The 144,179-nt window shown below is 43.5% G+C and overlaps 2 protein-coding genes, 1 non-coding gene and 1 pseudogene across 12 annotated transcripts in view; 1 reads left to right on the forward strand and 3 right to left on the reverse strand.

The window, feature by feature from the left end:
- Positions 1-25,084: 25,084 nt before the first annotated feature.
- Abl2 (ABL proto-oncogene 2, non-receptor tyrosine kinase) lies at positions 25,085-120,214 on the forward strand. 10 transcript variants are annotated; one of them, XM_087580862.1, is made up of 13 exons: positions 25,086-25,510; positions 91,441-91,503; positions 92,990-93,160; positions 96,487-96,782; positions 100,538-100,810; positions 102,194-102,278; positions 103,964-104,141; positions 104,605-104,789; positions 105,845-105,997; positions 107,755-107,844; positions 112,067-112,240; positions 112,636-112,872; positions 113,185-120,214. In XM_087580862.1, exons 1-13 carry the CDS (start codon positions 25,354-25,356, stop codon positions 114,357-114,359), a joined length of 3,237 nt encoding a protein of 1,078 aa, XP_087436988.1. In that variant the 5' UTR covers positions 25,086-25,353; the 3' UTR covers positions 114,360-120,214.
- LOC120096449 (U6 spliceosomal RNA) lies at positions 40,446-40,552 on the reverse strand. The gene has a single exon (XR_015636445.1). It is a non-coding gene; the product is annotated as a U6 spliceosomal RNA (small nuclear RNA).
- On the reverse strand, positions 70,131-71,687 carry Dclre1b-ps1 (DNA cross-link repair 1B, pseudogene 1; annotated as a pseudogene).
- A 4,300-nt stretch (positions 120,215-124,514) lies between the features above and the next one.
- Tor3a (torsin family 3, member A) overlaps positions 124,515-144,179 on the reverse strand; it is a 24,395-nt gene continuing 4,730 nt past the window's right edge. The window contains 4 exon segments of the mRNA NM_001009683.2: positions 124,515-125,386; positions 125,878-126,002; positions 140,411-140,589; positions 142,580-142,845. Coding sequence (NP_001009683.1) covers positions 125,136-125,386; positions 125,878-126,002; positions 140,411-140,589; positions 142,580-142,845 — 821 coding nt within the window. The 3' untranslated portion in view covers positions 124,515-125,135.

Below are 144,179 nucleotides of genomic sequence, written 5' to 3' on the forward strand. Positions count from 1 at the left end.
GTTGGATGTGGTTGATAAAGCCTATAGATTAAAATAAAACCAAGTGTAACTCAATAGCATTTCAGTAAACACATACTCTACATTAAGGCTTTTAAAGACAACATGTTTTCCCATTTTCGTGTGTGTGTGTGTGTGTGTGTGTGTGTGTGTGTGCGCGCGCGCGCATATTTGGAGGTGAGAGGACAACTTAAGGGAATCAGTTCTTTGCACATTCAGTTTTTTCTTTCCAGTATGTGGGCCCTGATGATCAGGCGTGGTGGCAAGAACTTTTACCCACTTAGCTATTTGGCCAGCCTTCCTCTTATACTTTAAATTAAGAACCAGAAGTAGCTGTTTGAACAACAGTGGCTCAGAAATAGAACTAGCATTCATGAGATGATAAATAGCTTTTACAAAGGCATGGATTTTTGTTGTTTACTGGTTTATCCTAAACAGCTTAGTGCATAGGAATCGTACAATAAACATCTGTTGAATGAGTGATTGGAAGAGTTGACAGTGGAAGAGAGTGTGTGTGTGTGTGTGTGTGTGTGTGTGTGTGTGTGTGTGTGTGAATGACCATATGATTGTATAGTTCCTTGTAAACAATGAATGATTGGGTGTGGTGCACTCCTGCAGTCTCTGTACTTGGGAGGCTGAGAGGAAGAAGATTCCTTGAGGTGGAAAGCTGTAAAGAGTGCAGAGACACACATAGATACAGAGACCAAGGTATTGGGAAGATGGCTTAGCTGGAACAGTGTAAGCATGGTGACTGGAGTTCCAGCTCCCAGAACTCATGCAAAATCCAGGTGCCACAGTACGTGCCTGCATCCTAGCACTGTGGAGACAGCCAGGAGGACCTCTGGGACTTGCTGGCCAACCGAATCAGTTATCTTTAGATTCCCAGAAAGAGACCCTGATGGAGAAAGTAAAGTGAAGTAGCACTGTGGAGATGACTGGTGGGTAAAGCACTTGCCATGTACGTGTTAGGAGTTCAGGTTCCCAAAACCTATGGAAATTCCAGGGCACATGGCAGCCCTCCTGTAGTTCCAGTGCTCAAAAGACAGGGCGTCCTTGGAGCAAGCTGGATGGCTAGACCAGTCCAGATTGGCAAGCTCTGGGTTTGATTGATTGTCCATGTCTCAGTAAATCAAGTGGAGAGTGATTAAGAAGGACTACATATCTCAAGTTCAGACACATAGGTACACATGTGCACACATACATGCACATATATTACATACACACACAATACATATGCACATGCATGTGCACACACAGACAAACACAACAGGTGGAGAGTGATAGGGGAAGACACTGGACATTGACCTCTGGCTTCAGTACATGTGCTCAGGAACTAGAGAGATGGCTCGGTGGTCAAGACACTGATTGCTCTTCTAGGGGTCCTGAGTTCAATTCCCATCTACCACATGGTGGCTCACAACCATCTGTAATGGGATCTGATGCCCTTGCAGGCAGAACTCTATACATAATAAATAAATCTTTTTAAAAAAAGGAACATATGCTCATATACACCAAAAAATTTTTTAAAACAAGAAATAATAGGGGCCAAGGATGAGTTAAATGGTAGAGTGCCAGCTTATACTAAACCCTGGGCTCAGGTCCAAGCACCACAGTGAGTCAACAACGAGACCTTATCACATACCCTTCTGTGAGAATATCTGGATGTAGCCCAGTGTCCAACTCAGTTATGTTTCTATTGCTATGATGAACACCATAACCAAAACTAATTCAGGGATGAAAGAGTTTATATCACTTTACAACTCAAGGGTCACACACTCTGTCATGGAGGGAAGTCAGGACATGAACTCAAGAGAGGAACATGGAGACAGGAACTGAAGCAAAAACCAGGAAAGAGTGCTGCTTATGGGCTTATTCCCATGGCTTTCTCATCAAACGTTCTTATATCATCCAGGACTACCTACCCATGATAGGCACTGCCCATGGTAGGCTGGGCCCTCCCACACTCATCATTAATCAAGAAAATGCCCCCGAATACTTGCCTGCAGGCAGTCTGTCTGATACAGGTATGTTCTCATCTGAGATTCCTCTTCCCAGACAGAAACCTACATATGTATGATTATACTGTGGATGTGGGTGAGCCTGGAAGAGAAGCATGGCTCAGGGAGAGACGGAACTGCTGTTTCAGGACTCCATTTACATTGATTACCTTAGAGGGGTGGGTGTTTTGTCTGCACGTATACAGGTGCCCAAAGTGTGCGCCTAGCACCACATGGAGGTCAGACTGCTGAATACCCTGGAACCAGAATTACAAATGGTTATGAACCACCAAGTCAGAGCTGGAGACAAACACAGATCCTCTGCGAGAGCAACAGATGCTCTAAACCACTCAGCCGTCTCTCAAGCCCCTGGCAATGACATTTTTTTTTTTTTAAATCCCGTCTCTGTTTATGTACAATAATCATAAGTAGAAGCTGGGCAGTGGAGGCACACGCCTTTAATCTCAGCACTTGGGATGCAAAGACTGTCAGGATCTCTGAGTCTGAGACCAGTTTGGGCTACAGAGTAATAGGACAGCCAGGGCTACAAAGAAAACCCTGTCTCAAAAAACAAAACAAAACAAAAAACACCCAAGCCATACTCTTTGACTTGGGGTGGAAGAAGCCAAAAGTCGATGAATTCTCACTCTGTGGCCACGAGGTGTCCAGTGAAGATGAGTGACTCTCCTCTGAAACCCTGGAGGCCCGTGTGTAACAGGTACAAGGTATAAGACGGCTTTCTTATTGGAAGGAGACTCCACCCTTTCCCATCATCCACCTCGAGATGCTGGCCTATACTGAGGATGACAGGTTCCAGGCAGAAGCGGGGTGTCTATGAGAAGCTCCAGAGTACAGTGGCCAGGTTCCCACTGTTCAAGCAGCAACTCCATGCACACCAAGCTGCAGAACGAGGAACATGAGATTGAGGACCAAGTCCAAGGTCCCTGGCTATCATATCTCAAGCAAGTAGGGCTTCTTGTTTTGAAAACATGAAGCAGCTCATTCCTGATGGTCATGGGGTTAGCGCTATGTCTCTACGTGTGGTCCTCTGGACAAGTGGTAGGCCCTGTACTTGTGAGGGCTCCCTCCGTGCTCAGAAATCATTCCCTATGAGTAACGTTCACTGACACATCTCACATCCAGCCTCCACGTAAAACACCCACTATGAGCAACATTCATAGTATATAAAACTGTCAAGAGTATTTTAAAAGTATTTTTTAAAAATCTAAATAGAAAAGAAAAGCAGGGGTTGGGGATTTAGCTCAGCGGTAGAGCGCTTGCCTAGGAAGCGCAAGGCCCTGGGTTCGATCCCCAGCTCCGAGAAAAAAAAAAAAAAAAAGAAAAGCAAGGAGGGAGAAGTGGGAGATGATAAAAAGAGGGGAAGACTGAGGAGAAAGAGTGACTATTTGAACCTCTCCACAGAGAGGCAAGCCGACTTGTTGGCCAACGGTGCTTGCATCCATGCTGAGGGCCAGAGTTCAATCTCCAGGACCCAGGGGTAGAAGAAGAGACCTGATTTCTGGAAGTTGTTCTCTGACCTCCACAAGTGTCAAATGTGGCATGTGTGTTTACACGGATACACACAAAAATAAATAAAGTAAAAACTGCAACATCAGAGCTGGAATATGACTCAGCATTAGAACCCTTGCCTTGCTTATAAAGGCCCTCAGTTTTATTCGGGGTACCACAAAAATGAGTAAAAATAAAAACAAAACAAAACCAAAAAACTACCCAAAGCTACGTTAAGAGCTTGCTGACACACAGGATCACACAGGAGAGTATGACAAACACGCGTGCTAAAGTAGCACTTAAAAACATCCTGGGCACTGACACCTCAGGCTTTAATCGCATAACTCAGGAGGCAGAGGCAGAGGCATATGCTCTCTGGGAGTTTGAGGCCAGTCTGGGCTACAGAGTGAGTTCTAGGTCAGCCAGGGCTATTCAGAGACCCTGGTTTGAAAAACCAAAACCAAAACAAAACAAAAAGCAAACCAAACCAAATTAAAAAAAAAAAAAAAAAAGAACCCACGGTGTTGCTATTTATTGACTGAGTTTTTTGGCTGCCTTGAGTTTCCTGTCTGAGAACTGGGGTAATAATAATAGCATATGGGTTCACTATTAGGTTTTTAAACTGTGTGTACAAAGTGCTTAGTATCTGAAGCACAGTGACCAGCACCCAGTTAGTAACTAATCTTACTCTAACTGGTACAAATGTGAGGGAAGATGCTATCCCCCATAAACTGATTCCCAAAGTTCCATTCATCCACGTTTCTCTTCGGCAACCTCCATCCTGTCTGGATGTCTTTCAACCCCGGCACCACTTAATGAAAACCTTGTCTTAGGATTTTATTGCCATGAAGAGACACCATGACCATGGCGACTCTTACAAAGAAAACCGTTTAACTGGGGCTGGCTTTCATCCACTATCATCATGGCAGGAAGCATGGCAGCATGCAGGTAGACGTGGTGCTGGAGAAGGAGCTGAGAGCTCTACATCCGGCTGGGCAGGCAGGAAGAAAGAAGACTGAGACACTCGGCTTTGCTTGAGCTTCTGAGACCTCGAAGCCTACCTTCTGGTGACACTTCCTCCATCCACACCACAGCTGCTCCAACATAGCCACACCCCTTAATAGAGTCCCTATGAGCCTCTGGGGTCATCTTCATCCAAACTTCCACATAGCTCCATATAAATTCCTTTTTTTTTTTTTTGTTTTTTTGTTTTTTTGTTTTTTTGGAGCTGGGGACCGAACCCAGGGCCTTGCGCTTCCTAGGCAAGCGCTCTACCACTGAGCTAAATCCCCAGCCCCGTAAATTCCTTTTTTAAAAAAGTATTTATCCCTCTGTCGTACGTGTATATACCGTACTTTGGTCATTTTCATTCCCCCCATCGTCCCTATCCTTCTCCCCTTTCTTGTGGTTTTCTATCTAGTCCTATCCCATGTTACCCTCTCTTATCCAAGTACAATCTAAGTCTCTACTCTACTTCTCTAAGTACAATAAACAATAAAACAATAAGGAAGACATTATTTTAGATTGACCTTGAACTCATAGAGATCCGCCTGCCTCTGCCTGCCAAACACTGGTATATGTGTGCCACATACCAGGCAATGAAAATATTCTTTTAAGAGGGACCATAAGGGGATGGGGATTTAGCTCAGTGGTACAGTGCTTGCCTAGCAAGCGCAAGGCCCTGGGTTCGGTCCTCAGCTCCGGGAAAAAAAAAAAAAAAAGAGGGACCATAAGGATGTGCACGATGGCACGTGCCTGCGGTCACAGCACTTGGGAAGCAGACTATGCTGGTTCCTTTTTGTCAGCTTGACACAAACCTAGCTATATCTGGGAAGATGGAATTTTTTTTTAAGATTTATTCATTTATTATATATAAGTACACTGTAGCTGTCTTCAGATACACCAGAAGAGTGCATCAGATCTCTTTACAGATGGTTGTGAACCACCATGTGGTTGTTGGGAATTGAACTCAGGACTTCTGGAAGAGCAGTCGGGGCTCTTAACCGCTGATCCATCTCTCCAGCCCCCGGAAGATGGAATCTTAAACGAGAAAAATGTTCTATAAAATTGACCTAAGGCAAGTTCTGGGAGCCATTTTCTTGATTGATGATTGATGTGGATGGGCTCAGCTCACCTTGGGTTGCCGGTGCCAACCCTGGGCAGGTGGTTCTGCCTTGTATGAGGATGCAGGCCAGTAAACAGTGTTCCTCTATATCTTCTACTTCAGTTCCTACTTCTGTGTTCCTGCTTTGAGTTTCTGCCCTGACTTCCCTCAGTAGCAGAATGTGCTCTGGTAGTTGTGAGAGGAGATAAACCATTTTCTCCCCAAGTTGCTTTTAGTGACAATGTTTTATCACAGCAATAGGCATCCTAAGACACAGAGAAAGGGGCATAGTGAATCTGAGAACAACCTGAGCCATGAAGCAAAATCTTGCTTCAGAAATAGAAAACAAACAAGCAAACCCCAAAGCAAAATAAGGGCTTGGCAGGGTGGCTCAGTGGGCAGAGATACTTGCTACCAATCCTGACAACCTGAGTTTGATCCCTGAAACATGATGGAGAGAGAGAACAGGCTTCTGCAAGCTCTCTTCTCATCTTTACTCAGACATTGTGGTACATGCCCGTGCACACATGCCTTCTTAAATAGAAAACAAGCATAAATTGTTCTTAAAAACCATGACTCCGGGGTTGGGGATTTAGCTCAGTGGTAGAGTGCTTGCCTAGGAAGTGCAAGGACCTGGGTTCGGTCCCCAGCTCCGAAAATATGAACCAAAACAAAACAAAACCATGACTCCCCAGTTTTCAGTCTTGTTTGTATGTGTTGACTATTTGAGGGGTCATTTAAGATGTATTTATGTATTTAATGTCTCTATCTTCATGTACACCTGCAGGCCAAAAGAGGGCACCAGATCCCATTACAGATGGTTGTGAGCCACCATGTGGTTGCTGGGAATTGAACTCGGGACCTCTGGAAGAACAGCCAGTGCTCTTAATCTCTGAACTGTCTCTCAAGTCACAGACATTACATTTCTTTTTTCTTTTTTTAAGATTTATTGGAAGGTCATTTAGACCCAGCAAGACTATGTTCGGTTAAGACATTATAGATTTTTAAACCTATGTTGATGATAGAAGTCTTCTTGGGGTTGGCTTTTGCGTTTGGGACTTTAGTCTCTTCCAGAAATAAGCTTTTTGTTCTTAGAGACGGAACCTTAGTATGAAGTCCTGGATGACCTGGAACTTACCGTATAGACCAGGCTGGTCTCAAACTTACAGAGATCTGCTTTTCTTTTCTCCCCAGTGTTGGGGTTAAAGGCCTATGCCACCATGCCAGGCTACAAGTAGGCAATTTTTTTCGTGGTTAGTTTGGAGTTTGTTTTTGAGGCTCCATCATATGCCAATGGAACCATACAAATGATTACCCCCACTGTGACCGCAAAGGTCTTTCAGATGTCCTGTGAGGAAAATTCCTCTGCATACTCAGCATGGGCTCACAGTCAACAATGTTCATAAAGGACCTTTCCAACTTGACCTTCAACTTCAGTACCCAGGTCTCTTCCCCTCTACCAGAAGGTCCACCCTTTGTCCAGGGCAGAAGCAAAAGTATCTATCTAGTGGGAGACCAGGGGCACTGTTCCCTTCAGAAGAAAATGAGTCTAGACATCATTATCTGAACAAAGAGAAAGACAGGCGAGATTGAGAGATGCCCTAGACAGAATCCTGGCTTGGAAGAAGAAAACTAAGAAACATTAGTCTTAAAGCAAGAAGTATGACTTCAAACAGTCCTGCAGTGTTTGTGCATTTCTCAAACAGAATGCTTCTGATATCCTAGAGTAGAGAAAGATCATGACAGAGATACTTTAAGTCCAAGTCTTGTTTGGTTTGTTTTCTTTTGTTTTGTGTTTTTGAGACAGATTTCCTTGTGTTGCCCTAGTTGTCCTGTAACTCTATATCAGGCTAGCCTCGAACTCAGAGATCTGCCCTTCTCTGTTTCCTGAGAGCTAGAATTGGAGGTGTGCACCACCTCCATCTGGCTAGGCCTCAGTCTGACACTATTCTTTCCTACAGGAATTCCCTGCAGCAGATGAGAAAGCTACTCTGAGAAGTTAGACCATATAGCAATAATATTGAATAACCCCTGTGTGATCATATGGGTTCCAGAATGTATCTCTGTTCTTGCTTTGTGTGTGTGTGTGTGTGTTCATGTGCACGCATGTGTGTGCATGTAAGCCTCTTCTGAACCTCTCACCTATTAATATTTATGGAACGTGTGCTGTGTGGATGCATGTGGATGACTTCATTATACTTTTACACCTTGTTTTGACCCAAAGCACCACCTATGAGTCTCAAGTATTCCCATGTGCTTTTGAAATCTCAAATCTGGGGATGGAGATGAATTGAAGGCTGAGTGGTTAGGACTGCTAATCGTTCTTGCAGAGGGCCAGAGTTCAGTTCCCAATACCAACTTGCCTGCATACAATAACAGTCATTAACTCTAATGCCACGGATCTGAAGATGTCTTCTGCCCTCTGCTGGTTTCTGAACTATAAACGGTTCACATAAACTCGTACATAAATAATAAATAGATAAATCTTCAGAAAAAGAAAGGAGAGGCAGCCTCAAGTCTGAGATGAAATACAGTAGCTTCAAAGGGTATGGTTAAACAGTATATTAAAATGTTAATAATTCAGAGAGGTAATTAGATTTTCTGGTTTTCAGAAATGAAGGAAACTTCGTGTTATTTCAGTTTTAGAAGGAAACAAATGTAGAAGGGGCAGATTGGCATTGAAGAAATAAGAGAAAGGGGAAAGAAAAATGTATCTTCTCAAACCAGATTACTCTGGGAAGGTCTTAGTAGCCATTCCCTTTCATTTTTCTCTGTCTAAGGGAGACATCTAGAGGTTGCTGGATGGTTCTGTTCTGTCTGTCCTGAAAGACTTTTCCTCACAGATCCAATCATAAATCAGAGATCACCAGATCACCGATCCCAGTGGACAAAGCCCAACGGAGTGATATTAATCTATGACTAATCTGAAGAGGTTATGATTACAGAGAGCAGAAGAATAAGTACAATGAGTGGGAGAACAGTCGTGAAGGACTGAGGAACTCTGAGAGTTGACTGAATTCTGGTTGATGTGACTAAGCTGATGTTTACTTTCTTTAATTTCCTTCCCGCACCTTCTCCTCTTCCTTTTCTTCTTGTGGCACGGTCTTGCTTTGCTGCCCAGGTAGCAATTTGCAGTTCACACAACTCCTTTGCCTTGGGCTCCCAAGTAACTGGGACTACAGGTGCTCTGTATCACATCTGGTCCAAAATCATTTTTCTTAGGTGTGGTTAGGACATTGTTGATCTTGGAGGTGCACGTCCTTCAGGATAAGAAAGAGGCTATCTATCTGCAAGCTGTTTTGAGCTGGTTTGGGAAAGGGTAAGTGTGCACAGATTCACAGAGAGCAGAATGTCAGTGGCTGCAGAATTGTGAGTGTGTGTGTATGTAGAGTGTGTGTTTATAAGTAGCTATCATACTATTTTTCTTTGCAAAGTAGCAAGGAAACTTGATTCAAAAGGAAAGCTATGTGGGGAATGTGGTACACTCCTTTAATCCCAGTGCTTAGGAGACAGAGGCAAGTAGATCACCACGAGTTCAAGGCCAGTCATAGGGAGTTCCAGACTGGCCAGGGCTACATAGTAAGACCCTGTTCTTTTATATTTATTTATTTATTTATTTATTTATTTATTTATTTATTTATTAGAGAAAGAAAAAAAGAAAGGAACACACAACGGGTCAAATGAGTGAGAAAGTACTCAGACCCCCTCCCCCCTTTTTTTTTCTTCTTAAAACAAAAACACCTGAATATAAATGTATTGAGCAGAGTTACTGCTTGAGGGACTGGGAGGGGATGGGACCTCTATGGAAAGACTGAGAGTCCACTAACCTGGACCCTTGGTTCTCCCAGAGACGGAACCACCAACCAAAGAGCAAGCATGGGCTGGACCTAGTCCCTCCCTCTGTCCACACACACATTTACGTAGCAGATGTGCACCTTGGTCCTCATGCAGGCCCTGACTCTGCTGCCTGAGTATAGATCCTGTTGCGGCTGCATTCAGGATGTAAAGAGAATAGGTAAATAAATTAATGGAAAAAATATGATCAAACTCTGAACCTGGTGGCACAGCTTCATCCTGTAAATCCTGTAAGGAAGGAGGATCATAGGTTCAAGGCCTGTCTGGGTTACAGAGCCACTTTGAGGCCAGACTGAGCAATTTAAGGGAGACCCTATTTCAAGTTAAAAGTGAAAGAAAAGCCTGCAGTGATTCACATCTTTAATTCCAGCACTTTGGAGGCAGAGGCAGGCAGATCTTTGAGTTCCAGACCAACCTGGTCTACAAAGTGAGTTCTAGATCACCCAAAACTACACAGAGACCCTCTCTTGAAAAAAGAAAAAAAGTGGGGGCTGGGGGGGGCTGAGAAATAGCTCAATGGTGGAATGCTGGCTTAGCATGTGCAAGGCCCTAGTGATCTCCAGCCCACTAAAAACAAGAAATATGACCATAAAAGGTTAACTAAAATCGGTGGTAGCACATTCCTTTGTTCCTGGCACTCAGAGGCAGGTAGATCTCCTTGAGTTCCATGCCAGCCAGGGCTACATAATGAGACTTTCTCTAAAAAAACAAAGCAAAACAAAGAAAGAAACAAGCAAGATACAACCACAGACACTTGAGCTGAGTAGCGCTGCTTGCCTGTAATCCCAGCAGCACAGGTGAGGAAACTGAGGTAGGGGGATCGTACCTTGAACTACTCAGTGGGACCTGGAATGAAGACAACACTGAATTTACATTCCCAGTGTAACGATCCTTATTCGGGTTTGTCTGTGTGGAAACAATGTTTCATGGCTCTGGGTCTCAAGCTACAGCGAGCGTTGACAGCCCATCTTCAATGCTTTCAATCCCTTCTGCTGTGCTCAGCAGACACAAACACTCGGTGATGCTAAAAAGGTATCAGAAAGCTTCAGGGCACCCGCCCTGCCGGTGCCACCGTCTCTCTGGTCTCTCTGGCTGAGAGGATGCTGCCTTCCTCCCTTCCCCGCTACCCTAGCTTCCCAGGCTGACTCCTGCTGGTTCTCTGCATTCCTGGGCTGGAAAAGCCTTCCTGCCCTACTTCTCTGCTGGTAGATCATTTCCCCTGCCTCAGCACTTAGCCCAGTCTAGTCCAATTATCAGTCTTCTTGACTGATGTCGCCCCAAGACTACAGTTTCCTGGAAGAGATAAGAACTCTTTTTTACAGTTGTAACCCGAGTCCCTGACACAGCACCTGCACAAAGGGCCTGAGAACATAGTGCAGAAATGGCTCACACCACTGACCAACTTTTTAGAGCAACAAAATGGAATGCAGCTGTACCAGAGAGATTCTAAATATATGTGCACATCATAATTTAGCATAAATATGAAAATAGTTGCTTGATATGAAGTGGATTTTAATTAGCATTAGGATAGAAATTCTTAGAAATTACATTCTATAAAATTAAGTTCTCTTCAAAAGTGCTCTCTACTCGTTGGACTACTTTTAAACCTTTGATTTTAGTTATTATTTTGCGTGCATTTATAGAGAGGGTGGCATGCCACAGTGTCGGTGTGGAAATCATAGGACAGCTTGTGGGACTCAGTTCTCTCTAGATGTGGGCCCTGAGAATCAAATAGGTTATCAGGCTTGGTGGCAAACCCTTGAGCCGTCTACAGTTCTGCCTGTAGCTCAGTGCTGCTCCTCCGATGCAGTGACACCAAGAGTGTGTCTTTACTTGTATCTAGTATTTCAAGTTGCGGTACTGTTTCTAAAACCAGCTAAGTATCTTATATTTCCTATGTATAGTCATGCCTGAAAGTAGTTATTTCTCCAACAATTCTACCACCCACTTTTTTCCTATTCTATTACCCTATCTGGAACAGCGGCCTTCATATTGACAACCGTGGGAGTCGGCAGAGATTGAGCTGTGTTTAATCTGAGCAAGGGGCTTTATCAGTGTCCAGATTCTCAAGCCTGTATGAGCCTGTGTGTGGAGAGCTAGAGACCATGTGTCTCCCTTCCTTGTCAGTACTAAAGTTCTCAGATGGATTTTATCTTAGCTACCTAGTCCAGTTCCAAGACTCCTCTCAGAAAACATAAACCAGCCTTATGGGGGCATCCTGACACCTGAAGGATTGTTCACAGTCACAGGAAGCCCCTTTTATTATGACAAGACCTTATACCAATCAAGACTTCGGGGGTTTGTTGCTGTTGCTGTGTTTATTAAGCCTAGGGCCTTGCATGCTGGACAAGGGCTCTCCCACCAAGCTACATCACTGGCCCTCTTTTTACTTTAAAGGATTTTAAATTACATTTATTTGTTTACTGTGGGGGTGGGTGGGAGTGGTGTCATGTCAGAAAACAACTTTCAAGCTTCTGCCACACACAAAATATAAAAGAAAAAACACCGTGGAGCTGGGTCTGGGAGCAACTTACTTATAATCCCAGCCCATAAGAGGCTAACGCAAGAGGATGGTTAGCCCAGGCTCTAGAGCCAAACCCTGTCACACACAAACATAGTTATGCACAAGGCATACAGTGCAAGGCATTTAGCAGGTAGAAAGTTTTCATTTTGGGTAAGAAGTTTATAGAAGCTGGATGTGCTGATACATTCCTCTAGTCCTAGCATCCAGGATGAGGGTGGGGGACGAAGAGTTCAAGGTCATCTTTGGCCATGTACGTAGTGTTCAGGCCAGCCTGGGCTACAGGAGACCCTGTCACAACCTCTTTGCCACCACAAATTAGTATATAGACAGTAGAATTAGCCAACATTGTATTTGTACTGTCTGTTGAGTATGCAGGTAGATTAAAGTCTCTAGTTTGTCTTTGGGCAAAATATTATCTTATTTTATATGTGCTTCAATTCACCACAATCATGAAACCTACTTTAAACTTGGTTTTGGTTTTGGTTTTCCTTCCAGAGTCTTTAGAAGCTAGGAAGATCATTTTGCAATTGTTCCTGTGATTAGGGGCACTGCTTGACAGACCATAGAAAACATGGTCGTCAGTAGGACTTGCCGGTTTTAGCGCTGCACTGTAAGTACCTTGACTAGTAGTGATGAGTCTCTGCACTAACTGCAGAAACCTCTCTGGCCAAGATTGAGAACAGCACTATCCTATGGGTAGTAAACACAGCATTTAGAAGGCAGTTTGACAACTTCCCATCCGGCAAAACAGTAGTAGGTTCTCCCCTGGAGACCATGACCTCCTGAGCTCTGAGCTTTTGACCATGCTTACAGGGTTTTTTTGTTTTTTTGTTTTTGTTTTTGTTTTTGACAAGAGTCTCCATCTACAGCTCAAGTTATTTTGCGTCTAACTGTGGTGCTTCTCCTGCCTTAAACACCATGCCGGAGATCAGAGTCATTCGTGAAGTCACTGTATTTGTCCTCCAATGCCAAATTCTTTCCCACAAGTTGTATAGTGCACTCTGCTCTGGTTATTCAGTTTTTAATCTATAAGGTTAAACGCTAGGATAGAAGCCATCATTACCATAGCACAGATGGCCACACCATCAAAAATTAAGCTAGCAATATACTCATACAAGCATAATGGTTAATCCACCAGCAAAGTCAAAGAGATTATTAAAGATTTATTTATTTATTATATATAAGTACACTGTAGCTGTTCAGACACACCAGAAGAGGGCATCAGATCTTATTACAGATGGTTGTGAGCCACCATGTGGTTGCTGGGAATTGAACTCAGGACCTCTGGAAGAGTAGTCAGTGCTCTTAACCACTGAGCCATCTCTCCAGCCCCCAGTCAAAGAGATTATTACAGACTGCCCTTAAATCACATGCCTCACAGTGATGCAACAATGAGGGACTGCCAAGTGAAGTAGAGACATCAGCCTGAGACAACAGAGGGTAGGCAGCAAGCATCCAAGACAGGAGGTAGTTCATGTATGTTGGGCCCAACTGACACTAAAAATAGTGTTGCCTTCAGCCTCTTTTTTTTAAATAGATGTATTTATACTTATGTTACATATATGACGCTTTGCCTGCATGTATGTATATATGTGCTTCATCCCTAGAGGTCATAAGAACGTTAGATCCCCTCCACTGGAGTTAGGGATAACTGTGAGCCACCAGATTAGTGCTGGGAAACAAACGAGTCCTCTGAAAGAGTAATCTGTGCACTAAACCACCGGGCCATCTATCCAGGCAAAGGCTAAGTGTATGTGTGCTTGCTTTTGAGACGTCTATGAATTCTACACCTTGGATACCAATGTGAGAGTCAGATATCTAGCACCTTGATTTTTACAAGTGATGCTGGTAATGACAAGAGACATTCAGACTTACTGGATTTATCAAGACACAATGGGCACATGCCTATAATCCCAGCTATGGGGAGTGAATAAAATCCTGAGTGAAATATGTATTATTGGCACGGACACAGCCTTGTCAAAGACTTCCATGCCTCAGACCCATAGAAATGGCAAAAACTCCCAGAGTGAGCCTGTTGGGGATAGGAGGGGGGAGGTTACCAAATCCTTCCTCTGTACAATTGACTATTACTTAGTGACCACAGCTTCCTCCCAACAGATATCCACAACCTGAGACCAATCCCTGGACAGAGACTTCCTATTGTGACTAGCTAGCCGCTCCTCTTGTACTGTACAAAATAAATGCTCTGAGTTTCTAGGTGTCATCCATCAGAGCAAACTGAGCTCACCCATTTGCAGCCTCTCTGTATGCTCAACTATCATTTCTTCAGATTCATTCATTTCTTTGTTCCCAAGTCAGTGCAGCTAGATTTTCAGAAGCATCTGTGCAGGACAGAGTACCTAGCACCAGGAAGACTGAGGCAAAAGGATAGGTGTCAATTCTAGGCCAGTCTAGGCTATATAGTGACTTCTAAGCCAGCACTGGGGTAGTGGGAAGTCAGGACTTTAATATATGAGTAGAGGGAGGGGTATGGTTCAGCAAGAAGCCTTACAGAGGAAAGCCCAGAATCTCTAACTGACAGTGGCATTGGTTATCAGACGTGAATGAGGCCATCGTGTCCCTTCCTGCTCAGCTGACCCTTCAGTAAAATTGTCCAGAAATAACCAAGGTTAGATTACCAGAGTTGTCTAGTCAATGTATAGGATAACACAAAGCAGTAAGTCAGTGGTCCGTCTGTTGTTTGTTTGTTTGTTTGTTTATTTGCAGGGTTTTATGTACTTTTGGCTGGCTTTGAACTTTCTGGAATGTTGAGGATGACTCCTGGTCCTCCTATCTCTACCTCCCAAGTGCTGGCATTTTGTATGTGGGACCATTCCCAGAGAATCGTGGTTGTAAGCCGTTCTTCACGGATGGCTTGCTATGTAACGACAGGTTACTGAAACAATCTCACTTCCCATAATTTCCAGTTCAGGCCTGAGCCTATTACCCTGCACTTGATGATGGGTTACATGTAAAGTGGATTGGTTAGTCAGCTCTTTCATTATTACCATGGAAAGGAAAGTGAGTACTCATTTATTAATTTAAAATGAATAGACAGTGCTACTGGTAACATCTATGTAGCACATTGCCAATTGTTTGAAACAGTCTCTTAATAATTTATAGGGTTTTTTAATCAAAGAAATATTGAATGCTGGACTCCTGGGGCTAAAAGGAACAACAGGAGGTCACTTACACCATCTCTTCACCCTCAAAGAGAATGACTTATTCTATCTCAGCCAGATAAAATCCCTCATCTCTTCCCCTCTCTGCTTCCCCCTCGTTACTGTCAAAACAACTTTTAAAGTATTGATCCTTAAGCAGAACTGTATTTGGCAGTCTATAGGCCTTTAAAGATTTAATACAACAACGCAGGGACGAAGCAAGTCAAATCCAAAGTACCGCATGCTCAGACCGCTTCGGGGAAACGTTATTCTTATGACGGCAGCGTTTTCCCCCTTCCATTTGTCTACACAAACGTTTCCAGAGCAGGTAGATGAATAAGCAGAGGCTGCAGAGACGGCTCAGCAGTTAAAAGTGCAAACTACTGTTCCAGGGGATGGGCGTTCACTTCCCAGCACCCACATCAGGCGGGTCACACTGCCTGTAATTTCATCTTCTGGGGATCTGAAGCTCTCTTCTGACTTCTCCAGGAACCTATTCTCATGTACATGTACCCACACAGATACACACTTACACATAAACAAACGCAAAAAAGACAGTGTTACTTTTTTAAAGAAGAAACACACAGAGAACATATAACAGACACCTAAACATACTCACATATGCGTATATGCAATGAAAAAGCTATTTGGAGATTCAGGATGGCTTCCCAGTGTTTCAAGGACTGTCGTGTGGAAGAAAGACCAAGAGTTGCTCTGTGCCACTGGAGGGTAAGAACCAGGATCGGGAATGAACAGGTAGAAGCTGCAAGTGGGCTCTCCTCTCCCCTCCTCTCATGTAGCAGCCCATGCTGGTTTTGAACTCATTATGTAAACTCTGTATTCTTTTTCCTCTACTTCCTTAGTGCTGGGGTTACAGGTGCACACAACTACACTTGGTCTATGTGATACGAGGGATCGAACCCAGGGCCTTGTCTACACCAGGCAAGCACTCTACCAACTGGGTTCCATCCGTAGACCTCAAGGGAATACGCTTTATTTTATCTTTAGGGATTGCATTAGATAACCATTGCCCTTTACAATAAGTGGGTTCCCTCACTGGAATTACTACAGGAGCGTTTCCAGACTAACCTAAAGGACCTCCAACACTCTGTCCAATTCTGTGACACTGAACTGTACACTAAAGATTAAACATATTGGGGGATCGATTTGACCAAAACACATAGTATACAGATATGAAAAAATAATGAATCCTATTTGGAAGATGTAGATGAAAGCAAGTTAATTTTATAGGTAAAGGATCCTTGTAGTTATATTTCCCAGGAGACCTCTGGGGGGTGCCTATTGAAGTCCGAGGTTCTCTCATGGTGGAGAAAGGATCTGAGTATTCTCCTGAGTTCTGTAAGGGGAGGGGCATGCAGGAGCACACTGGGGAGAACACAAGTATTACAAAGTCAGTACGAGGAGATGTGCCAGAATTAGGTTTGTATGTGCTGCCCAAGGAGTAGCACTATTAAGGTGTATGCCCTTGGGGCTGGAGAGATGGCTCAGCGGTTAAGAGCACTGACTGCTCTTCCAGAGGTCCTGAGTTCAAGTCCCAGCAACCACATGGTGGCTCACAACCATCTGTAATGGGGTCTGGTGCCCTCTTCTGGTGCATCTGAAGACAGCTACAGTGTACTCATCTATAATAAAGAAAAAAAAAAGAGGTGTGGCCTTGTTGGAGTAGATGTGTCACTGTGGGTGAGGGCCTCACCCTAGCTGCCTGGAAGTCAGTCTTCCACTAGCAGCCTTCAGATGAAGATGGAGAACTCTCAGCTCCTCCTGCACCACGCCTGCCTGGATGCTGCCATGTTTATTCCTTGATGATACTGGATTGAACCTCTGAACCTGTAAGCCAGCCCCAATCAAATGTTGTCCTTAGAAGAGTTGTCTTGGTCATGGTGTTTGTTCACAGCAGTAAAACCCTAACTAAGACACTTGCTAAAGCATGTGTGCTTACTGTTGGTAGGAGGACTAGGACCTGAAGGCCATTAGGAGACTATAACCCAAAGGTATCTTTGAAAAACAACTTCCAAACAGTATATACAATTTTAGCTTTTCTATATAACAAAGGAGAAGAGTAGTATAGGCTAAAGAGTGAGAAATGAAGTTTATTTAAAGCTTTTTGTATTTATTTGTGCATGTGTAAGAATGTGTGTGTATATGAGCAATCAAGCCATGTGTGACAATCAGAGGATAACTTTTATTTATTTTTTTCCGGAGCTGGGAACCTAACCCAGGGCCTTGCACTTGCTAGGCAAGCGCTCTACCACTGAGCTAAATCCCCAACCCCAGAGGATAACTTTTTGAGAGTTGGTTCTCTTCTACCACGTGAGTCCTGGGATCAAATTCAGCAAGTGCTTTTGCACACTGAGCCCTCCTGCTGGCCAGTAAATAGTTTCAGTTTAGTGAACTGGGTAGTGCTAAAGCTTAGGCATGGGTGGGCAGGGCAGGAAGAGGCTAAGTAGTAGCAAAATTAAACAGAGAGATCACCTGAGCCTAAGTAGCAGTGTCCCACATAACAATGTGAATTAAAATTTCCAGAAAATAGATACTTCTGCATTAAAGGTTTTGCAAGGCTGATTGACTGCCTGGAACGAAATGACTATAGAAAGTTGGAACGTCATAGATCCCCAGCCCGGTTACCTTGTGCTAATTTTACTCAATAGCCATTCGTTGCCCACCTGTGTGTCTGACCTTACATCTTCTTCTTCTTCTTCTTCTTCTTCTTCTTCTTCTTCTTCTTCTTCTTCTTCTTCTTCTTCTTCTTCTTCTTCTTCTTCTTCTTCTTCCTTCTTCTTCTTCTTCTTCTTCTTCTTCTTCTTCTTCTTCTTCTTCTTCTTCTTCTTCTTCTTCTTCTTCTTCTTCTTCTTCTTCTTCTTCTTCTTCTTCTTCTTCTTCTTCTTCTTCTTCTTCTTCTTCTTCTTCTTCTTTCTTCTTCTTCTTTTTCTTTCTTCTTTTTTTTGGAGCTGGGGACCGAACCCAGGGCCTTGTGGTTGCTAGGCAAGCGCTCTACCACTGAGCTAAATCCCCAACCCCACATCTTTTTTTTTAAACATTTTCAATCTGTATGAGTATTTTGTGTGCAGGTATACTGTGCATTGCTTGGGTGCTTGGTGCCCAAAAAAGTAAGAAGAGGGTATTAGATACCCTGAGTCTGGAGTTACAGAAGGTTGTGAGCCACTCTGTGGGTGCTAGGAATTGAACTCAGGACCTCTGGAAGAGCAGTCAATGCTCTTAACTGCTGAGTTCTCTCTGCCATCCTGAGGGCCTAGATCTTTGTGACTATCAGGCAAAACCTTTCGGGATGGACTAACTTAGCTGACTGCTAGTCCCGTGTCACAACCCTCCTCGCCCCATGTGGTGCGATGCTCTGCTTCCCTTACAGCTAGGAATGTCATCGAGTAGCATCTGAAGTCTGCAGCAGAGATTTTCCCACTTTGCTATAACCTGCCTACATAATGTTCTGTCAATATACTCTAAAAATGCCTTGAACTATTGTTTTCTGCATTTGGGAACTACGAAAACTTCGCCAAACCACTTCCACATCAAACATGTTATTTGGGGGCAACCTGAATCTGTTACTGGACCACAGCCACTCACCACCGGCTTCCTCTTGGTGTGGATCTGTGATCTGCAACACTCTGTCCGTCTGTCCATCTAGATGTAGAGAAGAGGGAGATGTGGGGGTTCCTGTGAAAGCTGTAAATATGACAAGAGCTTGGACTGTAGACCACCCAGGCAAGGGATCAGGGAGGTGTTGCTCAGCAGTTCCCTTCTTTGGCTAAGGTGGTAAGGCTTTGTGATGCAGATGGCAAGGGCTTTAGGCAGCAAGTCTCTCAGTTAAGGCTGTTCTGGGCCTCCGGGTACCATGTCTGCCTCCCCCTCCTCTTCTATTTTTCTCATTCTCTTTCTTCTCCTCTTCCTGCCCCCTGCACCTCTCCTGCGAGTATATCCAAGGCGAACATGTAATAGGCCAGCACTCTACCACTGGACAATAGGCTATGTGCACCTCCACTCTCCATTACTTTCTTTACCTGGTTACAGCCTAAAGCTGCCAGCCACTTTCACCTTCAGTTCAGGTAGAGATGGTACTAGGAATTGTTTTAAATGTGGGACGCTGCTGTATCCACTGATTAGCACAATGATCGGGGTGAGATTTTAATATATATATGTATATGTATATTATATATTTGCACATAGGTATGCATATATGTATGCTTAATATATATATAAAACATATATGTCATATCTATGTATATATGAAACCAGTCCCTCCCTAGTCTATTCTCTGCTTTCTATTGTGAATTCTCAAAGATCTCCCTTCTGAAAACAGAAGTGTAGAAAACGCTGCAAGATCATGGACATGTCCTAAGTCTCCGCTTACGGAGTATTCGAATTGGTCCCAATCGGTTCTTAGAGATCAATGGAGGCAGGCATGGCAGCACCCATCTATGAATCCCGGCACCTGGGAGGGGAGGCAGGCCAGAGGACAGAGAGAATCAAGACAACCAGAGGTTCATACAGGGCAGTAGTAACCTAGGACTGCAGTCATAGCACTTAGCACTGAGGCATGAGGAGGGCTGTGAGTTTGAGGTCAGCCTGGGTTACAGAAAGAGACGTGTCTCAAACAGGAAGCCAGGAAGAGCCCACGAGAGAGGAGAGAGGAAGCAGCCTTGATAGGGGAGGGTGGGATAGAACACAGATATGAAAGATGTGGGGGGGGGAGGCTCGAGGAAATTAAAGGAGTGAGGGTGCAGGGGAGAAGAGGAAGAGGAGGTGGGTTAAAAAGCTGAAGATGGATGAGAAACCCTTACGGGAACCAACTGCTTTGTGAGCCAATTAGAGAACAAAATAAAGCTGGGTGTAGACTGCATGCCTTTAATCTCAGCACTTAGGAGGCAGAGGCCAAACTCTGTTTGGGTCCAGCCTGTCCTAGCAAATCCCAGGACAGTCAAGACTACATTGTGAAAGCATGTCCCAAGTAAATAAAAGGAAAAAGAAATAAGAGTTTGAACAAGATAATGGGTGGACATCCCTCCTCCCATAAGACATGGTCTAGTAAATGAAAATCTCAGTACCAGGTATTGACACACTTCCTTACAAGTTATGGGTCTTGAAGCCCCCTTGAAAGTCCCCAGACAACAGGCGAGGGCTACTTATTTTTGGTCTTGTCTTAATTAGCTTTCTTGAGCAGGAATTTTTTTTATATCATTTATTTACTGAGTGTGTGTGATCATGGCATGGGCAAATTTGAGGCATGGGCAGAGGACAATTTGAGGGTGTTGTCTCTCTTCTCATGTGAGTCCCATTTGATCATGTGATCAAATTTAGATTATCAGGCTTGCTGGCAACGGCCTTTACCTCATGAGCCATTTCACCAAGTCCTGCTATTGCTCTTAATTACCCACCATAACTAGACAGTATAATCCCATTGCTGTGCACTGTGCCCTGTGGTTGTAGGACGTTCAGAATTCAATCTGGAATTGGCTGGGAAACTTCCTCCCTGCAGTCTAGCTTTCATAATACTAAAAAGTGCTATGTAGGCCATCAGGAAAGGCGTCAATGGTCCAGCACTGGGTAAAACATCAACCGTGAAAGTCATAACACTGACTTGTCAGGTGGGGTGTGCCCACAGGTGCAGTAGTGGCATAACCGTTAGGGGTTATCCACATGATCTTTTAAAAACTAAATCTTGTTCCTTGGGAGGGATTTCATGCCTGGCTCTGTTAATCTTGTCAAAAGCCCATGGTTGAGAAGTTCACAGGCCCTGGTGGGAACTTACTATTGCTTTGCTAAACCTTGTCAAATCACCTTCTAAATATTTAAACTTATACCCACAGATTCAGGCTGCTCCTAACTTTGGTCACATCTGCATGTGACATGGCCATTACACTGAGGAACTCATAGAAACTTTACTTATCACCAAAAGTCCTGCAGAGGATCAAGCCAGTCCCATCGTGAGACTCATCCTATGGAGAGAACCGACCCCTGACACTCTTAAACGATACTGTGCTATGCTTGCGGACAGGAGCCTGGTGTAACTGTCTCCTGAGAGGTTTCATCCAGCAGCTGATGGAGACAGATGCAGAGACCTACAGCCAAACATCAGGCAGAACCCAGGGAGTCTTGTGGCAGAGTGGGGGGAAAGGATTGAGTGAACAGAAGGGGTCAAGAACACCACAAGAAGACCCACATAGTCAAATACCCTCAGCTCCTGGGGGCTCAACAGAGACTGAACCACCAATCAAAGAGCACACAGGGGCTGGACCTAGGTCTTCTACACATTTGTAGCAGATGGCAGCTTGGTCTTCATGTGGGTCCCCTAACAACTAAGGCAGAGGCTGTCTCTGACTCTGTTGCCTGCCACTGGTTCTCCTTATCCTAACTGGACTGCCTGGTTGGTTGTCTCTGAGGAGAAGTGGGGGGGGGGGGTTAATGGACAGAGGGATTGATAAGGGTTAGACTTGGAGGAGAAGAGGGGGGAGATTGGGATGTAAAGTGAATAAATTACACACACACACACACACACACACACACACACACAATCAAGGAAGTGAAAATACCAACATGGATCAAGGAGGTGCTAATGAGGCCCACTTCTAGCTGAGAAGTTATTAATAATTGGTAGCTGCTGGGGAGGGAGAGTAGTTTCTCTCTGGGTATGTGCCCTTCCCTAGGTTGGTTGTCCACACTCAGGGACAAGGGCAGAGGAAGGGCTGAGAAGCGGGAGGATATATCAAAATACATGTGTACACATATGAAATTCTTGGTAATAAAAACCTCTATTAAAATGTAACCAGAGGGGTTGGGGATTTGGCTCAGTGGTAGAGCGCTTGCCTAGGAAGCGCAAGGCCCTGGGTTCGGTCCCCAGCTCCTAAAAAAAGATCCAAAAAAAATAAATAAATAAGTAAAAAATAAATAAAATGTAACCAGGAGAAAACAGAATTGAAGAATCTAATGTCATTAGAGAATCTATATGTAAACAGACTTTGTTGTTGCTTTTGCATTATTGATTTTTGTTTATGTGAGACAAGGTTGGCCTCTCCTGAATCTTCTTCCTCTGCTTCTTTTTTTTTTTTTTTTTTTTTTTTTTTTTTGTAAACCAATAGCATATATTTACAGGAGACTTTTTTTGTTTTGTTTTGTTTTGTTTTTAAGACAGGATCTTTTGGGCTGGAGAGATGGCTCAGTTGTTAAGAGCACTGACTGTTTTTCCAGAGGTCCTGAGTTCAAATCCCAGCAACCACATGGTGGCTCACAACCATCTGTAATGGGATCTGACGCCCTCTTCTGGTGTGTTTGAAGACAGTGTACTTACTTAAGAAAAAAAAAAAAAAGACAGGATCTTTCTATATATCTCTGACGACCTCAGAATTCACTATGTAGACCAGGCTGGCCTTGAACTCATAGTGCTCTGCCACAGATTTTTTTTTTTTTTACACCAAATACTCTTTTCCTCCAGTCCTCTCTCTCTTACTCCCTCTTTGTTTTCTTTTTACTTTCATGCTTGTTTTTACAAAAGGTTTTGCTATCTAGCCTGGGATGGCTTGATTTCTGGTCTCAGTCTTTAGAGTTTCTGGGGTTACAGGCATATGACTATCCCTGTTTTGCCAGAGCTAAATTTTGAGTCTAAGCCTTCTAATTTCAGAGTCCCTGCCCTTAACCACAGCACTGTTCTACATGGCAATTACTGTCCATCTTTACGAATTAGCAGAGAAACCAAACTGTTGTCACCAAATTGAAATTCCATGGGTAAATAAAAACCAAACAATAAAAACTAATCCTACTTCTATGATCATCTTTATGCTTTGTGAATTAATCTTCTCAGTAGCTGCAACCACTTTGTGAATGAAAAGAAAATAAATAGTATTTTGAGGCAGCATCTTGCTATGTCGCACGGGCTGGTCTCACTCAGATTCTCGACCTCAAGCGGTCTCCTTGTTTTAGCTTTCTTAGCAGTTGGGAATACAAATATATACCACAACTCAGAGGTATGTGGTCATTTTTTGTTAATTTTCAGACATGGTCTTACTATGCAGTCAGTCTAGCCTTGAACTTGTGATCCGACTGCCTCTGGATCTATAATTTAGTACAATATGACACCCAGGAACAAGAGGTATTTTATTTTATTTTATTTTTCGGGGCTGGGGATCGAACCCAGGACCTTGCGCTTCCTAGGCAAGCGCTCTACCACTGAGCCAAATCCCCAACCCCACAAGAGGTATTTTAAATCCAGGCAAACTTTGATATAAATGAAAATTCATATTCTATCCAGTGCTAAAGTGAAGTGCTTCTTTTCTGTGGGAACTAAACTCAATTGCATTTGGCTGTACCCTGGGTGGCAATGGAATAACTTAGAGCGTTCTTTGTGTGGGCGCATGCATGTGCATGTGTATGTGTGCCGGTCACAGGACAACTTTTACTGTCAGTTCTAGCCTTGTTTAAGACAGGGTTCCTTAGCCATTGCACACGTAAGCCAGGCCTGCTGGCTTTTGGAGACTCTCCCATCTCTGCCTTCCCTCTTCTTTTTTTTTTTCCTTTTTTTTCCGGAGCTGGGGACTGAACCCACTACCACTGAGCTAAATCCCCAACCCCAACCTTCCCTCTTCTTGTAGACCAGCTAGGATCATAAAGCTTGGGCTAGTGCTTCTGGCTTTTCACTATGACTAGTATCTTGTGTGGAACTCCAAGTTCAGATGGTCAGGCTTGCAGTGCAAGTATTTTTTTTTTTTTTTGTCATTAACCCATCTTTCCCCAGCCCCTAAGGCTCTTTAATAGTGAATATCTGTATCAAAATCAGCTGGAATTTGGGCAGTAGCAAGTGGTAGAGCATTTGCCTGGAACTCAAGGTCCTGAGTTCGAATCTCACCAACACACGCTTGTGATCTTACACAGTTCTACAAAACACACGTAAGGGGAACTACATCTATTTTTGCTAACTCTTCTCTTCCTTAGGGCTGTTTTCCTCTATTTAAGCAATGGCTCCAGTCCTCATTCGAAAGCAAAAGTTCAAGTGCCAAGTCTAGTAACTGATCCTTTTAAAGAACAAAACAAACAAGGAAGAAAAAGGAATAGCGAGAAATAAGCGTCATCGAGTCTTTGAGAATTGAAAAAACTGGCTAAATATTAAGTTAATAGAACTCGTAGTGGGTTGGGATGGGGAGACAACTGCACACAGGGTGCACTCCTATAAAAAAAAAACCTTCTCTTCTGCCTGTTTCTCTATTTAGATACCAGAAGGTAAAGATGAGTAAGTTCTGACTCAGGTCAAAGTGATTACGTTTTCCTGGTCAACAAAGGAGTGCCTGACATCCTGCACTGCACATCTGTGGGAAGATTAGCTTTACTGTTAGGCGTTTTAAAGTAAACAGAAACACATGCGGTTAGGGAGATGGTGGAAGAGTTCAAGAGAAATCCAAGGTAGTATGAGGAATTGGGCTACAACGGCTTTGCCAAGAAGTCTGCAAAGTGCACATCAAGAAATAATTCAAATTAAGTTAACCCCGCACTTTACCATCTCCCGGTGAATTTTGTACTATTTCAAACTTCACCCTAGACCTGATGCTGAGTGTGTGTGAAGGGCTTCTCAGTTGAATGGCAGCTAAGCACAGGGATTCACGAGCCTCAGCTGCCTGCTGCTGAGCTGCGCACGTGGTGGGTTCAGAACCTCCTCTGACTTGACAGGTGGGGGTGGGACAAGAAAGGCTGGGCGCCCACACCCCTCCAAGTAAGGCAGTGTGTGGAGCCGAATGTAGGTAAAGGTGGCGGTGAAGCCTTCGAGGGCCCTAGAAAGCTTCGGTGGACCGGTGGGGTGGGCCTCGACTTCAACCCAGCGGGGCGCGGGCGGGGCGGGGCCACACGGAGCTCCGCCCACCGAGTAGCGGAGGTGCCTGGGCGAGAGAGGGGCGGGAGACGCTCTGTCCCACGCTCGCCCTGTGCTCGGTGGTTTAAAGATGGCGGCGGCGGCTGGGGCGAGGAGCCGCCGGAGGGGGAGGGAGAAGGGTAGTCTGTGAGTCGCTGGGAGGCAGCACGGCGCGCGGCAGCGGCTCTGAGGAGTCTGCGTGAGGAGCCGCCGGCAACTCCGGCCCAGAGGGCCTGGGTTTGGGCCGGAGAGGCCGGAGCGGTGCCGGGAGCTCCGAGGCCGGAGCAGAGGAGGAATGTGAGCAGGGGTCGGCGGGGGCGCGGGAGTACGCGAGCGGCGGGATGGGGCAGCAGGTGGGCCGCGTCGGGGAGGCTCCCGGGCTCCAGCAGCCACAGCCGCGCGGGATCCGGGGCAGCAGCGCAGCCAGGCCCTCCGGCCGCAGGCGGGACCCGGTGGGGCGTACCGCAGACGCCGGCTTCAACGTCTTCACCCAGCACGGTGAGTGTGTCCTAAGCCGGCTGAGGGCGTGAGGGAGGCCAGGGGTGGGGTGGGGTCGGGACGAGGTGCGAGGCGGACGGGCAGCCTTCGGGGGGCGAGGGCTGGAGGGGTGCCCGAGAGTGGGGGCGGAATCGGCTGCCATCTGGGCCAGTCACGGGAGGCGAGGCACACCCCTCCCCCCGCCCGGCTAGGCTCTCCAGCCTGGCTGGCAGTGTCTGGGGGCGGCGGCGGCGGCGAGAAGGAATAGGGGTCTTAGGGACCCAGGCTTGAATGTCTTGCTGTCCTGGGACAGGACAGGGCGACTGTCGAACAGTGGATGGTATCCCCAGGAAGGGAAGGATGAAGGCAGGTATGAGCTCAGGTTCAGGTGGTGGGAGGATAAACCGGTTGTTAACGACGGGAACGAGTCGTGCCCCGAGGAATTGGGAAATAGGAACTGAATCTTTAAGAGATTGTGGCATATTCGGTATGTGTTTTATTAATCAGGCGGTGAGCAGTGTCAGAATGGTGAACAGTGAAACCCTTTTCAGTATCTCTTTACTTTCAAGAGTATTTTCTCCAAACTAAAAATGAAGGGCTCTGCCAAACCACCCTGTTCTGCCTATCAGAGTAGGACACAGGATTCTGAGATGGCTGGCGGAGCTCTAGATGGGTGGGCATGGTTAGGGCTTCCATGTGGATATGAACATGAGTTTTTCTTTGAGCCCCATTGGTGTATACATATATGCATACGTGCTCCATGTAATCTGGGACTTACTCGGCCTCATATTCTTCAGAAAAGCTGTTTCTAAACTATTTAAAATTATATTTATTTTTCATATGTATGTCTGTGTGTGCGCACACACACCCATATATGTAGAGGTCAGGAGTCAACTTGGGAATCATTTCTTTCCTACCATGTGGATCCCAGGTATTAAACTCTTCATCAGGCCTGGGGGCAAATGCCTAAACTCTTAAAAAAAGACAAACTTTGAGCACATATTAATTTATATGTCTTTATTAATATACACAAGCTAATAAAAATTAACAAATAATGTAATTAGCGGTCAGAAATAGAGTACAAGAAAGGGTGCAATGAGGGAAATTAAGAATACAGCACTGTAAAGTAGTGACAATGTACACAGCCTGTCTGAGGCCTGAGTTCAAGCCCCAGCAGCCAGGGAGAGAGAGAGACAGAAAGAGAGAAAAAGAGAAAGAGAGAAAGAGAGAAAGAGAGGGGGAGAGAGAGAGAGAGAGAGAGAGGAAGGAGAGAAGAAGAAGAGGAGGAGGAGGAGGAAGAGGAAGAAGAGGAGAAGAGAGAATGAATGAAAATGAATGAATATTATATTATAAGAGCATTGTTCTGGGGTTGGGGATTTAGCTCAGTGGTAGAGCGCTTGCCTAGCAAGTGCAAGGCCCTGGGTTCGGTCCCCAGCTCCGAAAAAAGAAAAAAGCAAAAAAAAAAAAAAAAAAAAAAAAAAGCATTGTTCTAGGAGCAGAATACCAGAAGCCATCCTAAGACCTGAGAGGCTGGTGATGGAGATGTGCCATCCATAGACAGGACGGGCTAGTAGACACTGGACGGGAGGTAGCAAGCTAGCTTCAGTGATAATACATATAGGAGCAAAGTGAAGGAGAAACTGTCCCACTGCACGTAGCTTGGGGAATGGGAAGGAGGAGAGGTGTAGACTAGTCATGGGAAAGAGAGTTTCAGAGGAAGTGACGTAGCATGCAAAGAGATGATCCCAGGACTTGTAGCTTGGGTGATTTGTGTCCAGGTTCTGCATCTGGACTTCTGAATAACCAGAGGGCCTGGGTTTGGGCTGTTTTTCCTTTTTTAATTTAATATGTATGTGCGTTTAATTTAATTTTATGTGTATGTGTGTTTTGCTGCCTGTACGTCTGTGTACCATATGCCTACCTGACCCACAGAGGCAAGAAGGAGGACATCAGTTCTCTTCCTGTAACTTGAAGGTTGTGAGGTGCTATGTGGGTGCTGGTGACTGAACCCAGGCTCTGAGGAAGAACACTGGTTAAGAGTACTCTTGCGGGGCTGGGGATTTAGCTCAGTGGTAGAGCGCTTACCTAGGAAGCACAAGGCCCTGGGTTCGGTCCCCAGCTCCGAAAAAATGAACCAAAAAAAAAAAAAAAAAAAAAGAGTACTCTTGCATATATGAGTTCAGTTTGGGCCAAGTATACTAGTACACAACTTTAATGTCAGTACCTGGGAGCCAGAGACAGAAGGATCTCTTTGAGTTCAGGGCCAACCTGGTCTTACCTGTTTTCACCAGTCTTATTCTTATATAAAATGAGGATGTGTTAAAGGTAACATGAAGGTTTTCAACCTGGGTAACTGGGATAATAACAATTTTATTGACAAAGTTGAAAGTTAAAAGATGATGGATAGAATGTGAATATGGCAGCCAAGGACTGATATAAAATGGATTAATAAATACTGAAAGAAATAAATCCTTTTTACTTTGGGGGGGTGGATGGTCCAAGGGATTAAACCGAGGGCCTCATATAAGCTAGTCAGGTACTTTCCCACTGAGCCAAGGCATCTAGCACAAGGAGGAACTTTTTTCTTTTTTTCTTTTTTTTTTTTTAAATATTTTATTTATTTATTATATATTATGATTACACTGTCGCTATCTTCAGACACACCAGAAGAGGGCATCAGACTCGTTTCAGATGGTTGTGAGCCACCATGTGGTTGCTGGGATTTGAACTCAGGACCTTGGGAAGAGCAGTCGGTGCTCTTAACCACTGAGCCATCTCTCCAGCCCAAGGAGGAACTTTTGAATTTAGTTAATATATCCATTCAATTCAAAATCCACCACGCTTCTAACAGTAGTAACCCACAAAGGATGACCTGGCTTTCCTGGGGAGGCTGGGGCTAGTCATGTGAAGACATTTTTTTTTTTTTTTTCAGAGCTGGGGACTGAACCCAGGGCCTTGTGCTTGCTAGGCAAGCGCTCTACCACTGAGCTAAATCCCCAACCTCATGTGAAGACATTTTTGCTTGTTCCTAAGGAGACAAACTAGTGGGCAGGGGAGGTGGCGCCATGGTCAGGCGGTTGCCTGCCACATCTAAAGCCCTGCCTTTAGCCTCCTGTACTGTTTTCAAACGCTCTCTGAGTTTGAGGCCAGCCTGGTCTACATAGGAAGTACACACTTGCCAGGATTGTGAAAAATAGTCTACCTCATGGAGCTAGCACATAAATCGATATCCTTTTCCAGCTGCATCCTGTAATCCCAGCCTGGGAAAGCTGAGGCAGATGGATTACTGTGTGTATTTGAGATTAGCCTAGGGGTATGTAGTGAGTAGCTGACCAACAAAGCCTGTGTAGCAAGGCCCTGTCTCAAAAACGGGAAAAAAGTGTATTGAATTATTAGCTAGTATATACGTTCGTAACTAAAAGGTGTGGTGTGGGACTGAGGAGTTGACTGAGTAGTTGAGAACTTGCTGCTCTTGTAGAGGACCTGAGTTTGGTTACTAAAACCCATTCTTGGTGTCTCGTGAGTGCTTGTTAATTCTAGCTCCAGGGGATCTGATGCCTTCTGACTTTCTCCAGCGTCTTCTAACACAGACCTGCGCAAACACACACAAACACTAAATAAAAATAAATCTTAAAAGTGTGATAGGTTTTTGAGTGAGTTTATGTGTAGATTTATATTTTAAATTTTATTATTATTGCGTGTATATATATATTTACATTTGTGGGGGCAGTGTGTGTGTGCACACATGTGTTTGAGTAGTGCAGGTGTGCATGGAGATCAGGGAACAGTTTTGGGAGCTCTCTCTTTTGTCATGGGTTCCTGGAGTTGAACTCATGTCTCTAGGCTTGCACAGCCGTTGCTTTTGCTTGTTGAATTGTCTTATTGGCTCTACATCTAGATTTTAATGTAAGTTACATATTTTATGTATCTTAGAAAGTTTATCAGAGTTCATGATTTTTTTCTTTAGCCAAGAATGACAATTTTTCTCCCCAGCTCCGAAAAAAAAGAAAAAAAAAAAAAGAATGACAATTTTTCATTGTTAATATGAGTAAGCAGTTACAATAATTTGCTTTGCCAGAAATGTTTTTAGAAATGTAATTAGGAGGAATGAAATAGACCTTTTTTTTAGGTACGAAGGAATGAGGTGCTATATGTTTTGCTAGTTTTTTAGTTGATGCTTTACTGGTGAGCCAATGTTTTGTGCTAGTAATGTAGTGTTGAATGTATACTTGTCTTTTTGTTGTTGGTTTTGAGACAGAGTATTGTTGTGTGTCCTTGGCTGGCCTTGACCTTCTGACAGTCTTAGAGGTGTGTGCCATGTCTAACTGCTTCATCTGCCATTGGCATCCAGCTTACTTTTCAACAGTTAAAGGAATTTCAAGTCTGGGTTGCTTTCTTCTATCTTTTCTTTGAAAATTATATTAAAAATAAACAACAAATCATGAAGTTGTGAATAATAAAATCTTTCTTTAAACTCACTATTTGAAATAATTGGAATTTTTCTCTCCTGTGTCTGTAGTGCATTTTTTTTTTCTTTTTTCTTTTTTTCAGAGCTGGGGACCGAACCCAGGGCCTTGTGCTTGCTAGGCAAGCGCTCTACCACTGAGCTAAATCCCCAACCCCCTGTAGTGCATTTTTAAGTCTTTACCGAATAAGTTGTGGATACTGCCAAGTGAAGTGATATTCCAGAAAGATAATGTGATCTGATAAAGCCATCACTTACGGTTCTTTGTTCATTGAAACAGTTTCTGTGTAGCTCAGGCTGGCATTATTTATTTAAGATCGAGTCTCTTGTAGCCCAGGGTGGTCTGAAACGATAACTGAAGAGAGCTTTGAGTTCCCAGTTTCCCTGCCTCCATTCCCAAATACTGAGATTATAGATGTGCACCACACACATGGGACTTGTAGGCTGGTCTTGAACTCTATAGTGTACCTCCACTTCTAAATTGTAGGTGCTATCATGTCTGGTAGTGGTCACTAATTGTTATTAGAATCAAACTTCTGTTATTTTTAGATAAATCCTCACTCTATATCACTAGCAGGCCGGCCATGTAGGCCAGAAAAAATTTTTCTTATTTCTATCTCTACATCTACATATATGTTTTGCTGACCACAGTAGAATGTGCCTGTAATCCAGCACTCAGGTGGTTCATTGAAAGCTATGAGTGTGGAGGAGTGTGATATACTCACTATTCAGACTCTTCCAGTAGCAGTGGACCGTATTGGGTAACTGGTTCAGAACGACTGAGCAGAAGAGACAGCTGAGAGCTCACATTGCCATCCACAACCATCACGCAGAGAGGAACATTGGAAATGGCTCTAGTTACTTCCAGTGACATACCTTCTTAAAGAAGACCACACCTCTTCTAATCCTTCCCAGTTTCACCAACTGGGACCAAAGATTCAAATATATGAGTGCATAGGGGCCATTCTCATTCAGACCACCACGCTTTGCATTCCTTATTAGAACCTGAATTGGGTAGGTGTTCTTGGGTGGCTACAGTGTTCATTTAAATCACATACATATTCTTCCTTTTATATATTTCTATAATAGTTTGAAAGATTTTAAAATGAAAGTAACAATTTACTTGATACAAGTAAAAGTAAGGGGTTGGGGATTTAGCTCAGTGGTAGAGCGCCTGCCTAGCAAGCACAAGGCCCTGGGTTTGGTCCCCAGCTCCGGGGAAAAAAATAAACAAACAAACAAATAAAAACAAGTAAAAGTAGGGTAGGGCTGGAGAAATGGCTAGTATAGTTGTATCTCACTGACTGGAACGGTAAGCTTCTAGTTCATTGAAAGACACTGTCTCAGAAAATAAGGTGGAAGAAGATTGAAAAAGGCACCTCATATCAATCTCTGACCTCCACGTAGGCAAACGTGGTGAACTCGCCCACCCACGTTCTCGAGCATATACACACACACACAGGAAAACCAGAGCAAATATAAGAAGACTGTAGGTAGTTATTTTTTCCTTGATAACAGGATATCCAGATACTGAAGGTCATTTTGTCTTGAACATAAATGTAAATATGTGGAGAGGGGTATCATCTTATAACATTCGAATATATAATTGAAGTACTCCAATAATCTTGCATTAGAATTTATAATATCTGCCTAAGGTATTCCATCTAGTTTATTACTAGATGGAATTATTATGTGTAATTTGTAGGAACCTTTTAATTTCTTTTTTTTTTTTTTTTTTTTCGGAGCTGGGGACTGAACCCAGGGCCTTGCGCTTGCTAGGCAAGCGCTCTACCACTGAGCTAAATCCCCAACCCCAAACCTTTTAATTTCTAGATAGCCTATCAGGCCTGTGCTGCAAAGAACTTTGAGCCGTGGAGCCATCTCGCCAGCCCAGAGCATTTCCTCTCTCCATAGAAGGGTGGACAAAACTTACTAATTGACATGTTAATGGCTCAAGTTGTTAGTGAGCATCTTCATTTCAGAAGTTATCCTGCCCTGGCCTGGCCTCCACCTGAGAGAATCCTCTTGTCCCTGTTTCTGAGTGTTGGAGTTAGAGGAAGGTGCCACCTGCCCAGCGAGAAGATTTATGTCTATTGTTTTTAATTGTGTGGTCTTGCATATGAATGTGCATGGTAGTACAGGCATCTGTAGAGGTCAGAGGCTTTGGACCCCTTGGAGTTGGAGCTACAGGTAACACAGGCCGTCAGGTGGAAGCCAAACTCCGGTGTTCTTCAGAGCAGCACCTGTTCTTGGCCACCTACTTTGCCATCTCTCTAGCCCCAACCACCAATCTTTACATTTTTCTTTTTCTTTTTTTTATTTTTAAATGTTAAAAACTTTTGTGTGCAAAAGTAAGAAATTTTGTGCAACAATTCCTTTTTAGCAACCACTGCCTTTTGGGGTTACATGCATACTCTGAGAATATCATACAAATTAGAACACTGCTTTCAGTCAAACATCCAATCACATAAAAGCATGGATGAGTACACACTCAATAGAATAGTATCTCAGATTTAGTCTGGATTCCTTGAAGAAGCAGTAACTATACTGGGCTGTCATTCATGGTGCTTCTGTAAGTGTGCTGAGTGAGTGGTGACGCTCTGGCTTTCCACAGTGAGCGCTGCCAGAGCTGGGTTTTGATGAGCACAGAGCCCGCTCAGCAGGCTCAGGCCATTTGTATTCTCTGGTTTGCTGTCTAGGAGAGGACTGGCTCAGAAATCTTTGAATTGATGTGGACAAGTCAGAGGTATCACTCTTATTAAATAGTGCATACACATATTTTCATAATCTGTACTTTGTTTGTGTTAATTATAGCAAACTGAAAAGATATACTGAGTTAAAACCCAAGATTGTCACTTAGTATTTTGTAATTCCAGGTAATTACTAAGAAAATATTCTATGAAAACTAACAATATATTGCTAGTGTCCTCCGTGTGTTCTTTATTTGTAAAAAGGCTGATGCCTGAAGCTTTTTGTTATAGTAGCTCCTTGATTGATTTAAAGATTGCATTTACTATGCAAAGACACCTCAATACAGAAAACAAATGTACCATGGAGGAGAGCTTATATAGTAGTAAATAGTTGGGCCTGATGGCAACATCTTTAATCTCAGTACCAGGGAGGCAGAGGCCAACTTGGTCTACACAGGGAGTTCCAGGACAGCCAGAGCTATATAGAGAGACCCCATTTAAAAAAGTTTTAAGGTTTATTTGAATCTTTTAAAAAAGATTTAATTAGTTTTATGTGTATGGGTATTTTGCTGCATGTATATCTGTACCACATATGTGCAGTGCCCACAGTGGCCAAAAGAGGGCATTGGAGTAGCAGACAGGTGTGAGCCATCAGGGTATTGAACTAAGTCTTCTGGAAGGTGCTCTTAACCTCTCCAGCCCAGTTTGTGGGCACACAACAGAAACCACTTTTGTTCCTTTAGTGTTTTAGTTAGCATACAAATAAATGGTTTTCATTCTGACATTTTTGTATGTATGTATGTACTTTCGTTGTACATATAGTTGAATGAAAAAAAAAAAAAAGAAATAAAAAGGAGAGGCCATGACTGCTTCTAGATATGGTGAAGGAGATTTATTATAGGTATGTGGGAGAGCACAGCCAGAGGCAGAGCCGAGAGTCCAGAGTGAACAGAGCTTCTGGGGGAAGAGTAGTAGCCCAGCTCCTGGGATGGAAAGTTCAGGGTAGAAACCCTCTACCAGGTAGGGACTGGGGTGCTGGGAGAACTAGAGGCCAGGTCTGCTTTGATGTGTTAAACAGGCACCTCAGCCATTTGCCTGGGATTCTCTGATATCTGTCATATTATAGTACATAATTTATAGTCAGTGGAGGTGCTTTGAACAAACCTGAGTATTCTTTGTAGTTGTTGGTGGGTTTAAAAAAGTATTTTATATCTGCCTTTATTTTCTTACTATGCTCTCCGCCCCGATTGGCCTATTTTTAGCTTAACTGTATTTTACCACCTATATTTGAGACAGTCCTACCTTGTAGCCCTCACTGGCCTGGAACTCATTATGTAATCCAGGGTGGCCTTGAATTCCAGCCAACCCTCCTACCTTGGCTTTCAGAGCAAGCAACCATGCTTGCCTTTTAAGTCTTCAAGAAAAACTTCACAAAAGTCTATCTTTATCATCTATTTCATTAAAAGTTTTTATTATGTTCTATAATTAGCCTTGTTATTTAGAAAAGTTCTAATGCTTTTATAAGTTCTTTGACCTAATTATTTCAAGGCTTTTCTTGAAATTGTTAACTGTGTTCAAAAAGAAGTGTCATCTTAGTGATGGGCTGTGGTTGCCAAGGTGTCTTCAGCTCTGAGCAAGTAGGTTGCTTCCTTCTCAAGTCTCATGAGGTCACACACTCAGTATAGTTTAGTGTAGTTTGGCTTTGTTTGTTTGTTTGTTTGCTTTGTTTTTGTTTTTGTTTTGTTTTGTTTCTTGAGACAAGGTCTCACTGAGTAGCCCAGGCTGGTGGTGAACTTGGAGCAATCCTCCTGCTTCTGTCCTGGGACTGTAGGCATGAGCCAACATCCCCTGCGTCTTTCTTGTTCCTTTTGGCAGTGTGTGGAATTCACTTGGTTCTGGAAGTGAACCCAGTGCCTCATGCATGCTAGGCAGTGCACTACCACTCGCTTGGAATTTTGTCCCATCTTTTCATTTTTATTTTTTCTTTTTTTTTTGGTTCTTTTTTTCGGAGCTGGGGACCGAACCCAGGGCCTTGCGCTTCCTAGGTAAGCGCTCTACCACTGAGCTAAATCCTCAGCCCCTATTTTTATTTTTTCAAATTCGTTGTCTTAAATTGTAAAGGTTTGATACGGTCAGTGTGGAAAGAGTTTGTCATAAGAAGGAACCTTTACACATACCAGTTTTGGAGTTCATTGTCTTTCAAGTTTAGGACATTTTGATCATTTCTCTGCTTTCCACAACACTTGCTTTTTCTCTTCTTATGACTTTATAGTATAAATTTATTCACGTTGATGTCTTCACGATTGGTTTTTCAATTAGTAAATGTTCTCGAATTCTTTGCTGATTTGCTTGCACTTGTTTCTTCCGTACTCTGTGTACTTGAGCAGTTGCTGGTGGTGTGTGTTGGCAGGACTCAGGTATAGAAACAGTGGGCTTAAGCAGTTCATAGAGAGCTCACTGGCCAGATAGAGAAAGAACTCAAGGACAGGAATGCAGCAAGGCCTGTCCAGGAACAGGAAGTGGAGGGCTGCTAAACGCTCACCAGTATTTATTTATTTAGTTTCCTGTTTTGGGTTCTGTTTGCTTGTTTTATTCTCCTTTCTAATTCAGTCCATATTACACTTAACTAATTTTTAACCTTCTGCTCTGATGAATAGGACAGGCCATATAATGTTAATATCTTGGCCTCAGTTTTTAAGTTTTCGGGACTGTCACTGTGATGACTGTAGCTGTTAAGAGTCTTTCACCGTCTATAATATCTTGAGCTAAAGGATATATTGTAATGGAGACTGAAGTGATATATAGGATGTATAGTCTTTTCTCTACTAAATATTTGTCAGTAGCACTCTGCTTACAATTGTGGCATTTGAAATGTGTCTAGATATTGCTGGATGTCTCGATATATGCAGCCTTCTGTTGCTGAGAACCACTAACCAAAAATGTCTTTGGCTGCTGTCAGCCTACCACTGTGAGCATGTCAGGATGCCTTTGCAAGTTGGGAAGGTCTTTGCCACCTTTTGTAGCAACTTTCAAATTGTTTTTTTTTTCAAACTTATTGTCCCCTACCCCCAACCCCCGTCCCCCAACAGGGTTCTCTTTGTAGTCCCAGCTGTCCTGGAGCTCCCCTCTGTAAACCAATCTCTGTCCACAAACCTACAGATTCACCTGCTTTTGCCTCCTGAGTTCTAGGATTAAAGGTGTGTGGCACCACGCCTTTTTAAAATTTGGGATACCAGTAGTCAGCCAACATTTATTATTCTTATGCTGATTTGTTTATGTTGGGGTTAGCATTTGCAGCATGATTCGTGTGTGTAGGTCAGAGGACAACTGCTCTTTGATCCCAGGCACTGAAGCAGGTTTTGAGACTTGGTAGCAAGCACCTTCACCTACTGAGCTGTCTTACCAGCCTAACATGCTTTCTTAAACGCTTTGATTAGAGTTAGAGAGCTTGTCATTTGGATCATTGTTTTACATCTCTGGATTTCTCCACATTTCCCTCTGGTTTTTCTTTTTCCTATGAGCAAGTAGTATATATATGAAGGTTATTGGTTGTTTTTAAGGAAAAAAATTTGTGGGGCTGGGGATTTAGCTCAGTGGTAGAGCGCTTACCTAGGAAGCGCAAGGCCCTGGGTTCGGTCCCCAGCTCCGAAAAAAAGAACCAAAAAAAGAAAAAAGAAAAAAAATTTGTGATTTGGGTTCTTAGAGTGAAGGTTATTGGTTGTTTTTAAGAAAAAAACAATTTGTGATTTGGGTTCTTAGAGGTTTAATGATTTAGAAGTGGAAGAAACCTTAAGAATTGTGATTTTTTTTTTTCTTTTTTTTTTTTCGGAGCTGGGGACAAGAATTGTGATTTTGATAAAGTTGATTTACAGACAGGCAGACTGATGCCTGGAGAGCTGACAGCCTGTAACTGGACGCAGAGGACTGGAGGAAGGAAGTCCCTCTTCTTACTCTTTATCATTGTAACAAAAGGCAGACCCATAACAGAAACTCTGGGAGGTGTACATCCTCTGGTTTTACACAGGGATGTTTCACTTAGAGATTGTTTCCGGCCATTGGCTTGACTCCCCACCCCACATCCCCTCTTTAGACAGACTTTCTGGTAGCCCAGGCCAGCCTAGAACTCAGTGTGTTGCTGAGTGTGCTCCTCCTCCTCTTCTTCCTCTTCCTCCTCCTCCTCCTCCTCCTCCTCCTCCTCCTCCTCCTTCCTCCTCCTTCCTCCTCCTCCTCCTCTTCTTCCTCCTCCTGCTGCTGCTGCTGCTGCAAGCACACCTGGCTTTGTGAGGTCAGTGTAGGAGAGCTCCTAGCAGCTGCACGTGCTCTTGTCAGCTGAGCTGCATTCCCAGCCCCCAGCAGCCATCCTAGGAGATAGTCTATGTACACATTTTTCTCTGTGTTCCAAAGCCTTTATCATAATACAGAAGGAGGTGTGTGGCATACCATTTATTAAAGGTAAATGGATTAGTTAATTTGATACTAGATAGTTTGTAGAAATCGTGTTTAATGATTTTAGTCTCATGTTTTTAGACTTAAAATAACTTAATAAAACAAGCATATATAATTACTATCAGGAGATAATGTTTCTTTTAAATAGTTTGGGATAAAAATAGGTGGTAGAGACCTGTAATCCCCTCAGCTCTGGAGGCTTAGGCAGAAGAAGCCAGAGTTTAAGGCCTGTCTGGACTAGAGTGAGTTTCTAAGCAGCGTGGGCACTGAGGCCTTTGGACTGATGGCAGAGCTCTTGCTTAGCAGTGCGAAGCCCCACATTCAGCCCCCAGTGGTGGCGAGTGACAGGCTTAACAACGTGGCTTTTCTAACTTTAAACAGATTTTTTTTTTAAGTTTTCTTCATTGTTGTCTGCTTTTGCATGCATTTATCTAGTTTTTGGTGTGTGTGTGTGAGAGAGTGTTCCCATGCCCACATGCATATGTGTGCTTTCTAGGCAAGTGTTGTAGCATTGGGCCAAACCCCGACTCCTCATTATTTTTTGAGATAAAGTTTCTTACTAAACCTGGAGTTGACTAGACTTGCTGGACAGCAAATCCCAGAAATCTTTCTGTTTCTGCCTTTCTGGTGCTTGGTTGCTGGTGTGTGTTACCTGGTCTGACGTTTTATATGGATGCTGGAGTCAGAACTCATATCTCTCTGCTTGCTTAGCAAGCTCTCAGTTGACTAAGATCTTCCCAGGCCTCACTGTTCACCCAGAGCTGGCCTTGAACTCCTAAGCCACCTCCTGTGCCTCTTGAGTGCAGCACTCTCTCTGTCCAGTTCATGCTTGTGCTCCTGAGGCTTTGGGTTGTCTTGGTGGATCCTTGCAGTTATAACATAAAGCTGTAAGCGATTGTTTGTTTGTTTTTTGAGACAGAGTCTCACTGTGTTGTTCTGGCTGGCCTGGAGCTTGCTGTATAGATCAGGCTAGTCTCAAACTCAGAGACATGCCTTCACCGCCTCCCAAGTGTCAGTCTTAAAGGCATGCGCCACCACACCTGGCTGTGCCATTTGTAAAACATGCTGTTAATAGCGCAGGCTTTGTGTTAGACCAGGTGAATTTAAGATCCTCAAATTAATGATTTTGGTAGCTTGATTAAGTATAAACAGATTTAGAACTAGACACCTTAGAAGTCATTTGTTTGTAGGCAATTTTTCTTTTTTGATTACTTTCCAATGATTTTTTATTGGATATTTTTAATTTACATTTCAAATGTTATTCCCTTTTCTGGTTTTCTGTCCCTAAGTCCCCTATCCCATCTCCCTCCCCTTCTATAAGGGTGTTCCACCTCCCAAACCACCCTTATTTTTCTCTATGTGTTTTTTTTCCCCTCATCAATAAAATGATAGGGTTGGGAGTACCTACCTGACAGAGTTGTAAGAAATAAATCATTGTTATGTGTAAAATTCCTGGAGCGCGTGGTACATAAGTACTCAGAAGACAGTAGTTGCTAGTACTTAAAACTTTTTCGGAGCTGGGGACCGAACCCAGGGCCTTGCGTTTGCTAGGCAAGCGCTCTACCACTGAGCTAAATCCCCAACCCCAGTACTTAAAACTTTTAACAAATTACAGTTAATTTTATTTGTGGGCATGTAGCACTGGGATCGAATCTAGGGCCTCTCACATACCAGGCAAGTGTTCTACCTGAGTTGTATATAATTCTGCTTTTCCTGTTTTTTTCTATTGTTTTATGTTTGTTTGGTTTTGGTTTTTTGGTTGAAGCACTTCAGATAGCTCCAAATGCATTTTTAAAAAGTCTGAAAAATGTTAAAACCAAGATGATTTTGAGATATTAACATATGGTATCATATTTAGGTATTCTATGCTTTGGCTTAATTTCCATGTTTCTGAATGTATACATAAGCGCACGTGCACACACACCCCAACTTTCTGATTGGATGTCTTTGTTCAGCACTTAGGGGAATAACTTATTCCTCTCTTAGAAGGAATTGGGTACCACACTTTTGAGGTAGAGGCAGGATGATCAAGAGTTTAAGGTTATCCTTAGATATGTAGTGAATGCAAGGCCATCCTTGGCTATAGGAGACCCTTCCTCCCTCCTCACTCCCTCCCTAAAGGGACAAAGCATATTTTAAAATGATCCTAAAAATACTTCTCTCAAGTAGCTCTGCTAGAAAAGGAACGGAGAGCTAGTGGAGCTCAGTTCAGAGGTGCTGGTGAGTCATGGCACGTAGAGGGCAGGATCACTACAGTGGAGCATGGTGGAGCCCCTGGAGCTGACATGCTATGAGAAACCAAGTCTGCGCGCTGGCCTTTCCATTGTGTGTTGCAGGGTTCTGGTGTCTTTGCCTCTGTGCATCTGTCTGGTGTACTTTTCTTCCAGCTGGCTTTCTCAGTTTTGGCTTGTCTGTAGGGTGTAATGGCTGCTTGGCTCTTCTTTATCATAGCTCTTAAAATATTCTTTGGCATTTATTCCTACTGCTGAAGGGCTTGGTTTTTCTTTTAAGCTGTAAATGATTTATTTATTGAAAGGCTAGTGATTTCAACCATTTGAACTCAGAAGGTGTGGCAGGTCTTGGTGTCTGAGTTCTTGCAGCCGTGTTACTGTGGCAGCACAGTGGATTCACACACACACACATCTCTTCATTATAGTCTCTCTCACACACACACACACACACACCTCTTTATGCATATGTAGCACCTACCCTTCTCTGTTCTATTAGTTATTTGTAGGACCTTTTTTCTTTTTTTTTTTTTTTTAATTTTTTTTTTTTCGATTTTCTTTAATTTTCCCAGTTTCCGGTCAAACATCCCCCTCCCCCCTCCCCTTTCTTATCGGTGTTCCCCTCCCCACCCTCCCCCCATTGTCCCCCTCCCCCCACCAGTCTAGTTCACTGGGGGTTCAGTCTTAGCAGGACCCAGGGCTTCCCCTTCCACTGGCTTTTTTCTTTTTTTAAAAAAAAATTTTATTAGATATATTTCTTTATTTACATTTCAAATGTTATTCCCTTTTCTGGTTTCCTGTCCATAAGCCCCCCATCCTCTCCCCCCTCCCCCATATGGGTGTTTCCCCACCCACCCACCCCCTTTACCATCACCACACACACACACACACACACACACACACACACACACACACATTCTTCTGCACTAGGGGTCCAACCTTGGCAGGACCAAGGGCTTCCCATTCCATTGGTGACCCAATGAGGCTATTCTCTGCTACGTATGCAGTTGGAGCCCTGGGTCAGTCCATGTATAGTCTTTGGGTAGTGGTTTAGTCCCTGGAAGCTCTGGTTGGTTGGCATTGTTGTTCATATGTGGTCTCGAGCCCCTTCAGTTCTTTCAATCCTTAAAAATATGGACCGCTTCACGAATTTGCGTGTCATCCTTGTGCAGGGGCCATGCTAGTCTGCTCTGTATTGTTCCAGTTTTAGTATAGGTGCTGCTGAAAGGAGCACAGGACCTTTCTATTTATTTACTTGTTGTGTAAGTAAATATATAAATGTGCGGGTATGTGTGTTCCATGGTGGAGGTCAGAGTCTCAATAACTTGAGGGGGTGGGTTCTCCCCGTCTAAGAGGATTCCAGAGATCAAACACAGATTATCAGGCTTCATAGCAAGTGCCTTCCTGCAGAGAGATCTCACTTGTGTTGCGTCCCTTCCCCTCTCACTTTACACTAGCGGGAGCATATACACTGGTTTTCAATTTTGTCTCTTACACACTGCCCTTAATTTGTATTGGCTGATTCTTCTACATCAGCAGTTTATTATTAGTGTGTGTGTGATGCGTATGTCAGTGAGTGTGTGGAGTTCGCTGTCTTCCTCCTTTATGTGGTGGTCTAGTTTTCTTTCTGTTGTGATGAAACACTAACCAAAGACAACTTGGGGAGGGAAAGGATGTTTGCCTTAGAGGTTTCTGCCATTATCAGGGAAGCCAGGGCAGAACTTGAGGCAGGAACTGGAACAGAGACCATGGAGTGATGCTGTTTACTTACTGGCTTGCTTCCTAATTTCATTCAGCTCCCTTTCTTATACAGTACCGACCCACCTGCCTAGGGATGGTACCACCCACAGTGGGCTGGAGCCTGTTTCATCAATTAGTAATCAAGAAAATGCCTCACGGACATGCCTACAGGCCAATCCCAGGGAAGCAGTTCCTCAGTAGGGTGTGCTGAATTGACAACTAAAGCTAACTGTTGACTCAAGTTGCCAGGCCTGTGGCAGCAAACACTTTCTTGCTTTTTCTTTTCTGAGACAGGATCTCTCACTGTATCCTAATCTGACCTCAAACCTGTGATGATACTCTACCTCATTGACTCCTTTTATGTGTGGAGCTTGAAGTCAGCCTTGGTGGTGGTCTTCAGGAAACAGGTCTGTTAGGTTGGGCTGACTAGCCACTGACACCCCCCCCCCAATCTGCTTTTACCAACTGAACCATTTCCTAAGTAACACCCCCTTTTTAAGGGATTTGTGTCATCTCATTGTATGGGTGAATTTCATTATTTACTAGGTTGTATATACAGTGCTACAGTGAAAAATGTGAACTATCAGTTTAGACAATGATACTACCACTGTCGAATACTTTTTACCTGCCATTTTGTGAATACAGTGAACATCCTTATCCCACAACATACCTGGCGTTATTAGAAGTGTTTCAGATTTGGGAGCTTTTAGACTCTGCATAGAGTCTGTAGATTCTGCAGGTTGAGTATCCCTAACTTAAAATTCTGAAGTCTGAGATGATCCCAAATCTAAAACTTGTTTTTTTGTTTTTGTTTTTGTTTTTGTTTTTTTTTAAAAGAAGCATTTGGGATATTGAGTCATTTCGAATTTAGGAACATTTGTTTTGGAGTAAGCATGCACAACCTGTACAACATTCTGTGTGCTTTGAGTCTATTTCTGGTCTTTCTGTTCTTGTTATGTTGATTTGCCTGTTTAACTGTGTACCAGGATCTCACTTTTTTTTTTTTTTTTTGGTTCTTTTTTTCGGAGCTGGGGACCGAACCCAGGGCCTTGTGCTTCCTAGGTAAGCGCTCTACCACTGAGCTAAATCCCCAGCCCCCCCTTTTTTTTTTTTTGGTTCTTTTTTTCGGAGCTGGGGACCGAACCCAGGGCCTTGAGCTTCCTAGGCAAGCGCTCTACCACTGAGCTAAATCCCCAGCCCCGATCTCACTGTTTTATTGTACTTTTGCAATATGTAGCATAACATGATGGTCAGGATCTAGATGAGCTAAATTGCACAACTAAATTGAGACAGGGTTCTCTAGGTAGCCCTAGCTGTCATGGAACTCCTCTTTATAGACCAGGCTGACCTTGAATTTAGAGGTTCACCTGCCTCTTGAGTGCTGGGATTAAAGGCATGTGCTACCACTGCTTGGCCATTTGTATTTATTTCTAATTACTGAATTTAAAGGGATGGAGTCAACAGAAGAATGAAAACATTTTCTTGGATTTTTCAAAAATAAAATTCAGGTATTTTGGGGTTAGGGGTTTAGTTCAATAGTAGAGCTTGCTAAGCCTTGGGTTGGGTCCTCAGCTCTAAAGGTAGGAAGAGCAGAGAGATCTTGCTTTGTCTCCAAACTTGGGAAAAACCCCACAGGCGTTTGCTACCCTTTCTCTAGTAAAGTGCATTTCAGTACATCAGAGAGAGAATGTAAACAAAAACTGAAGCAAGCCCCTTAGCACAAAGAGTAAGTTTAATTTCTGGATAAATGTTTTATTCACTTCGTTAATTCTGAACCTTCTAAACTAGAGTTCTTAAGTGAAGGAGAAAGAGTTCATTGACCTGTTTTGAGACAGCCTCATAATGTCGTCAGGCTGGCCTTGTACTTGAGCCTGCATTCTCTTTGTTCTGTTTCAGGTTCAGAACTGTTGGGGTCACAGGCTCAAGCCACCATAGTCATCTTAGAACCCCTCCCACACTTACCATCCTCACACTAGCATTAATACTTTACATTTTTTATTTTTTCTGTTTCCCCTTAGGTTGCATATTTCTTGAAGGCTGCGTCCTCTGTTCTGCTGAGTGCAGTTTATTAAGGAGCAGAGAACAGTAACAGAAGTGATTACAAAGCACTGAACATTTCAGCAGTCATTTCAGAATACAGCTCAGTGACTGACATACTGGGAATCAGCCACTTGATTTGATAGAATAACCAAAGCTGCCTACTTGCTGGTTATTGTTGTTACATCATCATCATCATTATTATTATTATCATTACTATTACTACTACTACTACTACTATTATTATTATTATTATTATTATTATTATTATTATTATTATTGAGACAGAGTCTCATGGAAACCAGGCTGGCTTTGATTTTGAACTTGCTATGTAGCCAAAAGTGACCTTGAAGTTCTGATGGTCCAGCTTCCATCTCCCAGGTCCAGTTCTCATCTCACCCTGTAGCTTAGGCTGGGCTGAAAGTAACTGTAACTCAGGTTGGCCTGGAATTTGTGGGGATCTTTCTTCCTCACTTTCCCAAGTGCTGGGATTATAAACTTTGCACTCAGATCTTGTAGCTCAGCTCTGTTCCCCTTTTAGATTCATCTGTGTGTGTGCATGCGTGCGTGTGCCTGCCTGCCTGTGTATATGCTATGTGTGTGTGCCCTTAGAGGTCTGGAGAATGTATCAGATCCCCTGGAGCTGGACTTACAAGCAATTGTAAGCCACCCATCCTAAGTGCTGGGAACTGAACTCAGGCCGTCAAGTGCTGTTAACTGCTAAGTCATCTTCCACAGTCCCCTCAGATCTTTTTATTCAAATGAAGTATCTTGTGACTCTTCAAATAGAACATACTTAGTCCAAATAAGGCATTAGTAACTATTAAAAATAATGTAGAGGAAGACTGCAAGGTAATATTCTATTCCTTAAAAATGTCATAAGTTTAATTTCCATTCCTTGAAAATGTCATGATTTTAATTTTCTTCAAGAAGGAAGCGTGGGCTTTCTGTCTCATTCTTAGGTGATGATTTATAAAGGACTAGCACTCCCACAATGTTAGTCTGTAGTTTATAATGTACACGTCAACTGGCAAGAAGGAGAAATCTGGAAATAAGGCACACCTTTTTATTCTTTAAAAAGTACAATCAGTAACCTTTACTTTTTTGATGTAGATATTTACTAAATTGTATCAAATGATGTCTCTCCTAATAAGTGAAGATTAAATTATTAAAGATTTCCTGCTTTGTTATGATTTCATATTGTATCTAGTACATTTGTAGTTTGTAAGTTTAAAAGACCATTAATAGATATTATGAAAATCTCAGTAAAGGAAATTGTAGTTTAAAATATCGATAGTGATAAGTTTTGCATTTTGTTTTGTGGTTGTGCTGGGGATTGAACTCAGGTCCTCATGTACACTAAGCAACCATTCTATCACTGTGCTTGTTAATTCTTTTTGGGCAGAAAATAAAGATCACTAAAACCAGGAAGACCTCAGTTGGACCAAAAATAAGAGTCACATAGACAAACAACCTTAGAAAAAGCTGTTTGCACAAGGCCCTGGGTTCAGTCCCCAGCTCCGAAAAAAAGAACCAAAAAAAAAAAAAAAAAAGAAAAAAGAAAAAGCTGCTTGCAAGGTTGGCACTTGCGGCTCTCTGGGAACTTGGGTTTTTGGAAGTTTCCCTCCTTTCTCAGGTCTGAAAAGAATTAATCACTCTATTACACTCTACAAAGTGGTTGATAGTGGACATCTGCATTCTTCCTGGGAGTCTGAATTTTTGATAGAGAATAGGAAGAGGGTGTTTATGGTCCTATCCCCAGAAGAAATACAGAAGCTTGCCTTGGAGACAGCATTTGATCACGTGCCCTGCTGCTGAGCTACATCCTTTTGGAAAGAGCGCCTGCTTCCTTCTAACTGCCTTGTGCCAGTGGTTCTGATGGCTATGCTTGGTTCTTTGCTGGATAAGTCATAGCCCTCCACCTGTTTGGTTAGAGCTCTTTGCTAGTAAGTCAGAGTGTGACTCCCTGCCCTGATGGATTGTCAGCTGATAATGGTCCACGTGGGTAAAGGGAGCAGGGACGACAGATGGGGTTGGGTGGTGGTGGTGGTGGTGGTGTGGGTGGTGTGTTTAGAATCCCTGTGAGTAAGAAGACACACCTGGACCAGCTGCGGGGAGGCAGATAACTGTACTTGGGGTAATTCAAGCCTTATACAATTTTGGGAGGTGAGGGTGGTAGAAACAACCAGGATGGGCAAAGACCATTGGCTGAAGGCTTAGGGTACCAAAATGCCTCATTAAGCATGAGGAAGCATTTTAGAAATCTCAGGTGCTAGCTGAACAGGTTCTTATCACAAGAAAGTTAGTTGAACCTGATAATCTGTAAGTAGAGGTTTTTAATCCCCGACAAGGTCAGAGAAGCACTGCTAGTGAAGGGAGTCCTCCATATTGCGCCAGCCCAGAAGGCTGTCTGGACAATGATAGACTTCCACTTCAATTAGCAGTTTTCCTACACTAGCTCTCCATAGTAGAGCTAGTCATGAAACCAGGAGGTGGTATTGGGGACGCTGACACAACAGTGGGTGGGTACATTTATAACTGGAGCCTAAAGTGATTCTATGAAGCCTGGTGGTGGCAGCATCCAAAGAATAGTTGTCATTTGTTTTCATTTATCCCCAAATGTGGTTACCTGTAGGTAGAGTAAGTAAGCTAAAAGTTAGTTCAGGGCAGAGAGAAATGAGGGGACAAAAACAAGCAAAACCCCACAGATACTCCCTTTGATTTGTGGGTATGAAATTTCTTTTAAAGGGCCAACATTTGCTTTTTCTTTTTGAAATAGGATCCTCTCTAGTCCAGGTCTCTTTAGAACTCACACATAAGCTGGGCTTGAGAGGCAGAGGCAGGTGAATCTCTGGGTTCGAGGCCAGGCTGGTTTATGTGGTGAGTTCAGGAGCCAGAGCCTCACAGTGAGACTCTACCTCCTTAGAGACTCAAGCTCTCCTTAGAGGACAAGCTAGCCTCACACTCAAGCAGTCCTCGTGCTTCAGCCCCTGAATATTGAGGTTACAGGAGTGAGTAAAGGGTCTCAGACTCGTGGTGTCTGCCAAGGTTCTGTGATTCATAGAAATATAAAGTTGTAGAAGGAGAACTGGGAGCCGCTGAGTGACTCAGAGCACTGAGTTCGGCATGGGTTGATGGGTGTTAGCAAATCTCAGTGACTGAAGAGTATAGAAAACCTGTAAGGACAGCCCAGACTCCCAGTTGTTGCTCTTTTGTTTTATATTCCTTCTCTGCTTTCTTTCCTTCTTTAATTAGAATGTATCAAAGTCACCTAGAAAACACTTTTAAAAAAGAATTGAAAAAACAGGTGTACTCTTGATGAAAAATACTTCTCCCTGATGATTTAGGTATAACATGCCCAGTTAAGACTTCATCATAGGAAGCTGGGCATTAATGTGCACACCTTTAATCCTAGTACTTGGGAGGCAGAGGCAGGTGGAGCTTTGTGAGTTTGAGGCCAGCCTGGGCTACACAGTGAGAATCAATCGAAGTCAGATAATGAGGACTGAAGTCCAGTCTGCTGCAAGAGCACCAAGTGGTCTTAATTACTTGAGTCTCTCCAGCCCTGTGCAAATGTTTTAAGAAGGCTTCTTGCTATATTGCCCAGACTGCTCTTGAGTTCCCACGCTTAGGTAATTTTCTCTCCGTTGTCTCCAGAGTGCCAGGGTTACAGGAGTGCACCACCATATCCAGCGAGTTTATATTTTGATGGGGATGAGAGACCCTCAAAATTGTAGTGGACTTAGTTGACTGACCTAGAAGTATATTTAGTTTTGTCTTTAGCTGAATGTTTTACTATCTCCTGGGTCCTATTGTTGCTGTAGAGAAAGAAACTGTCAGTTTAATTGACTTGCTGAATACAAATGTCATATTTTTGTTGTGGTAAAATACTGTGTAGATCACATAAAATGCATTTTTAACAACTTTTTTTAAATATTTTTTTTAAAGATTTATTTATTTATTATATGTAAGTACACTGTAGCTGTCTTCAGATACACCAGAAGAGGGCATTGGATCTCTTTACAGATGGTTGTGAGCCACCATGTGGTTGCTGGGAATTGAACTCATGACCTCTGGAAGAGCAGTCAGGTGCTCTTAACCGCTGAGCCATCTCTCCAGCCCCATTTTTAACAACTTTTAAGTGTACAGATCAATGGTGTTGAGTAATTTTAGTTGTATGGCAATCACTACCATTTTTTTCTGAACTCTTTTGTTTTATTTTGTTTTGTTTTTCAAGACAGGGTTTCTCTGTGTAGCCCTGGCTATCTGGCAACTCACTCTGTAGACCAGGCTGGCCTCAAACTCAGAGAGCCATCTACCTCTGCTTCCTGAGTGCTGGGGTCACCACCTAGGCATCTCCAGATCCCTTTATCTTCCCAGACGAAAACTTGACTCTATTAAACATTAACTCCTTATTGCCCCAGCACCACTTTTTTTTCTTCCTGTCTCTATGAATTAGACTATTCCAGGTATCATTTCAGATTTTTTAAACTACATTTTATTTATTTTGTGTGTATGTAGGTGCCTGCTCATAGCATGGCAAACACGTGGAGGTAAGAGGACAACCTGGAGGAGTTGGTTCTCTTTTTAGCCTGTCAGTCCCAGGGGTTGAGTTTGGATTGTTAGGCTTGGTGGCAGTCACCTTTACCCGCTGAGCATCTTGCTGACCCTGCAAGGGTCTTACATTTAAGGCTGAGCATTTCATTGTAAGTTGTTGATATACTACACTCTGTCCAGCCCTCTATCTGTGGACCACTTGAGTTGCCGTCACCTTTTGAGTATTCTTTTTTCTCTTTCTCCTGAGATAGTGTCTCTTCTAGCTCAGTCCTGCTTGAACTCACTAAGTAGCTGAGAACGACCTTGAGTTTCTTCTTCTCCTGTCTGTCTCTCCGTGCAGGATGCATCCATATATCCAGCCACAGGTGCCTCTAAACCTTTAGTTTATTGTTTATGTTATGTCATGGTAATTCTGTATTTGAAGAACCTCTAAGTACCTTTAGTTTATTGGGCTTGTCTCCAGATGTGAGATGTTACATCATGGTAATTCTGTATTTGAAGAACCTCCATAGTGGTTACACCTTTTTACATTCGCAGTGTGGGGTGCAGTGAATGAGAATGTGCCTCATAGATTGGGTGTTTGAGCATCTGGTCCCCAGGTGGTGGTGCTGTTTGGAGAATTGGTACAGCCTTGTTGAAGGAAGTATGTTACTAGAAGGAAGTATGTACAAGAGTTTAGAGACTGCCTTCTTCCAGCTCTCTCTGTGTTTGTGGTTCAAGATGTGAGTTCTCATGTAACCATGCCTTCTGCTTCCTTGTTATGCCATGACGGTCTCTTATCGCTCTGGAAATGTAAGCACAAGTAAATCCTTCTATCTAGAAGTTGCCTGGTCATGGTGTTTATCATAGTAACCGAAAACTTAAAGGAACTGTAAGCCAGAATAAACCCTTTCCTCTCCAGATTGCTTTGGCAGACTGCTTTACCAGAATAGAAAGGAAATTAACACGCTGTCTTAATTACTGTTGTGTGACTGCGATTAGGGCACCATGACCAGTGCTTCCTAGGTAAGCGCTCTACCACTGAGCCAAATCCCCAACCATGACCAGAAGGCTTATGGAAGACAGTTTCTTCTAACTTCCAGTCCCAGGGAGATAAGAGTCTGCCGTGGCAGGGAGGCCTGGCTGCAGGTGGCAGGGTCAGAGAGCTGAGCAGTCACATTCTCAGCCACCAGCATGAGAAGAAAAAGTGCAAGTAGGGTAAGGGTATGAACGTCATGACTTTCTCCAGCAGGGCTGCATGACCCCCTCTCCCCCAAACAATAGCACCATGAGCTAGGGACCAAGTGTTCAAATACACGATTCTTTGGAGGACATTTCTTGTTTAAATCACTACCCCTTCAGCTGTCCGCATACAAAGATTTTAATTTCTTCATGAATTTTTTTATTACACTTATAATTAAAAAAAAAAAAAGTAACCGCAGCTCATGGCATAGAGTCTCAGTGTGTTGTGATGTGCTTTTCCCTAATGACCAGTGATGTGGACTATTTTTTTTTTTAATTGAGTGTTTCTTATTTACATTTTGAGTGTTATTCCCTTTCCCGGTTTCCGGGCAAACATCCCCCTAATCCCTCCCCCTCCCCATCCTCCCCCCATTGCCGCCCTCCCCCCAACAATCACGTTCACTGGGGGTTCAGTCTTAGCAGGACCAAGGGCTTCCCCTTCCACTGGTGATCTTACTAGAATATTCATTGCTACCTATGAGGTCAGAGTCCAGGGTCAGTCCATGTATAGTCCTTAGGTAGTGGCTTAGTCCCTGGAAGCTCTAGTTGCTTGGCATTGTTGTACATATGGAGTCTCGAGCTCCTTCAAGCTCTGATGTGGACTATTTGCCTGGCTTTCTTGGGGAGGTTTCCAAGTCCTTTGCTTGTTTGGGTTACGATGTTCACTTTTGTTGTTGGGTCATCGCACCCGGCTGCTGATGTCTTTGGTTTACTTCACCAACATTCTTTTCCCCTTGAGCACATTAAATATAATGTGCTATGTTCATTTTTGACTATCCAATTGCCCCAAATGTATCTGCCTGTTAAAACAACCAACATTTATTATTCTGAGTGTCAGAGATGTGAGAGCAACTTAGCTTGGCTGTTTTGCTGTTACACTGCTAGCTGGAGCGCCAGTCATCTGAAGGCTTGTCTGGGATTGCAGCATCTATTCTAAGATGTCTCACACACGTCACCACCAGTAGGAAGCTGGCTCTTGTTGCATGGGTTTCTCTGGTTGTCCTTACACTGATGGCAGCTTTCTCCAGTATTCCCCTTACTCTGTGGGTTAGGAACAAATCTAATTCTACCCAGAGAGGGAACTAATTGTCCCTTCTTGAAAGAAGTATCAAAGAGTTTGACTGGGGTGGGGGTTGGATGTAGTTCTGTGGTAAGTGCCTGCTCATCTGATGTGTGTGAGGCCACAGGTTAGATGGTCAGTACTGAAAGCAAACAAACAAACAAACAAACAAACAACCCACGTATTCTTTTTGAGTTAAAAATCTTAAGTAATCCAGTCTGGTTTCAAACTTACTGAGTAGCTGAGGGTGACCCTGAACTCAGACCTTTTCTCAGGAGCTGGGATTGATGGGTGAGTACACCACCATACCCTGCTAAGATGCTTCTTTATTTAAAAAACAAAAGAAAAACCAAAAAACAGGACACAGAAGCACATTTTATGATTTGATAGACTTGGTGGAGCTAATACTAATAATGTGTCTGACATTACTCTAGACCAGATGGCTTACACAGTCCACTTTACCTTTATCGTAACATGGAAGATAATGGAGCCGTCTTCAGTAGTCCAGTCACATACAAGTGAGAGAAGACAAGAGGCTGCATAGCAGCGTGAGCCACAGTAGCATGGGGCTTTCACTTGGGAGATCTGTTGATTTCAGTTAAGATTTGAAGGCAAGCGTTAAGTTAGACTGCAGGGAGAGAGTGGAAGTGCTTCAGACGGAAGGAGCAGAATGTGGATGTGGAAAGGCAACGTTTTCCAGCTCCTGAGTGGAAAGCTTGGTACTCTGCGTGTTTAGCACACTGTTTATCTTAATTTTCTAGGGAAACAGAATTGGTAGAATAAATCTATATGTACATAAAGCAGAGTTGTTAGAGTGGCTTACAGGCTGAGGTCTAGCTAGTCAACAATGGCTATCTTCCAGTGGGAATCCCATATTCCAGTAGTGTTTCAGTCCACGAGGCTGAACGTCTCAGCTGGTCTTCAGTATGTGTTGGGATCAAGAATAAGTTGGCTCTGATGCCAGTGAAGCAGGGTTTAGTACTGCAGTGGCAGGACAGACGAACTGGCCAGTGAAAGTGAAGGTGAGCAGGCAAAAAGCAAAAGCTTCTCTCTTCCATGTCCTTTATGTTGACTGCCACGAGAAGGCGTGGCCCAGAGTGAGGATGAGTCTTCTCACTTCAAATAATCCGATTAAGAGAAGCCCCTTAGGTATGCCAGCCGCTTTGGTTTTTACTTAATTCCAGATGTAGTCAAGACTACCTATCACAAGTAGGTTTTGTTTTTCAGTAAAGACATTAACAATACCTTAAAACTGTTTTCCTCCATGGTCATGGTGGTTGGTGTGGACTTGCAATCCTAGGATTGAAGGGGCAGAGAGAGGAGGGAGGGTCATCGTAAATTTGAAGCAGCATAGGGAGACCTTGTCTCAGCAAAAACAGTTTTTCAGTTATTTCTTTTTATTCTCCATTAGCAGAACCAATACGGTGTGTGAACAATTTCTAAGCTCTTTACAGGTAGTTTTGTCAAATACTGGCTTTTTGAAAATATCCTGTTTAATATTCATAATTAGGTTGTTGACTGTTAGAACAATGAAGTATTTTAACTTTCATAATAAATTCCCTTGTTTAAATTGTGTTACTAGGAAAATAATAAGTAAAATTAGTTTTAATTTTAAAATTTATTTTTATATAAAAGTCCTTTGGCCTGGTGGTGATGGCACATATCTTTAATCCCAGCACTCAAGATTAATAAACACACAGGCAGATAACTAATTTTGAGGCCAGCCTTGTCTACAGAGATAGGTCTAGGACATCCTAGGCTACTCAGAGAAATCCTGTCTTGAAAAAAAAAAAAATAGGACCTTTGAAGGGATTTTATTAGAAACAATATTTTAGGAATAAACAGGTTTCTGTTTCATAGGAATTTTATTGATCTCAAAATTATGACATTTACAAAAACCAGCTAGTGTTAGTACTGTTTTCACTGTGTAAAGGGGATGGTGTCTTGTAAGTGAATTTATTATCAATTTACTAAATTAAAACATTGTTCCTTTCCAGGCCACTAGGGGCTACTCCTGTATTTAGGCAGAAGATACAGTTACCACCACAGCTTAAAACTCATCTCCCTTTTAGTGTAATTAGCACTATCTCATTTGTGTGCACGAACAAAGTGGACTTTTAAGGCTGGTTTGAGCTATTAGTTTTGATAATAATATGACTTTTGGTAAGGATTTGCTGTAATTTTACTATTTACACTTACTCACTGATTTGATGTATGTGAGGAGTTTAGAAGACAACCCTTGGAGTCTGTTTTCTTTCTACCATGTGGGTTCCAGTACTGGAACTTAGGTCATCAGACTTGGCAGAAGGCCCCTTATTCACCGACCCATCTTGCTGGCCCTGCTTTGTGTTTAAAATGTAAAAATTCATTGGCCAATTTTTCTAATGGTATTGCCTCAAACTGACTACTTTGATCACTTGGGGAAAAGTTACAGTTTTCTTTTTTGGTTCAGAACATGTTTCTTACTTGTTTTTTTTTTTTTTTTTTTTTTTTTTACATTATACAAGTCTTTATAAACTCAGAAAAGCTGGTATCTGGTTACCATATTTTTCCAAAATCATGTGCGCTTTAGAGACAGGATATTCATGTTACTTTCAAGAGTATTTAACAAGTGGAACGGTGGTGCGTGTGCCTGTGGTCGCAGCATTGCTACCCTGGAGGGAGACAAGTAGGGGCTCCTCATTGCAGGACTAGCTGGGGCTATGTGATAAGGCCCTGTTACCAAAACCAAGCACATGGACAGCTAGTCAAGGTATTTAACAGTTGTTTATTGTCCACATTTCTTTCTGGTTACATAGGAAAATATAATGCAGTGTAGTTTATAGAAAAGTATGATTTAAAGAAAAATATATGAAGCAGAGTGAGAGAGTGCCCTTGCTCCTTTCTGTTTCTACTCCCCGCTGTGTCATGTCATCCAGGTTGGTCTTAAATTTAGTATATAGCTGAGAATGGCCTTGAACTTAGTTCCATATTTAATATGGCAAATTTGCAAGAGAATAATTTAGGCATATATGCATTAAGAAAAGTGTGTGTGTGTGTGTGTGTGTGTGTGTGTGTGTGTGTGTGTGTGTGTGTTTTCATCCATGTGTCTGTCCTGGCTTCTACACCTTTTTCCATGCCACTAGGGTTCAATCACGGAAGCCCCATCTCTTATTTAATCCTACTTAGTTTCTAAAGTACTCGCCTCTAGACATCATAGAGTGAATTCCTGACTTCATAATGGAGATTAAGTATCAGTGTATGAACCAAATGGGGTATACACCCAAATCCCATCTGGATCACAGCATGTACTTTACAGTTAATGCAGCCTGTACTTTCCCACTTGAAACAAACTTCACGTTTTGTGACACCCCCACCCCCAAAGACTTAATGTTTCAGAAAATATTTTGCTCAGCCAAATTGTATTTATTGAGACATTCCTTCCAAAAGACTAATTTTGTTATGTTGCACAGGCTGGTCCCCAAATACTGTGGCCTAAGCTGTCCTCTTTCCTTAGACTTCTTGGTACTTGGGAATACATCTAGTTTAAACTTTTTTTTTTTTTTTTTTGGTTCTTTTTTTCGGAGCTGGGGACCGAACCCAGGGCCTTGCGCTTCCTAGGTAAGCGCTCCACCACTGAGCTAAATCCCCAGCCCCTTAAACTTTTCTTTATTCGTATGTAGTGCTGGGGATTGAAGTCAAGTCTCTACACATGCTTGACTCTACCACTAAGCTACATCCTTAACCTATTAAAGAATCTTTTTTTTTTTTTCCTTTTTTTTTCGGAGCTGGGGACCAAACCCAGGGCCTTGTGCTTGCTAGGCAAGCGCTCTACCACTGAGCTAAATCCCCAACCCCAGCATCTTACTTTTTATGTGCCTTTTAAAAAGAGTTTTAGTGTGTATGCAACTTTTGGAAGTCCGTTCTCTCCTTTTCCCGTTTGAGTCCTAGGATAGAACTCAGGTCATCAGGCTTGGTGGCAGGCACCTTGACCCAGCTGAGCTTTCTTTTTCTTTTTTTTTTTTTTGGTTCTTTTTTTCGGAGCTGGGGACCGAACCCAGGGCCTTGCGCTTCCTAAGCAAGCACTCTACCACTGAGATAAATCCCCAACCCCCCAGCTGAGCTTTCTTGATTATTTGTAGTAAAGTGTATTTTTCTCAGACTACTACAGCAAGGAAAAAAAAAGCAGTTTTACAGCTTGTGTTTAGAGTAGTTTGCGTTCTCATCTTCATGGGATCACACACCAGCATTGAGTGTAAGGCAGAGGGTTTACCATTGGGCGATAGCCTCAGACCCAAACTTTTAATTTCTGTGGCCATTTCCAGTCGATGTTCAAATTTTTAAATTTTAGATTTGTTTTTTTTTAATTTCCTTCTTTTTTTTTTTAAAGATTTATTTATTTATTTTATTTATATGAGTACACTGTAGCTGTCTTCAGACACACCAGAAGAGGGCATCGGATTCCATTACAGATGGTTGTGAGCCACCAGGGGGTTGCTGGGAATTGAACTCAGGACCTCTGGAAGAGCAGTCGGTGCTCTTAACCACAGAGTTATCTCTCCAGCCCTAAATTTTAGTTTTGTATGGTTTTTCATATATCACTGTATAGATTATTGGTTACTAGTGGGGGGAAGTCTTGACTTTAAAAATCTGAACTTGGGGAGAGGACTAAAGGGGTCATCTCCTATAACCAGGTAATACTTCCAGCGGAGGGACCGGGACACCAACCTAGACATAAAACCTTCTACCTACAATTTGTCCTCCCACAAGATGTGCCGGAGTAAACGTGGAACGGAGATGAGGGACGGCCAACCAGTGACTAGGCAAGCTTGAGATCCATGCCATGCGAGGGAGTCTGCCCCTGACACTATTGATATCCTGCCATACTTGGAGATAGGAACCTAGTATAATTGCCATCAGAAAGGTTTTACCCAGCAACTGATGGAAACAGATGCAGAGACCCACAGCCAAACATTAGGTGGAGCTTGGAAGAGGGGAATAAGGGATTGTAGGAGCCAGAGGGGTCAAGGACACCACAAGAAAACCTATAGAACCCACTAACCTGGGCTCGTAGAGGTTCATAGAACCCGAACTGTCAACCAAGGAGCATACATGGGACTGACGAGGCTCTTTGTACCTGTGTAACAGTTACACAGCTTGATCTTCCTGTGGGACTAACAGTGGGAGCAGGGGCTGTCTCTGACTCTGTTACCTGCTTTTGGGACCCGTATTCCTCTACTGGGCTGCTTTTCTAGCCTCAATAGGAGAAGGTGCATCTAGTCCTACTACAGTTTGATATGCCAAGGCTGGTTGAGATCTATAAGAGGCCTCCCTTTCTCTGAAAAGAAAGTGGGAGGAGGGCTAGGAGGAGAGGAGGGAGGGGAAACTGTCCAATGTAAAGTAAATTAATTAAAAAATCTGAATTGAGTATAGGTTAGTGGCAATCTTCAACCTAAATTAGAACAATACAGAGTATGTGATAAGAGAATATTTATGTATAAAATAATTTCATAAAGGGAGAATACTATAGTTACTATAGAGTATCATACCATAGTTAATTATTTAATTTTGAAGAAATGGACAGGCATATAACATCAGCATTTAAATTTAAGGCTTTAGGTCTTAAATTTAGTATCTTACAGCCTGTTGCCCCTTAGTAATCCCCACCCACTCAAATAAAAGGAAGAAAGAAAAGAAAAAAGAAAATTAAGTACAATAGTCCTTTTTGTTGAAATTGGCAGAATCGGTACTTGCTTTTTAAATTATGATTTATAGGGGTTGAGGATTTAGCTCAGTGGTAGAGCGCTTGCCTAGCAAGTGCAAGGCCCTGGATTCGGTCCCCAGCTCTGAAAAAAAGAAAACAGAAAAAAAATTATGATTTATAATTTTCACCTATCGTCATTTGAGGGTCTCCTCTTCTGATAGTGTCATCTGCACTGTGGCTTTCATGTCAGCTGACAGACGTGTTGTTCACAAGAAAGTTGAGTACCTTTAATAATCTATATTAACATAGTCACGGAAAAGTGGATTTCTACTTGCTTTCCTTTTTCAACTCCTTTCCTGCCCTGTCTGGTCATTACCAGACCTATAACTTTAACGTTTGCGTAGTCTACATGTATTCTGGAATATTCTTTTTTTTTTGGTTCTTCTTTTCGGAGCTGGGGACTGGAATATTCTTTGTTGTTTGCCTTTGGCAATGTAGTTTCTGATAACAGTGCTACCTTTTATAAATGAGTTTTTAAATTTGAGCTCTATCCCAATCTTTGGGGAGGGAAGAAGAGGTGAAGGATGAGTCTATGGTCAGTAGCTAATATCAATGACCTACATAACGTACCCTCCATGAGCCCACAGGACTGCGTTCCTGCAGATTTCTGATAGCTGAGTGTAGAAAGGGAGTGGTTCCTGCAGGACTGGAGGTTTTATGTCCTTTGTCTCATCCTTCATTTGTTGATGTGTATTCCTGTGATAGTCTGTATTTTAAAAATAGGACACATAGACACAAAATGTTTCTCTAGATAGACAAACACCAGAGGAAATGTTAAAAGAACCCTGATGTACTAGCATCAGAAGTGGGCAAGTTATATGGAACTGAGCCCTCACCAGTAGGCTCCGATGCCATCTGTGGATTAAAGTGTCAGAACTGATTTGATTTAGAGGATGGATGCCCAGTGTGTCACAGCTGTTTGCTCCTGTTGTCAGGCTTTATAACCTGTGGAAGTGTTTGGATGACTGCTTTCCTCTCCCTGGATGAGCTAATGAGTGGAACTTCCTAGTGACAGTGTAGTTGCTAGTTAAGATAGGACACAAGGGAGTAAGAATGACATCCTAAAATGTTACTATGCTCCGAGAATTTGTTAAAAACCATAACCAAACATCTTAGAATAAGAAATATGTAATGTTTTTGTCGTTAGTGTTGTACAACCTTTAAATTCTTTACTCCTCCCTTGCTGAGGTGCTTACCTGGAGCCTTCCTCGTGGAGTCCGTGAGCTGCGTCCCCAGAACATGTTCTGCATCTTAAGAATGCAGAGTGAACTGGAAATTTTAATTTAATTCAGGCATTGTTACTACTGTTCAAATTTTAAATTTCATTTAGTTTTGAAAAGTTAACATATTACTAATTGAAGATTTCAGAAGTATACATTTAGTCCTGTCACTTCTTTCTGTTGCCTAAGAAGCAATTGATACTCTTAGATTAAATACAACATTTATGTTAAAGAACTCCTTCATATAATAAGTAGTTAGAGCTAACAGCATGGGTCTGAAGTCAGATGCCTTAAGCTTGTCTACTCAGCATTTGCTGAGCATCTAACAGGACATAATGGTGCTGGGAGTAAGCAGTTATGTTTTCACAGCCCTGCCTTGGTGGCACTTGCATTGTGGTGGTCTGGAGACAGACTCTTAATTTATTTACTGTATCATGTGGTAGTGAGTTCTGAAGAGAATAAAGTTGAGTAAGAAGACAGGGTAATGGTGACACTGTTTTGGATAGGCTACTGATAGGGTGACATTTGAGTAGAGAATTACGTTCTAAAGGACTTTGACTAGTGTTTTGGCAGAGAAAGGCATTGCAGGGAAAGGACTAGGACGAGATTCTGGAGGGAATGTTTAAAGCAGAGAGGCATCCTGTTTGAAAATGGCAAAGGAAACTAGAACTGACTGTGTGGAAAATGTAAGGAGTCATACATAAACAGAAAAAATGAGGCACTTAAAGATGGGTAATCTGAATTGCTGATAACTTGGTCATATGAGACTTAGAGACCTTTGTGAGAAATCAGAAGAGGAATCTTTTGGAGGTTTAGGTTGAAAAAGTTCAATCTAGCTGCTTTGTAAAAATTAAATTCTTGGGACAAAGATAAGAACAGAGAGGCGGTTACGAGGCCAAAATAATGGTAGACTAGACAATACTGATCATTGCAAGAAATGTTTTTAAATTTAGCTACATTCTAGTTTTTCTCAAGCTCTACATTTGAAGAATGGGAATAAAAATAATAAACTCATAATAATATTTTTATAATATATTTTGATTCTATGTACCTTCCTATCTTAAACTTTCCCAGGATGCCCTTACATGTCTCTCTTTCAGTATTCTGAACCCAGTTAGTACTGCCCGTATATGTACTGAAGGTAGGGTCATTTTTAAAGTATGAACAACCTACAGTGACTACACCCCTAAGGAAGAATGCCTCGCTCTCCAGCAGCCACAAACTGTCTGTAGCTCTGGAGTAGCTCAGGCCTTGGGAGCCCCTGCCCCACCAATGCTGTAGTTTTGGCTGGAGTAACTTTGTACAAGTAACATGGCTGCCTTATTCACAACAGAAGAAAATGGAAGCAGCCAAATATCCATGAAAATGTAGTGCATATATACAATGAAATTTTATTTAGTCATAGAGAAAAATTAAATTATGAGATTTGCAGGCAAGTGAATGGAACTGGAAAAAATTATACTGAGGTAACCCCAGGCTCAGGAAGACAAATGCCAAAAATTCTCTTACATATGGATCCTATCCCTGAGTGTTTAGTTTGGTATATTTAATTTGGAGTGCCTATGAAAGCCAGGAAACAAGAAGAAGCCATGGCAGCACAACCAGTGGGATAGTAAAGAGTAGAGCATAGGTAAAAGAAAAAGATATTTTAGGTACATTAAAAAAAATTAAGGTACATTTAAAAGTGTTTGTATATGTGTGTGCTTGCATTTGTGTTTATGTATAGTTATGTACATGTGTGTGCAGTGGGTGCCCCTAAGAGCCAGAAGGAAAAATAGGTTCTGGAGTTTGTGATCCACCCAAGTGCTTTCCAGCCCCACATAGAGTTGTAGTTGTTTGTTTGGTTTGGTTTTTTAAGACAGTGTATTTCTGGCTATCCTGGAAGCCTATGGAGATCAGGCTGGCCTTAAACTCACAGAGATCCTCCTGCCTCTGCCTCTACATGTATATAAACACACGTACATGCACATGTGTGCAATAAATTTTTTTTAAAAAACCCTGAAGAGGAAAGTTATTTTGCTCCTGACTATTTTTCAGTCTGGCTTGGGGGTTGCAACTCAGAGACACCGCACTTGTGTAGTTTGTACAAAGCCTGGGTTCAGTCCCTAGTGTGTGCGCTGCCGGTTTCTTCTTTCAGATTTATTTACTTTTATGTGTATGGGTATTTTTTTTTCTTTTTACTTTTTTTCGGAGCTGGGGACCGAACCCAGGGCCTTGCGCTTGCTAGGCAAGCGCTCTACCACTGAGCTAAATCCCCAACCCCGTGTATGGGTATTTTATCTGCATGTATGTAAGTCCAGTGGGTATTTGACCACAGATGTCAGAGGAGGGTGCTAGATCCCTTGGAACTAGAGTTGGAAATGGTTGTAAACTACCAGATGAGTGCTTGAAACTAAACCCAGGTCCTCTGTAAAACAAGAGCTCTGAATCGCTGAGCCGCTTCTGTAGCCCCACAGAAAGGGTCTTGATTGTCGCAGCAGTCTCCAAATGCCATAAGAATGTGTGTGTGTGTGTGTGTGTGTGTGTGTGTGTGTGTGTGTGTGTGTGTGTGTGTGAGAGAGAGAGAGAGAGAGAGAGAGAGAGAGAGAGAGAGAGAGAATATGAATGTATGTGTATATGCGTGGGTATAGTTTAGAAGGCAGATTGAGGGATTTTCGTCTTCCATGTGGGTCTAGGATTGAGCCTGTCAGCCTTGACAGAACAGCAGGCACCTTTACCTGCTCTGAGCCCAGTTGCCAGCCCAGCTTCTTGGCTTCTAAGGGTGATGGAGGGGTTGACTACGAGTGCTGACCTAGCTTGACCTTCTTGTGAATCTACACATGCCAGAGGCTCACATAGGACTATTTTCTTTAATCTCCCTTTTAGGCTGGTGGAAGACAGACCAAGTAGGAATGTAGTAGTCTTTGAGCAGCATGCCTGGGCAGGCAGCTGTACTGTTAGAATGTGTCTGACAAATGCATGTGCATTCTTCATGCTGTCAGCTTGCACCATTACAAGTTGCAAAGATGGTTAGGTATTGAATTGTGTATTTGATGCATGATTTTCCCCCATTGCCAAATGAGATAATGCCATACTTTTTAATTGTGTTTTTATACTTTTGTTGTTGTAGAGAGAAGACCTAGAAGAGTTTTGTAACTTTGAAAGAAGGATAAGAGATTGTGAATATAATATAATGTGAACCGACATTTATCATTTTAAATGTTTGCTGAAATAGAAAATTAGTATTCCTAATTTCAGATAATTTTTATTTATATTAAATTTTACATTTTTATTTTTAAATACATTTTATTTGAAGTTATAGTAAGATATGTGTGATGTACAAGTTACCATCTTACCAGATGTTTTATTAGGCTCTGGTTTTATCTTTATGGTGTTGTTACAGCCCCTGAAAATAATGTACCACCACCACCCACGGTGGCACTTAGAGAATAGGAGCTCCTCTTTCTTTCCTCTGGCCCCTGTCTCCCACTTGCTCCTGGTCCTGAGACTACAGTTCTCTCCTAGAATAGTCCTGTGAGGGGACCAAGGGGAAGAGAGATGGCAGGCTGTAGACACTGCCTCTGTAGCGCTGGAGCTGTGAAGCATTAGGCCTGCAGCTCTGCTTTCCTTCCTTCAGCCTTCCTGACAGCTCCTCTGAGTTGGGTGTGGTAAAGTGGGAATATATCGCTTTTCTTTTTCTTTTCCCTGTTTCTTCTTGCCTATTAGCTTTCATTGACTCAAGCCAGGAGTGCTCGTGTGCACGTTTGTGTGCGTGTGTGTGTAGGCCAGAGTTTGGGGATTTGAGGGGCTGTGTTTCTTGGTATTTATCTACCTTATTTTTTGGGTCAAGGTCTCTCTCTGTGACTCAGCTAGCCTGGCTGGTTGGTATGCCCCAGGGATCCTTCTGTCTTTGCTTCTCTGGTCAGAAGTTACAGGAGTAGGGTGCCTGATTTTTGCATGGTCCTTCAGCTTCTCACTCCTCATGTTCATGCATCAAGCATTAGAGCAGTTGAACCCTCTCCCCAGCTTTAAGAGTTCTCTTAAGAGCCCTTTGCTTTTGTCTGTACTAGTAGACATACTTCTTTTTTTTTTATTTTTTGGTTTGTGTTTTATGATAGCATATCATTTCATCCAGACTGACCCCAACTTGATGTACAGTTGATGCTGGGCTTGAATTCCTGCCCTTTGCGTCCCCATTTCCCAAGTGCTAGGACCATATTCATAGGCTATCACATCTGGCTTAACTGCAGTTATTCTTGCTCTGTGATCCCAAAAGTATTTGGTTATATTATAATGGCTGGTTTGTTTTTGTGTTTCTCCTATTAGTATGTAAGGGTTTTTAAAATCTTTTAAAAACATTTATTTCATATGTGTGTGTGCACTCTAGTGTGCATGTTGCCTGTGCCAGAGTATGTATATGTCCAGCATGTGCAAGAACTCACTGAGGTCAGAAGAGGGTACTGAATCCGCTAGAACTGGAGTTTGCTTGAACTGTGCTTGCTCCTTTGCGGAGAGCAGAAGTTCTCATAACTCCTGAGCGTTCTCCTTAGCCTCATGAGGCTATTTAAAAAAGTTTAAAACTACATTTTTAAAATTTATTTGTATGTGTATATGTGTATGGGCACTGAGATGGCATAGTACATGTATGTGGGTTGGAGGGTAACTTGTGGGAGTTGGATCTCTCCTTATTTTAGATATGGGCCCCAGGGGTCAAACTCGGTATCTATACCTGCTGGACCAATGACAGTGGCTTATTATTACCTTAGTCTCCCCTAGCTCTGTCCCACACTTTTATTTATTTGTCTTTGTGTGAATGTATGTGTGTGGCATTTTCACATCAGAGTGTGTGGAGGTCGGAGGACAGCTGGAGACGTTGGTTCTCCTTCTGCCATGTGTGCCCTGAGGATTAACTCAGGCTATCAGGCTTGGGGGCAACTTCCTTTACTCACAGAGTCATCTTGACAGTCAGATGCTTTGCTTTAAAAAAAATAAATAACATTTAACTGAAACTGTTTCTTGAATTATCTAGTATTTATAACATGTGCTGTGATAGAATATCCTGGAAATTAAAAACTTATTCCCTTGGCCCTTTTGTCTTCTGTGGTGCTAGAGATTGACCTGCTGAGGCATTGGCCTGCGAGGCAGTGCTCTACCTTAGAACTAGCCCCTCCTTGCCCTTTCAAGGTGAAAATTGCTTAGACACGTGACTTGTGAAATAATCAGTTATAAATAATTCCAATGAGTAGTTATTGTAACAGTCATAATTAGTGTAATGTGGTTGCTTATTACAGGATTGGGATTTGAGATAGGAAGCTCAGAATTACAAACTTGGCCTTCGTGTGGAGGAGTTATCTGTGCACTCTAAATAATTGTACTGAGTGATGTAAGCCATAGCTTCTAGATAAGTATAGCTGAGCTCTATGCATTCACCCTGGTGACTCACTGAGGTGTCCTCCTGCCTAGATGTGATTGTGAACTGCAGTTGTTTCCCAGTTTCCCCTTCCCATCAGCGCTGCTTTTCTTCTGTATCCTGACGTCAGTTGGCACCATGTATGTTCCTTAGAATTATGACTCAATAAGTTGTTCCCACGGAAAGCTTTTAAAAGATGTTCTTCCATTTGGAAGTACATAATCTTCATCATTTTACCATACAGTCTTATGCTTCCTATGTGCTCCCTAATCGTGAGAGCAGTTAGGTAAGACAGTAGTCAAGGAACTTGCAAGCATATTAAAAATTGCTTTTTTCCCCCTTTTGGCTTGAATTTTTTTTCTTTTCTTTTTTTTCGGAGCTGGAGACCGAACCCAGGGCCTTGCACTTGCTAGGCAAGCGCTCTACCACTGAGCTAAATCCCCAACCCCTTGAATTTTTTTTTAATACAGAATCAAGAATTTAACCTGATGGTGGAGGGCTTGCTAAACATGTATGGACCCTGAGTGTGAATGGAGGGGGAAGAAGAAAGTGTAACATGCAAATAATAGTTTGAAAAGTCAAATGTATTTGTTTATTTAGCTAAACATTTCAAGTGAACAGATTAAGCCGGATATGGTGCACACTTTTTTAGTCCTAGAACTCGGGAGGACCCAGAGCAGGCAGATCTCTGAGTTCGAAGTCAGCTTGGTCTGGAGAGTGAGTTCCAGGACAGGCAGAACTACACAGAGAAACCCTGTCAAACAAACAAGCAAAACAAAAGCCAAAAACATGACTACTTTTTTCCTTGGTCCCTTGGGCCAATTCTTTTGTGCTAGTTATTTGCCTCTAGAAGATTGACTTTGGAATTCACTCTGTAGAGCAGGCTGGCCTTTCACTCATGGCGATCCAGCTGTGTCTGCCTCCTGAGTGCTGGGAGTAAAGGCATGGACCAGTACTCCCTGTGATTGGTTCTTTCTAGAATCAGTTTTTAAATTTTTAGAAAATTATTGTAAAATGTATATACTATTGTTTTCCATCTCACATATTTTATATATACAGTTTGTCTTAGGGTTTTTTTTATTTTTGTTTTCTGTAAAGAGGCACCATGACCACAGCAGCTTCTGCAAAGGAAAACATTTAATTGGGGCTGGTTTATAGTTTCAAAGGGTTTATCGTCATGGTAGGAAGCATGGTAGCATGCAGGCAGACATGGTGCTGGAAGAACTGAGAGCTCTATGTCTGGATTGCAGGCAGCAGAAAAGACTGTCCCACTGAGTGTGGCTTGAGCATCTGAGACCTCAAAGCCTGCCCTGAATGTCACACCTACTTTTACAAGGTCCCATCTCCTAATTTGTGTCTCTCTCTGTGGTCCTATGGGGCCATTTTCTTTGAAACCACCACATAGTTCCATGCCATTAATTAAATTTATAGTGTGTATATGACCATTACTGTTGTCTATTTATACATTTTTTTCACCAACCACTGTGGAGAGTCTTGTGTCCAGCAAAGAATGCCTTCTCATTCTTCCTCACTATAGATGTTTTGTGTAAGTGTAATATTTGTTGTTCAGTGTTTAGTGCATGTTAGTGTATTGTCAAGGTCTAACACATTGCAGCATGTTTCAGAACCTTGTTCATTTTTCCTGCTTATCTATTTTTGTGTACTACATTTTGTCTATTAATCTGTCAGTGGACACTTAGGTTCTTTCCACTTTCTGCCTATTATTAAGCATGCTTTCTGAGCATCAGCACCTGGCAGTATCTGTCTAGTCCTTGGTTTCAGTTTTTAAAAGTGTATACCTAGGAAAGGAATATGCTAATTCTGTGTTCATGTAGTGGTCACTCCATTTTTATATTCCTACCTACAATTTGCAGGGATTCATTCTACAGAAATAATTTTACTTACATGTTCCTAATTCAAGGACCTTAAATGACTCTCAGTCTATTATTTATCACTTTACCTTTAAAAAACAGAGGGTGAGCTGGCTCTGTGGATAAAGCACTTGCTGGGCAGGCCTGACAACCTGAGTTCATCTCTGGAACCCACATAAAGTTGGAAGGAAATAATAGAATCTACAGTTTACCTCCACATGCACACCATGGCAGCCATGCCTCCCTACGTACAGCAATAATAATAATAATTAATAATAACAACACAGTAATAATAGTAATGACAACAACAACAACAACAATAATAGGCACAAAGCTTTGATTACCTGTCAGTGTTCTGTCTCTAAAGTTCCAGCTGGCGTTTCACTTGATGGTAGCTACAAGGCTGAACTGTGATGACTGGCATCACAGTGAATTGGCACGAAGTCATATTTGCAGTATATTTATCCCTCTCTTCCTTTTATTTTGCTTTTATTCACTTTTGCTGTTTTAAGACAAGTTTTCATGTACTCCAGGCTAGCCTTGAACTTCTGATCCTCCTGTTTGCATATTGTTCTGTATGTAATGCTATCCCTACAGATGCAGTAGGATACTTGTTTAGGGGCAAGTACATGCAGAACATAGTACATCTGTAATAAGTAGGGTCCCTGGTTCATGGGTCCATAGCATGGACATTGTGTGAGAAAGCTGTTTTACCCTAGTATACCTTTTTCTTCTTGTCCCCCCCCCTTTTTTTAAGAATTATTTATTTATTTTATTTATGAGTACACTGTAGCAGTCTTCAGACACCAGAAGAGGGCATCAGATCCCATTACAGATGGTTGTGAGCCACCATGTGGTTGCTGGGATTTGAACCCAGGACCTCTGGAAAGAGCAGTCTGTGCTCTTAACCACTGAGCCATCTCTTCAGACCTTGTTTTTTTTTTTTTTTCCTTTACCATTAATTTATTTATTCACTTTACATCTGATCTCAGCTCAGTCAAACCCCATCACCCGTCTCTCCTCCATCCCCTCCTCCCTTTCTCTTCTGAGAAGGGGGAGAACCCCCCCCCCCCTCTGGGTACCAACCCACCCTGGCATATCAAGTCCTGCAGGACTAGGCACATCTTCTATTGGGCCAGACAAGACAACCAATTAGTTCTCCAGTATTCCTTTAAGTACTTAGGAAAAAAATTTTTTTTCTTTTTTTCGGAGCTGGGGACTGATGCGCTTGCTAGGCAAGTGCTCTACAACTGAGCTGAATCCCGAACCACAGGAAAAATAATTTTAGTAGCAGTTTTTCCTTGACTATTGATGTCTGAGAGGACTGTGACCAGTTATAAAATGTGTGACCAAAATGCTACTTTTCAACTTGTTACATAATCTTTTAATGTGTGTCAGTTTTCAGGGGAAAGATTTCCATTTTTAAAATCAAAACCTCAAAAGTTCCCTAGGAGCTACCAAGATGGCTTAACTGGTAAAAGTATTTGCTACCAAGCATGGTGATGACCTGTATTCATTCAGTCCTAACGTGGTTGAAGGAGAGAATTGAAATTTGACTCTTGCAAATTGTCCTTTGACCTGCATTCAGAAACATACACGCGCGCGCGCGCACACACACACACACACAGAGAGAGAGAATATAAAGGTTTCTTTCAATACTTGAGTTTTTTAATATGACCTGAGTGAGATAACGAAGTGACCTTAGCTCTTCTCCATAATTAAGTGAAGTCAAGTCCTTGCTTAAGTCCCACATTCTTTACCTAATGTTTATTGGGATCTTTGTGCATATAGTGGAAAATGGCAGCAATGCCTGACTACTGTTGTGACCTGGAGCAGGGGACTCTTTTGCATCCTGTTTAAGGATCCTGTAGTTGGAAGGGTCTTCCAGTAATATTCTTGGATCTTGACTTGTGCCATTTTGGCAGAAGCCTCAAGGGTTGGGCTAGATCTCACTGGATCTTTGAAATAATTGGAATGTTTAGTGTAGCAACCAGGGCTCAGGGCTCCAAGAGTAATTTTTATTTGTGTGGTTTTGTTTACCTTTTATAGAGGTTTTTATTTAGTGATTTTCTTCAAGTGTGTGTGTGTGTGTGTGTGTGTGTGTGTGTGTGTGTGTGTGTGTGTGTGCGCGCGCGCTCTCATGCATGCATGTGTTCCATGGTATAAGTGTGTGGAGGTCAGAAGTCAACTGTACCCATAACACATTTATGGGTTCTGGTGATTGAACTCAAGTCACCAGATATGGCAAGTACTTTATTCATTTTTGGGTTTGTGATGGGGTCAGGGTGTCATTTATCTCAGGCTGGCCCTCCAACTTGCTGTGTAACCAAGGATGACCTTGAACTTAATGATTTTCTCCTGCCTCTCCCTCCATCACACTCAGTGTTTTTATTCTTTGCTTGCTCACTAGAAATAGGGACTCTTTTTTTTTATTTGTCTCCAGCATGTCTAGTGCATGCCAAGATCCCTGAAGCCTGGTGTTCAGTCCCTGGCTCTACATAAAAGGAGATGTGTAGAGCATGACTGATCCCAGCACTGATGAGGTCGTAGCAGAAGACTCAAAGTTCAAGGTCACTCTCATCTACATAGTAAATTCAGGTTGGCCTAGGCTGGTTTAAAGCAAAAATAAAACTATTGATTCATTCCCTCCTAAGGTCTGTACATCAAAAGTAGAATTTTGTTCCTAAGTGAACTAAACTACTTGAATTTTCTTAAGCTAGTTGTGTTGGATATTCTTGGTTGTCAACTTGACTACAACTGGAATTAACTAAAACCCAAGTGGTGGGTACACCAGTGAGGGAATGTCTGTCTGTCTGTCTTTCTTTCTTTTCTTCTATTTTCTTTTCTTTTCTTTTATTTTATGTGAGTATGCTGTCTTCAGATACACCAGAAGAGGGCATCAGATTCCATTACAGATGGTTGTGAGCCACCATGTGGTTGCTGGGAATTGAACTCAGGACCTCTGGAAGAGCAGTCGGTGCTCTTAACCTCTGAGCCATCTCTCCAGCCCAAGGAAATGTTTTTAATTAAATAATTTGAAGTGTGAAAACCCACCTTCAATCTAGATCTTTGGAGGTGGGAAGGTCCACCTCTAATCTGGGCCACACCTTCTGGTGGCAGGCTATATTAAAAAAGGAACGCGCGCGCGCGCGCGCACACACACACACACACACACACACACACACACACACACACACACACACACACACAATGTATAAAATATCCATTTTATCAGTTCTGTTTTTCAAGAGAATCCTGACTAGGCTCAGGGAAAATATAGCAACACTAAAAACTAAAATGATTGCTGCCAGTGAAAGCCTTTTATTTGTGTTTTCTTATGCTACCTTAATATGCTAGACCTTTGCCTTCACCTCCCAAAGTGAGATAACAAATGGAACGTTTAGGAAAATTTTAACTGCTTAAAATTTATATGTTAAGAATGGATGATAATTGATTTTCATCAAGTTTTTAAGTCTTCCTTTCAACTCTAGAGGCTATGGCAAGAATTTATTTTGTATGCATTCTAGTTTTCTGTCACTGTTCCTTTTTGTTAGCCTGGTGGCCTAACAACCACCATCATTTCTCATCATTTATTAGACTCACGAAGCACCACATGGCAAGCACAGAGCTTCCCGGGAGGTTTGCCAGCCCACACTGGACCAGTACAAGTGTGTGTGTAGCCTTCCTGATGTGGGCAAGACAGGGACAGAAAGCCTGCACAGTGGGGGGGAGGGGCGCTAGGAGTCAAGGTGGAACTCACTGGGTATCATCTGTCTGTCTGCAGCCTTGGCAGCCTATTGCTACTGTGCCATGTATGCCTCTGCTTTACCAGTGACTAAGAATAAATTCCAAACAACAATTTGGAGACAAAAAAGCCTCCCCAAAAATCTCTCCATTTTTTGTTTGTTTGTTTGTTTGGTTGGTTTTTGTTTTTTTGTTGTTGTTGTTGTTGTTTTTTTTTGTTTTGTTTTTTTGTTTTGTTTTTTTTCCCTGAAAAAAAATTCCAGGGCTGGAGAGATGGCTCAGAAGTTAAGAGTACTGGCTTGGGGGGGGGGGGTGGAGGGGGGTGGAGAGATGGCTCAGTGGTTAAGAGCACTGACTGGGGGTTGGGGATTTAGCTCAGTGGTAGAGCACTTGCCTAGCAAGCGCAAGACCCTGGGTTCAAGGCCCTGGGTTCGGTCCCCAGCTCCGGAAAAAAAAAAAAAAAAGCACCGACTGCTCTTCTAGAGGTCCTGAGTTCAATTCCCAGCAACCACACGGTGGCTCACAACCATCTGTAATGTGATCTGATGCTCTCTTCTGATGTGTCTGAAGACAGCAATAGTGTACTCATACAAATAAAATAAATCTTAAAAAAAAAAAAAAAAAAAAAAAAGGACTGGCTGCTCCTCCAGAGGTCCTGAGTTCAATTCCCAGCAACCACATGGTGGCTCACAACCGTCTGTAATGGGATCTGATGCCCTCTTCTAGTGTGTCTGAAGTCAGTGACAGTGTACTAGCATACACAAAATAAATACAATCTTAAAAACAAAAAACAAAACCAAAAAACTCCTCTAAGAGATTTCACAGAAAAGCAAGGGGAAAACATTGCAAGAGGAATAAACCCCTCTCACCACATTCTGTTTTCTGCTTAGAGCCAATAGGAAAATTGCAACTATTAAAAAGATGTAGAAACTATGGATAATATGAGTGGGCTGATTAATTTTAGGTATATAGATAGGTACAGGGGATATTAGTGGAGAGCACCAAATAGTATCAGGAACAGTTTATCTACACAGTGAAGGTAGGGGAATGTTCTTAGTTCCTTGATCCTAAAGATAAAGAGGCAGGCATAAGGAAGTTAGTTAGCCCAGGGCACCCAGACTGTGTATCCACTTTGAACAAGGATCAGAAAAATTTGGGGTTTAAACAAAGAACGACATCTATGCCAAACATGATTCCCCCTGTCATTTCATAGTCATTACAGTAGATTTACATATTATCGAGCATTGTAATATGGGCAGAAAGATTGCCCAGTTTTAGGGCAGCCTGGGCTACATGTGACCTTGTCTCAAAAACAAAAAAAAGTACACGGGAGAATATGATTAGCCTTGTGTTGTCAAGGCTTGCTTTACAGTCTTCCTTGGTAGGAGATTTGATAAAAGGTCTTCATTTTATTTTACTTAAACAATTTTAAATTATTTTAATTTTACCTTATGTGTGAGTGTTGTGCCTATCTGTCTCTATGTGTACCACGCGAATGCTTGGTGTCCCCAGAAGGCAGAAGATAGCATCAGATCCCAGGACTGGGGTCACAGTTGGTTTTAAGCCATCATGTGGGTACTAGTTATTAAACCTCTTACTCTGGAAGAGCAGTCAGAGCTCTTAGCCGGAGAGCTCTTTCTCCAATCCCTGTGGCTTTCATTTTCTTGTTTGTTTTTGACACAGGGTCTTTCTATGTTGCCCTGACTGGCCTGAAATATGTTTTCTAAACCGGGGCCTTCAACTCAACACATTTATCAGTCTCTGCAGGCATTTAAGGCATGAGCCATGATGTGTGGTCTTTCTATAAACTTTTAATTGTAGTCTTTGCTTTTTAAAAATATTAATAATCTATTATGGTTTTGTGTAGTTTTTTTTAAAGACAGCCGATTTGTAACTTATTTCAGAATTGTTTTAGACATTAATTCAATTAATTGTAGTAGATTAAACTTGTTTATTAGTGTATTAGAGTTTTGGCCCCTCCTGTTTTTCCCCCTCTGAATTGTTTTTCTTTTTTTCTTCCCTTTTTTTTTTTTTTTTGATTCAGACTCGTATTTTTTTCCACTCAAACAAAAAAATAAAGAAACCAAAATAAACGTGTGGCATGTTGAGAAAAACTGGATTAAACCAAGTTGAACTTCTAAGAACTTTTCATGTGTTTATGAACACTGAATAGTTTATAATGAAAATTATTTCTTAAGTATAATAAAACTTACATAAACAATGCAATGTGCTATAAAACTAAGGGTTTCATAGGCACCAGGACTTCATAAAAAGCTTCAGGAGAGCTACTCAGGGTGAGCCGCAGGATTCTGTGAAGGAAGACACCGAGCCAACTCTTGCCACTAGCCATCACCACTGTGTTCACAACTGCAGGGCTGTTACACTGCACTCTCCGGTGTTTTTCCACTTGCTGGTCAAAGTTCCTGGAGGAGAACCCTGCTTGGAGGAAATCCACTGGAGTAAGAAGGTATTTTAAGCCAGGCCCCCAGACTCAGAGGTTAGATGAGTGGTTCTGCTAATGTGAGCTGGGGAGAACAATAGCCTATGCCATTGCTTTGGTTCCCTCTCGCTGGTGAACCTCTGCCTCCCCTTGACAGCAGTGGGGACCCTAAACCAATTTCCTCCCTGGTTTCTGGAAAGAGAAACTCATCTCCAGGTTGTAACTGCACTGAAAATTCCAGTGGGGCAGGCAACACAGTCGCCATCTTGTTGGAGTCACAGAAAAGAACTGGCTCATCACATTCTTTCCTGCAGAAGTCTGGGAACAACTGCTTCCTAGCCTGCGAGGATGGAGGCAAAGCCTCGCAAGGCACCCAGCCCAGGGAGAGAGGCTTTCTTTTTTGTGTTTCTTTGAGTCTCTGTCAACTTTAACCTGATCAGCTTTCTCCTCAGGGGATTCAAACACAACACCCTGGGTTCTTGGCCTGTTTAGCCCCCTTTCTAACTGCCAAAGCACATTTGTTTTCCTCAAGGAGGAACTCGTGTATTGCTGCACAGAGTGTGGAATCAGAAGCATAGAGAGCCTAGGACTCAAGCTGTCCTGAAAGAACTTTTCACAAGGCTGTTGACGGACTATGAGCACCACCTGGTAAGGCCTCAGAGCCGCAGTGAAAGCTCGAAGCTCAGAGTAGGGTGAATGGTCAGAGTAAGGGATGCTTCCACTGAAGCATGGCAGAATGACAGATCTCCACGTGGTCCACAGTGTGGATGCGCCCACCCTCTTCCTCACTGTGAACATATCTGCCAGGCCCAGCAGCTGGACCATCTCCAGGCCTTAGACTCAATAACTACCCAGGTTGGCAACTCAAGGACTGGTTGCTCCCGCAGTGACTCTTTTTCCTAGACTATAGAGTTCAGTCCAATCTTTATGTTAAATTGTGGGAACTGATGAATTAGCTGGACACTCCTTCTGAGTAGTTTCTTGTCTGGAAGGAAGAACCATGGCTGGATTGCAATTGGTATTTTATAGATATAAAGTATGAATCTGTTTCCTCGGTATCAGAGCGGACTCCTTCAGCGAGAATGGTGTTTATCGAAAATCACCTGTGTAGAGAATTGTTCCAAAGTATCCTTAAAGAGAGACATGACAGAACCAGGGCAGTGATTGGCATCTATGAGGGTTACAGTCATGGTTTCTTGCCCAGTTTCATCTAGCAGCTCATCATATAAGGTGGCTCTTACCAATCTCCAGGGTTCAGATCCACTGCTTAGACACCAGCAGGCAATGGTGCAAGAACTGGGCAGTGACGGGAGCAGTAGAGGGGCCCACCCTGTGATTACAGTGCATGTGGGATAAGAAGAGCCAGCACACAGCAGTGGGCGTTTGGGGGATTATGACTCTGTTTATGGTGGGAGGGTGGGGAGTCACCCAGTGGACTCCTCTTCGTCTAGAACACCATTCCTGAGCGAGGCTTCCACAACAGCCCCAACAACATGTGGACACAAGAACAAGACCAGGGAAAACCACCCCAGAAATGGAAGTAGACAGAATAAGCAAAAAGAAGGCCACACTCAGGATGACCAAGTGAAGGCTCCCAATGCAGAAGAAGCCCGGAAAGCATCCCTCACACCCACATGGGAGCTCAGGCCCAGTCCACACTTTGTCAAAGTGTGTGCGACCTGGGTGGGGTGATCTTTTTTTAATTTAAGTCAATGAATACTGACATTTTATTTTTATATTAATTTGTATCTTGTTATCAGGCATATTTGAATACCATTCAGAATTTTCAAAATATTCACTGAATAAATAACTCTCACTCTAGGAGCTACATAAATACCGCATTTAATTTATTTACTTAGAAGCTTTGGAACCCTCCCTATGATGCTTATGAAATTTAGATTGACGCAGATCCCTAATGATGGCATATTAATAGTGAAGAAACATTTTATGACTTGACATGTCCGTGCACATAACTACTCAAAATTTCCCCATAGATACCACACGTTGTTGTCAATAAATAATTCCACTTTAATGGAAAAGTAATAATTTAGACAGATACAGGATGCACATTTGCAAAAAATACATGCAAGCTAGTTTACAAGCTAGGGGAACCAATAGAAAATACATCATCCAGTTAGATCCATTGATATCAAGTACTATTGTTGGGGCTTTGCAACAGGTAAACTGAGGTGGGGTGAAGCATTGATGATTGGTCACTTAGCAGATATTTCTTTGAGGGAACAACTGATTCTCTGGGGCTGGCTCAGACTCCTGGGGCCATTTACAAAGGTGGGAACCCCTCCCCCCTTTCCCCCCGCGCGCGCTGAATGAAGCAAGTTTCATCAAGCTTCAACAACTTTGCATATGTACATACATATACATATGTTTTGTGGAGAAAGCAAAGCTCCACTAATTATTTAACCCCCATAGTTAATATATCCTAGTAAAAATTTTCAGGCAGTATAAAAATTCCAACATGGTTGCATCTATTTTTCTTGTAATGAATGATTATGGAAACCCAGTATGTCCCCTACCTTTACATGAATAAATAAATGCTTTATATATTACAGGTAAGAGACAGATTATCCCAAAGACCCAGGCACATTCATATTTTAAGTAACTTATTATAGATTATCAGAGTGTAAGCAAACAAGATAATTTTCTCAGCCAGTTTCTCTTAATGGCAGGTTGTAACTTGTGGTTACAAAGACAGGACCAGTTATTTTATTATTTATTTTAAAGAGTAATCTTATTTTAAAAACTTAAAAGAAACACAAATCTAAACTTTTATGTAAAGACCAGTCATTTCTATTTCTATTTTAAATACTCAGGGTGCACATCTCACTAACAGTTTTTTATTATATTGCATTAGGAAGCCAAGGGCAAAAATGGGTACAAGAAATTAATCATCACCTTGATTACCAGCCCTGCTTTAGCAGGAGAGGCATGTTAGCTAGTAGGAGACCTCAAGAAAATTCTTGCTCAGCTATCAAGAATGTGCTGGTTTTTTGTGGGGAGAGGTGTTGTTGGCTTTTCAAGACAGGGTTTCTCAGTGTAACCAGCCCTGGCTGTCCTGAACTCTTGAGTGTGCCTTTCTGAACTTTACATTGTTTCCCAAGATTTTTTTCCATCAAAGCCATTAACAAAAGCATCTTAACCTAACTTTATTAACCATCTACATCTGTAAGTTCTTTCTGAGGGTGGTGATTAAATCATTAATCTGCTCCAGCAGCAATTCTTGGAAAGATCAATCACTATTATTGTAAGTGCTTATGATACGTGCTGGAAGCCTCCTTAGAGTTTTCATACAACTCATAGATCAGGAGGGAGGTGATGACCTTGAGGACGACAAGCAGAGCCATGGTCCATAACAGCATGAAGTCATCAGGATATATAACTCCACTGGACTCCGCCTCCCCAAGGCATGCCCATCTAGGTGTGCTAACCAGTAGGCTGAATTCCATCAGTTCTAAAACTGTTTGTGGTTCTTCTAGTTCAAATCTCCACACTTGATCTCACGGTCCTCAATGCTCAGACTCTCGGGTGCTGGGATTACAGATGTTTACCACTGTGCCGTTCTTGGGAAATACTGTGGTACTCAATAGGAACATCTGTGACCAATGGAGGTTAGAGTTGGGGTTTAACAGTGATTTTATTATTTCTCAGAAGAGTTTTCTGGTTTGATGAAAAGCATTTCTTGTTGTGTCACAGGGTGTTTTACAGAATTGTATTTCTATATCCTTGTACTTAGATGTAATGTGATTAATACTTGCTGTACTTCATAACAGGATAGGCTAAACTTTTCAAAATGCCCCCAAACTCAGACAGTAATCGCCTTAAGAACAGAATCGTACTATCTTTCAGCTTTGTACTTTCCATGCTATCTCGCTCATGCCCTGTGGAGAGTGGAGCAATGGACTACTGGGGGTGTGTTAGCAGACTTGCCGTGAGTGGAGGCTGAGGATCTGATGCATTATTGAGAGGCAGGTAGTGACCTATCAGTGTGGTGATGCAGACGTTGCTCAGTACTTAGAGGTGACTGAGCACCAGTCATGCAGACCGTTAGTCTTCCGCGGACTAACTTCCCCCAAAATCAAGTTTAAAAAATTATAAATTATTCAGTTTCCCACTTTCCATTTAATTCATGACTCTTCTGAGATTTAACATTTGGAGTTTTGTATTGTGATTTTTTTTTAGAGAAATGTATTTAATATTTGGTCACAATGACTAATATTTCTGTTGTTGTGTGTGTGTAGGTAGGTAGGTAGTTGGGTAGCATTAAGATGATACTCCTAACAAGACTGTTCCAGATTAGTTCTTGACGTATGTTTGATTCTCCTCTTATGCTTCTGATACTTCTCAGGTCTTAACTGCTATTAGGTTTTGGTACTTAGTGGTGTGGTATGGCAGGTGAGAAAGACAGAGTGGTTGAAGCTAAGCTGTGGGATCAGCCTAAGCATCATATAATACATGTTTTCTCCTATAGAGTCTAGAGTTCATGTATGTAGGCAGACAGACACATACACTGTGAAAGTAGAAGTGCCAGTAAGGGATGAATGCATGTTGAATACAATCAAAGGATAAGGTGACACTTGAATAAAAGAAAGCCTGAGAACCCCTCACTGTATATAGACAAAGAATATATACGAATACAAGGTAGAAATTTGATTTTTAGTGTTTCTTAATACCCCCCTGACCCCGCCACCCCCAATACACACACCAGGTTTCTCTGTATAACCATGGATGTCTTGGACCAGGCTCTGTAGATCAGACTGGCTTCAAAACTCAAGAGATCTGCTTGCCTCTGTCTCCTGAATCCTGGAATTAAAGGCCTACGCCACTGTTGCCCAGCAAGATTTTCTGTTTGTTTTTTTGTTTTTTTGTTTTTTTCCGGAGCTGGGGACCGAACCCAGGGCCTTGCGCTTCCTAGGCAAGCGCTCTACCACTGAGCTAAATCCCCAACCCCGATTTTCTGTTTTCAAAAAGAAATTTTTACTGCTACATAGCTGTTATATAATAAGTTATCTCAGAGTATTGGTGCTTAAAACTCCCCCATCCTCCACGAGTCTCTGGGACAACTGGGACATAGCTGGCTGCAGTGCCATGGCAGCTTCTGTGTATTCCTTGTCTTCTCACAGAGTAACAGAAGCATGAGGTGTCTTTTCTAGTGTCTGTGGATATTATTTAGGGATGAGACATCAAGCAGCAAAGTTAGGGCTAAAGAGCTGATGAGAAGCAAATATTGGGGATGATTTAGGAGCTACAGAGTTCAGTAAGTCCAAAGCATGGAGTGAGCCATTAGGTGTTTGCCAAAAAGAAAATTGTAGAGAAATGCAGTAGAACGCCTTGCAAAAGAGCCTTGTGTGCCATGTGAAAGTTGAGACTTGAATGCAAGTGAGGGAGCCTTGCAAAGTTACATGGTCAGACTTGTTTGTGTCTAAACAAAATAAATGAATGAATGAATAAAACCAGTCTTGGCTATTTATGTATATCCCATTGATACTAGAGAAGAACAGTGTGCAGACAATCATGAGAAATTAACAGACTCTAAACTGAAGTCATGGAATCAGGTCCAGAGAGAATTAATTGGAACAGTGTCTTAGGGTCTTGTTGCTGTGAAGCGACATCATGACCACAACTTCTTATAAGGAAAACATTTAGTTGGGGCTGGCTTACAGTTTCCAAGGCTCAGTTTTAGTTCTTTATTGTTATAGCAGGAAACGTGGCAGCAGGCAGGCAGATATGGTGGTGGAACTGAGAGTTCTATTTCTTGATCTGTAGGCAACAGAAATAAATGCCACACTAGGCCTCAAAGCTCACTTCCACAGCAACACACTCCAAGGTCACACCTACTCCAAGGCCACATCTTCTCTAATAGTGCCACTCCCTATGGGCAAAGCATTCAAACACACCAGTCTTGGGGGCCTGTCCTATTCAAACCACCACAAATTGTATTTATCACATAGTAAATTTGTCACACTCTTGTTCTTGGTATCTATGTCTTAGATTAAGAGCAGTTTCCCATTTCACCCATGTTCTCAGTCTTTAACAAGGGTAAATGCTTGAGAAGCTAGGAATGATTTGAAAAGTGCAAAGCCATTACTCAATACAACCATTACACTTTAGTACTTTGGGAGAGTTGAGTGAATGGTTGGTATATTGAACTTAACTGATCCATATTTAACTACTAGTGACCTTTTGTTTTATATTTTCTTAGTGTACATATGTGAACACATCTCCCTAATCCAGGCATTTACAAATACATACTTCCATAAAACAGAAACTTAAAAGAATTAGTAATGCTCTTTATAGCTTACCTGACTTGCAGAAAGCCCTGGGTTAATCCCTAGGACCATATAAACTGACTATGGTAATGCACAGTCCTGCTACTCAAAACATAATACAAGCAAAGCAAAAACAAAACCTCCCGAAACTCTTCTTTGTTGTCTAGCTCCTTGCCCTTTCTTCTCCACTTGTTTTAACTTGGGCTGGTTATATAGCTGAGGTTGATCTTGAACTTCTGGTCCTCCTGCTCCTACCCTTTCAGGAGCTGAGAGTTCATCTGTGTTGTCACCATACTGGGTTTCTCATGGCTCTTTAACATTTTCTAGTTGCCAGTAAGATAAATCTGGAGTTCTTGGTGTGGCTGCAGGACTTCTCAATTGAGTCGTCTTTACCTCCCTCCTATTTTTGCTATCTTAGCTCTTTATTGACTGCACACATATTTTCTGCACTCAAAACAAACAAATCTTGAGGCCGTAGTACATATTTTTTCATTGGCATGTCTTACGGTGCTACATTGTCATAGTCATCCCTGACCTGGAATGCCTTTGTCCTTCACTTTAGAGCAGCAGTTCTCAACCTTCTTGACACTGTGACCCTTTAATACAGCTTTTCATGTTATGGTGGCCCTCACCCATAACATTTTTTTTTTCTTTTTCTTTTTTTTCGGAGCTGGGGACCGAACCCAGGGCCTCGCGCTTGCTAGGCAAGCGCTCTACCACTGAGCTAAATCCCCAACCCCCACCCATAACATTTTTATTGCTAATTCATAATTGTAATCTTGCTACTGTTATGAATCATACATATCTAATATGCAGCATTTCTGGTAGAAATCTGACCCCTCTGAAAGGAGTCAAAGAGGTCATGACCCACACTTGTTGAGGTGGTTGTTAGAACCATGATCTGTTAGGGAATATTCCTGGCATAAATCTCAACTTTCTAGTCTACTCACATATCTCTTATTATAGTGTGTGGCAAAAGTAGATGCTAATGGATACAGTAAAATTATTGATAGGCACACATTTTAGAACTTCACATATGTGATGGTTAGTATTGTCAACTTGACACATAAAAGGCAAGAGAAATTGTCTGCATTAAAGTTAGTGACTCTGAGAATATCCATGAGGGATTGTATTGGTATTGGTAATTGATATGAGAAGATTCATCAGTTTTAATTTGTTGAGAATTGTATAAATGAATTCTTTACCCCATTACCACCTCTTCCCAGTTCCTTCCATGTTCCTCTATTCTGTCTCAAATTCATGACCTTCTTTTCTTTAGTTGTTGTTATTACATATACCATATACATACACACACACACACACACACACACACACACACACACACACACACACAGAGCCCACTGAGTCCATTTAGTGTTGCTCTTAAGTACATGTATTTAGAGCTGACCACCGGATGTTGGGAGAAAACAGATTCTCCCCTTCTCAGCATCCACTGATTGCCTATAGCTCTTCACCTAGGAGTGGGCTTTGTGAGCTTTCCCCTGTGCAAGTTATCAGATCAGTTCGTGTTGTCAGGAGCACTAGTAACCATGCTTTTATGCATTATTCTCTGTCCCACAGTTATGGATGTGATGGGAAGGACTAGCTCCTCAGGCTCCTGCTGCTGTAGTTTGTTTCTCCTGTGTGGTGTACTAAGCCCTTTCTCCCTTAAGTTGCTTTTGTCAGGGTATTTTATCACAGCAGCAGGAAAAGAAACTAAGACACTGGGTTGACTTGGTTTTTGTATTCACATAGACATGTGCATTTTATATACAGAAGCTGTGGTATGGTGTGGGGCTGTGAGAGCAAGAGAGAGAGAGAGAGAGAGAGAGAGAGAGAGAGAGAGAGAGAGAGAGAGAGAGAGAACACACAGTTGTTGCATGCTTCCACAGTTTCAGTGAAACAGCTGACTGCTTATGTTACACAGGAGTGTATTCTAGATCTTTGGGAATGATCTAGGTTTATTGTGAGTCCCTCCCTAGGAATGTCAGCTTCAAGCTTGCATTGAAGTCACTGTACCAGGTGCTGGCTGCATTGACTTTGGGAATTCCGTGGGGGAAAGAGGATTGGCGCATTCCTCTCATCCCTTAGATAGCTCATTGTCTTTGCCTGTACTACAGCAGTGATGCACTTCTGCTAAGATGAAAAGATCCTGGAATGCTGAATTCCACATATATTTTGTGTGGAATTCTCTCTCTCTCTCTCTGACACATAGACACACACCCCAGTAAGGCCCCCACTAAAAAGCTTTACAATTATGAACAAAAGTTATTTATATCTAAAATAAATGGAGTTTAAACCCCGGGGTGGGCTGTACATGTCTTTTTTTTTTTTTTTTCTTTTTTCTTTTTTTCGGAGCTGGGGACCGAACCCAGGGCCTTCCACTTGCTAGGCAAGCGCTCTACCACTGAGCTAAATCCCCAACCCCTGGCTGTACATTTCTGATTGTAGATAATTGTAAAGTTTGTGTTTTGTGATGTGCTGGTTAAAGTATTTTCAATTTTCATAGAACTGATATGAAAACCATTCAGTAACTTTTAACACTTTGTATTCTATTTTCTTCATTAAATTTTTGATGTAGAATTTTTTATATAATTCTATGAAATTATTTATTTGCTTTCTTAGTTTTTTGAGACATCTTAATATATATATATACATACATATATATGTGAGATATATATATATTATATATATATCTCCTTTGCTGATCTTAAACTCTCAATTCTCCTGCATCAGTCCTAAGTACCGGGATTACAGGCATGTGCTACCATACCTAGCATGTACTAATGGACTCTAATGTTTGCAGATTCATGTTTCACAAGTAATAGAACCATTCTGACCCTAGAAGACATTGTTGTTAAAACTCTGGAGAATTGGACTCTCCTTGAGACTGAATAGTCATCAAGTAATAATCCTTTGTAGTTACATTTCCTGTCTTGAAGCCCTGGCAACCATTGATTTATTCTTGCCACCACAGTCTTGCCTTTTCAAAGATGTCACATAAATGGAAGCGTATACTATATAGCCTTTTGGGGACAGCTTCTTTGGGAACTCAGCATAGTGCTTTGAGAATAGGCAGCTTGAGTGTGTTGGTGGTGTGTTCCTCTAATTGTTTGGTTGCTTTCCATCAGATGAGCATCAAATTTTGCATGTAGTCTTTGATCCATTAATGACATTCAGATTTTTCCAGTTTGAAGTTTAATTTTTTTTTATTTTGTGTATGTGTGTATGTGTGTTTGCATGTTGCATGTATTCAGGTGCCTGGGGAGGCCAGAAGAGAAAGAACCTGGGATCTTCTGTAGCTAGAGGTACAGGTAGTTGCTCATAGTTAACTCCTCTGCCATCTCTCCAGCTCCAGTGTGAGGAAGTTTGGAAAAGAACTTTTTTTAAAAAAATGTATGAAGGTTTTGTATGAATTGAAAATGTTCATTTTTCTAATGTGGGAATACTCCAGTAGTGGCTCCCACTGCAGTGGCTGGTGGCCTTCTGGGTGACCTCTGTCTGAACCGCAGGGTGTAGCAGCAAACAGGTCTCTAGATGTCTACAGTCAGCTTGAGTGGCGTGGCAGCGCGTAGGTCTATGGAGCTCTTCCTCTCTCGCTCCACTGCATGGCATGAGGGCAGGTGGGCGTTTGTGTGTCTGTCCCACCTGTACTGGGGTGGAGGAGGACATGACTCTGGGCATCTTTTCCAGACCAGACCACATGGCATGGTGGACAACAGGTCTCTGGATATCTTCCTCCTCTTGCAGGGCAGTTATGTGGTGGCAGGTGTCTGTGATCTTTTTTTTAAATTTATTTATTATATGTGCACACTGTTGATGTCTTGAGACACACCAGAAGGTGGCATCGGATCCCATTACAGATGGTTGTGAGCCACCATGTGGTTGCTGGGAATTGAACTCAGGACCTCTGGAAGAGCAGTCAGTGCTCTTAATCACTGAGCCATTTTTCCAGCCCTGTGATCTATTTTTTAAAGATTTATTTTTAGTTAGGTGTTTATGTACATTGGAGTGTGCATGCACACATTTAAGTGCAGGTGCCTTTAGAGGCCAGAGATGCCAGATCACCTGGAGCTGGAGTTACAAGTGATTTTGAGCCACTTAGCCTGAGTATTGGGAACTGAACTCTGTCCTTTGCAAGAGAAGTTTATGCCCCTAGCCTCTGAGCTAGGTCTTCAGTCCCAGTTTATGACTTTATAACCCCATTGCTTAAGGATGGTCTAGGCATTGGTTTGAAAGTTTGGAACTACCCTGGAGCAGTACTAGAAATGTATTTAAGGCTGGAGAGATGGCTCAGCGGTTAAGAGCACCGACTGCTCTTCCAGAGGTCCTGAGTCCAGTTCCCAGCAATCACATGGTGGCTCACAGCCATCTATAATGGGATCCGATGCCCTCTTCTGGTGTGTCTGAAGACAGCTACAGTGTGCACATATATAATAAATGAATAAATCTTTAAAAAAAGAAAAGAAATGTACATCTTTAGGTCCTGTTCCTGGCTGTGAGTCAGAAACCCAGAGTGAGATGTAGTAATACCCATTTTCTGTCAGACTCCCCTGGTGATTATGCTGTGCACTGAAGTCAGGTAACCACCCCACAGAATCATTCTCTTTGATTTTATTAACCCAACAAAACAAATAAACAACTAAAAACGATTCTGATAAGTTTGGAGCCAACCAGGATTAACCAGAACATCCTTTGTTGAACCATCTGTTTATGGTGAAATTTTATAAGCTATATTACAGCACTAGTTAAGCTTTCAAGTTACAACCGTACAAGCTACTTACATGGAAGCACTATCAGTAGCTGAAGAGAAGGATAAAAAGGAATGTAAGAATCCATCCTCCTAGTAAAAAGCTGTTTTGTGGATCTTTTTTTGCAGTGGGTTCAAAGAGTGAACAATGATTGTGAGTAACTATACTCAGATTTACTTTTTGTCAAAGCCCTGAATCTTGTAGGATTACAACAAAGATTAAGTCAGTGATTCTCAGCTGGGAGCAATTTGCCCTTGTATCTTTCCTTCTACTATTCTGTCTTTATCAATAAAGTGTGTGTGTGTGTGTGTGTATTTAAGATCTTTATATATAGTATCTTACTTAGTTCTTGTTACATATATAATTTAATTCTTGTGTTACTTTTATGAGTAATGACTATATAGTATTGTCTATTTGTGTGTGTACTTTTGTGTAAGAATCTCTGTGTGTGTGTGTGTGTATGTGTGTGTGTGTGAGAGAGAGAGAGAGAGAGAGAGAGAGAGAGAGAGAGAGAGAGAGAGAGAGAACCAGAGTTTGTCCCCAGGTACCTTCCTCAATCACTTTCCACTTCACTGAGATACAGTCTTTGATTCAACCTTGATTTTTATGGATCTGGCTAGATACTCTGGCCAGCAAGCCCAGGTATTGTCCTGTGTCTATTTTCCCAGGGGTGGTATCCAGGCAGTGCTGCCATACCTTCTTTTGTAGGTGTCAGGGACCCCAATTTAGGTCCTCGTATATGTGCAAACTTGCCACTGTGCCATCTCTCCAGCCCTTGTATTGTTCATTTATGGACAAAGAAATTGAAGAATAGTAATGCCTACTTGATAAAGGTCCTGTCCTAGAGATAGAGCGAGTGGTAAAACTTGTCCTTAGACTTAGGGAATGTAGCTGGAGTCTGCTCAGTCACTCAGTCACCAAGCACTACCTACCACTCACTTATGTTCACAGGGGATTCGGTACAGGGCTGTTCACAGATAAACTTCTTGTGCTTCAGACTTACCTGTGATAGGTACTCAGTAAAATGGAGCTTCTATTACTATATATCCTTGCTAAACATAACTAGAAATAGTTCTTTCAGGCATGGCTTTAAAGCATCATTTAAATAATTATAATCATATTTAAATCAGGGAATGCTTGTTTTAAATTTTTCCTAAATAATAATCATTGAGGTGATCATGCTTTTCTTAATTTATGTTAACATGTCACATTGATTTTATGTTCTTTGAACCTTGCCTTCCTGCTGTTGGATTTGGCTTGTTATAAATTTATTAAAGGTTTTTAAATTAGTAACCGTAAGGAATATTGATCTGTATTTATTTCTCCTATGGCATCTGCTTTGCTTTACTCCTGCTTAAAGTTCAATCCCTACCATCTCCTCACTCATGGGAAAGACGGAATTGTAGTGCTCATTTCTAGCTTTAGGTGAGAGGTCAGTTGTGCTGTGTAAGTGTGGAAAGCCAAATACCAGTCCGTCGTGAGTTCTCGTAGAATATTCCAGAGTGCAGAGCCTGTGATCGCTGCAGAGGAGGAGATTTTGTGAACATGTATACTCACTCCTCCCTGGTACCTCATACCCCCAGTACCTTATCGACAGTTGGATCTGAGGATATAGAACCCACAAATACAAAGAACTGGATGTGTAGCTCTTCAGCAATCCGATAAATATTTCAATTTTTAAAAATTTATTACCTTCCTAGTCTACCCTCCAACTGTTCCACATCCCACATCTCTTTCCCCGTCTCCAAGAGGATGTCCCCACCCCCCACCAGACCTCCCTATTTGCTTTTTTAAAAAACCTGTATTGTGTGTATGGTGTGTGTGTTCTTGGTGTACTGGGTGCATGTGTAGAAATCAAAGGACAGCCTCAAATGTAAGTCCTTATCTTTTACCTAGTCAACCTCAGTTTTGGGGAAGATGGCATTATAGGCCTACATCACCATGCTCAGCTTGAAATATTAATAGCTTACCCACATTCCCCTATATCTTGTTCAGATCCTGAACTTACCACTTTAGCATATAATTCATAGTGCTAAGAAACTACATTGAGGGGTTGGGGATTTAGCTCAGTGGTAGAGTGTTAGGCAAGGCCCTGGGTTCGGTCCCCAGCTCTGAAAAAAAAAAAAAGAAAAGAAAAGAAAAAAACTACATTGAGTGAACATAAACTGTGTATGTAACATACATACATGCATGCATGGTCAGCGTCTGATATTGTCCCTCAGGTGTTGAAGGCCTTGTTTTAGACTAGGTCGCTGGTCAGCAAGCTCTAGTGACCTTACAGTCTTTACCCTGTAAGGCCCAGGTTACAGGTAATGGTGGCGTGGTGTACGCATGGTTTTTGACGTACTTTATCGTTTTTTTATCTCTCTCCCTTTCAACCCTTATTCCACCCTAATCCAGTCCCCCAGCACTGGATAGAGGAGAAAGACGGTTTGAGGGAAAAGGGGACGTAGATATCTTTGGCTACTCTCAGCGGATCAGGGGTATAGAATCCCTTGGGGCCAGTCCATTTTCATCTGCAACAACCGCAAATAATAGCAGGAGGGGCCAGCAGCAGCCTCCCCTTCACAACACCTCTGCTTGCCCTTCTTGGCGCTCTGCCATTGATTCCCTCTCTGGGGTCCCCCAGAATTTAAGCTTATCTGCAGCTGGCAAAAATCTTGCCCTTCCTAGACCATGAGGCAGTCATAGTTGAAGGCTGTGGACAAACCGAAGCAGCCCCCATATCCCACATCCGGGATTAAAGCAAAACATACTTACATAACATAACTGGGTTTTTAAGCCAAAATTCTCACCACAGCATGGTGAGACCATCTAGGTTGCAGGACCACTTCTTTTTATCTGCTGTTCTACATAATAAAAAGAGGAAAAGCAAGGTCTGACCTCTCAGCAAAGATTTATTGGACACAGTGTTGGGATTAAAATGTGTGCCACCAGTCTAGTTCTTTTAAGTGGGTTCTGGAGATCAAACTCAGGTCCTCTTGCTTGTATGATGAGTGACTTAGCAACTGAGATAGCTCCTCAGCTCCTGTCTTAATTTATTTTTACTTTTAAAAAGAATTATTTATTTTATGTATATGAGTACACTGTCTTCAGATACACCTGAAGAAGGCATCAGATCCCATTACAGGTGGTTGCTGGGATTTGAACTCAGGACCTCTGGAAGAGCAGTCAGTGCTCTTAACTGCTGAGTCATCTCTCCAGCCCCAATTTATTTGTTTGTTTATTTGGGGTGGGGGTGATGTGCCTGGTCAGGGTACAGGGAGGTCAGGAGACAGCATGTGGGAGTTGGTTCTCTCTTATTGTGTAGAACTTGTTCCCAAGTCTTGGTAACAAGTGCTTTTACCAGCTGAGCTATCTGGCCACCAACCTCTTGAGTCCTGACTTGAACTTCCACATGAATGTTGGTGCCTTCAGCCCAAGATTGTCTCTGAGCTTCAGAGTTGTGCATCTAAGTGTTTCTAAATTTACTCACTCATCAGACGTGTTCTGAGTATGCATGGCTCCTACCCACATTCTCCAGCCTTCATCAGACGCGTTCTGAGTATGCATGGCTCCTACCCACATTCTCCAGCCTTCATCAGACGTGTTCTGAGTATGCATGGCTCCTACCCACATTCTCCAGCCTTCATCAGACGCATTCTGAGTATGCATGGCTCCTACCCACATTCTCCAGCCTTCATCAGACGTGTTCTGAGTATGCATGGCTCCTACCCACATTCTCCAGCCTTCTTCAGACGTGTTCTGAGTATGCATGGCTCCTACCCACATTCTCCAGCCTTCATCAGACGCGTTCTGAGTATGCATGGCTCCTACCCACATTCTCCAGCCTTCTTCAGACGCGTTCTGAGTATGCATGGCTCCTACCCACATTCTCCAGCCTTCATCAGACGTGTTCTGAGTATGCATGGCTCCTACCCACATTCTCCAGCCTTCATCAGACGTGTTCTGAGTATGCATGGCTCCTACCCACATTCTCCAGCCTTCTTCAGACGCGTTCTGAGTATGCATGGCTCCTACCCACATTCTCCAGCCTTCATCAGACGTGTTCTGAGTATGCATGGCTCCTACCCACATTCTCCAGCCTTCTTCAGACGTGTTCTGAGTATGCATGGCTCCTACCCACATTCTCCAGCCTTCATCAGACGTGTTCTGAGTATGCATGGCTCCTACCCACATTCTCCAGCCTTCTTCAGACGCGTTCTGAGTATGCATGGCTCCTACCCACATTCTCCAGCCTTCTTCAGACGCGTTCTGAGTATGCATGGCTCCTACCCACATTCTCCAGCCTTCTTCAGACGCGTTCTGAGTATGCATGGCTCCTACCCACATTCTCCAGCCTTCATCAGACGTGTTCTGAGTATGCATGGCTCCTACCCACATTCTCCAGCCTTCTTCAGACGTGTTCTGAGTATGCATGGCTCCTACCCACATTCTCCAGCCTTCATCAGACGTGTTCTGAGTATGCATGGCTCCTACCCACATTCTCCAGCCTTCTTCAGACGCGTTCTGAGTATGCATGGCTCCTACCCACATTCTCCAGCCTTCTTCAGACGCGTTCTGAGTATGCATGGCTCCTACCCACATTCTCCAGCCTTCATCAGACGCGTTCTGAGTATGCATGGCTCCTACCCACATTCTCCAGCCTGAAACCTTTGCTTCCTCCTTCTGCTCCATCTAAGCAGCCTTGAGCCCCCTGGCTTCCATCTGTGAAGCGCATCTTTAAGTCCATCTGCTCTGTCTTTGCCTGCACTGCTGTCGTCACTCCAGGCTAACTCCTCCTGAGTCCCAGCAGCTTCTCACTTTCCTGTCTGTGTAATGACCCCTCTTCCCAAGCCATGGAGAGTGTGGTGGAGAAGTCAGACCACATGGCTTCCTTGCTCAGGGCAGTTCACTGTTTTCCCTTTGTAATTGGAATAGAGTTCTAAATCCTCAAATGCTTGCTCTGTCAGCCTCAGGCGTCCTCAGCAATCACACACACACACACACACACACACACACACACGCACACACACACACACACACACACACACACACACACACACACACACACACTCACTCTCCACACTCCAGCTTCTTCCCTTTCTGCTTCAGTGGGGTTGCCTCTGAGGATCTTCCCTGCCCCCACTCAAGGATACCTGCTAAGATTCTTTCACTCCTGGCCCAGAGTATCCCTTTCTTTTCAATAGAACACTTTCTTGCTTCATGGTGCTGCTAAACCACAATGCTACTCTTTCAGTTGTCTCTTGAAAATGTCATTTTTAATAAAAATGTTATTCATACAGATAATGGATTTGATATTTTAGAATTAATAATTATTGTTAAAATGTCTTGGTTTTAATACAGTAAATGATATTGGAGACCAAGTTATTTTAATTTTTATCATGATAAAATATAAATAACAAAATTTGCTTTAGTAATAATTTTTACTATAAAGTATAAATTCTATAACATTAAATTTATTTACATTTTTTGTATCTACATGAAAGAAAGTCAAGCTATTTTATACAAATGGAATTATAAAATAAAATATTTGTCCTTTTGTGTCTGGCTTCTTGTGATGCTTTCAAAGCCTATATATATAGTAACATATATCAAATTTTGTTTCTTTTTATGGCTGAGTAGTATTCCACTATATGCACATACCACATTTTGCTTATGCATTTACTTCTTTTATAGTGTAAGAGCACACTGTAAAGTTACTGATGGTTTAAGTAGATTTACTGATTGAATAATAAATTATATGATAGATTCTGTATATGAACAGAACATGAATTATGGAGATACTCTCCCAGAGAATTTTATAATCCCCAGAAAGAAAAATTTTACTTGGTATTTGAAGTTCTGAGTCATCATTTGGAGAAATTTTACCTGGTATTTGAAATTGAGTCATTATTTGAAGTAGCCTTTAGTCATTTAATTCTCACTTCCCCACGATATGGATACAGTAGCCATGTAAAGATTGGTTTTGTTGAAAACCTGGGCACTGTTGTTGATTATACATACCAGAGTCAGCTCTTCCCTTGCAATGGTAAATACAATTTGTATTTTCCTTTTCTTTTCCTTTTTTTTTTTTTTTTCTTTTTTTCGGAGCTGGGGACCGAACCCAGGGCCTTGCGCTTCCTAGGCAAGCGCTCTACCACTGAGCTAAATCCCCAACCCCCCCTTTTTTTTATTGGATATTTTTTATTTACATTTCAAATGCTATTCCCTTTCCCGGTTTTCCAGCCATAAGCTCCTATCCCATCCCCCTTTTTGTATTTTTATTTTAATGTAGGTATTTAGGTCATAGTTTCCTATAATTTTTAGTGTTTCTTTTTTTCTTCTTTTTTTTAGTGTTTCTTTTATTGACCTAAATAGATGGTATATAGTTAGTACTTAATAATCAATGCTGTGGACATTCCTGCAGTACGGTTATAGTGTTATTACTTGTAATACCTTATTGTAAGTGCTATTACTATGGTGCTGTGGTTGAGGTTTTTTGAGACAGGTTCTGTAGCACAGGCTGACTTTGAATTTTCAGTCCTCCTGCTTCCACGTAGCCAAGCAAGGGTGTTAAAAATGTGTGCCCCCATATATTCTCTGAATTATTTTCGTCGACTGTACTGTTTAGTTATTCATTACTTACTTTACTAGTTTGTCTCATAAATCATTCTGATTTTAAGGTCTTAAATTTTATGTAACTTTCTGTTCTATACTCACAATTAGGCTTTTGCCTTTCCAAGTGTCAGCATTCACAATTCAGCACTGTGCCAGGCCCTTTACCTGTATTGAGCCACACAGGCCATTTGTTAGGGAAGGCAATTGGTTGCTCTCTGCTTCTGTCTGTGTTTATGAGTCACCCTGTAGCTATTTCTTTGACTTCAGATTTGTGGTTTCTTGAACTAACTGGAGTGATGTAAAAGATGAGTCTCTTTAGGCGTTTCCTGTCTTTTCCAAGTGTTGGTGGTGTACTATAAACAGGCTTCTCCTAGGAAGAAGCACTGACCAGTCTCACCCTTTATCTCCTTGGGATTGGAGTTTCTAGACTTACTGACTTTAGCTGATTGTATTATTGAATGGTTACTGTTGTGTGACTGAAATAGCCTATGTACCACCCAGCCCGGATCCCTGAGGTTTTGGAGTGACTCCACCCTACTCAGGTCTCCACCCCTGTGGGTGAACTTGCCCTTTGTTCCTTCTGGCTGCTGAATGTGTGAGTAATGTCCCACGTGTATGGATTGCTGGCCACTGTGGAATTTTACGGCTCCTCTATTCAGAGCAGTGTAACTTTCAGGCTGCTTGGCCAAAGGCATGGTTCTGGGACCTGTTCAGCTACCATCAAGCAGTCACTGTAGAGACCAGGACACCTTGCTTCCCTGCCCAGGCAGGGATGTGTCTGAGTTGCCTGTGGCCCACGTGACAGGTGTGTAGAGATGAGGCTGGGATGGGGGAGACAACACAGTAATGAAATGTGGGTTATCTGCTCCTGTAGTCTCCGCTGTGGTCAGTGAAGATTACATGGCTTGTTAGTGTGCTTGTTTATCTTTTCAGTTTTGGTGGAGGGGGTTGCAGGGTCTCACAATGTAACCTCTGCTGTTCTGGAGCTCAGAGATCTGCCTGCCACTGCCAGCCAGCATCAGGAGTTAAGTGTGTGCCACAGTGCTCAGTCTTGTTTTATTTGAGATTGAATCTCACTGTCTCACTGGCTTTCCTAGAATTTGCTGTATAGACCAGGCTGGCCTCAAACTCAGGGGCTAGCCTGCTTTTGCCTCCTGAGAACTGAGAGTAAAGGCATGAACCAGTACACGCAGCATACTAGACCTTTAATAAATGCTTAATGAACGGAAGAACATGAATAATACATAAAATGATGTTATATGTACATCTTGATTGAAAAACTAAAGCTAAATTGAAAACTACCAAATATATTCCCAACTAAAACAGTTTTTGAAAGAGATATTAAAAATTATTAGCCTCTTAGAGAATATACAAATTAAAATAATGTTAAGTAATATAAAATAATGAAAACACTTTGAGGAAATGATTACTGCCTGACAAATCTATAATGAGAATGATAAAAAAGTGACTGATTAAACATTGAAAACATTGAAAATGTGCTTTATAAGCTAAACATTAAATATTCAAATTTGAATTTGTATTTCAGTTGTATTTTGTATTTCAGTTGTATTGTTACAGGTTGTTATAGGTTATATGTTGCTGTTGTGTGTGTGTGTGTGCGTGTGTGTGTGTGTGTGTGTGTGTGTGTGTGTGTATGTGTATGTGTGTGTTGTCCTATAAATGTATCAATAGAAAAGATAACAAACTTTTTGTTTCTCAAAGTATTTGTTCCCTGGGTCTTTTGCACAATTCAGTAGAGTGTGGGGCCCTTTGCTGCCTTCTTTCTGCATCCTCACAATGCACTGCTGTTGCTGTGGGATCCTCAGAGTCCACTGCTGTTGCTGTGGTTAATTGAAAGATTGAGTTAACTTGTGTTGTTCAGAAGTTAACATTCTAGCCCACACACTGACATTGAATTGGGCTCAGTACATCTGACTCATGGGGCTTGCCCGTTTTAACTGGTGGCGAACAGGACATAGACAGGGGCTCCAGGGTTCCCTTTGCTTGTGCTTTGTTCTTTAGTTTGCCTTTTCTTGTTTCTTTTGCTCATCGCCCCCCTGCCTTGCAGCTAAGATCATTCATTAACTCTGTGCTTAGTCTTGGTCTCAGCTGGAATTGGGACATTTTTACTTGAAGATATTTTCCTTTTGGAAAATAGAGGGTAGGACGATGTTTTCTGTGGATATCCTGTGCAGACAGTTTGGACAGGAACTTGTTGTACAGAACAAAAGAGTGAGTGGGAAGAAGGAAGGAAGGAAGGAAAGAAGGAAGCTGTGTAACAGCCGGAGACAGGAGTGACGGCCAAGCCAAGGAACGGAAAGACGGTCGGTCTCCTTGGCTTGGGTTCTTCTGGGCCTTTTCTCTTGGTTATGACATTAACCTTGTGCCTTGTACTTCATCTAAGGGGTACTACTGATTGGCTTTTATTAAATTTATTAAAAATTTAAGAAGAGTTTTTTGTGTATCTGCTGATTATATATTGAATATATTACTTAACTCTCCTGGGTGAAATGTTTTGAGGACAGGAATTCCCCCAACTCTTCCCATAGCTTTAAAATTTACAACAACAAACATTAGTTAATGGGTAGTTTGCTTTTTTGTTATTTGTTGTTGTTTTGTTAAGGGGGTCTCACCATGTACTCATTATAGCTCTGACTAGCCTGGAACCTGGAACTCACAGAAATCTGCCTGCATGTGCTTCCTCAGTGCTGAGATGATTTCCTGTTGTTTACTTTTTTTTTTTTATGAGTTGAGTATCATATAACTTATAGCTCTTGAGTACAGAGTATGGAACTTTTGGGAAAAAATGGTTGTTATCTATAAGGAATTCATTTTGTGGTTGGGAAAGAATTTCAGAGAGAAGGGATTAATGCAGTACTCTTTGGAGAGCACACAAAGGAAAATTCACGGGGAACTTAGTGCTGAAAAGTGAGGGGTCAGCCAGTCAGGAGAAGACTGAGGGAGGGGTGCTGGAGAAAGGCTTTTCAGTGAAGTGCTTGCCCTCAGGCACAGGGGCCTGAGTTGGAGCTCCAGAACCATGATTTTAAAAGCTGAGCATGGTGGCACACTTGAATTCCAGTGTTGGGGAGGTGGCCTGAGTATACCCACTTGAGTCCTAGGCCAGTGACACACTTATTTTAAAAAGGAGGGTAGCTCCTGAGGAATAACACAGAGGGTAATTCTCCAGCTTACACACACACACAGATGTGTGCCTACATGCTCATATACACAGAAGAAGATCAGGAGAAGCCACTACAGATGTAATGGATTTCGAGAACAAGGCCCAGATGTGGGAGGCAGCCCCAGTAAAGTGAGTGTAAGGTATGTGGGAAGAGCGGAAGCAGAGAAGTAGGTCTGCCTTACTCATGAAAGGACTTGAAAGCCAGAAACAAGGAGACCGGGAGTTTGATGAATAACTCTTAAAGGGGCTCAAGAGTGATGTGGTCCAATTTTTGTCTTAAATAGATCACTTTGCCAGCTGTGTGGAGGATGGATTTGAGGGAGACAAGACTGGAGGCAGTAGTCCAGGTGAGATCTGTGGGAATTGAACAAAGCACTGAAGGAAAGACGGAGAAGAGGGAATGACTTGAAACAAAAGGGAACCATAGGTGCAAACCTTTTCCCCCTTCAAATGTGGCAAAATCTATTTTGAATAAACTAGGAAAGAGACATAAGAGAAAAATGTTACATGGCATAGATGGGTCATTTGCCTCGGCAAGGAGCCATTTAATACAGCAAGAATGTTGCCACTGAGAGAACAGTGGGTCTTTTTGGTTTTGATTTGTTTGTTTTGCATAACAAAACTAGGGTATGAGAATCAGGTAATTTTGAACAAATGTGGTACAGGATTAGATTTGGAACTTGAAAAGGCCTTAAGAAAGAAACAGATCTCACAAGGTTTTAGCTGATGTGCATAATTAAAACTCAAAAGTACATGGATGGTATTTTCTAGAACCTTGATTAAGTTACTAATAGTTTACAGAAATCTACTGCTCAGGAAAAGAGATTAGAGTTTTTAAAAAAAATTAAAGAAATGAGCAATTGTAAGCTGTCATAACATAAAAAGATATTTTGGATGCATGCTCACAGTATTTCGTATTAAATTAAAATGTATTTCTTTTTCTTTCTTTACTATTTTTGAGATAAAGTCAGTCTCACTCTGTAGTCTAGGCTGGCCTCAAACTCCTGGCCTCAGTCTCCTGAGTGGTGCATTAGAGGTGTGAGCTGCCATGAGTGACTCAGATGTGTTCTGTTAGGTGGAGAGCTCAGGATTAATCTTGCCAGAAGCACCGTGTCTGTATTTGTTATTTGTAAATACATGATATTGATATATAAGATATTTATCTCTTCAGGAATTTACTTCCCCTGCTTTGTTTTGTATGAAGGCATAAAGCAAGCACCTAGCTTAGAAGGGTTTCTTAACTTTACCATCCATATTTCAGGTCATTACCATGTTAGCCGGGTGTGAAGGACACTCCTGTCATCCTAGCACTGCCTGGGAGTAAATGCCACCCTCCATTTCATAGCAAGCTTGAGACTGAGGCCAGTGTGGGCCATTTGAGACTAACTCAACCCACCTCCATAAAGCTGCAAGTCATTACCCCAGCAATGTGCCACATGTGCCTTATAAAGCTAGTAAGCACTTGTTTGTAAGGTCGTTCCTCATTTTTAGAGAACCGCACCTTTGTTGTCATTTAGATCTGATTAGGTGAGTGCATTCTCTGGTTATGGTCTTTTCTTTGACTTCAGTTGCTGCCATAAGCCCAGGAAATAACCGCACCTGTGCCCACTCTTTGTGTGTGGTGTTTTTGCAGTAGAGTCAAATGTAGCTCAGGCTAGCCTTGAATTCACTGTACAGTCAGTAGAGGATGACCTAACTAACTCCTGGCTTCTTCGTGGTAACTCTGTGAGACAGGCTAAGTGTAAGCCAGCACTTCACTTGCAGCCCTCACCCTGAGCTCTGAATTCTTAGCTGTTTGACTCACTGGACGCCTCGCTCTCTTGTGTCTTTCAGAAGTTTTGCACCGCCCCTTTGGTTGTGACGCTGAATCTCAGGCACTGAATGAAGCTATCAGGTGGAGCTCCAAGGAGAACTTGCTGGGCGCCACTGAGAGCGACCCTAATCTCTTTGTTGCACTTTATGACTTTGTGGCAAGTGGCGATAACACACTCAGCATCACCAAAGGTGAGACGTACTCTGCTTTATCATTTTCTTGGCGACTGAGAATGAGAGCCTTCTTGTGCTGACTTCTGCCGCTGACATTGACCGGGTGATTTCTTCCCAGGCACCTTTGGTTCATTCATTTTTACCTGTTTCTGGGCTGATGCTTTAAAAACAAATCAGCCCTATTCTCAGGATTTGCTAAGAATAAGATGATTTAAAACACCTCAGGAAAAAGTCCATATTGTTAGAAGTTTGTGCTCTGATGCAGGCTAACATCCATTTGTTTCCATTGAATTGTGACTGAAAGACGTAGTGCAGATCGCACTGGCACTCAGGACTCAGCAGCTGCCCCCAGTGGATCAGGACCTTGGACCAAAGTGTGGGCTGCCTGGCTCATGTAAGGGCACTACCCCCTAGCTTAGCGCCATTCTCACACTTTGGAGCAGTAGACAGAGAGTGGCCCAGTGCTTACGTTAGGTAAGTGGCTCCTATTTCCTTGTTGTCCGGCTCTCAGCTGCACTGGCTGAGACAGGCAGTGTTTCTATGGCCTAGTGAAAGGGATGGTTAGGAGGAGCTGTCCTGCCGCAATTAAGAGAGAGAGGATAAATAGGATTATTTTCACTGGCTAAGAAACATTAAGAACATGACTTGATAAAATCACCAGTGAAAACAGTTAAGACTGTTGTTATGAGAGAAAAAAAGGGTAGGCTCATGCTCGGTGAGGCTGCTGCCTTCCGAACCTGTAAAGCCTCCCACTATGAGGAAATTATTTCAAAATATTTAACTAAATGAAAGTATAACAAACGGCCACTTGTTAAACAGACCCTTTGATTCCTAAGGGTCAGAATGAAGTAGTTAGTGGAAATGACGATACCAAGTCAACAGGCCTTCCCTGACCTCAAGAAAATGTTTCTGTGTAAAAATTTTATAAACAGCTATTTTTTCCAGTACTGGAGATCAAACTTTGGAACCCCATGTAAGCTATGCAGGTACTGAGGAACTGCAGCCCAGTCCAGGGTATCAATGTTTAAATGCCATCAAACATACTAAAAATAAAACAACTTAAAACGGAGTTTCTTTATATTTATTTTACATTTATTTAATCTATATGGATGAGCCTTTTGCCTGCCTTTATTCAGGTATACCATATATGTGCTTTGGGTCCCCCTTGAAGGTCACAAGAATCTCATGGAATTGAGTTTCTTTAAAAAGTAACTTTAGTTACTTTTCTGAAGGTGATAAAAGTGGAGGGAGGGGGCTGGAGAGATGCCTCAGTGGTGAGAGCACTTGCTGTCCCTACAGAGGACCCTGGCTCAATCTCCAGCACCCAGTGGTAACCTGCACCATTTGATACACTCTCGTAGCCTCTTTAGGTTCCACACATACATATGCATATAGCCAAAACATTTGTACATGTAAAATAAAAGTAAATAATTTTTAAAAAGTTTTGCATTGACCACATGTGTGAAACATGAGGCTTTCGTCTGCAGTCCCAGGATTTGAAATACTTGAAGTATTTCAAGCATTGTTGGCCAGAGAGGGGCTAAAGACAGGCTCAGTGTCTGTCTCCTTGTCTATTTCAGTAGCCATCAACAAGTCCAGAGCGGATAATTCTAACTATAAGGGGGAGGGGTGTTGTCAAACCTCCAGAGTTTTGGCTCTGTCCTGATTATGGTGGCCTGTATTGAGCAGTTCTGTCTAAGTGCTTAAGGAAAGCAGAAGTGTAGATAAACACATATGCAGGCACACACATACACATGTCTTGAGTTTCTAGCAGGTTCTTTTGGACGCATAGTTAGCTACTGTGCACCTGCACATTTGTGTAGCTGCACCACCATACCATACACTCATGTCTTAGTATGTATGTACAGTGTGCAAAATATACATATATGAGTTCCTACACAGACTTCTGGGTGTTTTCATATTTAGGTGTCTCAGGTGAAATAATGGTAGGGCAGAGAAAGCCACGTCATAATATTTCTATAGGCCACAGGAGACAGGTAGATGGCTACCACAGAAGGGCTGAGCTTTTCCTCACCTGCCTTGGCCTGGTATTTCCTGTGTCCTGTACTATCGATTGGTGTGACTTCCTTTTGTTCTCTAGCATTAATAGCAGGAGTAAATTCTATAGAAAAGCTTGTATCTCTTGGAATAAGAGCATCATGCACGGGTTGGGGATTTAGCTCAGCGGTAAAGCGCTTGCCTAGCGAGCGCAAGGCCCTGGGTTCGGTCCCCAGCTCCGAAAAAAAGAAAAAAGAAAAAAAAAAAAAAAAAGAGCATCATGCACTACAGAGTCCTTGGATGAACACTTGTGGCAGGTATAGGGCAGAGTGAAGTCTGTACCAGATGTTTCCAGCTGTCTGGAATCAAGAGATTCACCAAGTGATTGGAATTTTGGGTTCCAACTTTAGAGTTATTTTCTGTTTCCATAGACTAATTTTAGAGGAATGGCAAAGAGTGAGTCATTCTTTATGGGAAACAGGAAGAAACTGAGAAAATGGAACTTTTAAATCTTGTGTCCTGGAAACACTTGTGCTTTAAGAGTCCTGGCCAGCCCCTTCTGCTCCTCTAAATGGTTTTCTTGCTGAAAACTCTTTGTTGAGTCTAGGGTCTTGGGAGGAGTTTGCTTACATGGACAGCTTTGATGTCTTGGTATCATCTGGAAATTTAAGTAACTTTGTATTTCACATGTCTTGTTCATTAACAATGAATATTTATGTGTGTATATCTATTTTAAGTGACAGTAACATTTATTGTACTTTTTAAGGAGTAAGTACTATTCAAGTGTTTGTACACGTCTATAATCCAGCATTCAGGAGACTAAATTAGGATTATGAATCTGAGGCCAGCCAGTCTAGACTAAATGAGACTCATGTAAAAGGAAAAGGGTAAGCAAGAAGGTGGGCTGGGTTGATAGCTCAATAAAGAATGTTTAGTGCTCTTTCAGAGGCCTGGAGTTCAGTTTTCAGTCCCCATATTGGGTACCTCACAACTTCCTGTTACTCTAGTTCCAGTGGACCCAACCCCTCTTTTTGGGGGACAGACACACATATAGACACAAGCATTGCCATTTTCTATGTATTTGAGTAAATTCTATTCTAATTTAATACAATTCATAGTTTTTGGAAAACTTTGTAAGTGATATATAATCTAAAAACCCATACTAGCTGTCAGAGACCATTTTTGTTACGCTGCTGTGATTTAAGGTATGAAGTAGAGATCAGTCAGGATGTTAGTAACCAAGAACCAAAGTTCTTGGTTCATTGTTCAGTGAATTTGAAGTCTGACCCTACCCTGCTTCAGCCCGACAGTCCTAACATGTTTTCCTTTCATTCTATGATGGCTAGGTGAAAAGCTACGAGTCCTTGGTTACAACCAAAATGGTGAATGGAGTGAAGTTCGCTCCAAGAATGGGCAGGGTTGGGTGCCCAGCAACTACATCACTCCAGTCAACAGCCTGGAGAAACATTCCTGGTACCATGGGCCTGTGTCCCGCAGTGCAGCGGAGTATCTCCTCAGCAGCCTTATCAATGGTAGTTTCCTGGTGCGAGAGAGTGAGAGCAGCCCTGGGCAGCTGTCCATCTCTCTCAGATATGAGGGACGTGTGTATCACTACAGGATCAATACCACCACAGACAGCAAGGTAAGACCTGTTCGTGTGGACTGACTCTTCAGTAGAAATGTATTGAACAGGGGAAAACAGAAAATCTTTTTTTTTTTTTTTTAAGAAAATCATTTTTATATCTGATATAAAGTATTGCCTAACTTTGTGAGTTTGGGCTATTTGGCATATTAGAGCTTGTTTATTTTAAAACAACTCAACAAATAGGGGTTAAAAATTGTAGATAGTTAAGGGTAAGCCATATTTGAAGTTGAGGAATACAGGGATTATACAGGTTAGCTGTTTTAATCGTCAGCACAAACACCTACCAACCACATAGAGAAGTTAAAAGCCTTGGTAAGCAGACTGTTGTCCAGTAGAACATCCGTGAGGTGCGGGGGTTGGAGGCGGCTGTCCTCATCAGCGTGTGCTAATGGGATAGATTAATTACCCAGCCTCTTGGAAGCGTGTCTTTTGGGAAGCTCAGTCTGAGTAGAGTGAATGTGTTAAATGGATTGTTTAGGGCTGGGGAACACCAGCTGCTCCTGCAGAAAACCTGGGTTTGATTTACAGTGCCCACACGGTGACTTCCAACCATCTGCAAATCCAATCCTGAGAGGTCCAGTGCTCTCTTCTGGCCTCTGTGGGCATCAGGTATATGTGTGGTGCACAAACGTGGGCAAAACACCCATCACATAAAATAGTAATAGCAATTAAATTTTAAACAAAATCAAACAAATGATTAGGCCTGAATGTAAACCAGTTGTTCTTTTGAATGGTCCAGGAAGTTGAGTTCCCTTTTCTCCCTCAGTATGACGTGAGGGACACATGGACCTCAGAGCAGGCAGAACTGCTGTGCTTGTACCATACCATTTTTAACTTTAAGACTTTACCTAAGTCTCAGTTTGCGTGGTGGTGGTGGTGGTGGTGGTGGTGGTGGTGGTGGTGGTGGTGGTGGTGGTAGTGGTTTAAACTTGTGAACCCATGTGTACTGGAACTTGCCATATAGACCATTCATGTAATCACAAGCTTATAGCGACCATCCTGCCAGTCTTGAGAGCACTGTGATCACAGTGTGCACCGCCATACCTCCTTCCCTTCCCCTCTACTATTACCTTTTCATTTACTTTTGATTTTTATTAACGATGCACATAGGATGAGTATGGGGGAGTTTGTGCATATGGGTGAGTGCTTACACAGGCCAGAAGGGGGAGGGCTTCAGATGCCCTAGAACTGGAGCTGTGAGTTCCTGGCATGGGTGCCAGAGACTGAACTCTCTTCAAGAGAATTGAACCACTGAGCCATCGCCTCGGTCTCCTCCCTTTCTGCTATTAAGTCCATTTTGTGAGACTATTTTAAGAATTGGATGAAGCAATTTTTGTGAAGTATATGAGAGCTGATTCAGCACAGGAAATATTTTATTAGTTCTCTCTCGCTCTCTCTCAGTCTCTCTCCTTTTTTTTTTTTTTTTTTTTGGTTCTTTTTTTCGGAGCTGGGGACCGAACCCAGGGCCTTGCGCTTCTTAGGCAATCGCTCTACCGCTGAGCTAAATCCCCAACCCCAATCTCTCTCCTTTAACCATTCTGCAAGCGTACTGTGCTGTCTGTGGTCCAAGTGGATGGGGTCAGAGTCTGTAATGTAAAAAGAAATGCAGCCATTATTAGTTGTTTTGCTTTGTTTGTCTCTGTGACAAATATCACAGAGACACAGTAAAGAAACATGTATTTCCACTCCTGGTCTCATAGAGTTGAGTCTCCTACCAACTGTTCTCTTACCTGTAGGCTGTGCTCAGGCAGACTCATGGCGGGCTCATGTGGTAGAGCAGAACTGCTCACGTCACAGCACAGAAAGGGAGCAGCAGAAGAAGCTGAGTGATTGAACCTGGTCTTCAGCTGAACCAGCTCTTCAGCATGAGTCTTTGGGGGACACTTTACATCTACTCCCTAGCATACACACAACAAAAATGAACACACTTATGTGTCAGACTGGGCAAGAACATTGATTCCCAGCAACAGTATTTATGGTAGCCTCAAGTAGAAGCCATAAGTGGCATAATTGACTAATAAATTTTGGTATATTGTTAAAATAGACTCTCCTACAAAGACAGAAATAATCATGATGCCCTACACACAAGTCCATAGGAATCTGTGGTCTACTAACTGTCTATTCATTTCTGAATTTTCTGAAGCTACTTTGTATTTCTAAGCAGACCTGAGCAGTTGCTACAAAAACCCTATATACCCCCAAGCCTAAGATACCTATTTTCCGTCCCTGTTCAGAGAATTTTTCTGCCCACTCCTATAGATGAGTTTCATACACATAAAGTTGACTGACAGATTAGTATTTGCCAGAGAATTGTGTGGAGAGGAGTGTGGGAGTGATCGCTAACAGCTAAAAGTATCTTTGCTAGAGTTAGATAGTGGTGGTTGGTTAGCGAGCCTTGTAAATGTCCTGAAAGCTACTGAATTTATACCTTAAAATACTGAATTTGATAGCATGACGATTATAGATTAATAAAGAGAGCTGACAGAAAGCAGACAGTAGACCGCACACACCGAATGTTTCCTTTACCCGCAGTTTAGAGAGAACTAACCTTCGAAGCAGTAAACAGCTGGCAAGGGCTCTGGGCGCTGGTGATGCTGCCATTCTTGGTGTGGGCGATGTTTGCTGGGGGAGTTTATTTTGTGGAGACAGCATCCTCTACTTACAGGTTCTGCTCATTTAATAGGTAAAAGACAGCTTTTCATGTGTGTGCTTTCTTTACACTGTTATTTTGTTCAGTTACACAGCCGAGGCGCTAGGGCACACACCCTAGAATCCTAGCAGTCATGAAACTACTATGCAAGAAGAGCACAAGTCTGACACCACACTGGGTTATGTAGAGGGACTCTGTAAGCTAATTAGTCAGCTAATTAAAAAAATAAGTCATGCTCCCTTAGACGATAAAGCCAAAGACTACTGTCTTATTTTACACTTCTAATAATTATCACAAATTAGCAAGCATCTTGTTAATAACTCCGAAATCCAATTATGCCTCTTTTTAATGGCCTAGACATTTAAAGGTATGTTATAAAAATAAAATTTATAATTATGTGATATTAAATTAAAATTAAACCTATATTGACCTTGCAATATCTAAATTAGTGGCTGTCAGTTTATGTTGTGAATGGATTGTGACATCATACTTTATTAGTTTAGAAGGCGGATCCAGATTGCTTGTTTGTGGTAGCTTTACCCAGGCTGACCCGGAACCCCTGGTGTTCCTGCTCCAGAGTCTTTGGAGTGCTGGCTACACATCTCTAGGTCTGATGCTTAAAAACGGTTTGAGGACTAGTGTGCCTGATGTCCCTGCAGCTATGTTGAACGCTCTCATTCACAGCTAATTCAGAAAGAACGGGAAGCATGATTAAAATGAGATGAAGCCATTTCCCTTGCCCTAAGTACTGACACTCACCCTGCCTTAATTCTGATAACCTCCTGGGTGCTGGCAGCACTAGCACAACCTGTAATCCTTGTGCATTGGAGGTGGAGGCAGAAGCCAGCCAGCGCTACATAATGGAGATTTCCCACCTCGAAAGCAAACAGAAAAATCAGGCCAGGAAATGTCTGTGCACACATTTAATTTGTGCTTTCTGAAGGCTCTCTATAGGAGTTCAAGGATGCCCAGAGCTACATAGTTAAGACCCTGTCTGAAAAAGAGAAATCCCCTTCCTTCTGACTTCTCACTTCATGGCAGTGAGATACTTGCTTTGGAAAATGACTGTCTTCTCCAGTCCCGGATTGTTGTTCTCTCACAGGTGTACGTGACTGCCGAGAGCCGCTTCAGCACCTTAGCAGAGCTTGTTCACCACCACTCCACAGTCGCTGATGGGCTAGTGACCACGCTACATTACCCAGCACCCAAGTGCAACAAGCCAACCGTCTACGGTGTGTCTCCTATCCACGACAAGTGGGAGATGGAGCGCACAGATATCACCATGAAGCACAAGCTTGGGGGCGGCCAGTATGGAGAGGTTTACGTTGGCGTCTGGAAGAAATACAGCCTTACAGTTGCTGTGAAAACACTGAAGGTAGGTTGCTGAGAGCTAAGTTTCCAGGCATCTTTGTGTGTGTGCTGAATCACTTGGAAAGATCAGTGTGCCCTTCTTCAACTTTGGAACATTTTCTACCCACTGGTGCCAAACACTTCAGCAAATGGTGGTGATTAACTTAGTGCCTTTGCTGACAGTGCAGGGGCAGATTATTCACTGCAGTGCAGCCCACGTGTGGGGAATGGGAGCTCAGTGAGGAGTTAGAAGCAAATTACAAGTTCTGTTGAGAACAGCCCCTGCTAGACAGAATTCTTCCTGACAGTCTATTGCGTCTCTATCCTCCTGCCTTTAGTTTTTCCCTTCCTCCTTACAATTAGAGACACCCTTTTTAGCTAAAGTGGAAATGACAGGGTCTCACTGAGTAGTCTATATTGGTCTTCAAGTCATAGTTCTCCTGCCTCAGCCTCCAAATGCTGGACTTACAGGTGACACTGCCATACACAGCTAGATCACATCTTGTTTTTAAACTCACAGAAGCCCTTTTCCTGATCCTACTGTCTCTTTTTTAAGTGTCCTGCTATAAATTCATAAGAGTTGCCACTCAGTGTGGCATCCCTGTGATCTGTCGTGGGCAGTAGTCAGACCTGTTTACTCTGAATGTGAAGGAAGCGTAAGGCTTTGCAGATGTGCTTTGTTCTTTCAGAGCCATGTGTTCTAGTCAGACAACCAAACTGACCTGCCAGAAACTGACTCAGTTCCCTGCTGCGCTAGTTGTAAGATGAGGTTGCTGAATTTTGCTTACTTGTTTATTTTCACTCCAGGGTCTGACACTGGATAAATTTAAAGACATTATCCTTAGTTGTTCTATAGGGCATATTAGATTATAGCAACATTTCTTAAGGTAATATGCTAAAAATACTCAAAGATCTTTTGCTTTAAAAAAATTATTTTATGGGCAGAGAGATGGCTCAGCAGTTAAAAGTACTGACTGCTCTTCCAGAGGTCCTGAGTTCAAATCCCAGCAACCACATGGTGGCTCACAACCATCTGTAAGTGAGATCTGATGCCCTCTTCTGGTGTCTGAAGACAGCTACCGTGTAGTCATTTACATAAAATAAATAAATCTTAAAACAAAAAAAAGTATTTAAAAATATTTTATGTATATGGGTGTTTGCCTGCATTTAAGTTCACCATGTGAGTCCAGTACCCAGGGAGGCCAGAAGAGGGCATCAGAGTCCTGGAACTGCATATGGGTGCTGGGGACCAAACTTAGGCCCTGTACAAGAGCATCAATGCTCTTAACTACTGAGCCATCTGGCCACCTTTTACTTTGATAGCTGAAGTAGACTTGTGAGTTGACTGAAATGAAAGCTTTGACCTCCCTTCTGTCTTTCTTACCCTACCTTCTCTTCCCTTTAACAGGAAGATACCATGGAGGTAGAGGAGTTCCTGAAGGAAGCTGCAGTGATGAAGGAAATCAAGCATCCTAATTTAGTACAGCTGTTAGGTGAGAACCCTGCCATAGATTGCATAAGTCTGCACTCCAGTCTGCACTCCTGGTTATCTTCAGATCATGTATTTCTCAGATTCTATTTTGCTTTACCACTGTGGTAGAAATGCTAGATGTAAATTGACTACAGTAAATGTTATTTTGAGCTAGGGGTAGCCCAGTGATAGACTGCTTTGCTACTAGTAAGCATAAAGTCTTAATTAGACTTAGTCCTTCAAACACACACACACACACACACACACACACACACACACACACACACACACACACCCCTCATTTTAATAAGACTTTAAAACAAAAGACAGTGGCCCAAGTTGATTTATTTTTTTATTTATTTTATATATATCATGTTTTTATCTGGAAATATATGCTTGTGTAGTGTCCCAGGAAACCAGAAGAGGACATTGGATCACCTCGAACTGGAGTTATAGATGGTTATAAGCCACCCCGTGGGTACTGGGAATCGAATGTGGGTCCTCTGGAAGAGCAGCTAGTGTTCCTAACCACTGACCCATCTCTCCAACCCCTTAAATTGTTGGTTTTTTGTTTCTTTGGTTGGTTTTTTTTACTTACTTTATGTGTATGAGTGTTTTGCCTACACGTGTTTCTATAGACCACGTGTATGCCTAGTGCCCTTGGAGAGCAGAGGAGGGCATCGGATCTCCTGGAATTAAAGTTACAGATGAGTGTGAGCTGCCATGTGGATGCTGGGGCTCAAACCCAGGCCGATCTTCCAGGAAGAGCAGCCATTGCTGTTAGGAGCATTCAAGATGGTATCAGAAAAGCCATGAAATACTTTTATAAAATAGAGACATTAAGCAAACTTGAGAAAAAGAGAATTAAAGGGCCGGAGAGATGGCTCAGCAGTTAAGAGCACCCGACTGCTCTTCCAGAGGTCCTGAGTTCAATTCCCAGCAACCACATTGTGGCTCACAACCATCTGTAAAGAGATCCTATGCCCTCTTCTGATGTGTCTGAAGACAGCTACAGTGTACTTATATATAATAAATGAATAAATCTTAAAGAAAAAAAAAAGAGAGAGAGAGAGAGAATTAAAACTGTGGCTGTCAGTTTATCCAGGCAGGAAATGGCTGTGCTGCAGTAGGTCAGTTTCTTTCCTGTTCGGGCTACACAGGAGCCTGATTAAACCTTTTCCCCTTTTAAAATTGGGCCTGTTAGTTTGTTTCAGGACAGGGTTTTGTTGTACAACCCTGGCTGTCCTAGAACTCATGCTGGCCTCAAACTCAAGCGGTCTGCCTATATTATTGCCTTGCAAAGGCATGCACCACTACTGCCATTTTCTTTGAATGCTCAAATTAAGCTAAGCTATCCCAAAAGAAAAAAGTTACTATGCTACTGCCATATATTAGTGAAGTCTTTGACTATGAAAATTGTTTTTTACAAAGCAGAGGTAGAGGCAGGTGGTCTACTTCGCCATGAGTGAAGTGGTGTCACTCTGTGTAGGCTGCACACAGTGCAGGGGAGTGTGGGCACACACACACAACTCAAGGCGTTTTGGTCTTATTCCTTGTAAGTTAGTGTACGAAACTACTTAGCTTCACAGGAGGTCTGCTTCGGAGAACAGTACAGCGGAAACAGGCACCCTGACCAACCTGTTTCTGAGCTTTTGTTGTATTTATTTCATAGAATGTGGTGAAGATTGTCACATTGTTCTTGGTCAGGTGTGTGCACCCTGGAGCCGCCATTCTACATTGTGACTGAATACATGCCGTACGGGAATCTGCTCGATTACCTCCGGGAGTGCAGCCGTGAGGAGGTGACTGCAGTGGTGCTGCTTTACATGGCCACTCAGATCTCCTCTGCCATGGAGTACTTGGAGAAGAAGAACTTCATCCACAGGTGAGTAAGCAAGGAGGGAGGGAGGGACCCTGGCAGCTGTTGGAGAGGAGAACTGCTCCAACCTGAAAGCAGCTCTAACGTGGCATCCAAGGGCCTTTCGCTCCACCTAGTGGCCAAACTTTTAAAGTAACATTTGTCTTAAGTGTGTGTGTGTGTGTTGAGGGGGCTTATTTTTGTTTTTTGTTATTTTAAGCTTTTAGGGAGGATTCTGTTGCTAATCTATGAAATCTAGCCCATTGATCTTAAAAATAGGAGTTCATTTTGTCTAGCATCTTTATTCTGCCTTCTTGTATTCAGTGCATGGTACAAATTAGTAAATTTCTACCATGTTGTTGATTATCATAAAGTGCTCCAGTGTGAGTTAGCGTCTCCTTACCAACTATGCCTGCAGCAGAGAACCGAGAAGTCAGTTCATACCCATCTTACTATCAGTGCAAATAATGCAGGCTTCTCTTTCCCATAGAGATCTTGCTGCACGGAACTGCCTGGTGGGGGAGAACCATGTGGTGAAAGTGGCTGACTTTGGTCTAAGTAGACTGATGACTGGAGACACCTACACCGCTCATGCTGGAGCCAAATTTCCTATTAAATGGACAGCGCCTGAGAGTCTGGCCTACAATACCTTTTCAATTAAATCTGACGTTTGGGGTAAGGTTAACATAATTTCCTACATGTATTGTTTTATTTTCTTTGTACATGGTCTTAATTTTTTTTTCTCTTTTTAAACATTAGCTGTGGCTGGCCTGGTAGTCACCAGATTATCTAGGGTAAAACTTGGGACAGGTCTTCAGACTCAGCCTCCAGAGTGCTAGGATCTCAGATAATTTTCTTAGTTCTTCAGAGCTTTTAGGATGCTGTAACAATAACAATAACAATAACAACAACAACAACAATAATAATAATCATTATCATTATCATCATCATCATCATCATCATTATTATTATTATTATTATTATTATTATTATTATTATTATTATTTGAGACTGAGATAAGACTTGGGAGTTTGAAGTGAGGCCAGCCTGGGCTACTTAGCAAGTCGAAGGCCAGCTTGAGCCACCTAGGGTTGGGACACAGTTTAGTGGTACGGTACTTGTCTGAGGTACAAGGCCCTGTGTCAGTCCCTTGTGAATAGGCACAAGGGGAAACTGTAATTGCTACAGTTGGCGTCTGGTAGTGGATGCCTGGATTGCAGCTGGATGCTCAGATCCTTTGAGTCCACGAGTTTGAGACCTACCCGGACAGAACGGCGAGACTGTGAGGACAACTAAGACACTTAGTTGGCGAGGTGGCGCAGGCCTCTGATCTCAGCACGCAAAGACTGAAGGTGTAGGAGTACAAGTGCAGAGGACTTCCTGGGCTGTATAGAAAGTTCTAGGTCAGCCTGGACTGTTGAGAGCCTGGCTTTAGCTGGGGTTGGGGAGGGGAAATCCAGGCCAGACCTTGTGCTGCCCTGGGTCATAGCAGCCTTCCCCTTTAAAGCTCCCTGCTTTTCATGTAAGCTTTGCTTATTTCCAGACTTCTGTAATAGTGAATGTTCCCTATAAGGTCAGATAACATTTCATTTAGAATTGTCTTGGCCCTGGATCCAGTTTCTGCTGCCCTGAGAAGTAGAGGCTAATTAGAGAGACTCAATAGACCAAATTAGTATAGAAATTTGGACTTGGGGCCAAATAGAAATACATGTTTTAATTCCTTTACACAGCTTTTGGAGTACTGTTGTGGGAAATTGCTACGTATGGAATGTCACCATATCCAGGTATTGACCTATCTCAAGTCTATGACCTACTGGAAAAAGGATATCGAATGGAGCAGCCTGAGGGATGCCCCCCTAAAGTGTATGAACTTATGAGAGCATGTAAGTGTTTTGCATGATTGAGCTTTCAAAAAGAACCAGCAACAGGATGGTTAATGAGATGGGCACCATTTCTGCTCTCAGCCTTGTCAGACGGATCTAGTCTTGTTAACAGTTAAGGAGCTTGCCATGGGCAAGGCAGTTGGCATAGTGTGTGATACACCACTGAGTCTTACTGGAGTCCTAAGAATAGATGTCTGCGGCCAAATATAGTGCCAATTTCTCAAAAAACATTTGTATTGCATATTCAGTAAGACAATAAGAAGTTGTTTGTATATATGTTTGAAGGCTGGCTGCTTTCAGCTAGATAAGAATGGTTACTAAAGACTGATTGTTAAGTAACCTCTATTGGGCTGGAAGACGTGCCTGAGCCCAAATCCCTAGTAACTACATGAGATGCCTGTCTCAATGGCCTGTAGCCCCAGTACTGGGATCTCAAGAGATCCCAGGAACTCACCGGACAGCCAGCAGCACACTTAGCTGAAGTGGCCAGCTTCTGGTTCAGAAGAGACCCTAGGTCAGGGGACTAAAGTGTGGAACAGTAGAGAAAGATGTCCTCCTGTCCTCTGGCTTACACATGCCTTACACATGGGCATCATCCCTCTCTCTACTACACAAATAAAAACCAGCCGTTATCTCTTCTGACTGTGAGCAGCACCATGGCCAGGCTGCTTAGAGATACACTGTAGGAAGGAGAGTAGGAAGCAGAAGTATGCTCATGTTGACGCCAAGCTCGACCATTACTGTGTTCTACTGTACTCTTACTTCTCATGCTGCCCTTTATCAAGGGAACTCTGGAATCCCCTGATAGCTTGTTAAACTTCTCAATTCATAACTCAATTTTTAGGAACTTGGGCTTTGGGGGAGGGAGGTTCTCATCATGAAACTGCTTGGAACTCACTGTGTCCAGCAAACTTGCCTTGATGTCAGTGATCCATCTGCCTCTGCCTGCCCAGTGCTGGGTTTAGGGATGTGTGCAACCATGCCTAGACAGTTTGTTTTTAAAATTATATTGTTTATTTAGTTATGGGGAAGTGTGTGCGTGAGTGCGCGCGTGCGCGCACACACACACACACACACACACACACACACACAATGCAGTATTAGTGTAGAAATCAAGACAAAATTTTCATAAGTAATTTTATTTCACCCTGTGAAACCCACTTGGGTTGTCAGGCTTGGTGGTGAATGCTTCTGCCCACTGACCCCCGCTTGCCTGCCTGTGGTTCATTTTTTCTTCCTCCCCTCCCCTCCCCTCTCCTCTCCTCCTCTCCCCTCTCCTCCCCTCTCCTCTCCTTTTCCTTCCTTCCTTTCTTCCTTTCTTTCTTTTTTTTTTTTTTTTTTTTTTGAGACAGGGTCTCTCTGTAGCCCTGGCTGTCCTGGAATTTACTCTGTAGACCAGGCTGGCCTCAAACTCAGAGAGCCACTGCCTCTGCCTCCTGAGTGCTGGAATTAAAACCATGCACCATTACTGCTCTGGTTAGCTCACTTTTCATAGAGTAAAACTTGCTATTTTCTAAATTTTTCTCTCCATCTTTTCCTCGTTTTTGTAGTAGTAGGAATGGGAACCAAGGGTAAACAGGACCAGCACTAACAGTGGGCCCTCATACCTCCCAAGGCTGGAGAGGTAGCTACTCATCCCACAGTTCATGTACATGCTATAATCCCGCTAGGCACACGCCACGGCATGTGTACCCATTGCTTGGTATGCCACTGGGGATGAATCCCTCAAGGAGGCTGTAAGTTCTCTTCCGCTGCAGGCTGGAAGTGGAGCCCTGCGGACAGGCCCTCTTTTGCTGAAACCCATCAAGCTTTTGAAACCATGTTCCATGACTCCAGCATCTCTGAAGGTGAGTCTTGGGGCAGAGGATTGACTACTAGTGGCCAGGTGCAGGTTGATGGCTGTAGTTTCAAATACAGGAAGCTCGAACAGTCGTTAACTGCTGAAAGATACTGAGTTGACTTTGGCCTTTCTTATTCTCACCTTTTTGCTTTCTTATACCTTTTTAGTTCTAGGTTTCCCTATATCATATTTCATACTGAAATTACATTTTGATTTGACATTTACTCAGTTTCTACAAAGAAAATCAATAACTTGAATAATTCTTAAAGAACACAGTACAAAGAAGATTAAAGAACAAGTGTGAAAACACAGTGGAGAGATGGCTCAGCACTTGCAGAGGGTCAGACAGAATTCAGTTCTCAGCACTCATTCTGGGCAAGTCACAGATACCTGGGACTCTGGCTCTAGAGCATCAGGTCTCAACCTGTGGGTCACATCGCCTTTGAGAGTCAAATAACCCTTTCACAGGGGTCAAGTATCAGATATTTAAATTCCAGTTCATAACAGTAGCAAAGTTACAGTTAAAGCAGCAATGAAATTATTTTGTGGTTGGGGGTCACCACAACATGAGGAACTGTATTAGTCACAGTTTTAGAAAGGTTAAGGGGTTGGGGATTTAGCTCAGTGGTAGAGCGCTTGCCTAGCAAGCGCAAGGTCCTGGGTTCGGTCCCCAGCTCCGAAAAAAAAGAAAAGGAAAAAAAAAAAAAAAAAAAGAAAGGTTAAAACTCTGGTCTAGGGGTTCCAGTGCCCTCTTCTGGCCTCAGTGGGCACCTACACTCATATATTCATTCTTAGATATACACATATACACATAATTTAAACCACATCTAAGGTAAGACCAATACACACACACACACACACACACACACACACGGTATCACAAAAATTCCATTTCTAGAAATATAGAGTATAACTAAGACTTATGTAGACAGATGTGATGTCTGAGTATAGCTTATAAGACTGAAAAAAGTAGGAACAACTTAAGCATCTAACAAACTTTTAATTATGTAGACATAATTGAATACTTATATCTTTAGACATGTTAGGTTATCAATAGAGATAAACTTGTCCTTACTGAAGAAATGGGTACATGGACACACACAGGAAGTGTATGGGCACACACAGGAAGTCTATGGACATACATAGGAAGTGTATGGGCACATGCAGGAAGTCTATGGATACATACAGGAAGTGTATGGGCACATACAGGAAGTATATGGGCACACACAGGAAGTCTGTGGGCACACACAGGTAGAGTATGGGCACACACAGGAAGAGTGGGCACACACACAGGAAGAGTGTGGGCACACACAGGAAGAGTGTGGGCACACACAGGAAGAGTGTGGGCACACACAGGAAGAGTGTGGGCACACACAGTTAGAGTATGGGCGCACACAGAGTATGGGCACACACAGGAAGTCTATGGGCACACACAGGTAGAGTATGGGCACACACAGGAAGAGTGTGGGCACACACACAGGAAGAGTATGGGCACACACAGGAAGAGTATGGGCACACACAGGAAGAGTGTGGGCACACACAGGAAGAGTGTGGGCACACACACAGGAAGAGTATGGGCACACACAGGAAGAGTATGGGCACACACAGGAAGAGTATGGGCACACACAGGAAGAGTGTGGGCACACGCAGGAAGAGTATGGGCACACACAGGAAGTCTATGGGCACACACAGGAAGAGTGTGGGCACACACACAGGAAGAGTATGGGCACACACAGGAAGAGTATGGGCACACACAGGAAGAGTGTGGGCACACGCAGGAAGAGTATGGGCACACACAGGAAGAGTGTGGGCACACACAGGAAGAGTGTGGGCACACGCAGGAAGAGTATGGGCACACACAGGAAGTCTATGGGCACACACAGGAAGAGTGTGGGCACACACACAGGAAGAGTATGGGCACACACAGGAAGAGTATGGGCACACACAGGAAGAGTGTGGGCACACGCAGGAAGAGTATGGGCACACACAGGAAGTCTATGGGCACACACAGGAAGCTGCTTGATTTTGTATGTAGTGTTCTAGAGATACCTGCAGAAGTCAAACAGGTTGTAGAGGCACCCCAGTTTTCTCAGCACTCAGTGAGTCAGGAAGAGCCCAGGTTCAAGGCTATCCTGAGGTATATTATGAGACTAATAAAGCTAGTTATCTGCCTTTTTACGGTAAGGAGTGAGACTCTGATCTTGGAGAGCGAAGAATATAGAATTCTTAGTTTCATCTGCCTATTAGATGCTGTGATACAGTTCTGAAGGTTTTTTTTAACAGATTTTTCCTTCCCTTCATAACTAAGTAGAATTGATCGTTCAATTTCAAGTTTTAAATGTTAGAAGAAATCAAGAGAGTTGAATTTTGTTTTCCTCTAGTGATTTATCACAAGATAAGAAGAAGGGGGAAATGGAAGTACAATATTGATATTTCTATAAAAATATATCCATCCTTCTTCCCTCAAGTTGTCCCCTACACACAGACATACACATTACATAAATGAATACATACACATAGACACATAAATGTAATTAAAATTCATCAAGTGGTAACAAATTTGTACAATTTAATTGACTATTTCACTTGTTTGGGAAGAAAGAGTAGAAAGTATATTTTTGCCTCAGTAAAAGCCACAAAATTCGGGGTTGGGGATTTAGCTCAGTGGTAGAGTGCTTACCTAGGAAGTGCAAGGCCCTGGGTTCGGTCCCCAGCTCCGAAAAAAAGAACCAAAAAAAAAAAAAAAAAGCCACAAAATTCATGACTTAGTTAGATCAGCCAAGGGGAACCAATTGAATGAGTGTTGCTTTTTTTTTTTTTTTTTTTTTTTTTTTTTTTTGTTCTTTTTTTCGGAGCTGGGGACCGAACTCAGGGCCTTGCGCTTCCTAGGCAAGCACTCTACCACTGAGCTAAATCCCCAACCCCGAGTGTTGCTTTTATAATTAGGTTTTGTTTGGTTGGTTTTTGTTTTGTTGAGTTTAGAGTTTTGTTTTAATTTTGGTTCTTGAGCATGAACCTGAGGCCTCATGAGAGTTAGGTAAGCACTCCAGCCCTGAGGGACGTCCCAGTCAATAGTCAGGCTTCTGTTTCTCCTGTTGTCGTTGGTTAGTTGGTGTATGTGTGTGGGGTGAGGGGGGAGAACACTGATTTTTTTTTTTACTTGAATGAAATGGAATAAATTTATCTTACTCTCCTTTTTAGTAAATACTGCTTCCCCAAAATAGAAATCTCTACAGACCCGAGTCCCTTTTATTTAGCACCTGAGTTATCCAAATGCTCAGTGAGCACGTAAGCCATGAGGGACATCACTTGCCAGCAGGAAGTACAGATCAAACCATGAGATTGCCACGACATGCCTGCATTCACTCCCATGAATGAGCAAAAGTAAAGTTAGGTGCACTATAGAGTAACAGCCTCCAACTTTGACAATCCAAGTAAGTAACATTTACACACCGGTCCTGTGGGCGCCACTTGTTATGGCTGTTACATTGGTCAGAGCCTGGTGAAGATCAGTGTGCACCCCATGACCTATCCATTTATATCAACTAGATGTGCACAGAAGTCCCTGAGTCACAGAACAAGTATCATATTTATAATAGCTCAAACTGGGAACATCCTATGTAAACACCGAGAGGAGGACAAATGAATTTTGGTAGTCTCACACATCAGAATATTTCATGGCAACGAGAAAGGGATCCTGCCACATGCAATGAAAAGTAAACCTGCAGGAATAATAGTTATTATTATAGTTAGTGAAGTGTTTGAATTCAGATCCCCAGCCACCAAGTGTGAAGCCAGGCGTGGCAGCACATACCTGTGTGTGGGAGCTGGAAGTAGGAGCTCTCTGCTGAAGCTGAGCTCCAGGCTGGCGAGGGACCCTTTTCTAAAGGGTAAGGTGAAGAGCTGTTGGGGAAGAGGCCCGGCATCAGCCTCTCCCTCCATGGGTGAGGTCACACATAAGACTTCATACGCTCATTTCATTTCTATGCTTTGTATAATTTTGTTGTAATTTTCAAGATGACATTTTGCTAAGGCTGGTCTCCTATTTCTGTGCTGAAGAGATCCCCCAGCCTCAGCCTTCTGAGCAGCTGGGACTATAGCGCAGCCTGTACACCCATCTGCTTTTACGAACTTCAGTATTCAGCTCTCTGCTTTTCTTTTTTCAATTATATGCCTTGGTCTCTGTCTTAGAATTCTTTTCTTTTTACCAGACTTTGTCTTTTTCACAGAGGTAGCTGAGGAGCTTGGGAGAACTGCCTCCTCCTCATCTGTAGTTCCATACCTGCCTCGACTGCCACTACTTCCTTCCAAGACAAGGACCCTGAAGAAGCAGGGGGAGAACAAAGAGAACCTAGATGGGGGCCTTGATGCCTCCGAGATCCTGGCCTCCAGCTCAGCACCAGGTAGGAGGGGGCAGAGCAGAAAGGGTAACCCTTGAAGAACAAAGGACCACAATGCTACTTGGCCTTGGGTCTGCATTGCCAGTGTGGGCAGTTTTATCCAGTCCTATGCAGTCTGCTACCAGATCTGTTTGTTTAGTTCCTGGCTCCTAGGTAGCTACCCAGATGGGTGATGGTGTACACCTATCTTCTATAGAAGGGACAAATACAGAAGAGACCAGCAGGTACTACTGAGGCACTAATGTACAAATCACGGCTGGAACACTAGTCACTGAGTCAGTGACTTATTTGTGAACTTCCTGAGTAGTGCCAACATCTGACATTCAAGAAATGCAGACGGAACTTTCTAAGGTAGTCACACTAACTGGCTTTTCTGTTACTAATTGGCCATTTCTCAGCAGGGTTCATTAGAAGCACCCAGGCCTCCAGTGGGTCCCCAGCTCTGCCTCGAAAGCAAAGAGATAAGTCACCCAGCAGCCTCTTAGAAGATGCCAAAGAGACATGCTTCACCAGGGACAGGAAGGGAGGCTTCTTCAGCTCCTTCATGAAAAAAAGAAATGCCCCCATGCCCCCTAAGCGCAGCAGCTCTTTTCGAGAAATGGAGAATCAGCCCCACAAGAAATATGAACTCACGGGTAACTTCTCACCTGTTGCTTCTCTGCAGCATGCTGATGGGTTCTCTTTCACTCCCGGCCAGCAAGAGTCGAATCTGGTGCCAGCCAAGTGCTATGGGGGGAGCTTGGCACAGAGGAACCTCTGTGGTGATGATGACAGTGGTGGGGGTGGGGGTAGTGGCACTGCTGCGGGTGGGTGGTCTGGTATCACAGGCTTCTTTACACCTCGCTTAATCAAAAAGACACTGGGCTTGCGAGCAGGTAAACCGACAGCCAGTGATGACACTTCCAAGCCTTTTCCAAGGTCAAACTCTACATCTTCCATGTCCTCAGGGCTCCCCGAGCAGGATAGGATGGCAATGACCCTTCCCAGGAACTGCCAGAGGTCCAAACTCCAGCTGGAAAGGACAGTGTCCACCTCTTCTCAACCAGAAGAGAATGTGGACAGGGCTAATGACATGCTTCCAAAAAAATCAGAGGAAGGTGCTGCTCCAGCCAGGGAGAGACCAAAAGCCAAACTATTGCCCAGAGGAGCCACGGCTCTTGCCCTGAGAGCCCCTGATCCAGCCATCACTGAGAGTGACTGTCCAGGGGTAGGGGTGGCTGGAGTGGCAGCTGCCCCCAAAGGCAAGGAGAGGAATGGTGGGACGCGGCTTGGAGTCGCTGGAGTCCCAGAGGACGCAGAGCAGCCAGGCTGGTCTTCTCCAGCCAAGGCTGTAGCTGTCCTCCCAACCACTCACAACCACAAAGTGCCAGTCCTTATCTCACCCACTCTGAAACACACTGCAGCTGATGTGCAGCTCATTGGCACAGACTCTCAGGGGAACAAATTCAAGCTCTTATCTGAGCATCAGGTCACATCCTCTGGAGACAAGGACCGACCCCGACGGGTAAAACCAAAGTGTGCCCCACCCCCGCCACCAGTGATGAGACTACTGCAGCATCCGTCCACATGCTCAGACCCCGAGGAAGAGCCAACTGCCCCCCCTGCAGGACAGCACACTCCAGACACCCAGGACGGAGGAAAAAAGGCAGCTCCAGGGCCAGTGCCCAGTAGTGGGAAACCTGGGAGGCCAGTGATGCCTCCACCTCAAGTGCCTTTGCCCACATCTTCCATCTCGCCAGCCAAAATGGCCAATGGCACAGCAGGTACTAAGGTGGCCCTGAGGAAAACCAAACAGGCAGCTGAGAAAATCTCAGCTGACAAAATCAGCAAAGCGGCCCTGCTGGAGTGTGCCGGCCTACTGTCCAGTGCAATCACAGAACCTGTGCCCCATAGCCAGCTGGTGGACACTGGGCACCAGCTACTCCACTACTGCTCAGGGTATGTGGACTGCATCCCCCACACTCGCAACAAATTTGCCTTCCGAGAGGCTGTGAGCAAACTGGAACTTAGCTTACAGGAGCTGCAGGTGTCTTCCACAGCTGCTGGTGTGCCTGGGACAAACCCTGTCCTTAATAACTTATTGTCATGTGTACAGGAAATTAGTGATGTGGTGCAGAGGTAGCCATTGTCAGCCTAGTGGGGAAATGCACATTCTGAGGGGAGAGGGAAAGGGACTTGTTTTCCTGTGTTCTCGTTCTCAAACAGTGAAAGACTGATACTTGAGTGTGTTTATGTGAAGTACCTCAGACCCCTGAGTTCTCACGTTTACAGGTTCATCTCAGAACAGCAAAAAGGAAATCACATAAATAGATAAAGTGAATGTGGTGGGGCAGGGCAGTGTGGACACAGTTGGAAACTGCACTGGAAAATAAGCGAGCATCATGCATACATCATAAAAGTGCAGCCCTCCCTCTCTGGAATGGCCTGTGGCCTCCATTGGGCTGCTCTCAGTTGTGCTGCATCATGAAACAGGCCTTGACCTGGCAGGTCCTGGGGGTTATCACGTTTCAGTTCACCCTGCAAATCTGGGGAACAGGAGAGAGCAAGTGAGGGATGTAGCAGGCGCCGTTTTATTCAAGGCTAAAGAAGTGTCTGTTGGTCTTGCTTCCACGGACATTGCTGTTATAGCAAGAACTGCAAATTAGATTACCAGAGTACTCAACTGGGAAACATGACCCTATCCGTCTGCTCTGTCCTGTTTACCGTGGGTGTGTGAGTTGGTGCAGAAAGTACAGAACAAGGGTGAGTGTAGTCAGATGGACACCTCCAGACTCTCCTGCTCATCAGCCGTCACGTCTCCCACTCTTCTGGCATATTACTTGCTAGTGGGCCAGTATCCACCTGCTGCTTATTGTCAGCTGTCTGTAAGCCATGGGCAGAGGGCGTGGTCTTGGTTCTCTGCCCTTTGCTGGGCTGTCTGTCCTCCTCCATTCCTGGCAGCATACATACCGGGCATTACCCAGCATCCATGTTGAAAATAGTGCTCACTACAGGTTCTCATAGGAGACCTTCTAAGCCCCTGAACACTGACATAATGGCCACTTAGGCAGCTATACATATCCTCTAGTTATACAAGCACATCCAGTACCTTTTTGAAACTGTGGCTGGCCTGGGGACCTGGGACTGAGGAGCTCACTCCATGTGGCTGCTTGTACCTTTGCCCTCCTTAATACCTTAAACCCGTCTGGGTGGACGTAGGGAAGCCATCTTCACTGAGGGCTTGCCTCCACTGATTCTCAGCATTCTCTCTCTTTGCTCACACATCATCCCCAACCCCTTGTTGCACTTGGAGTTTGTGTTGGGAATATACTTCATTTATTTTCTCCTTTTATCTCTATGTTAAGAGTGCATGGTAGGAGTGGGTTATTTTCAGGGAGCACCAGTTAGGCCCATAAACCTAAGGGTTTAACCTGAGAATCAGTTTTGCCCTTCACAAATGGGCATTTCCCTCCCTAATACAGTTATGGAAGCTAATAGAGTAACATGGAGCAGGGCAGTAGCAGGTTATGGATTCCTGGTGCTTTGGGTGTTGAGTCTAATTCCAGATACTGATTTTCTTTAACTTTGTGAACACTCTTTTCATTCTTCAAAGAGAGCCAATACAAAATATAGTGATTTTTCTTCTTCCAAAGGAATGTTAATGTAGGAAGATGGGGCTTGAGCACTAAGCAGTGTTTTCTTCCTGACTTATTGATCTGCTGTCAAGTCGCTGCCCTGTCTTCTGGTCTATTAATTGAAGGCCACAGCCCACATTCTCAAGAGTGTCTTGCAGACTTAATACACCACTCCCACTGAGAGGCTCTCTGGGAAGCTCTGTACTTAATGCTGTTATGTTGGGTCGCTTTTCATTCTCTTCGCTGAATCATAAATGAGAAACTTCTGAACTGCTGTGCTTACAGAGTCCTAAGGGGAAAACTATTTCAAGTTGCATTTGGCATCCCTGACCGAGGAAGAAACTTAGTTTTCAATTAGAAAAAGGAAATTTGGATGCCTGTCACTGCTGCTCCAGAGACAGCTCAGGGTAAGAGGAGGCTTGGGATAAAGGAGACAGCCTTGCATTGTTAAGTGTGTTCCCACAACTGCAGCCTGACAGCTAGGTTTCAGGCTAATGCCCTGTAGTCACTGAAGAGAATTCCCCCGCCTTGTTTGCCACTCTTCTCCTATTGGATGCACCCATAAACTTGAATCTGTTCTAGCAGTTAGCTCTGTACATGTGGGGAGGAGGCAGAAGTGAAAACTTGAGGGCATTGTTAATGCTGCTTTAACATAAATCCCTGCTGTAGTGGGATGTGCTAAGGGATGGTTGCTGTTTTGGGTTTGGGTCTTGTTTTTGTTTGTTTGCTGTTGGTTTTCCTTTCAGAGTTCTGAAAACAGGCTTGGAGAAACACTACTGAGTCTCTTGGCTGTCTGCTTTTCTTATTGTGAGGTGCTGAGTCAAGGCCCTGTCTCGCTCATAGCGGGTCATCACTAAATCCATGAGTTGAACTGACTTTTTCTCAACACTGTCATGCGTAACATTACATGTCGTAGCACATTCTCCACATGATGCATGAACTGTGTACTTTTCAGGGAATGAGGCCTCAGGCCACACAGGCACTGGCAACTTGCTGTGGAAGAATTATTTAGGTTTGTCTTGTATAATCTACCTGCAAGGGACCAGCTTAGAAAAGGGGGGGGGGGGAATAGCAAATTAAAAGGTTTGAATCTAAAGCAGACGGAAGAGAAAGGGCTCTTGTTGATAGTGTCTGGCAATTTCTAAAGCCATTCGACCTCTGCGTATCTTGGCATTGCCGTGGCTTGTTACTTCCCTGTACAAGTCTTGTGGTTTCAGTTGGGTTTCCCACCTTTAAATGCAGTGTTTTGTGTCGAACATACCCTAATTATGCTTTACAGGAAGCTCTTTTTAAAGCTTTGGGTATGGTTATATTTCACATTTTCAGGTGATTCCCATCATGATGTTCAGAGAAGAGACCCTAAAATTGGCCTTTTGTATAAGATGCATTTTGCAGTGAGATGGACTGAATTGAACATGATACACCAAGCTGGGATCTGGCATGTAAGAAATTGATTTGGTCATTTTCAAGATGACCTTTGTAAAAGGTCATCACAGTGGACTGGAGACTATCCAAGTTTCTGGCCTTATTTTACGGTTTCATTTATAAATGTTCGTACTTAAAATCCTCCTTCGTTGACAATTGGCTGGTAAAATCATTTGCTGTAAATGAAGACTGGTTTTTGAGCCTAGGGGTACAGTATTACCGCTGGTGTGAGGCAGTGTTCATAGGATCTAGCTCAGGTGCGTGGTGCGGTGACCACGCTGTGGATGTTGACTGCTAGTATTAACCTGACTCAGGAGCACACAGAATCCTCTACAGGTTTTAAAGGAAAACTGACGAATTAGCCCCGTCTTGTTGGAATTCCCAGTGGGATGAGAGACTAGTGTGCTTCCCAAAATCTTCTCCAGGTTTCACTCTCTCACTGCTGGCCGAACACTTTGTGTACAGAAGAGACGGGAGAGGACGGTTGTCACTAGTCCATATATCTGGGAGCAGTTAATGGCAGAGCTGAGACTAGAATTCAGGAGTCCTGACATTTTGGCATCTCTCCACAACCTGCTTGCCTTGTGAGATGCTCAGCTAGACAATCAGTATACATGGTGCTGCACTCTTCTAAAGCACAGGTTCTGTCTGGCAGGCCCTGGTCAGGAAGGGTTTAGATGTTTGGTAATTGCAGTGTAGCTGGACAAGCCTGTAGTAAAACTCCACTCTGAAGAGAGCTTAGCACTGTTCTTCTAGACCTCAGGCACATAGAGATCTGCACTTTGTAGTTGAAGAACACCAGCGTGAGTTGTTTAAAAACAAAAACGATTGAAAAATAACCTAGCCCAACACTCTTTTTCTCTTTTGTTCAAAAAGAACTGTTGTTCAGTGCCATCCGAGGCGTGTGAGGTGGTGCGTCCGAAAGCACCTTGAGAGATCAAACGCACTCAGCCATGAAGCTGAGTTCTCAATGTCTGTCGAGGAGGAGCTGACCTGGATCTGCAGCTAGAAACTCACCCACCCACCTCTGTAGTTTTTACAGGTTTATGAATGAACGTGCTACGTGAGCACATGAAGACACAGCCGGTTTGCTGATAGTTGAGAGCTGAACAGCTTCAGAGACTAGGGCCGATTTTAAGAAGTAGTCAAGTGGTAGCATGTGATCCAGCAGTAAAGGGGCTAAGGCGAGAGAATCTCAGGTTCTAGACCAACCGGCTATAGAATGAGAAGCAAAGGAGGAGTGGATTGCTCGCTTGGGAGCCTGTAGCTCTTCCAGGCCCTTGATTGGAAGATGAAGGCCCTCTTTCTCTTGGGCAGTCATCTACTACATGCTCATCTCTTGGTGTCCTTGCTGTGGGAGGAGCAGACTCATTCCTGTTCATGTTGACTTTTTTTTTTTTTTCTTTTTTTTTGGTTCTTTTTTTCGGAGCTGGGGACCGAACCCAGGGCCTTGCGCTTCCTAGGCAAGCGCTCTACCACTGAGATAAATCCCCAGCCCCCTGCTTCACCTTTCTTGATCCTATGTGGTAGGCTGAGAGGAGGAGGCCCTTCTGGACCAGCACCCACCTCCACACACTTCCTTTGATCCCTGTACACCTATAAATCTGAGACTGTTTACCCCTCCTAGATTATAATATTCTTTATTTCCCTGGTGCTGACGAACAAGAACACAGTAGCAGAACCCTGTTAGCCAGGGATGATAGAAGAGAGGCACACTTGAGTGGGTCTACAAAGCTACCATCATCTGATAAAGTGTGTCCACTTGTCCTTGGACCATAGCATCTTGAGAAGAATAGGGCTGTTGTGGGATCCTGAGCTACTCAACTGCTTTGAAAGATTGGACCCTAACCCTTTAGGACATGGAGGAGGCATTGTCAAATGCTAACAAGGTAGTGAAAGGAAACACGGAGAGTTCTGTGGGTAGAGCTTGCTTTCTTAGGTTTGTTTCTGAGCTCCTGAATCAAGCAGTTTAAAATCTTTTTTTGTAACCATACAATTTAGGACTAGTGGAACTTCATAAAAATTTCATATACCTAGGTTCCTAATTTTTAGCAGACAGAAAGTGATGTCTCTTGTTGAGTCAGCACACTGCAGGGGCTGCAGTGCTCCAGGACCATTAGTTCCCGCATTATCTTTGGTATTCTTAAGACCCATGCTGTGTTGTGAATGAGAATGCTGGTGGTCAGGGCCACATGAGTGCGTTCTTGGTCTCCATGGCCAGCTTCCACTGTGCCTCTTGAACTCCAAGAGAAGCGTTTGCTAAGACCTTGAGAAATGACCTTCAGAAAAGTGAGGATTCAGAAACCAAGGGAAGGTGAGGTGCTCCCTGCAGCTCCTTATCACCTCTCTCTGAGGGCAGAGGCAGTGCCTGGTGAGCACACTGCACACACATACTCCTTCCTTGTAGACCCTGCACTTCCTCTCCTTTGCAATCTGATTCTGTAATGACTATCAGTGGAGCTGCCCCAACTTTGTGTTTGCTTGATAAAAGTAAATTTGAACATTTTGTGGTGGTTGATAGAACTTTTTTCCTAAAACTTGCTAATTCAGACTCTTTAAAACTCTAATGTTTATACCAAAGGTTACACTGCAGGCGTAGGTAGTACACAGAGGGTGACGCCCACAGTGGGCACTCTGTGCATTGCTAAGAGGACACAGTGCCCAGTGAGACCATATGGGATTTTACTAAAACACATCAGTCATGGGTCACACTACCACTGTTGTCAAGTATTTGTTCTTAATTGTTATTGTAATATATTTTCAATTGTTCTTCTAATTTAATTTTCTCACTCTGTTGTCTGACTGTGAACTGCTAACAGTGTTAAAAACTTGATGTAAATAAATGATGCCCCTGGCAGGGACTGCTTCCTGCCATGTCTCACAAGGTTTGCAAGTTGTGTTTTGTTTTAAATAAAAGTTGAAATATTTTATAGGCAAAGTGGGTTTGAATTGGAGTATTTCTCCCAGGATTTTAATTGACAGGGAAACTAAACAGATCTTTACCAGCATATATAGTAGATAACAGTAAAGTCCAGAAGATGATCATTAAGCCTCCTCTGACACATTCTTCTGGAGTGTGTGCTGTGGTCTGAATCCTCACCCTACTGTACAGATGGTACTTTCTGGAGCCTGGGCTGGCAGACATCAGGTACTGTATGAGTGTGTGTCTAATGTGAAGGACTACACACAGATACTTAACTCTCTGAACAGTCATTCTGAACACAAGTGCAAATGTTCTTAAAGTGTCTTGAGACAGGAATTTAAATAAATGTAGACCCTCCAAGAGAACATTCTTATTTAAATTACCTTTTTTCTTCATGCTTTAGAGATAGTGTCTCATGTATCCTTCCCAAGGTGGCCTCAAACTTGCCATGCAATGAAAGAATGACCTGCACCTTAGGCGCCCCCTGCTGGGGTTACTGTTGTATGCCACATTGTTCATATGAGTGCTGGCAGTTGAACCCAGGGCTTCAGACATAATAAGAAAGCACTCTTAACTGAACCACATTCCCAGGTCCCAGTACGTTTTTGACATGTCTGTGCTCATCAACTGAGTAAATAGTGAGGTGTTTCTATATATGTGCACATTGCAATAACCAAATAACCACGACCTGGCGTCACTGTGGGGAGAACATTCAGAATCTTCTCTGTTAGCTCTTTTGAAATGTTCTGTGCAGTATGGTGAACATTGACTGCAGTAAAACCCCACAACCGAGTTCTCCTAACCTGCCTGCAACTGTCACGGTGGCCACCGACCAGTGTTTTCACTGTTGTCCCTTCTCTGTCCCCCAACCCCAGGCATCAGTACACTCTCCTACTCCCTCCATGAGATCAGCTCTTGGCACTCGTGAGTGGGGTCGGTCATACAGTCTCTGTGTGGCCGGCTCGTTCCGAGTGCCATGTCTTCTGTGTTCAGACTGGATCCCATAGTCTCCTATGCTCCGATGCTCTTCCCACTGTGCGTCTCTAGACACCCATCATCGGCTGACGAAACCTCAGGCCGCTTCCGTCTTCCTCCACCGTGCACAGTGCTGCACTGAACACGAGTGCAGGTGTCTGTCTGACACGATTCCATTCTCTTTGCTCCCTTTGCGTTTCTTTTTCAGTTTTCCTAAAATGCTGTGTACACTGGAATATTATACATTGCAGTCCTGTTGAAAATATATTAAATTTTTTAAGTATATAAAATTATATATATTTATGAGGCATTGTGTGATGTTTAAATCATTGTAAATACTGCATAATGTTAAAACTATGTTAAACGTATCCACTTCCTCAGATATACATGATATTCATGTCTAATCATTTTTTATTTTAAAAGTCTCACTATGTTGTCTGACTGACCTCATCCATCCTTGCTATGTAGACCATGCTGGCCTCTAACTCTGATCATCCCACCTCTCCTTCGTGAATGCTGGTATTAGAGGTGTGTGCCACCATACTCAGCCTCAGACCCTTCTAGCTGCTTTACATCTTTAAAAAAAAAAAAAAACCTTCTAATTTTCCACGTGTTTGTGTGCCCATGTGTGCATGCTGGTACACTCAGTGGCCAGAAAAGGGGGTTGGATCCTTGAAGCTGGAGTGACAGGTAGATGTGAGCTGTTGGACATTCATGCTGGGAACCACTCTTTACTTCTGAGCCACATCTATCTTACTACGCAAAACAGTTTCTGACACTGGTGCCCACTAATGGCCTCTCCTTGTCCCCCTTTCACTTTCTTTCACTTTCTCCACCTTCTGCTGTCCTAAAGGAGTCACTGTTTTGTTACAGTAATTCCATAGGTTCAGATCTTAACCTTTACATATTTAATTCAAACTCGGTTGTTCCAGCTGAGATCATTTTTTCCAGTTCCTTAAATGTTTTCCCTCTGTAGGGAAGAGAGAAGTTCATGCAGCTTGGAAAGATTCACAAGCCCCTTCCTGTAGGCTACCTAAGCACTGAGAGTAGCTGTAGGAGACACTTTCGGCAGAGAGCTCCAGCGGTGTAGCATTCTGAGGGATCACCTGTGCTGAGAGGCTTTTCACGGAGGTAGCACTTAAAAGTCTCCCGAGTTCTGTACATAACCCCAGTAATTTCATTGATTCACCAGGGTAGACTTGGATGGAGTCATTTCTGGTCTGGCACTGGTGCCCTGTCTGGTGGACAAAGTTTGTTGATGTCTTTTTTAATCAGGAAAAGCTGTGTAGTGCTCTCAACAGCTTCATTGACATCGCCACTTTTTAGGCTGAGCACATTTACTGTTGCTTTTGTCTTTCCTAGGATGACTTTTTAAAACTTTAGGTGTATGAGTGTTTTGTCTGCATGTGTGTCTGTTATATGCGTGCCTAGTGCCCACAGACCAAGAAGAAGGTGTTGGATCCCCATAAGCCACCAAGTGTGTTTTGCTATCAAGGTAACGTCTCGTGGAATGAGTTTGGAAGTATTCCTTCTTCAATTTTGGAGGCAGTTTCAACAGAATTGGTATTTACTGTTTGTTTGTCTAATAAAATCTTAAAAGTCCTTAGCCCTTTTCCTCAGCCTCCTTGGTGTTGGGATTACTAATGTTTCACCACACCCAGATTTAACTATTTACTTACTTAGAAACAGGGTTTCTTCATGTAGCCCTGGCTGTCCTAGTACTCACTTTGCAGACCAGGCTGACCTTGAACTTGAGAGATCCAGCTTCCTCTGGACTAAAAGGCGTGCGTCACCATGCTCATCTCAGACTTTTAACTCTTTAGATTTCGGTATGAAGCCATCAGGTCCTTGATGTGAGACTTAAAAATTTACTGATCATAACAATTACTTGTTTTAAAATCTATTCAGGTCTGCTTCCTGATGCTTTAATCTAGTTGGCATCTAATCATAATGGGTTTTTTAATCTTTTGTTTCTGTGTTACCACTATTAATATCTCCTTTTCTATTTGGTTATTTGAGTCTCCTTTCCCACCCATCCCCTTCACTTTTCCTTAGCTGCTAATGGTCACCTTTACCTTACAAAAACAAAGGGAAAACTGTTAGCACCTTCACTGATCCTTGTTTTCATTGTCCAATCCAGTGTCACTATTTAGAACAGGGTCTTGGAGCTGTGGATCAGCAAAGCCCTTGCCTAGCAGGAAGCCCTGGGTCTGAGCCCAGCACCAAATGAATCCAGGTGTGCTGGCACACGCCTGGAGTTATAGTACTGAGAAGGTGAAGGCAAAGCAAAGTCATTTCGGGATTATATACCAAGTTCAAGACCAGTTTTGGCAATATAACAGTCTCAAAGACAGAACCTTCAGGACAAGGGCTTGCTGTATAGCCCTAGCCAGTGTCAAATTCACTATAGAGCCCAGGTTTTCTTAAGCCTGACAGCCTCCTGCCTCAGCCTTCCGAGTGCTGGTTGTTCTGGAGAGGTAAGTTTCTGAAACTTGCTTTTCTACCTATAATACGTGTGACCAGGAGGTGTTTCTAGGCTGCCAGTGCTGTTAGATCGGGTAAGACCTGTTCAGCATTCCAACATCCCCTTGTCCAGAAGGAGAAAAGTTTGTCTGGCTCTTAGATGAGACGGGATCTACTAGCATTCTTGTTGCAGTTCACTTGGTTCTCACTATGGCCCACTCTGTCCCATCCCCATCTGTCCTGAATATGTGAGGACAGCATCACAGCACCCAGCCTGAACAGGACTCTAAGTCTCATAGGGCATTTGTGTGTTTAATAACTACTGTGTGGTTTTGCTTTATAAGAAACCTGAATAGTTAGTTCTCCATCCCTGGGTTTGTGGCAGCAGAACTCTTAAGCTCTTGAGCTTTGTGACTGCCTTTGCTAATGGCGATCCCACTTCCCAACTGCACTCCTTCTTTCCATCAGGCAGGTGAGTGAGTACTCATGTACAACCAACTGTTAAGTGAGGGATGCAGAAATGGTCCATTTTACAAGGGCTGAAGGTGAGAGTCCTGAGGGGGCTTTAGTAGGAAGGGGAATTATGAGAAAGCACAAAGACCTGTTTTCAAAAGTGTGAAGAAGGGACCAGAAAAGAGCGGAACACGCATACCATAACGACAGATGGCATCACGACGACAACGTGATCTGCCTCGTCAGTCTCAGGACCACAGCTTTCCTTGTCAGAGCTGGAGTAGAGAACGAGTCTTCCTAAGATCTTAGTAAGAAGCTCCAAAGTAAACTGAAACCAGCCCCCCCAGGGTCTGCATATGCTGTGCCAGCAACCTACCCTGTCTCCACCAGTTCCCATCGGTGCAGAGTACTCGGTCTCAGTAGAAAGGATGTTAGAAAAATACATTTAATCACACATGACAAGGCCTCAAAGTTTTCAGTCTGCAGAACAGAACATGCCTTAGCTACACACCTATGGGGTTTTGTTTGTCAAGCCTGCCTGGCAGCTCAGGTTTCTTCAGCTCTCTCCTGTATTAGCCTGCCAAGTGCTAGGGTCACAGGTGTGTGCCCCACCCATCATGTTTTGAAAGGTTTTCTCTTTAGACTAAGGCCCTTTGCTGGTCTGCTCACATGCAGAAGCTGCCCATCTCCCTACCCCGGAGAGCCAGCCAAACCTGCAGACCAGAGCCACACTCCTGCTGGTCCACACATCTTTCATCTTCCTTGTTCTGTAGCCCAAGGATTCTGGGGCCTCAGGCTCATACTCCATTCCAGCGGCTTTCCAGGAAGAGCTATGGTGCCAAGAGACTGTAGGGAGTGTTCTGAGGACCCTTTGGTGCTTGGGCCTTCCACTGGCTTCCTGACCTCAGTCTAGAGTGTGGGTTTTTAAGGCACCAAGTGGTTTTTAGGAGCTGCCCTTCTGCACACTAGCTGGAAGCAGTGGTTGCTGGACACTAGGGCATCTGGCTGATGGAAAAAGACTGTTCCGGGAGCAAAGGAGCCACTCTCAAGGCAAGACAAGGTTGATTCTCTGGGAAATGGATTTGCAACCCTGAGAGGAGAAAAGCTGCTCTTCCTCAGGGACGTATGTCATCATCTTGGCAATTTCATCCAGGGCCTCTTCTGTGTATGGGAGATCCTGGCCCAGGAAGGCATCTCGGACACACAGCCTCACATGGCGGTACTCCAGTGGCAGGAAGGGGATAAAGAGATCAATAAGGTGTTTCTTCAGGAGACGGCTGGAGCCAAAGCTGCTGTCTGAAATCAAGACCCAAAGTTACATGGAGCCTGCCTTGGGACTGAACCCTGCTAGAGACTTGAGGTGCCCCCCAAATTGAGACCTGGGCAAGACCTGGTCTACAAAGCCCTTGGAGTGCTGTATGTAGTTGCCAAGGGCTGTGCAACTGTGGCTACTCTGAGCATAGTGATTGTGGCTGTGGCAGGAGGTGACAGGGCAGGAGCACCATGACTGTGGCTTGCTTTGGTGTAGCAAAAAGGAGCTGCCCCACCTGCACTGTTCTCTCAGGAAGATCTGCTAGCCTACGGGCAGAGACCACAGCTGTGTCTGGGCCAGTGACCTCTCCAGAAGGCATTTCCAGGAAAGGAGTGTAGGCTTAACTTACTGTACTTGTGCCACCAGAAGCTGACAATGTGAGACTGTCCAGACGCCCTCACTGTCCCACATTTGATACCAATCGTCAACAGTTGTGCTCTTGGCAAGACTGTATGAATCTGAATTGATCACTGACCTGCAGACTTTATGATCTCAGCCTGAAGGGGCATCTCCAAGTGCTGCAACGTAATTTCCTCCCTGGACCATCCAGCCTTGAGCAAACCTAGGACCACCTCATTGATGACACTGCCCCCAAGGTTACTGAAAGAAACAAGCACTTGTTAACAGCTGGTTCCCACACTTACTTCCCCATGTGTTCCCTGACCACTGATACCAATTCCGGAAGGCGGGAGGCTGCTCTGCTGCAGAGCAGAAAGGCACTGCCCCACTGTGCCCCCACCCTGATTTCCTGGACCTTTTTTGGTAAATACTGGTCAGTCTGTGCACAGCGCAGGAAACACTCAAATTGTGGGTGACCTGCAAGTCAGATGTGAACAAGAGTCTGGGACTATGGGCCATGTGACACTAATGGAGAAACAGGGCTCCCATCTGGACAGGCTGAGCAGTGACAGACTCGAGGGGGGTTGGGCGTGGGGCCCTGTGGGTACAAGGAAGCCTCAGGGGGCTGCAGGCTAAAAGGCTCAGAAGGGTGAAAGCTAGACCATGGCTAGAGGGAAGGTGTCATGTATCCACTGAAGGATTTAGGTGGGGCCAGAGTGTAGGGTAGTGATCCCGTCTACATTATGTCCTAAGAAACCCGTTTAGGCTACAATGTCAGAGTTGTAGGAGATGGAATAGAGGTAGAGAGGAAAAGATCTGGAGAATTAGTTTAGAAAACACTATTGGCAGGACCTTGCAGTTAGTGAACATAGGAGGTGTCTATCTGGGCTGCACTTAATTCCTTTCACTGAGTGTGGAGCAAAAGCTTATACTGCACTGCCTTCGTCTCTCTCAGGCTGAGCACAGGAAGATGACTGTACCTGTGTTAAGGCAGGAGTGACAGACAGGTAAGGATGGAGGACTAGGCTAGAGAGCCACCACAAGGCCAGGCCGGGAGCAAGTGCTGGGGACCTGCAGCCAGGACAATTTATCCCTGTCTCAAGTTGCCACCCAGCTGAGCCTTGTCTGACTCCACAGCTGTGCCTTCACTTTCCCTGCTTCCTAAGGCCCACAGGATGAGTGCAGTAACTGAAGGCTCGGGGAGGCAAGCAGCAAATTAAACTGTGGGTCCAGCATCTCCTATCCTCTCAACTCACAAGGATCAGAGGCGCTCACTCAGACTTAGCACGCTGGCTTCAAACTCAAGAGAGCTGCTTGCCTCTGCCTCTCCAGTGCTGGGATTTAAAGGTCTGCACCACCACCACCTGGCTTGCTAATGTTGCATTTTAGTCTCTCGTACAGATGAGACTCCGGAGTCACTGCGTGCCCTTCCCTAGCTGGGTGGGAAGAGACTTCAGCAGGCGTCCCTCCCCAGCAAACAGGTGAAGACCAGGAAGGTGAAGACCAGTGTGTCCATCATAGCCACAGATGTATAAGGGACCTTGAGCTCCCAGCTGGAAGAATCCAGTAGAACACGGGCATTCCCCACTCCTTGCTCAAGCCCAGCTGCTCTGCCACACTTGCTGGCCTGCAGAAGCTGCTTACATCACTCATCTGATTTGTGCACCAGAGGGACAGCCTGTCAGGAGGTTTTCTGTGTACATAACTGCATCAGCAGAGATTGCCCCATATGTATTTGCCACAGTAGCCCCAACTCCACGATTTGGACTAGGCGGCAAGCCAGGGAGGTGAATCAATCAAGCCCCAAGGACACAGACCCTAGTGCAGTACCATCTCAGCCCCATCTTGCCTGCTCCGTGTGCACGGCCCCCATGATTTCTGTATATTTATCAGCTCTGTGTAGCCTCCTGAACTGCTTACACTGTTGCCTACAGTCGGTGTCACCCTCCCACCACATTGCAGGTTGTACCTCTCACAGGACAACCTGGGAGGCCTTCACTGCCTGCCCAGGGCTGCACGCTGGCACCTGCATGCCAAGGTAGATAGATGCTGAATTCCTCACCCTCCCAGGCCCCTGCTGACTGCACCAATGTCACAAGCTCCCATTGTGAACGGTTCCCTAACAACAGAGCTAGACTCTAATGAATCTATTTGGGCCTCAATTTCCGCATTGGTAAAATGAGAAATTGGGCCCAGGTAATATAGGAGCTCATCAGTCTGGAAGCGGTCAGCAAATACCCACTGTGCACCCCACATGCCCCATTCACAGATAACTCACATCCAAAGTCCGTTCTGTTCACACCTTGACCACAGATCAAAGAAAACAGACATTATCAACTGACTTCTGGGTGCACGGTAAGAGGACAGCAGCTCCAGTCCTGTGAGTCTGGGGCTTTCTACTGACAGGCATAGGCAGGGATCACTATTAGTGTAACCGTATAGCAAGTGCCTGAATTCTTCCAGCCAGGATAGGGATGGGTTCTGGTTCCCTGACTGCTTCAACTGCAATTTCTGAAACCAAGCCATAAACCGTACTACCCTGTCCTTGCTACTGAAAACTCTGTACCATTCCTCAGGATTTGCATTTGGAGCTCTAGGACAGACCTAAAATATCCTCCAGAACCTACTGGCAGCAAAAGTCTCCAATAAGCATTACCTGAAGAATGAGACCCTAGATGAGACTAGAGGTTCACCATCAACAGGAGGGACCAGGGCCGGGATCATGTCCAGGTTCCACCTGGACTGGGCATCAACTCAGCTAGGCTGCTGACTCATCACAGCTAGTCAGCCCTCTACTCTGTCCTATCCCAGGCCTGGCTGCCTCCTATCCTACTGTCAGCTTTACAGATAAAGCTTACTCTTGCAAAAATCTTGGCACTAAAATGGCTTTTGTCAATGTTGGGCAAGCAAGCCTTCCTTGGCTTCACCTACTTTGTCTGAGGTGCCACAGAGAGCTGGCAGAAAAGTCACAGTACCTCATTTCACAGCAGGTCTCAGGTGTTTTTCAGGATTGAACTTCAGATTCAAGGCTGTGTCAGGGCTGGAAGGGCTAAGTGGGTAAACTACTGCCTGAGTGTGAAGACCTGAGTTCAGGTCCCCAGCAGCCCTGTGACGAGCTGGGCATTGCTGTGCGCCCTTATTTATAATTTCAGTTCTGGGGGCTGGCTGGTCAGCCAGACTGTCCAGATTCAGGCCCTGTCTCAAATACCAGGCAGAGCTAAGTCTGGCAGCACACACCTTCAGTTACCTCATTAAAGACGGATGCATGGATCTCTGCGAGTTCCAGGCCAGCCTGCTCCACATACCAAGTCTCAGGCTGCCTGGGGCTACACAGTGAGATCCTGCCTTTAAATTCAACAAGGCAGAGTATGATACAGGACACCCAGTGTTGACTTCCACATAGACTAGCACACACATGCACGACAGAATCCTTACCACAAAGGGAAGACAAACTGAAGTTTGTTCTAGAAATCAAGTCTAGAGACTTGGATCTCAAATACATTGCTCTCTCATAACTAGAACACCAGGGAACCTAGGGGCAGGGGTTGAAGGTAGCTAATTTTGGGGTACCCTCTGGAGGGATGGTTGTGGTTCTGCATGACTGGAAAGGGACTGTAACAGACTGGCTCATGATGGAAGGCCTTGGTGCAAGCCTCCAGCAGGTTGCTGGAAACCACTGCCCTGTTTAAGAGCCCTGGGTAAGTGAATTCCCTGGTTAGGTGGCATTGCCCTGGCTCCGGCGTCACCCATGTGCACTATTGTGTGTGCAGAGCTACGTGGCCTCGGTCAGTCCACGGAGGTCAGGTCTCTAGGGGAAAGGGCAGAGCTATTGCCAGCTGGTCAGTAACCAAAATGCTTCCCTTGAGAAAAGAGGGTCACTGGGTCACACTGGGCAATGCAGCACCTGAGAGAGTTTGCCAAGCTGTAAAGCAGCTGGTAGGAGAGTCAGAGCCTTGGGGAACCATTCAGCTGCCTCTGCTTGTGGGACTGTTATGGACAGATGAGGCCACTGACACAGAAAGGGGTGAATACTGTGGGAACTGGGATCAGTCCTCATTCTGGCATTCCAGTTGTGTTAACAAATGCCTCCTTTTCTCTTAAAACCACTCTTGAAGCCCTCAGCCCTGTCCAGCTTTGCCTTCCATAGGCAGAAACTCAAGTGGCTTAAATCTGTTCCATCTTGTCTTAGGGAACCACCCTAAAACCCAAACCTCCCCAGTTCAGCTGGGGAAAAGTCATTCCTTCCTCCCTCCCAGGGTACCGTGGAAACCCCATGAGCAAGCTCCAGCCTGTGGAAAATCAGAGTGACTTTGCCAGTGAATAAGCAACAGGCTTTGTAACAGTCTGCAACTGAGTCTGTGTCTTAGGGTCTTATTGCTGTGAGCAGACACCAAGACCAATGTAGCTAAGACCAGGCAGCTAGGAGGAGGGTCTCCAAGTCCACCCCCACAGTGACACACTTCCTCCAACAAGGCCACACCTTCTAATAGTGCCACTCGCTGGGCCAAGCATATGCAAACCATTACATTCCACTCCCTGGCCTCCATAGGCTTGTTTAAACACATGAGTCTATGGAGGCCATACCTAAACATAGCATAATAAAAAAGTACATTTGGTCCAACTTCCAAACTCCCCAAAGTCTATAGCAGTATCAACAAGGTCCAAAGTTCAAAGTCTCTCCCAAGATCCATCTAATCATCTAGTCACTTAACTGTAATCCCCCCGCCACCCCAAACCATATTAAGACAGGCAACCAGCTGGATAAACTCCACACTCCGCCATCTCCATGTCTGATGTCACGCGGTCTTCAGATCTTCAACTCCCTTTTCATCTTTGTCGACTGCAACAAACTTCTTTCTCCTGAGCTGGTTCCACTCCCTGTTAGCAGCTTTCCTCAGCAGATAGCCCATGACTCTGGCATCTTCAGCATCTTTGGGTCTCCAAGGCAGCTTCAATGTTAGTTTGTTTCCACACATGATCCAACAAAGGGCTGACTTCACTTCTCCAGCTCTGCTCTCTGAAGCAGTTTAACTTGAGGTTGATCCACACCACTGTTGCTGCTGTTCTTTGTGATCATCCCATGGTACTGGCATCTCCAATTCACTGGGGTCTTCCGCTGCAACTAGGCTTCACCAATAGCCTCTCCTAGGCTCTCTTCATGGTGCCAACCCTCAACAAATTTGCCTAACCCCATCAGTTCTGGGCCATCAATTGCCAACTGAGGGTGCACCTTCACCAATGCCCTTCCATGGCCTCTCACCACTGAGTGCCGAGCCTCAGCTGCTCTTCATGACCTCTTCATGCCTTCAAAACCAGTACCACCTTGGTGACTCTTACACACTACCAACTCCAGCCACAGCATGAGGCATCTCTGGAACATAGCTCTCAGAAAACACTTCCCAGAAGATTTCACCTCAGTGAGGCTGATCTTTCTTAGCTCCAGCTGACCAGCATCGATTGTCCCAGTAGCCTCCTTCTCAGAGACGCATGGCTGAAGCTGCTGAGTTCAGCTGCTTGCAGGAGCTGGAATGTAGCCCCCCCCCCCTTGTTCTATTACATTATCACTAGCTTCCTCTTTTCTAACTCCTTCACAGCCTAAACTTGGCTGTCCTGGATCTTGCACTGCAGATTAACCTTGAATTTAGAGATCTGTATGCCTGTCTCCTGAGATTAAAGTTTGTACTTAGTTGCCTGGGTGGGATCTTGCCCCAAGGTCATTACTTCCTTAATTCAATTTAATATCCTTGAACACAGGATTCAGCTCCATTCACTTCCGGGTGCCCCTCTAATACTCGAACCATATATTTTGTATTTTTCCTTTTTCAACTTCTCTTTTTTTCATTAAAATGCTCTTCATGAGACTACCGGAGAACAAAATCTATGGTGGGCGTTTCTGAGATTTCCTTTGCAACTTAATTAATCTGAGTCTTTTCACCTTAGCCTCGGGACTGACTCTTCAGACAACGGCAAAAAGCAGCCACATTCTTCACCAAAAAAATCACAAAAGCAGTCTTTACCGCACAAACCGAAATCCTTCTCCCCAGAAACCTTAGGCCAGGCCTGCTCAATTCAAATCACTCTCAGTAACAAAGACTTCCGCATTCCTACAGAGATAGCCCTTTAAGCCTCATTTAAAGCATTCCACTGCTTTCCAAATGCAAAATCCCAAAATCTACATTCTTCCAAACAAAAGCATGGTCAGACCTATCACAGCAATACCCCAATGCCTGGTACCAACTTCTGTCTTCGGGTCTTATTGCTGTGAATGGACACCATGACCAATACAAGTTTTATAAAGGACAACATTTCATTGGGGCTGGCTTACAGGTTCAGAGGTTCAGTCCATTATCATCAAGGCAGGAACATGGCAGCATCCAGGCAGGCATGGTGCAGGAGGAGCTGAGAGTTCTACATCTTCACCCAAAGGAAGCCAGGAACGGACTGAACATCCTCAGGCAGCTAGGAGGAGGGTCTCCAAGCCCAACTCCACAGTGACACACTTCCTCCAAGGTCACACCTTCTAATAGTGCCACTCCCTGGGCCAAGCATATGCAAACCACTACAGTCTGCAAGAGGCTTTGGTAAAGCATTCTTAATGGTTAAGTTTCTTGCACACAGAGCCCTTTTGGGGATCTGAGTAAATCGAGCACAGCACAGTGATCCTGCCTGGAGTGGATACCCCAGCTGAGCATCCAGTACATTCCCCAGCAAATGTGAGAGCCACGCCCTTCACTCTCCATTTTCTAAGATTTTTCTAAGAGACTGCCTTCCAGGGTGGGACTCCAGAGGAACGTAAGATGGTTTCCTACTTGATTTTAGAACAAATAGCTGACTTAAAATCCAGAGCTGACAGACTCTTGTCATCAACTCCTGGCTGACTCCATCTCTGCAGGGAGTATGGCCTGCTGAAGCTAACTCTATCCAGCCCTGCTTACCCCACCCATCCTGGTGACCCAAGGACTGCCCCACTCCACTCTAAAAAAGGACACTAGCCCTAGAGTGGCAACTCCACCCACCTCTACCATCTGCCTGTGGACCACACATCTTGTTAACTGCATCCCTCCTCACCACCTTCAGTAGGGATTCTAGATTTGGATCATGAACTCCCACCGGTACCTGTTACTTAAGGAAAAGTCCTGAACATCTCCCCAAGACTCCTGGAGGTTGGCTATGAGAATCTTCTAACTCAGCAGAAGTTCTGCTCCTGGTCTTAGAAATGCCACTTAGCCCAGACTGATCCTCAATACTGAATTACCCAAAGACTCAAAACTAAGCCTCAACTGGTCAAGTGCCTGACAGGTTGGGTAACAAGAAACAGCTTCAGACTCCCACTCAACAAAACAGATACAAGATTCCCACAGCCAGGGGTTGGGGATTTAGCTCAGCGGTAGAGCACTTGCCTAGCAAGCGCAAGGCCCTGGGTTCAGTCCCCAGCTCCGATAAAAAGAAAAAAAAAAAAAAAAATTCCCACAGCCAGAACTATTACCGTCAACTATAGATGCCAAGGTCCCATGGCAAGGACACAGGAAATGGAAACAAGTCTCTACAAAACCTAGTGCTTCCCTAGTGCTGTCTGAGGAAACCAGCTTAGATGACATATCAACAATGACTTCAAAATAGCGATAATAAACATAAAATCAAAGATGATAGAAATTCATGAATCCAAACAAAAAGCTCAGAGGGAAGGAAGCCTCAGTATGATTAAAAAAAAAAAAAAATCAGGTGGAGGCGCACACATTTAATCTCAGCAGGTGTATCTCTTGAGCTTAAGGCCAGCCTGGTCTACATAGAGAGGTCCAAAACAAGAAAGCCAGGGTTACAAAGAGAGATCTTGTCTCAAACAAAACATAACAAGCAAAACACACACACACACACACACACAAAAAACAGGACAAGATGCCTACATAAGGAACTGAATTACTAAGAATTGTCAAATCAAAAAAAAAAAAAAATCCTAAGAACAGAAGGTGCAGGAACTCAAAGACTTTAAAGAAAAATCAAATCTGCAATTAACAGGTAGAGAAAGAGAAAGGAGCCGAGATTAAGATACAGAAAATATGGGTTGGGGATTTAGCTCAGCGGTAGAGCGCTTGCCTAGCAAGTGCAAGGCCCTGGGTTCGGTCCCCAGCTCCGGGGGGGGGGGGGGGGGGGGGGGGGGGGGGGGGGAGGCAGAAGATACAGAAAACTCAGCAAAATCGGGTAAAGAGAGAAAGGGAGGGAGAGGTGAGGGGGAGGGAGAAGAGAGAGAAGAGGAAGAGGGGGGAGTGAGAGAGAGAGCGCGCGCCCGAGCAAGAGCGCCAGCCTACCCAGGGGATGGAAGGATGGCTCAATAGCTAAAAGCACACATTACATTTACAGAGGAGCTGAGTTTAATTTCTAGCACCCATATCAGGTGGCTCACAGCTTCCCTTAACTCCAGCTCCAGGGGATCTGACACTTCTGGCCTTGGCAGATACTGAATTCACATGTACATATCCATACAAAAGCACATACATATAATTTTAAAAATAATTAAAAAAATTGAGATCTCAATCTAATAACTTAATGATATACCTGAAGGCTTTAGAAAAACAAGATCAACACCACTCCAAAAAAGAGGGAATAGGGCTGGAGAGGTGGCTCAGAGGTTAAGAGCACTGACTGCTCTTCCAGAGGTCCTGAGTTCAATTCCCAGCAACCACATGGTGGCTCACAACCATCTGTAAATGAGATCTGATGCCCTCTTCTGGTGTCTGAAGACAACTACAGTGTACTTATATATAATAAATAAATAAATCTTAAAAAAAAAAAAGAGGGAATAGGTGGGAAGAGAGAAAATCAGAGCTAATACCCATGGGGAAAAAAAAACCAAATATTTTTCAAAAAAAAAATAATCAATGAAAAGATTAACAAAATTGACAAACCTTTAGCCAAATATTAACCAAAAGAGAGAGGAAGGGGATCTAAATATCCAAATTATTAAAGTTAGGGATGGAAAGGAAGCATTACAATGGATCTGAGGAGATCCACAGAACTGTAAGGGCATGTATTAAAAATCTATGGATGAAAAAATTAAAATAAATGGGCAAATTTCTAGATATATAAATTCTACCAAAACACTTCTTTTCAGAGCTGAGGACCAAACCCAGGGCCTTGCGCTTGCTAGGCAAGTGCTCTACCACTGAGCTAAATCCCCAACCCCAAATCCTACCAAAATTAAATCAAGATAAAGTAAATTATCTGAATAGACCCATAGGATCTGGGGAGACAGAAGCAGTAATTAAACATCTCCCACCTATCACATACATGCAGGCCAATATACACATAAAAATAATAAATTGATTTTTTAAAAAAATAAGACCCACCCAACTATAAAAATCCCAGGGCCAGATAGATTCAGTGCAGAATTTTACTAGGCCTTCAAAGAACTAACACAAAAACTCCTCTACCTATTCCACAAAATAGAAAAAAAACATTTTCAAATTCCTTTCATGAAGCCAATTTTATCTGAACACCAAAACCAGCCCCACAACCACCATCCCCCCCCCAAAAAAAAGGGAGAAAAAAATATAGAACAATCTCCCCGATGAAAATAGATTTGGAGATTCTCAATAAAATATTTGAAAATCTAATTGAAAAGCACATAAAGAATACCCACCATGATCAAGTCAGCTTTGTCCCAGAGCAGCAGGGATGGAGGGGCATGTGTAAATGAACGGAATCCAGCACATAGGCAGGTGGCTACATGCAATGTGGGAGCTGGCCAGGATAAGACTGAGATGGAGTCTCATCTGGAGACTGGCAGGGACTTGACTGCTCTCCCCTCTCAGCCTACATGCACATGACCTAGACCTCCCCCATCTCTAAGTGCACATGACCTAGACCTCCCCCACCTCTAAGTGCACATGACCTAGACCTCCCCCACCTCTAAGTGCACATGACCTAGACCTCCCCCACCTCTAAGTGCACATGACCTAGACCTCCCCCACCTCTAAGGACGGTCTTCGGCCAGATTACAGGTTCCGATTCCTATCTATTAATTTGAACCTGCCCAACAGGTTCTTAGAATTCTTCGTGTAAATGAAGCATTCCCAGCACCTCAGCCCTAGCCAATAACGTACACCCACCCTGGAAACCCTACCCACTCCCCCAGAGCTATACATAGTCCTTGTTCAACCCAAATAAAGTGGAGCTGGGAGCTGTCTCACTGAAGTTGGCCCCAGAAATCAGTCAGGACTCATGGCCCACAGTGGATCGTCTTATTGGACATAGAAAAGGTCTTTGACAAAAGTCAACATCCATTCATGGTAAGAGTCCTAGAAGAATAGGGATACAGGGAACTATTTCAACATAAATAGCTGCTTGTTATTTATGCTAATTATGTTCCCCCCAAAACTGTTTACATGAGAAACCTGAAAACCTGCCCCCAGTTGGTTCTGATTGGTAAATAAAGATGCCCACAGCCAATAGCTGGGGAGGACAAACAATGGTGGGATTTTAGGATCTCCCAGCTTGGGACCTGGAGGAAAGACCCACCATGTTGTAGAAGAGAGACAGAGTTTACCAAGGGGTAGAAAAGCTAGGAGCACCCTGGGCTCTGGGTCAAGAAGGCGTGGACCAGACAGCTAACTGGAGTTAAGAGCAGCCAAGACAGAATATAGAATTAGCAGTAACTCAGGATTAACAGCATGGAGGCTAGTCTATTGTACTGTTTAAGGCACAATAAAATATAAAGGCTGTGTGTCTGTCTTTCATTTGGGGGGGTAGCAACTCTGCACCAGAATTTATTAATTAAATAATTAATACAACATAAATGCAATACACAGGAAGCCAGAAACACCACCAGCCTAAACAAGAAAACTCAAGCATTTTTACTAAAATCAGGAACAGGACAAGAATATCTACTCTTCAAAAACTCATGCATTTTTACTAAAATCAGGAACAGGACAAGAATATCTACTCTTCACCCTGTTTCACATGATGCTTGAAATCTTAGCTACAGCAGCAAGACAAGCGAAGGAAACCCAGAGTATACAAATGGGAAAGAAAGAAATGAGAATATCTTTATTGGCAGATGATGTGATTCTATATATATAAGGACCCTAAGAGTCCAGAAAATTACAGGTGACACTGTCAGCTAAGGAGCAAAATACAAAACAGTCAAAAATTAGTAGTTTTTCTATATACAAATGTCAAACATGCCAAGATAGAGATCAAGGAAACAACCCCATTCATAATGACCTCCAAAATTACCTTGGAATAAATCTGAGGAAGTGAAAGCTTTAAAAGGCTCAAAAAAAAAAAAAAAAAAAAAGAAAAGAAATTGAATAAGATACCAGAGGATGAAAGACCTACTATGTTAATAGATTAATACTGTGAAATGACCACTGTACCAAAAGCAATCTACAGATTCAACACAATCCCCATTAAAATTCCATTGCAGTTCTTCACAAAAATTGAAAAGTGAATCTTAAATTTCATATAGAAACACAAAAACTCAGGGCAGCCAGCAGAGACAATACTAAACACTAAAAAGCCTTCTGGAGGTACCACCATCCCAGATTTCAAGTTACACCACTGAGCCATGATAAAAAAACAAAAAAGAAAACACCCCAGCATGGTACTGGAATAAAAACAGACTAATTGATCAGTGGGATAGAATCAAGGAGCCACATATTAACCTATAGATCCACAGGTTTTTTACAAAGATGCCAACAATACACATGGGAGAAAAGACAGCATCTTCAAAAAATGGGACCGGTCAAACTCGATAGCTACTTGTAGAATAAGACTTCATCCTTAGTTCTCGTCCTGCACAAAACTCAATTCCAGGATGATCAAGGGCTTAAACAAGACCTGAATCTGATAGCGTAGGATGTACATGTGAACTCATATGCACATGGAAGGACTTAAAGAATATAGTAGATCAAGCCTTGAGATCCAGGATTAATAAATGAGACCTCATGAAACTGCACCATGGCTTGAGTGAAGAGGCATCTTATAAAATGGGGGAAGAATAATCACCAGGTACACATTTGAGGTTTGGAGTCTAGGATATACAAAGAACTCAAAACAATTAAATGTGAAAAGAAAAAAATTAAAAATAAGATATAAGGGGGCTGGAGAGATGGCTCAGGGGTTCTGAGCACCGACTGCTCTTCCAGAGGTCCTGAGTTCAAATCCCAGCAACCACATGGTGGCTCACAACCATCTGTAATGGGATCCGATGCCCTCCTTTGTTGTGTCTGAAGTCAGCTACAGTGTACTAATATACGTAAAATAACTTTTTTAAAATGAGGTATGAAAGAGTTCTCAAAGGACAAAATGAAAATGACTGAGAAACATTTTTTTTTTCTTAAATTCAACATCCTTAACCATCAGGAAAATGCAAAGTAAAGCTACTTTGAGATTCCATCTTACCCAGTCAGAATGGCTAAGATTAAAAAATTAAAAATAGGGCTGGAGAGATGGCTCAGTGGCTAAGAGCACTGACTGCTCTTCCAGAGATCCTGAGTTCAAATCCCAGCAACCACATGGTGGCTCACAACCATCTGATGCCCTCTTCTGGCGTGTCTGAAGACATCTACAGTGTACTTATATATAGTAAATAAAATAAGTATTTAAAAAAAATTAAAAATAAAACAAAACGAAACAAAAAGACAACCAATGATAGACGTGGGCGCAGATGTGGGGAAAAGGAAACAGTGTTGACATGAGTATAAATTGGTGAAGTCACAATGGAAATCAGTGTGGAGACTCCTTGAAAAAACAAACATGGGGTGGGGTGGGGCTGGAGAGATGGCTCAGTGGTTAAGAGCACTGACTGCTCTTCCAAAGGTCCTGAGTTCAAATCTCAGCAACCACATGGTGACTCACAACCATCTGTAATGGGATCTGATGCCCTCTTCTGGTGTGTCTGAAGACAGTATACTCACATACATAAAATAATAAATAAATAAATCTTTAAAAAGAAAAAACTTAGGGGGATGTTTGCCCGGAAACCGGGAAAGGGAATAACACTCGAAATGTATATAAGAAATACTCAAGTTAATTAAAAAAAAATAATAATAATAATTAGGAAAAAAAAAAACTTCTTAAAAAAAAAAAAAAAACAAACATTGACCCCCACAATCCAACTATACCACTCGAGCATATACCCGCTCGTCCACAGTTTTGGCTGCTCTACTCACAATAGCTAAGAAATAAAAGCCTGAATATCCATCCACTGATGAACGGATAAAGATGATGAAGTTTATTTACACAGTGGAATATCATTCAGCTGTTAAGGAAAAGGAAATGAGATTCGCAGGTAAGTGGATGGAGCTAGAAACAACCATTCAGAGGTAACCAGACACAGAAAGACAACCACCAAGCTTCCGGGTGTTTCCTTTGGAATTACTCGTGGAGGTCAGGAAATTACCACTGGGCCGCAGAGAGAGATTTCCAAAGGAGGGAGATAGGGCATTGTAGTCTAAAAGGCTAATGGGGGAAAATGGAAGAGGAATGTTAAACTGGGGTGGGGGAAGGGAGGGCAGAGTAAAGGAGGGACTGTAGGATGGACATTAAAAGATGTTGGGGACAGGGAGGCATGGGAGGGACTTCCTCACTTTCTAAGTCTCACTCCACCTGTACCATTATAGGGCAGAGAACCAGTGCTTAAAGCCTTACAGGAAAATCGCCACTATTATTCCCCTAAACAGACATAGTATTAAACGGACTTCTAATGACGTTTCACTATACCCATAGATTAATGTGCTCCCCCAGCCCTCAGAAGCTTCTATTTGCAGTAGACAGTGATTAACACAGAGACCCGTACAAGGTGCCCAGCCCAAAGTGGAACATAAATACCTCACCCTCCTCTCCCAAGACGCAGCGATCATTTCTGAAGAGGAAGTAGGAAAAACATAAGAGCCAGGGCTGGTGGACGACCACAGGAAACAGTCTCCTGGTCACAGTGGGGCAGCCGGGAACTCACAGCTGTTGTCACATCATGCTCAAGATCTGCAAGCTCCAAATCCCACCAAAGGAAGGGGAGCCGGGCACCAAGTAAGTCACATCCTAGCTAAGGAGCTAATGGGAGAGGGGAAATCTGTTTTTCCTTCATGTAGCCCTTGGTAAGTTGACCGCACTCCAGTGAAAGAGCACACATCCAAGAATATCTGGGGTTCACAAATCGGTCTTGATGAGTTTTTGTTGTTGTTTTGTTTTGTTTTGTTTTTTGGTTCTTTTTTTTTTTCGGAGCTGGGGACCGAACCCAGGGCCTTGCGCTTCCTAGGCAAGCGCTCTACCACTGAGCTAAATCCCCAACCCGTTGTTTTGTTTTTTTAAAGGACACAAAGATGGGTAGGAAGGTGAGGAATGGGTCCAGGGTTGGGATGTGTGTGAATATGATCAAAATACACTGCAGGAAAAACTTAAACAAAAACAAAAACAAAAAGCCAAAAACCAAGCACAACGTCTCTCCCCACCCCTCCCCAACCCCCATGCTTCCGATGCTCCTCTGAGGTGGCTGCACAGACAGGCAGTCAGCCTTTTCTGGCTCCTGACAGAGTCCCAGGGAGAATTCGGAGGGGGTCGGGGTGGGGAGCGTGCCAATGTCCCTTGCCTGCTTCCAAGCTGGGGACTTTGGCTTCTGGAAGGCCTCTGCTACCATTCAGTACCCCATCCACCGCCCCCTGCTCAGGCCTCACCTGAGAAGGAGGAAGATGGCTCTGGGCAGCTCAGCTCCATGGGTCTCGGGGCTCCTCGGTTCCAGGTAGGGTTCAAGCAGCTCCAGTAGCCCCGGGTGCAGCTTCTCCGCTTCGTCAAAGACGAACGTGCTCTGCTGGCAGCGCCGCTGCGTCTCCTGCATCTGCCTCTGCAAGTCCTCCTGCACGGAAGAACCCAGGGAGCTGCAGACCTCTAAGGAGAGCAGTCTCCTGTTTCCTCAGGCCCACGCTGTGGAACACCTGAGTCTGGGCTCCACCCACCACGATCACCACACCCGGGGCGTGGCCCGTTAGGCGGCCAAGCTCCCCAGGTGATGCTCCTTGTTCTTGGGTTCAGCATCCCACCTGGGGTGAAGACCAGCGCTGGGACGTTCTTGAGAGAAGCCCATCTGCCCAGGGAACAAGCACCAGCCAGGTACCTTCTCCAGGACTAAATAAACCCCATCCCGGAGCTAAGGACCTCCTCGCTCTCTCCAGGGACTTGGGCTCAACCACCCGGGAGACAGAGAAACGGCTGCCAGCCACATTCCCTTGGCCTCTCAGAAGCAGAGCACCTACACTGGGCGGGAGCCAGCCTGCTCTCTCTTGGTGCACAGGTTATACGGAACCTGAGGGTCACCACATGGGGCACCCACCACAAGAAGACAATGAGTTCTCCACCGAACATGCGCTCTGTGGCGCTCTCAGAGCTGGGCACTGCCGCTTCTCAAGGGCAGCTCCGCAAGTCTACGCTACCAGTCCACCTCAGCCTCCACGGCATCTGTGTCCCCCCTTCACTCAAGCATGTGTGAGTGTGTGTGTATTTCGGTTTCTAGTGGGGAAACTGACATCCTCAAGTGGATTTGCTGCAGCCAAGACCTGAGAATTCTTCCTGGGACGCCCAGCCCTTCCCCTTCAAGGCCACAGTAAAACTACCAGGTGACTCAGGCTGATTCAATCTTCCCAGTTTAATACACTTTCCAGTACTACAGTCGAGAGCCACCATGGGTGCGGTCACGGCTGTTTGCTCATTTCCAGGCTAATTTTACTATGTGTGTAAGTGAGAAAAACCTCCAAATAGTAAAACAACAACGGAGCGTTCAATCCACCGGCTTGTTGGCTTGTGACAAGCTGCTGTGAGAACTGGGGACTCACAGGCAACATGTCGCGATGCTATGACACGCCTTTTACAAATGGCTGACAGCGCGGCTGAGCTGCAGACTGCTCGCCTAGCAGGCCCGGCGTTTTCAGTTCCATTTCTAGCGCCACATATTTAAAAGGTGGCCACAGTGTATGCCCACGATCCCAAGACTTGGGAGGCTAAGGCAGAAAGATTAAACGATCATTTAAGAAACCCTCAGAGCCAGGCGGTGGTAGGAGAGACAGAGGCAGTCAGGGCTCAGAATTCAAGGCCAGCCTGGTCTATTGAGTTTTAGGACAGTCAGAGCTACTTGGAGAAACCTTGTCTTGAAAACCAAAAAAGGAAAAGAGACCCTCAAATTGTTGCTTTCATTATTCAATATGTTACCTTGAGGCAGGGGGTGGGGCACCAAAGAAGCCATTTATAAACAACCATCTCGGCCCTGCAGTTTGTGGCTGTCATCCCTGTCTGTAAGGCATAGGCTGGTATGAGTGTTAACTCAAAGTTTCCCGTTTGATTCCAGGCAGTTGCGCAGAGGTACAGAAGGCCAGCTGTGTGGAGCTAAGGAGGCTGTGGCCTTTTGGGAGGGCGTGGTAGAGTGTCTGCTTCCCTCCATTTCACATTTCATTAGACACAGACAGGATTTCTCTTGTGCAGCCCAGGCTGGTCTTGAACTCAAGATCTCCTTGCCTTAGCCAATGAGTGCTGGAATTGTAGGCATGCACCACCACACCCAGCCACATTTTATTACTCTTAACACACTTTACACCTCCCGTTCCCCATTCCCTGCTGTTTGATTCTGGTAGTGCTGTGCCTGACCTCCAGGGTGCAACTGTCATCAGTGCAGCACTGGGCTGCCTCTGCGAAAGGGAAGGGAATGGCTCTCTGTCACAGCTTCTGTCCCTGAAGCTGCCTGCCCCCATCCTGTACTAAGCTGTTCCAGAGTCCACCTCCTTCAGTCAGGATTTCCTCTCCCACAGGGGCCTCACTCCTGCCAGGCCAGTGAGGCTACCCCCATACTGTAGCCTCACCTTATATAAGTCCACATACTTGGGGTGTGGAAAATGGAAGGTAGAGATAAACATCTTGACACAGTCACTCCTCATTCCGTCCCGATACAGGTTGTCCACCAGCATCCGTGCCACGAAGTTCTTGCCTGTGCCAGACCAGCCGTGGAATGACAGAGCCAGAGCCTTGCCAACTTGGGGCATCTCTAAGTAACCCTTCACTGCTTCTAGGACCAGCTTGCTAGCGAGATGCTGGCCATGCAGTCGCACACGAAGGTCTGATTCTAAGCCTAGGAGAAAAGAGGTCCCAGTGAGAGCACAGGGGCATGTGTGCACCACCTCCCCTCCACACCCCACGATTAAGATTTCTGTGACCTCAGAGCAAGAAGCAAGAAGGCAAACCTCACAGTAGATGATATTCTGTTGGGATGACCTACACTCACTCACTCACTGTATCAAATGGCTAGGTAGGTGTGCCCCAGTATCTTCAACTGTTAATTCACTGCCAAGTGCTGGCAGGATATTTGGTGATGTCATTTCTATGGCCCATTATCTGCTTTCTATATGCATTTGTCACACCCTCACTTGGCCAAACAGGGGAAAAAGCAAGCTGTTATGGGAGAGGTTACGGAAGGTCATGCTGCCTTCTAGACTGAGCATAGTCCTGCTATGCCGTGACCTTCCTGGCATCTGTAGGGTTTCCAGATCTGGAAGGCAGCGAAAGGGGGAGCAGATGGGGACTGATACTGACAGAACAATCCTTAATTATCTGGGGCTGGTAAGAATGCTCAGTGAGAAACTCTAGACTTTTAATTCTTAAGTGTACATACTTGTAGAAAGACAGACAGACACACACACACACACACACACACAGAGGTCAGACCCAGCCACCTGTCTCAATCAACTCCATAAGTGTTCATGCACGCTTACATACATACACACATACCTACACATGTACATATATGTCGGACCCTCTTGGGCCCTGTCCGTGTTTGCCTCCTGCTGAGCCTTGGGTGGTGCATGTGGAAGTCTTCTGTTCCTAACAAAGGAACATCCAGACCTTTCTGTTTGGCCTGGGTGGACACCTGGGTGGTAACACTGTTAAGTCAGTTCCTGTTTTTTGTTCCTGTTTTGTTGTTCCTGAGGGCATAAGCCTGTTTTCCCACTGTGCTTCCTGGAATTCTCCACCTGGTGAACTTGGGGTATATATTTTGTGAACCTCAGTAAAAGCTTTAGCATTCTCATACCACACACAAATGACCCAGGTGTATGGTTTTTTTAAACCTCTCAGGTCTACGTCCAGTTCTCGGTACCGTGGCAGCGCAGACAGTGTCACATATAAACAGACATAGATTTTTGGATGGATGGATGGATGGATGGATGGATGGATGGATGGGGCAGAGGCCCCCAAGCTACCCCATCCTCTTTATTTCTTTTCTCTGGCCTTTTTATAGACCAAAGTTCTTAAGAATTACCTTATAGATAAAATGTTACACAAAATGGAAGTTACAAAAGGATACTGATATTAAGTTCAAAGCAGTGTTTCATTCTGTAAGCTCATTATAAGGTCAAAGCAACAGTTTCACATGGCCTTGTCTTATAGTAGTGCACACCTGTCACTTCA

Source organism: Rattus norvegicus, chromosome 13, assembly GCF_021556685.1.
Source record: "Rattus norvegicus strain SHRSP/BbbUtx chromosome 13, alternate assembly SHRSP_T2T, whole genome shotgun sequence".
Classification (NCBI taxonomy): Eukaryota; Metazoa; Chordata; class Mammalia; order Rodentia; family Muridae; genus Rattus; species Rattus norvegicus.

Excerpts from the sequence above, each read along its gene's own strand:
- Abl2 (XM_087580856.1), top strand. The coding sequence starts at position 25,354 with ATGGGGCAGCAGGTGGGCCGCGTCGGGGAGGCTCCCGGGCTCCAGCAG. Across the intron at positions 25,511-91,440 it reads CAACGTCTTCACCCAGCACG|ATCACTTTGCCAGCTGTGTG; the intron begins GTGAGTGTGTCC and ends TGTCTTAAATAG. Across the intron at positions 100,811-102,193 it reads TTGCTGTGAAAACACTGAAG|GAAGATACCATGGAGGTAGA; the intron begins GTAGGTTGCTGA and ends TCCCTTTAACAG.